At 41.8% G+C, this 114,460-nt stretch overlaps 2 protein-coding genes across 28 annotated transcripts; both read right to left on the minus strand.

The window, feature by feature from the left end:
* Positions 1–1,760: 1,760 nt before the first annotated feature.
* On the minus strand, positions 1,761–35,015 carry mctp2a (multiple C2 domains, transmembrane 2a). Of its 2 annotated transcripts, XM_085779213.1 has the most exons (23): positions 32,589–33,557; positions 31,631–31,690; positions 31,440–31,548; positions 29,150–29,292; positions 28,979–29,055; positions 28,748–28,862; positions 28,622–28,645; positions 26,359–26,361; positions 26,077–26,259; positions 25,225–25,355; positions 24,944–25,130; positions 24,597–24,690; positions 24,417–24,519; positions 24,221–24,323; positions 24,008–24,109; positions 23,810–23,884; positions 23,400–23,519; positions 13,221–13,340; positions 12,082–12,123; positions 6,387–6,496; positions 6,156–6,265; positions 4,835–4,932; positions 1,761–2,650 (listed from the first exon to the last, which is right to left on the minus strand). In XM_085779213.1, exons 1-23 carry the CDS (start codon positions 33,546–33,548, stop codon positions 2,591–2,593), a joined length of 3,129 nt encoding a protein of 1,042 aa, XP_085635339.1. In that variant the 5' UTR covers positions 33,549–33,557; the 3' UTR covers positions 1,761–2,590. The 2 variants fall into 2 exon arrangements, with proteins under 2 accessions (XP_085635339.1, XP_085635338.1); XM_085779212.1 differs by lacking the exons at positions 26,359–26,361; positions 28,622–28,645 and adding an exon at positions 33,979–35,015 and having other exon boundaries at positions 1,762–2,650; positions 28,724–28,862; positions 32,589–33,560.
* A 1,438-nt stretch (positions 35,016–36,453) lies between these two features.
* mef2aa (myocyte enhancer factor 2aa) lies at positions 36,454–94,996 on the minus strand. Of its 26 annotated transcripts, none has more exons than XM_085779214.1 (12): positions 94,750–94,996; positions 75,164–75,383; positions 67,698–67,901; positions 52,319–52,450; positions 52,117–52,251; positions 50,501–50,723; positions 49,012–49,071; positions 43,827–44,011; positions 42,286–42,309; positions 40,608–40,737; positions 40,332–40,455; positions 36,454–40,139 (listed from the first exon to the last, which is right to left on the minus strand). In XM_085779214.1, the coding sequence occupies exons 2-12, from the start codon at positions 75,215–75,217 to the stop codon at positions 39,803–39,805; spliced, it is 1,608 nt and encodes a 535-aa protein (XP_085635340.1). In that variant the 5' UTR covers positions 75,218–75,383; positions 94,750–94,996; the 3' UTR covers positions 36,454–39,802. The 26 variants fall into 26 exon arrangements, with proteins under 26 accessions (XP_085635340.1, XP_085635343.1, XP_085635341.1 ...); XM_085779217.1 differs by having other exon boundaries at positions 75,164–75,359; positions 94,727–94,996; XM_085779215.1 differs by lacking the exon at positions 94,750–94,996 and adding an exon at positions 91,252–91,418.
* Positions 94,997–114,460: the final 19,464 nt, after the last annotated feature.

Consider the following 114,460-nt stretch of genomic DNA (forward strand, 5'->3'; position numbering starts at 1 on the left):
GTTAACTGCTGTGTGGCTCAAATGTTCATTAGCAAGCTTGTAAAACATCCAGGGATTTTCCCCACTGCATTCACGGGCCCATATTGCACAGTGACTTCCGCAACTGAGATTCATAGCCTTCCCTGGAGAAAACACACGGACAAATAATTCTTTAAATATGATTACACCTCTTTGAAAAGGGGCGTATTTTTGTTTGTGTGTGTGTGTGGATAGTACAAGTGTGCGCTGGTGCATGCAGCGCCAAATCAACAATTGTTGTAACCCTGTCAGACTCCTCTCTATGATCCATTGACTATGAATGATACAGGGAACATACAAGTGCACAACCTCAGTGCCACAGATTCAAAGATTTGACAGCTTGGAGGCAGGCAACCGTGGTCCCATATGACCCATCGTAATGTCACTGGCAGCATTTTCCTCAATAATATGTATTCCCCCATGACAAGATATTATTTCAACTTAAAAACTGCTATTCACCAAAGTGGGTATTTTGGTTCAAATGGGCGCTACGTGTCCACTAATTGCCAGGATCTTATTCACATATGATCTATCAGAGATTTAAATGGTGCAGCAGTTTGGTTGTTTGCAGAAATGTCGATTAAAAGTACCCTGGGAGTATGGCTTAATTGGTTTCACCTCTTGGGGACACTTCATCAGGCCTTGCCAGTGATCTGCTTGTACCCTCCACCTCCCCTCCTTCTTCAGCTCTGCCCTCCTCTCCCAGCACAGCCAAAACCAGAACCCCCCTCTCGTCCCCACCTCCTCCTCAACCCCAATGGGGCCAAGAATGTAGGAGGGTTTCAGCCAGTGTGTGGGATTTAGCTCGTCAGAAGCTCAGGGTCACCTCCACACCCTCTCACTTTGAAATGGACCCCTGGTGGCAGCTCCTGGGAGAGCCCAGTGATGTCTCTATCAGGCTGTCAAAAGAGATAGCCCGGGGCTCCACCAGGTCCCCCTGAGCCAATCAAACTCTTCACAAAGCACAGATGGATGCTCTTTCACCAGCATGCTACTGCTTAGGAGGGGAGTGGGAGGGTTTGGGTGGGGGTTTGGTGGGGGGGACACCCGGCCGTGATGCTCAGTCCCCCAGTCGGTTAGAACAAACTGCCATTGCTGGGGTCCAAGCATCAGTTCAGCCTACCCCCAGTTCTGACTATGTATATTATAGAAAGCAGGAGCCTACTCACTATTTGTCTACTATCAGAAAAAAATAAATAGCTGGTAAAGGAGGAAATTATTTTAGCAATGAGCTGAAATTGGTGCAATATGATCCAAAATTGCTTTATCAGGTAAATGTCAATGACTGATTTGTTTTTGGCACATAAACTAAATATGGTTGAGAAAATTGATGGAGGGTGTTTCTACTTCCCTCTACTTGGAAAAACTATTGTGAAGAGACAGATGGAAAAAACAGTGTGTGTGTGTGTAACCATTAGGTAGGCCAGGTGATTTTAGTGTAAATGTAAAGCACAAAGTGCTGAGGATGGAGAGAGTACTCTCTGTGAGATGAGCTTTTTCTCTCTCATCTGGACCCTGTTATTGTGAGAAGGCAACAAAGCAATGCATTAGGAAGCACACTGGAGCCACACAGCTTTGATGTGAGCTCGGTAACCAAGGCGCAGCGGTGGCCGGTGTGTGAGCTCTGTTCCAATGGCTGTGTTGTGTAATCAGATGTGTTTACTGTGTATTCAAGTAAAGAAGTGGTGTAATCCATCCTCACTAGAGTGCAGTTATTGCAAAAACACAGGCAAAAACAAGAGCTCAAACTGATCAAGATTCTTTATTCAGGATTCGTGCAAATGCTCCATTTGATGATGCAGACATGATACTGAGTAAAAATAAACTCTCATATTAATCTGGCTAACATGGCATAAAAACATAGAAACTTTATCTAAAAAATTAAGTCTGCCAGAGATAATACACATATAGTAGATAAATATAGATTTGTATCTGAGATTAAAATGTAGAAAGCTGACAGCGTATATTCTATATACAATAAAGTCTTACAGCACCACTCAGTCTCTGTCCCAATATAATAAATGTGCAATAAAATACATTAATTGACGCTGATTATTTCAATATCTGTGACATGAATGACCTTTTACCTTTAACTATATTAATACATGGATAAAGAAAAAACATTGGCATGGTTTGTTTTCCATAAACTGTTATGCTTGCATTAACTTTACCTTTAGGCAAATTTCTCAGTTTCATCAAAGTCAAAAAAGGTAAAACAGTGGAAGTCTAAGGTAAACCAAACCCGACGCTTTTCATTCCTTTTCAAAATTATACCCAAAGATGAAGGCTGAGCCTTGCAGCGTTCTCTTTTCTTTACCTCCCGGCTTGTGATTGACAGCACCATGTGCTGCCCTCCTAGCTGCTGCAGTTCACAGCCCCTGTCAGGGGAGTGGCAAACACACAGGCCAGAGAGCGGCTGGCTGCCCCTCAGCAGCAGGGGGCAGCGTTAGGGTGGTATGGTGGGGTGCACGGGGTTATGGGCTCTGGTAGTGCTGGAGCATTGTTGTCAGGTAGACTGTGCCGTACCACATTCAAAAGGAGACCAGCCTTTCATCCAGTGCGTCCGCGGAGCCTACTTCTTCTTCCGCGGCTGACTCTGGCTGGTGGGCGCTTTCAGTGCGCTGTACTGCACCTGTAAAAACAAACATGAGTTTGGTCAGAGGCAGGTAATCCGAGCTCAGTGGAGCGCACGGTAATGGCTCCCCTGAGGAGAGCTGGTGCAGGGGAAAGCGAGGCGGGCTCGCCTGTAATGAATCATTTTTTAAACACAGGAGCAGAGGGGATTAATCACAGGGAGGAAGGATTTGAAAAGTCAAGGGTTTCGTACCAGTGTACGCCCCCCTCATTCTGCACCACAATCACAATATTAGAAACAGACATCAACTGTTGAGATGACCTGCCAGGCCAGTGAGGGAGCTACAAACTGCATAATCATTCACTGTAAGTTATGTCCCCTGAAGAAGAACTTTGTGAAAGCCTGAGAATAGTATAAAGTGAGTGTTGTTTAAGTTGAGAAGTTACCAACATCGGCTGATGTGGAACTTTATTCGTGGCTTTCTTGACCCTTGGTGTGACTGATTTCTTCAGGCAAAACAAGGCCTGATATGACATTTGAACTTGCAACTTTGTTTTTTTCCTGCCAGTTACATATGTAGAATTAAGCTCAATATTGATTCACTCATGTTTCAGACTTTCTCGGAGAAATTCCATGATGTTCAAAAGGATTTACAAAATAAATTCATGTTGTAAAATCATGTTCTCTTTGACATTAAAAAAAATATCCAGTGCCCTGTTTTCTTCTGCTTTTTTTTTTTGTTTCAAAATTGCCACCATAATCTAAAGAAGCCTGATCATAGGCTAAACTGAAAAGGAGAGGAGCTGGAATTTGAAAACTTGCTTTTGAAGCAGGCTTGCTGAGCTCAAACAATACGGTGAATCTTTTGAATAAAGGTAAGAACTCTATGCTAATTAGCTGGTCTCCATTATTAGAATGGGAGATGGAATGTGGGAACAAAGTGACTGCCTCCTGCATCAGAACATGAAACTGTCCTCAGAACTGACAGATGCTTCTTATTTCGGGACAGACACAGCGTTGTCAGAAGTCCCCGTTTGAGGCAGACTTTGTAGATGTGCACAGGCACTAATTGCCAAGTCACATTTGCAAGAAAGACAGGAGTCAATTTTCAGCCTTTGTGGTGTTTCTGTGTCCACACCTATCTGAGGATTGAAGTTCTAAGTCAACAAAAACAAAATATGTGGTCTATTGTTTTGGGTCTCCTGTGTATATGATGTTAAGGTTATTTTTCTCAGTACATAATGAAACGTACTTATGATGAATCTTAAGGGTGTTTTGTTTTTTATGATTGGAGCTATTTTCAAGATGTAGTTTCTCTTTTAAACCGGGCTAAAAAGTATTGTTTCCATGGGATTTGAAAGTGAGTCATTTTCAAAGCTCAAACATTGTATCCCAATGGGGGAAGAAGACATACAAAGGATTCGGAATCAAAATGTATTCACCACCTTGTTTTGCCAACTCAGTCAGCCAAATCTCAAACAACACAGGCTCCCTCCAACATCACAGAGAAGTCAGCAATGGCTTGCTGCAGGAGGACATCAAGGGTGCAGCACAGAAACAGACTGGGGTGAGAGTGTCTTTCCAGATCCAGACTGTCAGGATTTCTCACTGAATTCTGTCTGGCGAGTTACCTGCGAGATGAAGGCTCTGTGTGGCACTTCATTTCCTGGCCAAGCAAAAAAAAAATCTCAGCGAGAGAACGGCGCTCACCCAGCACCACTTACAAAACCCTGACAGCTCTCCTCAGCCCTGTGATGTAAATGCAAATGACATATCAGCCATGGCTAATATGTAATCACATATGGCACCCAGCAAGACGACTGGGGCTCACGACTACATTAATTGACTCTACCACCCTGAAGTGACTGAGGCCACATCAGAGTTTCCGCGCTGACACAACAGCCAGAGACGTCAGGAGCCCTCTGCCAGCCCTCGGCCAATCACCAGCTTTAATGTCACAGCGCTTCAATCAGACGGGACAAAATTGCTAATAACGGACGAGGCTGCAGCAATATGGCTGAGGACAGATCTGAACATCTCCTTACTCATGCACCATGGCGACTACATGGAGCTCCACCGAGGAATAATTGGGCCAGGGCCGCTTTAAAGGCGAGAGTCCATTAATAATCAAACAAAGCCAGAGGATATATTTCCGCAACACTTGGGAATTCTGGTACAGCAAATAATGCAGACATCTTCAGGGAATTCCCTCCCTATCTGTATGTAAAACTGGACCCTTACCTTTTCAACATCAGAAGGCACCCTCTTGAGGAAATCCAGTATTTCATTACTGTCAATAGTATATGGGTTGCGCAGCTTCTTGGTAAATTTGTTAACGCCTGTGAAAACAAGAACACATTAATAAATAAAGGTGTCATAGCAACTGGCATATTTTTACACTGCTGTACAGTGTGAAAAATATCAATAATAATAATAAAAAGAACTGTGTAATCCTATCTACTGTATGCGCAAAATGTAGAGCCCACCAACATGTCAGTCATTGCACTGCACGATGCAGTTTCAGCTGATCCCTTTCAGCCAAAGTGGACTCAAGCATGTGTCAATAAAATGGTGACAAGTATGGATAAGGCAGTACTTAATCAATATGTTGCTATAATTTGAACAACAGGCTAGAGTTTCATTGCAACTTTTCCTGACTTTCGTGTGCTTCAATCTGATCATTTCCAGCATATCTATATTTACTTTGCACATGGCTACATACCACAGAGATAGAAATATCTCTGGGGTCTTGTAATGGGACCATTATATTCACAGCTTGGTACTGCCTGTACCTCAACATGCAGACAAAGAACCTAAGGACTTAAATATGTGCAAGCAACTTGAAAGGCCTGCCTTGCAACCACAGAGATGGGGGTTAACTGGGGAGGCAGTGGAGTGTCTCAGACTGTGTGTTTTTTGTTTGATATGATGGTTTTTTGGTATTGATTGTGTTGAAGGCAGTGTGGAAGTACAGTGGTTGTGGGCTTACAGCTGGAGGAGGAGAGCCTGTTAAGGGCAGCATATCTCCCTGACCACTGAGATGACTGTCTATTCTGTATGACTACAGCAGATAATGAGAGGCTAGACCAGGAGCCTACAGACTGCCCAAGGACATCATGTATTATATACAGCTTGCTGCTCTACCTCTGCTTTGTTTTCACACAAACCCTAGGCCTTGCCTCTGCCGGGCTCTGCTACATCAGCCCACACTGAGCAAAGCAAACCTCTGCAGCTGTCTGATCTGTGCATCTGCAGAGGTGTAGGGATGGCAGAGTTCTTAAATTACTGTACTTCATTAAATCTTGGATATGCAGTTAGGAAGAGTGAATAAGAGTTGTCTTTTACAACAGTGGAGTGGACATTGATTTTTATGCTATTTGTCGGGATGTTTTGCTCAGTAATAAAGGCTCAAGCAAGAAAAAGACAGTTGTTAAAATTGCTTTTGTTATTTTCCCCAATACACTTATATTTATACATATATAAAGGGACCTTTCTGTAAACAGTTTTACAGTATGAATTAAATTGTGCTTTTTTTACTTGAGAGAAGAAGAGTAGAACTTACCCCATATAAGCACAAGATATCGCAGCGGGATAAAATACAACACTGCTGTTGACACAAACAGCATCAAGCAGGCCAGGCATGACATGAAGGGGACAGACCAGTTGAAGATGCTGTAAAAACATACAATAATGTCAGATTAATGTTTAGATATATTGAAACTATTATATTTATAATCCAAATAAACTGATAATCAGGTCAATTTTGGAAGACGAATGGAAGTGGCTGAATTACTTCTTGATTCGCTCTCCAATGTTTGCGAGTTCCTCCAAAACATTCTGGACGACCAGCACCACTTCCTGCACCATATGTATCTTATCCATCAAGCCCTTTTTTGCGCTCTCCTGAAAAAAAAAAGAAAAAGAAAGAAACAAAAAATGCACAGACACTGATGAGGTACACTGTATGTCAATTGTTGGGCAGAGTAGACAAAGACCAGTTTATCTCTGCTATGCTATTATGTGTGATTTATCTATTGAATGGCCCATAATGAGCAAACACTGTACATCTTCAGTCTATGCTTTTGAAGATGAGACAGACTCAGTGCTCAGAAGCTGTTATGTGGATGGGTGAGAGATTTCAGCTTTTGTCTGCCACACACAATAGAGCTGTTGCACAAGTGCAGCACAATCAAGACTCTCTGGTAGATGAAAAGTACACAAAATGGCTATCCGCAATCAGGCAGACTAGACAACCGAGACAAGAAGTGCAGGGGCCTCACAACTTAGGAGAGATTCCATTCTAGCAGCCGACACCGGACAAGTTTGAACATGTTTTTACAAATCTGTCAGGTCTGGCTTTCTAACCTACTCCAACACTTTCTCTGCATGAGAAAAACCACTAGATCTTGACTTAGGACACCAGTCCGATGTGTGCTCATTCACTCTTTCACTCACATGGGTTCTGACCGCTAATAACATATTATTTGCTTTAAATGCACTACGGTAGTAATGACTGAGTCTGGCAAAGCAATAAGTCAACATAGGAGGGGGCTGGACGGTTGGTTTTCTCAAAAGAAAGTGATCACATCAAGACCAGAAATAACGAGTGTGAAGCCTTCCAGAGGCAGAGGAGTGACTAGAGATAACACGACTAACACAAGCTAAAGAGGGCTGAGAAGCCTCACATCAAAAGGAGGAAATAATGACAGGAATGATGACAGAGAGGAGGGTGGGAGAGGAAGAGTGAGACAGGGAACAAGAGTGTTGGGGGGAGGGCGCTCTGATGGACCCTAACAGGAGGCTTGAGGATGTCTATATGTTTATGTTACAAGTCAGCCAAAGCCGCAGCCTGTGTGCATTGACAGGGTCCAGACAGAATGCCTTTATCAGAGCTTCATGAGGCAGCCCCTGGGAACACACTGTCTGCCAGCACAGAGAGACTCCCCACTGTCAGGCCCGCTCTCCTCCACAAAAGGCGCAGGAAGAGAGCAATTCCCACACTAGTAGAGCCTCCCCCACTGGGCTCAGATCTGGACAGACACTGGAGGCTGAGCACTGTCCAAAAAAGGAAGAACTATCACAAATATGCTTTCTTTGAGATTAACATCTCATGGTCTCATCATGGGGAAAGAGGACTATCTGTGTGTACGCATCATCCCTCTCCGCTCCACTGCATCGGGGGGCTGAGTAAAAAACCTTCCTGTGTATTCTTTACTCCACATCAGGTGTTAATTGATCTTGTTATGCTAACTTTATTTCGTAGACTGGAAACACTGCTAAAAGCTATTATGATCTGCATCCATGAGCTACTTACGGCCCCACAGAGCCACGCTTTGAGTTTCATCTGTTAAGCTCAAACTCCTTTTCATATTTCCATTTAAAATTGCTTCAGTGACTCAATTACATGATTTAGAATTCAAACCTAATAAGAGACATAACTGCTGTGGATACAGTTGCAAGGTAGTGTTGTCACGATACCAACATTTTGGTACCGGTATCGGTACCAACATGTTTTTCGATACTTTTCGATACTTTTCGGTACTTTTCCAAATAAAAAGAGAACACAAAAAATATCATTATTGGCTTTATTTTAATAGAAAATCTTAGAACTATAACATATGCATCAGTAAATAATCAGTAAATCGGTAAACAGTCACTGCTGCTGCAGGATTAAAATTCCATCTATATTAATCTGAACTCTTCCTAAATTAAAACATTAGTGGTCTGTTTAAAAATGAATATCAACTTGTTTTCTTTGCATTATTTGAGGTCTGAAAACACTGCATCTTTTTTGGTTATTTTGACCAGTTGTAATTTTTGGGAGAAATTGTTATCAGAATGAAATGAAATGTTCATGTTACTCAAACACACACACCTATTGTTTCCCATACGTTAATTTGCCCCCTCCCCTCTCCGCGTAGCGCTCCCTCGCTGTGCTCACTCACTCACAGAAAGAGAGAGAGAGAGAGACAGAGACAGAGAGAGAGAGCGAGCATGCCAGTGGTGATCCGCGGTACAAACGAAACGTATCAACCAGCACTGTTTGCATTAATTAACGAGTCTGTGGCGGCCCGTCTCTCTCGCGCGCGGCGCGCACACACACACAGAGATACACACATAAACACAGGCACATGGACAGGTGGCGCTGTAACGGTAATAAAAACAGCACCTTGCTTCGTTTGTGACTCGCTCGCTCGCTCGTCTCGGCTCAAATTACAATGCGGCGACGTCACCGCTGCCGGCGGCGCAAAATGAAAGTACCGGTCCCATCTAAGCGCAGTATAGTACCGTTTTAAATGCGTCAGTACCCCGGTACCAATCTAGTACCGGTATACCGAACAACCCTATTGCAAGGTAAATTTAGCCAGAAACACAGCTCCAGCAGGAAAAAAAAGAGAAGCTGTACTGGCTTTCATTCCTAAAAGGAAAAACAGACAAATAGATGTACTCTGAAGTATGCATCAAGAGACAGAGCTCTCGTGATTATCATTATTCAACCGCTTTAAGATTCTTGAAATCCTCCATCTCCTTAGCGACCAAAACTGAAGTCCTCCCTACATTAATCATCTGATGATATTCTTTATCTTTGTTCATTCCTCTTTTCAGTATGTACATGAGCGCAGAGACAACAAAAATAAATAAAAGATCTTCTTCTGAAATGGAAAAGGATGGGTAAACTAGGGACAGACTAAATGAATCCTAAATGTCTACTGATTAGAAAACCTGTGTGAAATCATATTCTCATTTCAGATAAAATTGTAAAAGCTTCCTTTTAAGGTGCAGTAATGGAGAACCAATTTGATCTCCTGCACAAAGGTAAACATACTCTCCCAGACATGTGGGGTGTTATCAAAGACTGGAAAAAGCTCATTTAGCATCATTTTAATTAGAATAAACGGTGCCAAATTTGAATTCTCAGACTGAATATTTTCCTAGTGACTTTTCTGACAAAGATAAGAAGTGCATCTAAATGAAAAACACCTGTGTTCCTGGCAAATTATCTCATATGGAGCTAAAATGAGCTAACAAACAATTTGTGGGGATAAGATGCACACAAAAAAAGCTTCTCCTCAGGCTTTAAAGTGTTTGTGGGTTAGTGCGCGGTGGTTCTCATGAAGCGCATCACAGATCATGACATGGGCAGTCTGTCTGACTGGTGTGTTCAAGGAGACCCAGCGGTAACTGTGGACTATCGGGTGAGAGATGGAGTTACCCCCACCCCCCTTCCAGCCCATTCTAGCACCCCCACAACCAGCTCCTCATCCTCCCTGCGGCTCCCCTGGGCCAGTCTCTAGGAGCAAGTCAACCCCAGACCAACACTGCCAGCCAGGGGGCAATAAGAGGGCTGTTTCATCTCCCATGTTCATTTCTATTGGAGATCTATGGACTTGTTTTGCCTCTCTCTGTTTCTTTATGTTACGATTAAATATTGTCTATCTGCACAATTGATACCTAAGGCCAAAGGGAAGTCACTTTGCCCACACATAATTTGTAAGCTGTCTCTTTCCCTGAGGACAGATTTGTTCACAGGCAGAGAATCTGTTCTGTATTATCCTGCTGTAACACTGCCTTGCCTTTCGTCTCTCTTTAACGTCATGCCTTCACATTCTTGCTGCTCTGTCTGAGGTTTACATATTTCCTTCCTCAAGGGGAAAAAAGGGGGATAAAAACATATTTGAGTGGTAATCATAACCTTCTCAGAGGGAAAAGCCTTTATTCACATGTTAGAGGAGAGACGAGGGGGGAGGAAGCAAAGGCTTTGAAGTCATCAAATTTAACACTGATCACTCTTTAACCCCAAATATTTTTAAAGAAGACTTTGATAGGAGGTGTAAAGCTACACTGCTTGATCTAACTGCATGATATCACATTCAAGTGACAGCAAGACCATAACAAGACTTTCAAATAAGCCACTTTAAATTAAAGCTGACAGCTTAAAACAAACATGGCTGAGTGCTTAATTAGTAAATGAAAGGAGATATTTCATTTCCTCTAAGTGTGAAAGGGCTTAGGAGTCTCATGGAAAACCTTTCAAAAAGCTTAAAGAGGCGAAGGCAGAGTTCGGAAACACATGCAGCATATTGAGAAAATCTTAAAACTCTCTGAAGACACTGGTTTTACTTAAACCACAGGAAAAAAATAATTCAAACATCCCCGTGTTGAGATTTTAAGGTAAAGACAGATGAAGCACTGACATTGAATTTAATGTGATTGTGAGCATGAATTTTCTGCATCGCTGTTTGTTTAGGCACCAGTTCTCCTGCTAGTGTTCCTAGCAGTGATAGCAAGTGCAGCTTCCCACTTTGTGTGTGCAGACATATCATGCGAGTTTCATCTGCGAATTAGCCCATCCTTTCAGACAGGATTTGGTGGATGTGCCTGTGTTTTTAAAAGAAGCTGGCTTTTTTTCATAGCCCCAGGTCACCACAACAGAATATATTGAGCGCATTATGGATATGAATCCTGGGCCTAGACACGCAGCACAAGGGTCATTGCTTGGAGGCTTTGTGTTAGTTCCACACTTCATTGCCATAAAGCAATAATACACATCCCTGTTAACTCTTCCTTCTTTACAGAAAACAGTGGGATGAGTGTAATTGAATATTATTTGCTGTGGGGAAGTATAATTTTCAGGCTACTTAAAGATTTCCTGTTGTTTTTGTTTTTCAAGAGACACCAGAGAGATGTATTAATAAACATTATCATTTATGATTTCTCACAAACGTACAAGTAAAAATGACTGATAACCTTTGGGGCGGAGCATTCGTTTTCTGTTGTAGTGTTGTACTTTGTTCATTTGTTCTGCTAGTAAAAGGTCATTCTCAACATAACTATACCATTTAGACAATGATGGCAGAGTAAAAAAAAACCTACCGATTCAATCCCCAACAGCTGTGCAAAATCTAATTGATGGCGCTGCCGCTGTTTAAATTTGATTTATAGATTTTCAAAGGGCTGCAGTATCTCAGACGAGTGCATTTGAAGAGTGACACTGAATACCCAGAGGATCAGAATAAAGAGCTACATGCTACAACACTTTCAAAGATGTTGCCCTCATTTGGGATGCAGGAAAAATATTTCTATTCTTAGTTAGAAAAGAACTTGTGAGAGGAAACTGTCAGTGGGACTATGCTAAAATATTGACTAAAACCTGTATGGCTCTTTGGTCGAATATTTTCTGTTTTCAAAGAAGCATTTGTTCATTTGTATCAGAAACAGAGCTATTTGTTCAACCAGGAATCTGTAGTATCCAGCAGCATGCAGAGATTGCCATGTGTTTAATTCAACCTTGGTTATTCAGAAAAAAAATATAAGCTCTGATAAGTCTAAAAACCACAGAGTAATGTCACAGTTAGATGTTAGAACAGCCAGTGTTTATGGCAATGCGTTAAAGATATATCTGTATTTAGAGTGAAGCCTACGATGTGATAAAATTCCACCAGAACATATTATCCCATAAAATGTTAGAAAGAGACAAGATAAAATACCTTCTCGTCTTCCTCTTCGTCGTCACCCATGCTCATGTTCACCTAAGAGAAAATAAAGGGTAGAGGGTGATTTCAAACGAACGGGACATGTGGGCACTGGAGCATTTTTAACAAACACCTAGTAATGAAATTTTCTTTGAGTACATTCACCCCTATTGGGAGAGGCTTGTTTCCATAGAGACTGCATCACAGGGGTGACCTCACACAAAAGCAGAGGTGAAAGAGGGCCTTCTTCACAAGAGCACTGTCACACCAAAGCAATCTCATTTCTCCACAACATAAGCACACAGAAAAACAGAAAGAGGAAAGGGAAAAAAAACACATTTAATTTGGATGCTGTTGCCTAGATCACTTTATATCAAGTCATCCCTGACCCCACTGTGGTGCACGCTGTGACATTGCCTGGGAACAGAGCTGTGTCATTGCCAGCTAGAGGGTCACAGAGGGGTGACAGAGTCTCCACACTGGATATGAGGGTGAGTCTGGGCTTTAACATTGCCTAGGGACGGCATCTTTTCCAGCAGCCATAAACACAATCACTGGGCCGAGGATGTTGCTTTGGGGAGGGTGTGTGAACAGGCCAGGCCCCTGGCTGGCCAGTGAGAAGGCTTACAACACAGTGAAATTGGGGGGCAGTCAGAAGTGTGAACAGTATTAACCTTCACAGACATGTGTAGGGCAAACATAATTTCCATAACAGTAGACAGAGAGGAGATAGTGGTATATGGTGGAAACAACTATAGTCGTGCCTTTTCAGATGTGGTGAGGGTATATCAACAGACTACAGGCTGTATATACATTTACCATGATTTAATTTCAGCTGCTTCTTTCTGCTCAGTGTTTTATTAGGCCTCTAGAGAGCCAACAGAAACTTGTCTAACTATAAAACACAAGAAGATACCACGTTTGACTGTACTATAGAGCTGTACTTTATAGAACAACCCCTGTATTTGTTGCAGTTGCGACAGTGGTTAATTGATATTACTATAACAATGCAGTTCACCAAATGTTTGCGAGCAGCATTTCATTCCATACCAACACAGGTAGGTTAACATATAGATTGAATTTGCACCAGAACAGCACGCATCTACGGATCTGTATGAATGAACTCTGAGGAGTTCAGAGTCTTCATCACTCACCAGGTCCTGGTTGGAGTTGGCCTTCCCTGCAGTGAGCTGGAAGTAGTTCCAGCCGACGAGCAGAAGCAGGAAGAGGGGCAGCATGAAAAGCTCCCAGTGCCACACCGTCACGAGGAAGATCTGAGGAGACAGGACATGACAGTATAACGCACCACACTATAGCACCGTCACCCAGCTTTCAAATCTCAGCAGGCCTGTTCCCAAAAACAAAATATATGACAGATTTAACCACGTCCTAAATCTCATGAAAAGCAAGCATGTAAAGCCTCTGTGATTTACAGCCAATGGCAACAGATTTTACTCTCAGTGGTTTTAAAGTAACAGACATTCAGGGACAACTTTTAATATCTTGAAATCCTATTTATATATACCAATAATACTGTGCTGGCAGAGAGCCTTACTGCTCAAAAGAAAGTATGACATGGATAGGCATGGTATGCTGTCTTTTAACTAGCACATCAAATCCTCTTAAGATTCGGAGGCAGCGAGGCTCTCTGACGAGGCACATATGGCAACTGGAGAAGCATTTGCAACATTTACCCCCTCCGTGGCGATGATACTGAGAAAAGCCAAGACCCCTGGTAGAAATAAGATGGATCACACTGAATGAGTAATCCCTCATAATTCTGTAAAGGAGTGGTGCTAAGCACGTTGCACAACACCCACTGCATTTCACAGCAGAGCACTAATTGGACGGCTGCATTTAAACCCATTTAGTGACAGCCTAATGAGTCTGTTTCCAACTGAAATTATCAGGAATGTGTGAGGAGGATCACACCAGCAGGTTGACAGGGATGAAATAAAATGTCCCTGACAGCAAGTTGAATCTTAAAATCTATTATAGTGTGATTATGCGCCAATACACCCAACATATGTTCAACTTTTATTTTCACAATATAAATTTTTCCTCATATTTTATATTGAACATTCTCCATAATTAAAGCACCAATTGTAACAGTTAGATTTATTGTGCTAAACTTCTACTACTACTCTACTACTTTTTTTTTTTTTTACAAAGTTTATTTCAAAACATTGGATATAACTGATGCTGACCCCACACAATGGTAGCTCTGTGCAGTCTGGGCTCAAAGAGCTGCAGGCTGGTTAGAGTACGAACAATATGTTCGAGTTAAGCCCGAGACAGGATGTGAAGCACTGGGGCCTTCGGGCCTCAATAGCAGGCCTGTAAACAGCAGACTGCTCCTGTCATAGCAACCACACAGAGATCATGCATGTTGCTCTGGGGGCCAGTCTACCTACCGCCACACCAGGCCTAGGTTAAAACGGCCACCAGAGAAACGTGAACCATGAGTAATGCAGACACCACTGTGGCCCTTAGGCTTCACCGCTGTACCGCTTATTATCACTCCATACGACCTGGGAGATGGTGGGCGAGCCGAAGCGTCATGCAGAAACACAGCGGGATGACCAGGATGCGCGGAAATGAACAATATGAACAATATGTTTTTATGAGCGTTCGTTTGAATTACGTATACGGCGACAAACTAGAGCTGGTGGGGGATATGAAAGGTAAACAATGAATATGCATAAGGTGCAGAGGTATCTGCAGTACATCTCCTCCCTGTTATGAATAACCTACGTCATGTGTTGTCACCTCAGTTCCCATGAGGCGATTCTAAAGCGACGCTCCCCTCACCCCAGAGGAATTCAGCTGGCTGGTGGACAGGTAGCTTGTCATATACCCAGCATTCTCATAAAAAAGGAAAAAGAAAGGTGGGGGAAATGTGCCTGGAAACTGACATGAGCCCAGCAGGAATGTTGAACCTCCTTGCCCTCCCTGCAAAAGCTGCTACATTAACCACTAAAGTCTAATTGCTTGGTCTCTGTCTTCCTGTGCAAGTCAACAGAGGGAGCCAATTCATTTCCGCCCAGGGAGCCGGCAGAGAGAATCTGTCACAGGTATTCATAATCGCCCACTAATGCAAATTTCTGCTCACCACGTTCTGGCTCAGTGGACAAGATAAAAGCCTACAGAAATACAATGCCTTGTGTCTAAACTGAGTGCTTAAATGAGGGTATAAACCAAAACTGTCAGAAATATCTTCTCAATTCCTCCCTCATGGTATGTCAGCCCATGTGTTCAGGATTTACATGCTTTTTTAACTGGGGAAAACCTCTCAGATTCCTTCACTCAGGTGCACAAACTGAGACTTTGCCGTCAGATATCCCACAGTAATGAGCAGAGGCAGGGCTATACCTTCCCCTTGTCTCTTCACATTCTCTAGAGTTTCTGTGAAACGGAGACAGAACTAATTCCCCCACTAAGTGGTTTATGTTTTATAAGCAAGCAGTTGAGTGATTAAAGGACATGTTGGACAAAGTGCAACCTTCCAGGCGCAAGTGTAAATTTGTAAAATAACTAACTAAATAAATAAATAAAAATAACCCACATTTTAATTGCCATCAAACATGAGCTCCATTTCAGTCTAAAGGGCCAGTCTGCATATTTTTTCATCCTTTCGGCAAATTACGCATAAGTAAAACCTTTTTAAACTCGGCAGTGCTAATATGTTGCTCAAGCAGTGAAGCAGTCATTTATTTAACCAAAAAGGACATAAAACAGCAAAGAAATGCAATGGAGGTAATAATTAATGATATACCTGAGCATTTAGGTTTACACACAACAGAGGTGGATAACAAACGACTTGTAATTGAACAAGTGTTAGTATGTATGTCTGGAAGGAGTGTCTCTAATGTAGGAAACCTCCCTTGACAAACACCCTTTAGCTGAAAAATGCCTGTATGATTATGCACTGGGTGCCTGGGGAGAAAAAAAGAGAATGAATTAATAAAACTATTAGCACACGGTGGAGTAGATGATGGAGATGCACTCTCCTTAGCCACCTGTAAGCGCTTGGAGAAGGGGGCAACCCTGGGCAGAGCAATTCTGCCAGCAGGGTTAAGAACAGCCTGACAGATTTGTTTTATAGTGCCATTAATATGATTCCACTAAATGCATTCTGCGCCTTCTCATGCAGATCCCCTGGCCAGCAGAATCCAGCACCTAATAATAAAGCACTCAGCGATTAAAAGTGTGAATAAAATAACTTAAAGCTGAGCAAGCATGGCAGCTCCCACCACCCACACTCTCCCAGGAGATGGAGAAGGGATCGTAGCAGGAACAAAGGGACAAAGACACCCTCTATAAGAGTTTCTACCATCCTGTAAATTGATTAAGAGAGGAGGGGGTGGCCCAGTCTACCAACCCAAACTACTGACTGGCAGACGTACCACCAGACTGCAAGGCTGCCAAATGCTCCCCTTATACACCACAGCAGACAACAGGCTATAAATACAGGCGTCACATCAGTATAACACACATAATACTGTTGATGAGCCAAATTAGTGTAATGTCACAGCACATGGGACCATACAGTATAATTACTGTTGCTGTAAAAAAAAAAAAAAACCCTCCGCAAACTAAAAACACCCTTTACACTGTTTGATTTTTGTTTTTTTAAACATGGTAGGTTTAAAAAATACCCTTATTTTTAAGTTTTATGTACCATCCCAAAAACATGGGAGATTTAATCTTGGCTGTATCTTCACTATTTCTCTTCAGTTGCACTCCACTTGGAAAGCTAAACAAAGCGAGAAGAACGCCAGCCAGCATTATGAGGGTCAGTCATGGGGGCTGTGGACAGATGCCAGATTACGTGAACATATACTGAAAGAATTTAACAAGACTGACTTCAGGCTGCAGGGTGTGTGTGTGTGTGTGTGTGTGTGTGTGTGTGTGTGTGTGTGTGTGTGTGTGTGTGTGTGTGTGTGTGTGTCTGTGTGTATTTACGCCAGAAGACAGAAAAAGGACATATTTCATGTGCGTGAGTATGTGCAAGTATGGGCTATACAAATATTAAGACAATAAATTAAAATTATTATTATTTTAAAAAATGGATGGGAGCCTCTGTAGAACCTTTAATAGACTTTCCTGTGATAGAGATGTTCTTTTTCTGGGTGAAATCAAGGGCAGTGAAATTAATCTGCATTACTTCCTCAATTAAAATACAAAAAAGAGATTAATAATGAATCAAAAGCAGAAGTAGCAGCTCAGCTCACGCAGGTTTTTTTTTTTTTTTTCCACCAGGCTGAAACGTAGTCTGGCTGAGGGCTTATGTAGGGGACAGGAGCGGCAGGCTTTAAAGTAGCTGTAAACGCAGAGCAATGAGACATGTAATTTGTGTTGAGCTTGGGCCAGTGTGGGGACAGGCTTTCAGGGGGTGTCGGAGGCAGAGGAAGCACAGATAAGATTTCTCTTCGGGGCAGGTAGAGTGTGTGGGCAGCCATAGTGCTCTGAGCTAACGCTGAATAAATATTTCACATACGCTCAGCTCAAGTCTTATCGACTGGGGAGAGAGGGAGAGAGGAAGAGAGGAAGAGGGGGAGAGAGAGAGAGAGAGAGAGAGTGAGAGAGGCTACATTCGAGAGAGAGCAATAAAATGGGAAATTTCATGTCCCTCTTCAGCCGGTTGAAATCGGTTGCAACAGTTCTGGAGTGTGACACAATTTACAATTCAATTTTGAGATCAAACATGGATATACTAACTTTGATATTTACTGTACTTTACTAACTCAAGTTAAGAGGTTAGTTTTCCACTTTGTTTAAAATTACTACTATTACTCTAACCCTTACCCTAACCCTACAAACTTTAGTAATAAAACCATAAAATAAAATATAACCACAAACAATTTATGGTATGAAGAAATCTGAAACAAACAAAAAAATCTATAACAATAATAATAAAAATAATATATCATGGTGTTGTGTAGTATAATTCCAGCTAATTCAGGATAAGACATTTTTTTAAATTTGTAAATGAAAGGTCAGCCATAGCAAAATGATAAGCAAATGCCACAGCTCGTAAGGACGCCTGCACAGCACAGTGTAATAGTGATAGCAGCTCTTTATCAAAGCACTGAGGAAGACCAGCCATGCAGGGCGAAGCATTAGCATTTGCTCGCAGGGCCAGCGCTGGCCGTTGTCTCCCCGCCTGTCTGACACATGCCAGGGCCAGAGCAGCACCAGTTCGAGGCTGGAGCGGGGCAGTCGGCGGGGGCCCCGTGGTGCCTGTCAGTGGTGGCTACACTGACCCCACACTCCGGCACTGGCCACTAGTGTTTAATCCGTGTCGGGAGCGTTAACACTGAGCGACCTCCTGGGTGACAGATCTGCCATGCGAGCCTTTTCCCCTGAGGAGGTGGGGAGGGAGTGGCATGGACTCTCTCTCCCTGTCAGCTCGGCTCACACGCACGTTAACGCAGTGGGGCCAAGACTGGCGCCGGAACAGCCACACACAGGGGCGGACAGGTCGCCGCCTCAGCTGCCTGGGGAGTGGTGTCCTCTGTGACTGGGAAGGTGGCGAGTATGTTAAAGGCAGTCATTACGATACAGCGCACACAATGGGGTTAAACGCAGAGCACACTTCATCTAGGCTGGGAACACGCATAATATATAACAACAAAGTAGAACAGATGCACAGATAAAACCCTGTCATCTTAGGTGTCAACGCGCTCATTTAGTGCAGTGTGCAAAATATTAATCTGAAGACACGACTTAACCTGTTCGTACTTAAAATTTACTTTAAGCTGTTTAATAATGTTAAGTAATAATGATGAATTTGGTTAGTTTAAATTGAATAAAATGTGTTCTCAAAACTGAAACCCATGTCCTAAAACAAATCAAAATGGGAACAATTTCACAGCCCTAATGAAGTGAAAATTAGCACTGAAAGCTTATTAATCCCACTAATAAGGGGACATGTTTCAAGGTTACACGTTGCATTCAGCCGGCCTCAAGAGCTGTCAACTGACACAAATCCATTCAGGGCAGCTAAATAATAATACTGTGTGAAATCAGGAGGCACTGCTCAGCAGCTTGCGAGTAGTTATAGCCTATCATTTAATAATTAATAGATCTCAGATTCAGACCCATGAATACACAGATCGCCATCAGTGCCATCATTTTTTCCCCTCCTAGACACATTCCCACTGCGCAGTCTGTGAGAACTCCCACAGCCATAGCGATGGAGAGTGTAACCCCCATGAGACTGAAGAAACCCACTCCTTTAAGGCCTCCAACTTTTTCAAACAGAGAGAAAACAGATGCAAAGCAGAAGCAAGAAGACAATTCACAGGCTCGCACAGTCCTCTCGCTGTTCTCACAAAAGCTCGGCCACACTGCAATGCAGTAAACCACAAATGGGCAGATCCAAGACTCACAAAGCATCTCATTTTCAGGGACAGTGTTAACAAGAACAATTATGACAACTCTGATTATAGCTTTGATCTCGGCTGGGCTGGTGTTCTGGTTAATGGCCCCGACTGCTGTGGCTCCACACAGGTGGTCTCTGGAGACCTCTGGAGCCAGATCTGACCCTGTCCTGCCCTCATCTGGGGAGACGGTGATTCTATCAGCCCCCAAAAAGCGCCCGTTGCAGCTGCCAAGTGTGTTTACAGCTGCACCGCATCAAACATTCATCAAATGCCATCTTTACAGTGTGTGATGTGAGGCAATCAGCATTTCACAGGCTGTCAAATGATGTCTAAAGCGGGTGCTACCTGGCAGTGTCAAAAAGAAATACTCACATAAGGTATACAGGTTTCTTTCTAGTCTAACTCCTGACAGATGAGGTACCTCATATGTTAAAATATTAATTCTACTTAAATACTTAAAGCAGTCTAATGACAGCAAAGCTCAAAATCAGCTTTCAAGTGTAAATGATCTTTTTTCTTTTTTTAACTTTCATCCATTTCATCTAAATCAAAATTGTTCTCAACTTTAAACTTCTGAAACAGATTAATTTGGCTGGATAATACATGCTCATTTAGCTTCTCTCCTTTTTTCTTTCCTTTTTTTCTTTTTTTTTTGGTAGAAGAAACTTGTTTCTCTTAGTCTAATGCACAGAACGGAGGATTTCACTCCAAGTTGTTCCCACGAATGGCTCCTGTTGGGAAAAGTAACTGATCTCCTTAGCGCCTCCATTCATCTTTCCAGCAGTGCTGTAGCTCCATCTACAGGTCCTATTCTTGTGTGCAGCAAAGAACTCTGGGTGACCCCTCTGCAGTCACTGCTGATGTATAGCACATTCATCTCGCTCAGTCTTAGTGAAAAGCACATCTAAAGGCCGTTATTTTATGAAGATTTTAGCTGTCACATTTTCTCTCTCTCAGAGAAAGGAACATGCTGTTGTCAAACTCTTGAAAAGCGCAGATCCTAGGCTCATTACTGTAGCATAAACAAGCTGAGGGAGAAAAAAATCCAAATTTCTTGTTTGTATTTCCGTTCACTGATGAAAATGTTTATGAGGATTTGCCAGAACTTTGTTTAAATGCGTGAGAAAGATTTTTTTTTCTTTTTCAGTTTTTTTTTGTTACATTACCTAATTAGACTCTATTTTAAAACTACAACTCAATAGGGGAGGGGTGTGGGGTGTGTGTAGGGGGACTGAAGGCAACTTCAAACAGTATGGACAGTGCTGATGAGAATGCACAATCTGAACAGGTAACCTCCTGCACTCGCAAACGGTGACAATAAATGCAAGTGTTTCCATTTCCATTCCCTACAGAGTTTCCTCTCACACAGTAACATTCAGTGTAGCATAAAAACTAAATAACCCATCAATCTGTAAATGCTCAATTTATATGTTCCTGGATGTGCAGCTTTCCGTTTGCCATTCATGAGGGAAAAGTTATTTTGGTATGAACAAACAAGACTTCTTCCTCTACTTAAAAAAAAGAGAAAGAAAGAAAGAAAACAAAACTACAAAAAAATCCCTCATTTTTCCCACATTGCCATTCACTAACGTGAACCAGAGTTGTGATCCCTCATGCAAAATTTGAATACCTTACACACCACACACCAACAACCACTTCATAATACATACATGAATCTACATAAACAGGATAAAAATGTAGACTCCATGCTGTGTGGAGGTCAGAAAATTGGCCTGTGGGACTGAGTGATATAATGGCTAAGTATTCCTGGTAAAGCACTACGCGAGCATCCCGCAGTCCCAGTAGAAACCACAACAGCGGTAATGCATTACAGGATGTATATGGTGTAAAAGGGTAAGACTGGTCTGCTTGCTTGATAAATAATGTATTGTAATGTATATTAAAGCTAGACCCAGCACTGCAGCATTTCCTGCCGGCATACCCTGAGAAGCCCTGCGCTGCCTGCCACTATGGAAAAGAGCAGAGACTATTGGTATAATTATGCACATCTGAGAGGCAAGCAGAGGCCATCTGTCAATGTCTGAATCAGTTACCTTATTACCACTGCCTAAAGATATAAAGATAGGAGTGGGAGCTGCTTTCATTAAGGCACATGGTGGCATGCTGCTTTAGACAGCTCCGAACACTAACTTAATTGCAAATGATGACTTGGAGGAGGAGGAGGTGCTGTACAGGGGCTGGCCCTGGAGTGGGCAGGGGCACAAGTGTGGTTGGTGGCATGGCACCGGGCTTGTAATGACAGCCAGTCAAGACTGCGTTGTTGACTGTCAGACAGTAGTGTAAGTTCAGAGTTTATCCTGTTAATAGCAATTACATGCAATATTTACATGTGATTTGCATGTTTCACTGTGCTTCCAGCTTGTTGAGAATATAATAAACCATTGAAAAAAAAAAACAAAAAACTTTTCACTCGTTGAACTCTCAGTCTGCCGGTGAGTGGGTGATGAATGCACAGTGGCAGATTCACTTTGTTTGGGCGATCCTCACCACGCACCTTCGACACTTATTACACTATTTGAAGCACACCTCGTTGCAGACAAAGGCATACTCCGACTACTCTGTTACTGTCTGCCTTTTAAAAATATCAACCACTATGCTGGTGTTGGTGTTTGAAAAGAGAGCTGTTGTTTCGAAGAAAAGGACAAAAGCAGCTACAGTAAATGTCACGAGAATTACCATTTCACTGTCAGGGAGCGCGTGACACACAAGTGACAAATATAAGACACTATGCTACAGTAACAACGATGATCATGATGAAAACAGTGCGTGTGTGAGTCTTCCTCTTTCATTCTACGATCTCCATTTGTGCGCTGCACTCCTAAACAGCAGGTGGAGTAGAAGTGGAAATGAAAGATTAGAGTGTGCCACCACACACTCCCATCGCCTGCGGAGGATCTAATTATAGGTGGAAGAAGATGGCCCCATCCCGCTGACCTGTCCCCTGTCAGCCTGCCTATCCTCCTGCCCATATCCCTGCCTCCAAGTCTCTCGCTATCTACCTTCATAGACCCCGCTCTTACTGAACTGTCTTCCTCTTTTCTGCGCTCCAACTTTCTTTCCCAGATAGCAGCCTGCCTCCCACTCTATCCTTATACAATCGCCTGCATTGTTCTCCGTCTTCCTGTCTGTGTGTCCGCCTGCCTGTCTGCGTGCCGCGCTGTTCTAAAGGCTGTGATACATTGAGCCTGGCCATTGCCTGGGGGGATTTGCACCTCAGGATCAGTGAGAAGGGCTTATAGAATACACCAGGTATGAATTGCATGTCATCCTGAGACAGCGCAGACAGAAGAAAGGCAGTGAAAGGAGAGTTCTTCACACACCCTGTCTGTGACCGCTTCCTCACCCTGACACGGTGCTGGCAGGGCTTTCATAGCAAGTGTACTCTCTTAATCATGACATTACATGTGCTGTACTGAGGGGGATTCACAGGGTGATTTAAGATTATTTAAGCTTAGGACCTTAGATCACATACCCTCATTAAAAACAGCTAAACAGAGACATTTAAACAAGGTTCAAATCTCGGAGGCAGACTGTCACTCCTCCACCCAAGGAAGCTGAGACTGTGATCCTCCTTACACCGTCCCCCGGGTTAGAAGGCTTTGCTAAGAAGTCAGATGTACAAACGCCCAAACCCCATCCCTTCAAATACACTCTAATGTCATCAGAAGTGAAGGAAAGCCAAGTGGGGTTTGATTTAAAGGATAAGGCACATCCATCACATACACATGGGATAAAAACAGAAGGCAGCCATTGTTTTTCATGGGAAAAAGACAAGCAGCGAGAGAAAACGGCTAAACCAAAGATTCTCCTCAACATCTAATTCACATAAAATGAAAGAGTTAAAACTGTGCTCCAGTGAAATGGGACAAAACTTGTTCGCCCCAAGGCTTAAAGAGAGTTCATTAACGTGAGGCAATGACTTACCAGAAAGGCTATTAAACTCCGTTGCCTGCTCTCCCATTGAAAACAGCTTTTAATGTACTGTAACGTGTACAGAACTGCTGTGCTGATTTTTCGAACCCGATATATATTCCGGGCAAGAACCTAATGGGAAATAATTGGAACAAAACAGCGGTTAGTATCATTTGATACTGGACATAATGTTTATGACTTTGCAATGAGGTTGAATCAGCTTTACAATGCATTATTTGCTACTTGTGAAGTTGGACGTTTAAAGCCAATTAGACTAATTAGCTTGACTATGACCGATCCAAACTGTGACCATGTGTAGCTTTGTTGTGGCTACTTTATTAGTGGGATGTGAGGGGAACCTTCTGGCAGGCGCTTTTTGTTCCAACTGCTAAATTCTGCTGAAAAACATCAATAGAGATAACCTTTTTAGAGAACTTCAGGTTTTCCTCCATTAATTTTTCCTCTTTCGGTTGGAAGCTTCTGATGCCGGCCCTGACCTGGGACAATGACAGAAAAAATATATAATGCTGCAGTTTAACTATGTTTTTGGCTTCACACGATATGATCAAGAGTCTTATCACCACTATAACAAACTTGACCCCATTTAGTGTGATCCTTACTTTGTTAAAGATAACGTCCAGCACCAGTGTGATGCTTCCTTTGGATGCACTTCCCAACTTTTCCTTCTTTAAGAGCAGACATATCTCCTGCCCATTCTGAACCTTTGAGAGTGTAACAATACATTCATCTTAAAAATCTATAATATTGAAATTAATTTATATTTTGTATATATATCAGAGGTATAAATATATAATAAGATTAAAAAAACACACTGTCAGCAATGGAATAGCCACTTTCCCCAAAAAGCTTGGGGCTTTGTCTCCATTTTCTTCAAGGACGGTCACCTCTAGCACATCATGAATGTCCTTAATAGGCCTGTAATATAAGAGTTACACAAATGTTATTAGTATGAAAATATACAACACAAAATAGAACATGTCCTAATTTTCCTCCAGATGTCTTACTTACAATGTAAAGGCTTTGTACCACTCTGGATTAAGGGTCTTGTAGACTGTGTGAGTTTGAAGTTTGCTGTTACCAAGCTCAATAACACACAAGGGGTTACTTTTTCCTGCAAGTAAAAAAATATTTTTTTAATTGACACAAACATGAAAGGGGACAAAGAAGTGGATTGTTGTTGGAAATTACCATTGAGCTCTGTTGATGGAAGATCATTTGCCTTCAAAACCTTGACCTGAAGGAGGCCGACCTCTCCCATAAATTTGTGTGAGTGTTTTAAGCCCTGAAAAAGAAATACTCTGATTAATTTTTTTTCTCAAAACACCTTGAGTATGGTTAATAAATGTTCCCTATAATTGCATCCTTTTTGCCACACTTTTTAGCAGAATAACATTAAAGTTGTTGAAGATCTGTCCATCAGCACTTCATACAATCCATATGACATATTTGTAGTCCATCTCTAGACTTGGGAAATTTCTTTTTTAGATTAAAAAAACAAACTAAACGAAAAAAAAAAGAAAAAAAAACAGACTTACAAACTTCTTCACTATTGCATCTTTCTCATCAGGCTTCTCCAAGGGAGCTGTTCCAACATCAGAGATGGAGACTCCCCAGCAGGGCCTCAGGGTGATCAGAAACATTAAACTGCCCTTTCCTGGATCTAGCACATGGGTGTAGAGCTGCCTCTCATTAGGTGAAACTCTTGATAGGTCGATCTCAAACCTGAGACACAAAAGGAAAATCACTCCATTGAAACACATAAGATCGCCTCTTTCTGTGAAGGAGACAAAATTAACACTGCCCAAGAAATACTCACATTCCCCATGATTCCTCCCCCTTCCTCCCCCTCTTTGAGCACACCTCCACCTGCAAAGGTTCCTGGTTATCTTCGAACTGATTGAAGTCAAACTGTTCTCTCCACTGGGGATTGGCCTGAATGCAAAGGTTCTGAGGGCAGTAAAGACACAGATTCAGCACATACAGTAATGTGGAAACACACACACACACACACACACACACATACATACACACTTTGACGCAATGTCTGGTTTAATGCATTATCAGACTGAGCAGCTCCTGCATGACAGGTGGATTAAGTCTTCATTCAGTCCAACCAGAACAAGGCAGGAGAGGAGAAAGAGAGGCGTGTTGTGTTTATGTGTCTCTATTTGTGTGTGCTTGTATGTGTACACCTCAGTAGCCACTCTGGGATTGTAAACACTGACAGCTTCCAATTAGAATCAGCTTTGTTCAACAAACAAACAAGCAGGGAGGAAAGCAGAGAGGTTTACAAAGAAATGACACGACAACACAAGACAAGTGCACCATAGAATCATCAGGGGGGAGGCCAACAAGTACAGGTAGATGAACAGGGCATGCTGGGTATGCAAATGAAGGCAATGAAGCCCAGCACCTGAAGCACAGGGAGAAGTGAGTGGCAGCCTTGCCCAGTCTAATGAGCTGCCTCCGCCATGGCCCAGTGAGCCAAGGTGGAGGTGAGTCACTGACAGGCACCTGCTGAGAGAGAGAAGCAGGGAAGTAAGAGATAGGGGCTGGGAAGAAACACTTGAAGTATAAAGAGCAGACATTAAAGAGACAGAGGAGCATGAGAGAAAGCAGTGTAGGAGAAGTGCGAAAAGAGAGAGACTTTTTAGAAAACAAGTCCAACCTTGCTCTTGTACTTCTGAACACCAAGGCGGAAGCGGACATAAATGTCATCGTGGCCGTACTGCGGCATGTCCAGTCCCTCCACCAAGGTGATACGGAACACCCCACACCACATCTGGTTCTTCTGCTGGGTCCTCGGTGCTGCTGGTTCAGCTGACCGCTGGGATGGTGGGGCCTGGTTCTGCTGCGGAGCAAAGATACACACAGACAGTTAGGGTGTTTCTTTTTTTTTTTTCTTTAGCACCATGTGCGTGGAGACTCCAGTGCGTTCCCCTCTGTTTACCTGCTCCTGCCTCAGCCTGGCACCTCATCATGTTCACAGAGTGCATGAAAGTAGGACAAAGGTTTACACTATACAGCACATCTCTGTTGGAGCACATTAGCACATCTCTACTGACAGGCAAGCCACACCACGGAGGCTCCTGGAGAGAGAGGAAGAGAGGGACGTCAGCAAGCAGCCAGATGTCCCTGGCTGTGACAGTCCCACTCATCACTGGCTCCCAGACTGAGTGTGGGGAGGCAGGACACTTGGCATACTGCACCAGAGACAGCAGGCAGCAGTGAGTAATGATGCAAACCCCACAGCTCTCTCATCAGCAAATTATGCATACATGCAGTATGTATGGCCAGCATCAGAGTTTACTGCGTGTTGGCTAATTCATTGGATTCTAATTTAACCAATGAAATAACAAATCTTTTCCTCTATCGCGAAGCCATGAAACTAAAAAGATGTTGTGCATTAGAGAACTCTGGAAATCAAGGACAAGCACAGCAAATAATCCACTTCTCCTGCCGTGTGTCACAGAGGGAGTGAGAAAGAGAGGCCTTGATGTGTTTCCATGTAAGAGTTCCCGTGAGGCCATGCGGTGATAGGCCAGGGCTGTAAAAACAAACAGCAGAGAGGTTGTGTAGGGCTGACTGTAATTAAAGAGCAGGACCGTAATCTGCTCTAGCCTCTTTGATTGCCCAGCTCCTTCAGCTGCCCCAGCGACGCTGCTTCAAACAGCCCCACTACAACTCCCCTGCCACTCCGGCCCCTCCTCCTCACTACGGGGTCACAACCCACATTGCCACCCAATCCGAAGGGGATCAAAGCACATCTCAGGGACCTGAATTAACATGGAATACCACAGGCACAGCCCTATAAATATCAGCCCCTTCAAAAGAAGAGGAACAGAGGGAGTGGAGGAGCGATATAAAACAGGCCTCAGCCAAGTCATCCCAAGTGTTTATCTTGGACACATTTCTATCTCAGCGGCCAATAAAACAATTCCACTTAACTGTAAGTGGCCCCTAAAGAGAATCTATTCCTGGTCCTAAAAGGGCTGTGCGATTGCTTCCATATGGTGGGACAGCATGGGGACAAGCACGATGAGCTCAGACCCTGGACCATTTGGCTAGTACCTCAGCACTGTCCATCCACAGCTGTGATATTACATCCTAACATCTGGGTTATTGCCCGCTATGCCTGGGAATTATCAGCCTTGCCGATCTTAGGCATCCCACACTGGCAACATGCCTCGAACAGCAGAGCCCCCCACCCCCCCTCCTCCTCCTCCCACTTCTACCATACGCCCCCCTCCTGTTTGAAACACTATCACACAGCAGAGTTTTACTTCGGCACTTGCCATTCCCTGTCTCTGTGGTGGTAACACAGAGGGAGAAAACGATGTTCTAAAAGAGGGGGAGTAGAGCCGCAAGAGCTGGGTATTCAGCACTTCCAGGATAGGTGTTAAATGCAATAAGATATTGTATGTTTGTCAAAAATGAAATGGGAAAAAAATGGCATTGTTACATTGTTAAATTAGCACTGTGATTTAGGCAGCAGAACGTTGTGTGGAGTCCCATCACACATTTCTGTCTCCCTTTGAGTATCTTTAACCATCTGTAGTGGATAACCTACAATGTGTATGAAAATGGCTTCATTCCTTTGTCATCTAATTTCAAATTGAGATTGTCTACTGGACCATCAAGAGACTGAACAGTGGCAGATGCAGTGACTACATAGGTGTGAATATAAACCCACTCGCTGCAGTGTGAGTCCCAAACAGCCACCCTCCTATTTCACTCTGAATCTAATTACAGCTGCAATATATTGAAAGCCACTTGAGAAGAGATGGAACTTTGTTTACTACAAAACCAAATACTGCTGTATAATACTCATCTAAGGGCTTTTTTATGACAACATATTCAGTCAATACTATTATTTTGGGTTTGATCAGAATGTAATATTGTCCCACACTTTTTCGCAGCAAATGATACCACTGAAAATAATATGCATTGCAAAAAAGGTTCACCATAAAACCACAAAAGAAATAGGCTATTCTGAAACCAAGGTTACACACAAAAGCCTGAGTCCACAGCATACACCTCATTCTTTGTTGCACTATAGTACAGTGAGCTACTGCCCCCTAGTGCTTTTGATCAGGATAGCTGCAAGCTCTGGGCTGTAAAATACACAAGTTGAATGCAATGCTAATAGCTTTCTGGGTATGATTTAGATATTCAAGTTAATAAAATAAATTTAATGATATCACAATCCATACCTTATTTTTCTTTTGCGGCCATCTCTATAAAAAGAAAATAATTATGAGAATCAGTGCAAAGAATTAAGAAACTGTGGACAAATATAATGGCATTGAAAATACTTTGCATGTTAGAAATACTCTTACAGGGCTTCTCTTGATGGTGGCATCTCTGAACATTAAGCAGACTTCAACAATAATTACTCCCATGTCATCTTCTTTACTTTTTGGATCATCAAGACGCAACTCCATTTCATAGGTTCTGATAAAGAGCAGAGAGGCAATGAAGATTGAAGCAGATAAAAACTGATGGTCACTTCTGAATATTTCAATGATGATCTATTCCTTGGAATATAAGAAAATATCTATATTACTCACTTGTACAAATCAAGATCTTTCAGGGGAATGGTGCCGGAACCCATGAACTCGTCAGCGGTCCGATTTTTATCATAGACCTGCAATGACATTACAAAAATAACTTACATTGCAGTGATGGCTCCTGTATTAGGAAGATAATAAAAAAAAGGAGAAGAAGAAAAAAAAGCTTACTCGAACTTCCACATCGTGCTCTCGATTTTGCAGAGGATAAGAGAAGGACTCGTTCCAACGTGGGTTCAGGTTTTTATACACCACTTTGCTCTTATAGAACTGTTTTCCTTCCAGCTTGAATTTCACGTAAGGATCACTAGTACCTAAAATTCACATATAAATAAGGGGAAATCAGCAACAGTGTGTCAACATAAAGTAACAGTAAAATCAAGGTGTAAAAACACTGCTTTCATAGCAATCCACGGCGGAAAGGATTTCTTTGATGCAAAGTATGTTTACTTTGTGTGGAACATATTATCACTTTAGAAATGTACACTGTGGATAAAAACACACACATACACACACACCCTTCCCCCATGCTGGTTGTGTGAGAGACTGAAATATGTGAGGAGGAGGCGCACCCCACACATTGCAAAAACAGAGGGATGTAGCTGTTTAATTGTGAAAGAGTAGAAACACTCGCCAGCATGAGGCAACCAGAAACCAAAATCTAGAAGCAACCAGTGTTAATCTCTCAAGCCTGTTAAGAAAGTCTGTTTGTGAGTGGGGTGGGGGTATGGGACTTCTTTGTTTCTGCAATTGCATGCAGATTGGCCAAAAAATGAAAGCCAGTCCCATGCCTTCATTTGTATAGGGGAATAAAGGGGTGCTTGAGAGAGCCTGCAGGGAAGCTTGAATCACATGACAAAGGCCCTGTGGGGATGGGCTGTCAGGCCTGTCAGCTCCCCACTCCAAATGAACATCTCGCAAAGGCAGGCAGGACCCACAGCAGCTCCACCCTGCCAGCCTGTGACAGGGAAACCTCCAGGCAACTTGACAGGAGGAGAATGTGGCAGCTAGCAAGGAGAAAAGCTCTGGCATGACTGAGAACGGTGACGATGGAAATTAATGGGGAAAAAAGGGGAGAACAAAAACCAAGGAGTGGGGGCCGGTGGCGTGGGTCCTTTCAGAATATGTAATGACAATGTATGCCATTGGTGGGCCTTTGGCACCGTGTTGATTGTTGGGCAAACAGTGGAAAGACAGGGGGCGTGTGGGGATTGCATCATCATGGTGCCATCTTGTCAAGGAAAGTAAGGTCTCAACTAGCAGGGAATAGGCCACTGGGTTTGGAGGGTGCCCTGCCACCATGCAGGAGAAAAACAGTTAAGCATCATATAAAAAAAAAGGGAAAAAAAAGGGGGTATAATACCTGCCAAGCCAAGGGTTTATATTTTAAACTACCTCATCTTACCATGGCTTTGAAATACATTTCAAGTTTCTGCAATGTAAACTATATTTAGTTTAAATAATTCAGTAAAATAATATAAATTTCTTTTTTTTAAATCATTAAAAAATGAAATATACAGTCAATAATCATAGATAATGAGACCACACATTAATTTACTCATGTGTTGTAGTCCCATTTATGGCCACTTGATGTCATTGCTTTCCCAAAGTAAACTCCACAGAGCCTCAGGGAAGGGTCATGTTGCATGTGAATTTGTGATTCACGGTGTCAGTCTTTCTCTCACAGATCAATATGATTGTTACTGGTATCCAAAATCTCAACAGGCAACACTGATTGATTTTATACCTGGATGTGTGAATAAATAATCATAAACAGTATAGCCTCATTTTCAATAATAAAAACCTAAAGAAATGTGTGAGCCATTATGACATTAAGAGATAAGAGTATGTCAATGTCAATTAAATTCACAACAAAATTTATCACCAATAATCCATGGCATACTGTTTTAAAATAAGCCGTTTAAACAGACGATAGTACCAGTGGTTTCTTGTAATGAGTACCGATTGCTTTATCCCGGTCTGTCTTTTGTCATACTGGTCTGACAGCATACTTATAATTTTTTTTCTGTCTGCACACACCACTTGACAAGAGACATCATCCTAACAAGTAAACAGGAGCATTAACTGAACATGTCTCATCTTGCCTTTATACACAATAGCACATTTTCCATTCACTACTTTCCAAAGTCTGATTGATTCATAAACACAACAAGATTAACAAGATGTATACGTACATGCAGTGCTTCATCAAGGGTGAACCCTTGCTACAAGTGAACACACAAAGAACTGTGTGTTTTTAGGATGCACAAGAAGTTAAATACATTTTGGCATCTCTTGATATGTACCAATTCATCCAAAAAACACCCTACAGTTAAGAAAACAGTGTGATGTTAGCTTATAAAGAGATTGCATTTATCGTCTTAAGATCCCAGTGAGATCACTACTTCGTCTTTCAGGCTTTGAAAAGCCACTATACATCACCTGCGTGCTGTTGACCTACCAGAGCGCTTGTCCCTGATGACCAGGTTCTTTCCCTGCTTTAAGTTGATGTTCAGGAGGTATTTCTGGAGCGGGAGAGGTGCTTGAACCTCAGACCCTGCTGACATAACCTGTGGAGAGCCATTCACATTTATATGCTTTCTCAGATGCTTGCTTTACTTCAATGGGCATAGTAGTCCAGAAAGTACTCACAGAGATGTCTGAAGGATCCTGCACATTTTCTTCGAAGAAGTCATACATTTCACTGCTCATCTACATAGAAAAAGGTTGGAATGACATTTTATAAAAACATCTGACTGCAAACATTTACAAGAGTACAGTGAAGCTGAGACGGCCAGGTTACTTGCAGTTTTCTTCTTCTTTTTTCTTTTTTTTTTTTTACATTGACGTTCCCTCTGACTAAGGAGAATGTCATTTAGGGACATGTGTCTGCGGTGTGTAAATAATGTTAACATGAGAAAGAAGTGACAAATATGCAGTAATGTGAGATGTGAACATTTTTTATAAAGTTATGCATGCCACATTGTGTGCAACTTGTAACACTGGTTCTCAACTGGTTTCTATATCTAAGAGTCATCTAGAACAGACTTGGTTTCAGTTATAAACAAGAACTGTACTGTATGTCAAATCCAAGATAGCCACCATTTAACACTAAATTTATTTTTTGATATGTTGCACCAGTGAACTGATTGATTACTAACATAAAGTATATGCTTAGACATAAAAAATGAATATCTACTTTGTGCAAGTCACCATTTTATAAAGTGAGGACACCTCTTAGCATAACATCTTAAGTGTGTGAAGGAACTGACCAAGCCACTTGAAAGTAAAATGAAAGCATTTAAGTGAATGTGAGAAATGTTGAAATACATTTTGTTACTCAAAGTACTAACTGGCAGTGTTGCTTAATGGTACATTTTTAAAAGAATATGTGTTTTTATTTATAATGCCCGACTGCATACTTTTATCAAATTAGTTTCAAGTCTCTACATTGTGCACTGTCTGTGACTAGATCAGTTTAGATCAGTGTTATTTCTCACTATACTAGAAAATCACTAAAAGACAATGCATATTTAAAATGACAAATCTACAGTGCATGTAAACTTTAAACAGAAATCCTCTGTAGTTAAATAAGCGTAATGAAACTGACCTCTAGGTCTTCCAGGCCCTCTTCATTCTGAGCTTCAAGTAGAGCCTCTTCTGTGTAGAACTGTCTCATCATAAAGGGCGAAAAGGGCTCACGGTCCGGTTCCTCCGGGTCTGTCGACCAGGGCATGTTGACTTGCTCCTCGCTGGGGGTGCCACAGGCAGAATCCATTGAGGTACCATCACCACTCTCCAATGGAGTACCCAGGGAATCCAATGTCAAGGAAATGCTATCGGGAACAAGAGCATTTTTTCTGCGGGCTGGAGGTGATCCTTTATCAGATGACGACTTTCTCTGTTCAAATGATGGGATCCTCCTTTCTATGTTTGGCTTCACTTGGTCTCCCAATGAGCTTGCTCTGGCCACTGCTCCTGCAAGAACGTCTGAGACCAATCTATCCTCTCCAGTGAGACTCTCTCTTTTTATCAGGTCTGGTATTGGTGAAGAAACTTGCGTGTTTGTAGAAACAGATCTTGGTGCAGGAACAGGGCCAAGGGTAAATGTTGGTACATTTCCCTGGCCTTTCTTATCCACTTGTGCATACAAGGCTCCTGGGGTTGGGTTCATCTGGTCCTCTGAGCCTTGATCTACCACATCATCAGTTTCCTCACGGACCGTCGTCGACTCGTTAGGAACACTAAACCTAGTGAAAGCAGCTGAGTGATCTTTATGAAGCCTGGCTGATTCAGGAATTGTTTCATATAGTCTGTCTGCGAAATGTAGTCCATCGCCACCACTGGCATTAGAATCAGTATCACTCAGACGGGGAGAGAGACCAAAAGATTCGGTATCTGTAGGAAAGGCTTCACCTGGCACCAAATGAAGGTCTGGTACAGAAATACTGCGTCGACTGGCCAGATTCCTCCCCTGCTTGGCAAGTGCCTTCTTACCAGGCTTCTTTAGGTGTGGAAACTTTGTCTTCATACGCAAATTCTCCAAGAAAGTCTTTTTCTTACCTTCCATCTTGAGTGATACCTTTCAGGTTGAAAAAAAAAGTATAATCAATGTCCTTTGTTTTACAAATCAGGGTGCAACAAGGTGTCCTAAGAACTGTTCAGACTCAGTCAAGGGTTAATACAACAACAGCCAAATTTAGAATGTAGTGGTGACTACTGTACTATTGACATATCTACAAAAATGTTGGCAACAAACACAATTAGCTCTGAGAAAAAAAGTATTAAACCTCTGCCAAACCTGCCAAAGTGATCACAACATTATTAGCCATGGAAGTAATCCGCACTGTCATAGTAAATGCTTAGCATTCATGTTAAGTCTTGATGTCCGGTCTTATTTGAACATTTCTGAATAAATTATTTCACCATAGTGACCGTGCATGACCTCACACCTTGGATCATCTCAATCCAACTTAGTCAAAGAAAACATTGTGCCTTACCTGTTCAGTTGGCCTCTGCTGAAAAGCTTGACAGAGAAACAAGCTGATTCGCTTTCCACCAAGAGCAGCAGTAAATTATCCAACAAGCAGCTCAGCCATCCTAGCTATGATGAGAAAGAGGAAGAAGTCTAAAGCTTTTCAAAAGACAAGTGAGTTACCTTTCCTGCTTGGGAGCAGCTTTGAAGAGAAGTGATTGGTGGACAAGCTGCGTTAAACTAGCCATACCAGTCTCACCGGGTCAGTTTCAACGACTATGATAATGCCAGTACATGATGTGTTGAGCCCTGCCCAGGTCTACCATGACGGATGGAGTGACAACAGTACAGTATGACAAGTTATGTGAGGTAAGAGTAACCAGATGACAAATGTCCAGGAAACTAAGACACTGTAACAACAGATTAAATAGACACTGAGTCAATGAAACTATGATGAAAACGTTGCTCACAATCCAGCTTTGTCAGTCTGTTTTTTGTTGATTTGAATATTTGACTGTTTATTTGCATTTGTTAGGCTATTTGCTTGTTTTAAGACTTGCATACACGTACACTTCCTCTAATATGGGTTCTCTTATAGGTCCAAGTATTTGAAAATGTACTTAATGCCATAATCTAGCCTAATTCTACAATACAACTGTCCTTCATATCTGTCCAAAACAGTCCCAAAATACTGCTGATGGATTCGGCAACATGACTGTGGCATATGAAATGCGAAATGATGAAATGATCTGTTCATCTTATCTCATCCCTCATCTTCAGCACGGATCTGGCACTCAGTGGCATCCTTGTCATACCAAACTCCATTTCTTTCACACAGCCACATATTTGTTTACAGTGGAACAAGGTTTAGCCTAAGCTCGTCAAAAGTGAGCATTTGTGTTTGTAAAGTATAAACTATAGCTGTGTGTCCACACATAGAAGCCACCCACTGGTGTTCACTCTCCCTCTCCTTGTCTGCGCCTAACGGCGGAGACTACAGTATATGACAACAGATGTGTTTGAGTTTGGACTGAGTCTTGTTCAATATTTGCTAATGTCTTAAGGAGATCAGGCCCACATGAAAGAACCCCAACTTGGCTCCTAGTTGAAAGGCAGGGCTAGGGATCTGAACAGGGCAAGCCCCTATGGCAGGTGGCCTGTCGCCCTCCTTCTCACACAACTCAAACATCCCAAAACCCCGCATGGTTACTCTAAACATGCATACTGGACCTGTTCCAGGTTGCAGCACAGCTGGTCTGATGGACATGGAATCCAAGAACATGCACTTGGGGACACACATAAAGAGAGATGCACATACATGTCTACAGAGTGAATACATGATGGACTATTGAACTAGTCAGCTGACCTTTAACCGCTGTTCATCTCGCAGTGTTTTATGATTTGCTATTCAGTTAATGGTAGAATAAAAATGTAGGCTATACACATATGTGTGTTGCAACACAACAGTAAAGACAACATAAATTAATTCAACTTTGACAAACAACTTTAAATAGTAAACCTAATATTTTTACCGGGAGGAAACGCATTTTTTTAAAGTTAGCTTAATGATGGGGAATTTTCTCTAGCTAGCTGCTTCATATTTGGACGTAGGCTATTTTCCAACTGCTTTAAGGAACTCATACAATTGAATTCGGTAAATGTACTTAGTAGACACTCCCCTATTGAAATGCAGTTAAATTAAAGGACTAAGTTTTATTCCCAAACGGAAATACTCACCTAGGCCTACAAGTAGGCCTAACGCTCACTTCTGAAGTGATGAAACTTAGGCTACTTTGTCCATGTTCCTGATTCCCTGTGGATGTATGTGGATGTATACGTATATTGCCTTTAAATATAGGTAATATCTGACAGGCCCAGTCAGCTATTTTGTAGCTACCTGTTGTTTTCCCCACACAGCAGTTAGCTTCAGTAGTTGACCGACTCACCTGAGCTTAGCCACCAAGGTGTCAGCTCATTGTGTTACAGTGCCTCCTGCTGGTGACACCCCGGAACTACACTGATGCCTCCTGCATGGTTTGCATTTTGTTCTGTAGAAATAATCTTATCACATAACCTTTCAGTTCAACTGAAGGCTAAGGCTAAGCACCAGTAATGGTAACATATATAAAATAATTTAATATTCCTGATATTCTGACTGGAGTTGTGTAATTAGGCTAGTGCTTTTACTTTTGCTTCTTAGATTTAATAGACCAGTGTGCTCTTATCAAACAAGCTCTGAGTGTTTATCTGACCTCTGATCTCAGCCCTTGAATCATGACATGTAGCCTATGTTTATTTTTTCATATTATTTCATGAATAGGAATTTCTTTGTATGTCTGACAATCTTCTTATATAAGTCAAAGGAGTTGAAGATTTTAACAGGATTATCCTGTTTATCTCAGCAGGTTATGGCAGCGTCCTCAGGCTGGGTACCAACTGATCTACGCAGTCAACAAAATGCATTTTTTGAAGTGAAATTCAAAGATGAGTAGACATTGAGTTCAGATTGAGCATACACTGAGGTGTTTAATAAAGTTGACAGTTTCTACTGTTTGGGACTTCACATGAGAACAAATTCTATGTAAGAGTTGTTTACTTCATTTTATACAGAATAAGAGAGATAACCTAAATTACACATTAAAAGCCAATATTTGTACTTTTGTGAAGTATACAAATTTTGTACAACAATATCTAGCATAGTATCTTATTTGTTTAATAAAAAGTTCACTTGAATATTTATTGAATGATGAAAATAAAATAACACATTCAAGGGAAATAAAATGTAGATTAACTTAAAATCTCTTTCGATTTTGAAACAAATAATTTCATTATTGGCAACAAAGTCCAGCTTGTGCCGCCAAACGGTCTGAGCATCCAAACCGAAAACAGCTTCTTTAGTTAAGTGAACTATCAACTACAAACACTTACCAAACACGTAGTTCTGTTTATAAAAGCCATGAAGCAAAGCAGTGTACTCTTGCACAGCAAAGTGAAGAAAGTCTTCTACAAAGGTTCATTGATTACCCTTTCCTTTCACATTCATCAGTTGTGCACAACTTGGACATTGACCCAAAGAGCAAAGTCTATCACAGTGCATTCCCCATGCATTTTCTTGTGTGAGTCTTTTCTGAGAAGAGGCAGGTCTGGTCAAGTTTGAGTGATATCTGCATTTTTGTTTTGTTTTTTTCTTTAACTGAGAGAAAATAAAAGTGGTGTAATTCTTCTTTGGGATAAGGCATTTCCTAACTGTGCATATATAGACAAACTACAAAATTCCCTGATATGTTATCAAGTGCTAAAGTATGTGCTCAACTACGAGGTGATGCTGCCAAGACAGGCAGACAATTTTTGTTGTAGTCATATATTATTGCTATTTCCACCTGCTGTGTCATACTAGATAACATTATGAACTACTATACATCATGTAATGTCTACTAATGTATATGAATATGAAAAGACTGCCCTGGGGGGGATCCAAATCAATCAGTTTAATAAAATGTATCATATGCATCTTGACGATCGGGCACTTCAGGATAAGAGGCAAACAGTCTCTTCCTTTATTGATTATATGTGACCTGTAATGACATCATATTCAGTGTATGTCATGTGAATTGAGGTTAAAACTGCATAGATCATATGGGCTTATACTGAGAACTAGTGTGGAGTTGACGATGGGGGTGGGGGTGGGGAGTGGGGTGGGTGCTTGGACAGAAACCTCAGAAACACACACAAGATATGTCATGGCAAATGCAGAGCGATAACTTCACTTGTACAGCAAACTTCTCATACAAATGTGTGCAATCCAGCAGTGAGATTGAAGTCAATGACATTGCATTGTTGTTGTTGTTGTTGTTGTTGTTGTTAATGATTTAGCTGCTGAATTATTTGCTTCTGTGATGGAGAAGAAAACAAGTCACAGCCCCTTTTCCCTCTCCGCAACGCGCGATGACTGAGGCATCAGCCTCGTGTTGCAACACCTTTCACATACATGACTTTAGCGCCTTCAAATTTTCACTTTTCTGGCTCCTAAGGTTCCTAGGCCTACAGTACTCCTACAAGTTATAGGGCATTGATATAAGATACAATTTCTGTAGCCAATTAAGGAAACACATGAGTATTTTTGTACATAATTATGACTGACATTTCAAGTAGACTGCGATATTTACAACCACATGTGGGCACAGGCAAGTTTTGTGTGAAGGTCAGCAGCCACTTTTCCACGTGTGTGTCCTCTGCTTAAATTCCATTAAACCAGTGACAGGATAGTGGAAATGGCCAGAGAAATGGCATGTCTTTCAGTTGAGCTACATGCAATAACAATAGATAATTCTTCAATGTGGGGCTGGGACCTTGGGATTGAATGTTGGCAGTGTATTCCGCAGCTGCTGGTACACAACTAACACGAGCTAACACAATAGGAGGGAAGAAACCCTATTTCCCCTAGCCTTGTGATCATCCTTCACAAATATGAAAATAGTGGAACTTCAACCTCACAGCATTATTATTACAATGTCTTAAGGACAAACAGTCACCACTAATAGAGAAAGAAAAAAAAAAACAAATCGACCATCTGGAACTGAAACACACAGGAGATTATGTTGATAATTCAATTTAGAAGAGATGACAGTAAAATGAACACAATAGCAAATATGGACCAGTGAATGATCTACGTTTTTTTTAAGGGTCTACTCTTGTAAACTTGGCTGTAATCCACAAAAATATACTTTTCTTGAAAACAGCGATCGTGCAGTACTTTCAGTACGCACTCACACCCTGGTGATATATATTAAAGTCACTATTTACACAACAAAAGAAAATGTTTGGCTCAAATTTTCAATTATACAAACAGAACAGCAAATGTTCATGGCTTTAGATATCAATTCATGATCTGGTTTACACGACTTTACACTGTTTGTAATAAAGCACAATAAAAAATAAACCTATGGCGAGAGAAATGGTGCATTTGAGTGAACTGTTAGGAAAACCATAGCAACTGTACAAAACAACACAAAAGAACAGCTTTGGCTTATATTACTGATGAACTGTTAGCAAATGTGAACGTGTTGATTTTCTCACCAGTTCAACTGGATAGGTTCGCATTATCATAATTGCACATTTATATATCCTACTCTTTTAAATTAGAAAATGTCATTATTGCGATAAATTCTGTTGCCATTTTGTTTTTTTTACCTCCCCAACAGCATTGTTTCGTTGATTCACTAAAGTAGTCTCAACTGTTGTTCTTTGTATGACCAAAATTCCTGTATAGCACTCATTAAACCTCATGCTGTCTGTATCTCCTGATCAACTGAATTAATAAATTACAAGAGGCCACTTGAGACAAAGGTCTTGTATGGTTACAGCATGATTTGAAAAGATAGTTCTTGCAGTGAATGTCATATGTAAGGGTCCTCAGCCTGAAAGCAACACAACTTTCTCTGATTGTTTGCAACATGCGAGCACAACAGCAAAACAGCAACTACATGTAAGTGTCTGACTAGACCAGTGACTACAATAATCTACTGCCTATTGTTTAACATTTTTCTTTCTTCTTCTTCAGCAAAAGTCATCTGAATTGCACCAAGTACCTGATACCACCTGCTTGTGCATATAATTCAGTCCAGCTAACCGACTTTTTTTTTTTTTTAATCTCACTGTATCAGTTTGAGAATTGACTTTAGATATGTCCTGACATGTCTTTTTACATTACATCTCAGCCTTACAAATTGAAATGGAGTTGAATAACTGTATCATAATGATAGCTCTAAGGACCCTTCTCTTTCTTTTATCGCCATGTCTAACCCCTCCCTCTCTGACTGGCTGGTGACTGGAGGCTTGATCGGGGCTCTTTATGTCACCCATGTGTCCATGCGCAAGCGCTTGACCGAGGGGCTCTCCCTGTCCTCAGAGCCAGCAGGGGGTCTTCCCAGCCCTAGCGGGGAGTGGAAGTCTGGCCGGTGGTCTTCACGATCGCTGCCATCATATGAGCTACAAGAGGAGCTGAGGCTGTCGGCAGGTGAGCGTCCCAGAACTTCCTGTCGGCTGGACCCTTGCTGCGGCTGTTGAGGGGGGAAGCCGGACGGGGTTACGCGCTCCCGTGGCGGCGAAATGGGCTCAGACTTGATGTTTATGCTCTGGCTGGTGTTGATGGATAGGTTGGAGCCCTGAGGTAGGTGACCTCCACCACTGCAGGAAAGACAAGCAGGGTATTTTATGTTCAGAACAAAAAATGAGACAACAAATGTGAGGTGCAACAATGTGAAAAAGCCAGAAATATGTAGATGTGTGATTCAGCATAATATCACAGAGCGCAGTGGGTGTTGCTTTTATGTGAGGGCGTCTGGAGAGTGTGCTTTTGTTTGGAAGTGTGTTACTCACACCAAAGAATTAAGAGCTGCCTGGCCCAGTTGATGCTGTTGCCATGCCGACATGGAGCCCAGTGAGAGCCCAGGAGAGCTGAAGCCCTGTAGGGAAGAGATCTCTGCACTGCTCAGGGAGTACTCTGTAAAAACAAAAGCAGCCACACACAGTGAGAACTCACTCACATTTCAGCTAGAGCGCTGACAAAAGAGCAGGAACCAACAGCGTGTAGTGCAAACAGTCGCAGCTAAGGCGGTTGGTTTCAGTCTGAGGGGAGAGCAAGGCCAGACTCACCAGCAGGGTTGTAGGAGGTGGGCATGCCTGAGTAGACCAGGCCCTGTGGGGGTAAGCTGGGGGTGGTGACAGACACTACCGGAGTGGCCAGTGGCTGACTGGACTGGGAGCTGCTTATCCTCTGGGTGTTCTGCAAAACACATAAAGGAACAATGAAAGTGAGCGTCACACTCACAATGCTAAACAACATATGAATTCTCTGTGATTTAGAGCCTACACATTTTTACGTTGTGGTAATCATGGATGTGAGTGTAATAATAAAACCTGCCACAAGGTGGTGGTAAAGCTTTACAGCAGTCAATATTCTGATCCTTCGACTGTAATTCAGTATTTAGCCTACTGTATGTTTTGAACAAGATAAAAAAAAGAGAGACAATGAAAATAATGACATATCAAACTATCAATAAGTGTTTTTTATGTTTCTTACAGGGTATTTATGACATTTATTCAAATTCTGCTCACAAAAAGTATGTATAGGCTACATTTGCTGACTGAATGTGTACCAAAAACTGAAGATATACCTCAGAGTTTACCACACATCAAAAGTGGTCAGCCTGGGCTTTGAAATGACTCGGTGGATTTCAGCAGTTACAATTAATAATTCATTAATTCCATCACTTTAAGCTGGACAAGTGTCAGATGCAGTCAGTGCAAAACTCACAAGACCTGACATGCAACTATGGGCACAACAAATTATTAATCAGATTTATTAGAATCTGCTTAATGAGTTGTACTTTGTTAGTCGTGAAAAAATGCTTTTATAGCAAAAGTGCAGAAGTGAGACAATTCAAAGAGATCCAAGAGATCTTTTTTTTTTTTACTGCAAATCAAGGACTCTTAATTGAGGGATAACACAAATAACACATTTCAATTCCTAGGGTGACGTACAGTAGAGCTCCAGAGCTTCAGTGGTTATTAGTGCACTGACTGGCATGCAGTCCACAACAACACACCTACAGAGCTCAGTGTGGTCATGCAGCAAACTATGCAGTGAGCTACCAATGCACACACTCCAACTACACTCATCAAATGCTGAGAACAATACCATAACAGATCCTCAGAATATAATGTAACAAGCATGTGTGCAGCTGCCACCAGTTACGTCTGAAGCAGAATTGCATCATAATCTAGTTGATGGCTTCCTTGCATTGTTCCAACACTCTCCAGCCAGATGACTTCACCAAACCCAAGTATCTCACAGAATGATATCATTTAAGATGATGTCATCTTCTCTTCCTTGGAAAATATATAAATGACTTTACTGATTTAACGCAACACTCTTCAAACCCTCAAACTTTTCACATTGCGACTACAGTGTTATAATTCAAAAAAATTAAAGACTGATTTGTGCTTAGCTGTTTGTCTCTCTATTCTTCTCTCTCTCATGCACACGCTCATGCACACTAAGACACACACACACACACACTACTGGTGGTATATGACTAACACTGACGTGTTGGGAATAGAGGAGCCAATTTAACAGGCTCAGGCAATTTTCACAGGCCAAACCCAAAACATGCAGTGACAAAACGTTTTGTCTTTTTTTTTTCATTATTATTATTTCTGGCAGTTCTTAGAGCCAATCTCCGCTTTGAGCACTGCCTTTAGTCTAGCATGTGTGATTACCGGAAGCATGTTCACATTTCAGCCATTTGCCCAGGCATTTGTCAAAACTCACCAAATCCATTTCCTCCTCCTCCGACTGCCCTCAACAGAAGAAAAGAAGAGAGGCAGAGTTACAGGAAAGAAGCAGAGCAACTGTAAATCGCTCTGGAAAATAGTGCCAGCTATCCAGATTTTACTGTAGAGGGGACAATAGGGGACACAAAAGTGTGGATGACTTCTGCAGTCATTGTAAAATCACACTCATTTTGTGTCTACAGTCTGTTCAAATACTCTTGAACCATTTTGTCCAGAGCATAGGGGTCCGATTAACACTGAAGTATGTGGCCACAATCTTCCAACAGTGTGGGGATGTGACATTTTGTGTATCTTGCAAATGATGAAGCAGTTAATTCCTGGACAAAAGCCAGTGAGGTTAAGAGCTTAGAGTACACTAAGGCTGAAAAATTGTTCTGGACATTTGACTAATGCTCACCTGATTGTGAACATGACACTGCAATCACCTCATAATAACCAGCAATTGCAGATAAAGTCTGTCCTCTGGTACCGATGATGACTGCAGAGCACTGTGCATTTCAAATCCTCTCTGTGCTGTGGGAAGGACCAGAAGCCCATCTTCCATCTTTCCCGTGCTGTGGGACATACTGCGACCAGACCAGGGCTGTCTTAATACCCACACTCAATCAATAGAGGCAGGAAGACACGACAAGGGCGACAAGATATTATCTGGCTCACACCCTGGGCCCCATGATTAAGTCTTCATCTACACTCTGTCACACTGAGATGTGATTAATTTAATACCATTATGTCCTAATGACAGGCTGTCTGCAGACCTGCCACAGCCAGCACCAAACTGCTTCCATGGCTCAGACAGAACAGAACCGACCTCCCACCCCTGCCTAACTGGTTTCAGACCTCTTACAACGCAACCTGTCCTGCTCCACTGACTTCACATGCCGACACGGTGACACACGGTTGTTCAAACACTGATCCAGGCTAGTCGAGGCTCGGCAAAAAGGAGGAGCACCCACAGTAACCTGAGGTTTATTTACCAAACACAATCATTTTCCTGGCGTGGCTCCTGTTGCTGACAACACCGGCAACATGCACATGTATTTCTGGCCGGTGGCTGAAAATCCCCCACTTACAGCATTTTCTGATTGTTGATTTATGACCGCCAGAATCTGGTTTAGCCTCAGGTGTTTACTGTGGTCAGAGCGCTCTGCTTATTCATTATTAGAATTAGAGAAAAGCCCATCCAAAATGGGAATAACAGCGCTAGAGTTATGACACCTGGGCTGCAGATTGCTGAAGAATGCAGCACAAGTGGGAACGGCTGCTCACACGAGGCCTGCACACTGTGAGACAGTTTCACTTGGCAGGCAAACATAGTCCTCGGTGAGGTGACAACCTCAGTAGCACAGCATGCTACACTGAAGTGACAACATCAAAAATGTATGTTGGTAAAATCCTGCAAAGAATTCAGCTCTAAATGTCTAGATAAAGACACTAAACACGGCTCCAGTTTGCCCTGCAGCAGAGCAACTTAAAGGACCTTTGGTTGGTGATGTGTGCAGTGGCGTGCTCTGTACTCACCAGTGGGGGCATCATCCCTTTGCTCGATGGAGGGATAACAACCCTTAGGTCTGGCTTACGGCTTCCCATTCCCATGTTCCCTCCAGGGGGTGGTGGAGACTTGGTGGGCATGACTTTACCCAGGCCATTGCCGCTGGGTGTGCTGAGGAGGCCCGGAGAGCCCCTAGGGTTAACAAAACCGTTCCCTGCAGAGGCACAAAGCGACAGAAACACATCATCAAACCATTGACTGTGACTGACAACACTCCCAGTCATCAAGCAAACCTCTCACTCCGTGTTGTTTCCAGCATGCTGCAGCACGCAGCGTTAAGTGTTTCCAACCCTCTGGGAAGTTTTAATAGACTTGGATAATTATCCTGCACATTTACAAAAATAAAATGTCCATTTCAAAATTGATGAGCCTTTTATTTTTATTGTAAATGATTACATCAAAGTCAATTCTTTGTATCTTGGGATGAGGAGCAGTTCACTGACAAATGTACTGTGACTGCTTAAAAGAAATAGCTGAAGCCATTACAGTTGAATAAAAACAATAAAAAATAGATGTGGTGTTTTTTTCTAATTGAGCACACAAACAACAGCAAAGTGCTTAGACTCTCCCTTCAACTTTCACACCTTGATGTGCATGGCTATTAGTCATTTCCTCTTTTATTTTTTTTCAGAAAGTGAGTAAAATTGCCCACCAACTTATTTTAAGAGCCTCCACACACCCAAACCCCCGAGAAAAACATCTAATGAAAAGGATGAGTGTCATGTTGGTGTGGACAGTTTATTAAAATTCAGTTGGCCTATGCACTGTTTTTTTTTTCCTTTTAATACTGGTTTCAGAAAAAAAAAGATTTATTCTTCCTGGTTTTGTCAACCAAGCAAATTTACATTAGGTGAGTCCAAGTAAAAACTATACGAACTCAAAATAAAAAACAGAAAAATGTGTAGAAAACAAGGGGAAGAGCAAATGAATGGTATCTAACACTGCATCAACAGATCAGTAACACTTCAACAAGTTGCTGACTTCTCCATTGTGTTCAGTGTATCCCAGTGAAACACAAAGTGTGCACAACGAGTAGGCTCTTGCGTAGGAACATAATGGAACAATAGCCCCTCTGACTGCAGATAAGAACAGCAACAATTCACGGTCAAATAAACAGTAATGACACCTACAATAGTATCTCACAGCTGAATCAACAGTATATACAAGCAGCTATCGCCATCAGCTCTGGCTTTGATCATTACAAGACTTGGCTGCAGCAAGAAAACAGTGTTTACAGATTTAGCAGAGTAAATGTCCAAGGCCCTAAAAATAGCAAACCTGATTATAAGCAGTGAAGATGTCATTCTGTGGGAATGAGATGTTAGTGTAAATCGAAGTTGATGTAAAGGAATGGGTTGCAGCGTGGCAATTTGGCAAATGAAGGGCTTTCTGAGTAAGCTGTGATATTTTACTTTAAGATGCTGCCTGAAACATGAAGCTGTTGTTGAGAAAAAACAGGACAAAAGAAACACAGCACAGATACTTTTTTTTTGATTTCCCAACAAGTACGCAGCCAACATTGACGATGGCTGCATTCCACTATGTGTTGTCGTAAGCCACGCCATTGTCTAGCCTGCACTGCATAAAGGCCACAAAACTGGTCAGCCTCAATATAACACTGTACATTATGTTATGAAATAATAATGCCCTGTGTGAAAGGGCCCATAGTTAACTATCAGAGTTTTCACTTCTGTTCCGTGCCATTACGCAACAAAACATTTCACAATAAAACATATACAAAACTAAAAGAAAGACATCATTTGTAAGACTATATGTAAATGTTTAAAAACAGAAATTAAATCAATTGTGGACTGAAAGCAAAGGCATGCTATAACCATGATGTTTGTCCTTAAAAGGCCATTGTTCCCTCATGTCCCTGGGTTTTTCCAAGTTAACAAACTAACTTAGTGTGAATGTATGTGAGTATCCAACATGTGTCTCCCACATTGATGTCCAACTGGCCATTTCCTGTTATTCATATAGGCCTGCACATGTTTCTGGAACCTGCATTGTTAATAGTCCTTTATTGTATTTTCTGTTTCTTTACTAACATTAAAATACTACAGTCATATTAGGGCTGTCAATTTGCCGTGTTAATGCATGCAATTCATCTGGAAACAACAACATGTTTTTTTTAAAAAAAAGCACAATTAATCACATCAGACTAGCTGTAAACTGTCCCAGCAAGTGTTTCCTGTGGCCTGTCAGATGTACGGCAGCTTCTCTCCATTCACGAGAAACAAGGAAACCTTGTGATGTGTTTCCTTTATGGAGGATGAGGTGTGCAGTCGGCTACATAGGCATTTGTTTAATACACTAATCAAAATATAGTGCTAATTAACTGCTAAATAAACAACTATGATGTGAAAGTACAGGTAATGTTAGTCTATATGATATTTAGCATTTTAATCGCGATTAATAACAGAGTAGCGTTAGGATTAATTTGTAATTACGTTTTTTAATCATTTGACAGCCCATAGTCATATAAATTGTAGTGGATTCTATACCAACATACGCTGGGCTGATAGCAGCATGACACACTGGACACCGTGCCAGTTCATCACAAGGCAAAGACAAAATGACAAGACAGTCGGCGTTGTCTTTATTGGCTAATTTAGACTTGGATTAACCCACCTGACTCGCATATCTTTGGAATGTGTCTCTGATTACAACTTCACATGTCTGTGGATCACTAAATCCCCACACTTCTTTCAAATAATTGCCAAGATGGAAACACATGTCCGAGCAAATACTTAGACCACAAAGTTAATTCTGAGCCAAGATATCAGCCACAGATTAAGACCCAGCCTTTCAGTGGGGACATTACAGTGGGCTTTTCTGATGTCTGCCCTCATTCTATATTCAGACTTGTCTAACAGATTGGTTGTGCCAATAAATCCTCTCTGGCTGAAAATTGTGCATGTTGAAAGCTGTTTGGTTTCTGTTCATTGTCCTGAATTATTAACACAGTATAAGGCATTACATAAGGCCCCGTGTTTACAACTGAAACATTCAGTTCTCATTTTAGGTTCAAGGGAAGAAAACAAAGTGACTTATTGTGCCCAACCCTCCCACATGTGCCAGGTTCAGGCAAAAGAGAAAATGCCTTGATGAATGAGAAGGAAACAATAAATGTGAATAATAAAGAAAGATAATCATTTTCTAATAGTAGATGTGCAGCTTTATTGCTAATTACTGTACGTGCCCCCACCCCCCACCCCACGTTTTCCTAGAAACTTGTGACAGGCAAAAACTAGCAGACTTTTCACATTATTGCGTTTTTTTGTTTTTTTTTTTATTGTTGTTTTTATCAAGCTTGGAATGATTCATCACGATCCTCCAACTTTTGAGTTGAGGGTTCATGTTCAATTAACTTTGGCATGAAAAATCACAAATTACAGTAAAAGAAAATTACTCTCTGAAAGTAAAGTTTGCACCAACACAAACTTGGTGCAGCCACAGTTCTATTCATTCCATTGCCAGATGTGTTCTGCCGAACATACAAACATGCTTTGTAATTGTGTTTCAAACGCTTGCAGTGCCCCAGTATTAATGAAGGGATGTGTACAGCTTGCAGACATATTGCATAACAGAGAGCACACTCTCTAAATCCTCCCCGTTCACCACAACTTCCATTCTTAATGCTCACCAGTCAAGGACTAGAGCTTGTAATTAGGTGTAATTGTCTGAGTTGTTCAGAGAACAGATCTATTACAGAACTGCACATAGAAGTAACAGCAGCTGTTGAGCCATTATCTGAATCAGACATTAGATAAGAACAACTATAGGCTGGTTATTTCACAGAGAACAGGGCAATTTGTTTGCTTGAGAAATCTTTCCGGTAGACTACTGCTCAGTGTTACATCAACTTGCTCTCAATCAAGGCTTCACGATTTATTTAAAACTAAATAATCACTCTTCCAAATCCCACGTATAAAACAGTTGTCCGTCGCTCTTAACCAAGACTCGGAGGGTGTGAGGGACAGTTAGGTTTTTTTTTTTTCTATTTGTCACTATTCCACTCAACTTTGCAGCACATGAGCTCAGTCTTCTCTCCGCGATGACACCGTCGAACAGGAGAGAAGATGTCACACAGCACATCTTCCATCTGGCCACTTTGAGAGGCTTCTGCTGTGGTCATAGTTGCTACTTGTGAAAAATCAGAACTATGTCAGGAATGGTCATCTGACAGCAAGCCTGGAGAGGTTTCTCCTCCCTGTAGTCACTGCTCTTCCACACACTTGGTACAAACAACAGCTGCAGCATGCTCACACCATGCCAAATGCTGACGCCCCCCCTGACAGAACTCTACCCTGACCACGGGACCACACCCAAAACTTAAAACTGCGCCCTCTTAAAAATGCTGACTGTAAACCAATCTGCGGTGGTCTTAATACTGTCTAATCAATGCCTAATCGAATATCGACCTTAATCCCATACTTTGGCGCTCCTCTGCTTGTAATTATCGTGTGCCATACATAACCCGCAACATCTTTCTGCGTTTTACCAGAAATACTACATGGAACACAAGCGAGCCAAGTGACAAGGAAAGAGTTAAACTCCACCTGCCTCAGCCTCTCACACAGCACATTGCAGCCATGACAGGCTGTCCGGTCATTGTGTACCGAGGACTTAGTGGGATGTCATGGCCCGAATACCTACAGGGTTATGCTGGTCTAGGCATCTTACAGACCCTCACCAGCCTTATAAGGCCTGCCAGGGTAATGGTGGGGAAACAGATGCACCTGTCAATAGAGGGAAGGAAAAAAGGAGTAGGCAAGGCTACACGGAGGTGACGAGTTTAAAGGAAACGCTGGGTTTATTTATCTGCCAAAGTCAGTTTGACAGTTAATTACCTCACCTGGTTACCCCTTTCAAGGACACACACGCCACACTGTGTGAATACTACTGAGCTGTTTCCCATCTCTCAGACATGCATATCATACATTTCCTCTGTTGAAACGAGCATCACATGGTTTCCCCTTTGCATGCAGTGAAAATATAGTCAGGCAAAAGTACTATCAGTCAATGATAGTGACAACTATCTTGAACCAATCACAGATGGATATACACAACCATCCAGCACGCGTGCTAAGCAGGAGGCCTATTGGGCAGAGCTACAGAGAGCTAATGAATCTCTCCGGGAGGACTTACCCGCTGGGCTGGAGCCCACACCACTTGGCACTGAAAGGTCTGTGGTATCCAGCATGCCACCTAATGAGATGCACAGAGTGATATGATTAACCATCTGCATCCTTGTGCAAGCTAGTGGAGCATGTGATGGAGATGCCAGACCAGACATGAAAATGTCATGTAGATCTGTCTTCACTGCACACAAAAGGGAAACAACCTGCTCCAATCAGGCGTTCTCATGGTGGGGAAATATTCACCTTAAGATCACGGGTGGGCAAAATCAACTATGATATGCACTATGATAATCCACTTCAACAAGCAACTTTTCAGTCAGGGAACGACGATTGGTGGAGTCTCTTAGGTAAAGTACTGTAAGTAGACACTTTCAAGAGATTCACTTAAAAATCAAAGCACACAATGCAAGTGCGAACCGTAAAAAGAGAAGGAAAAAAACAGATACCTTGCAGCGAAAATTCAACAGAGGAGATATTGTGCAAAACAACTATTAAGTTAACCCCCTGCGAATGGGTAGGTGTCAACCAATTGTGGTTAAATGTGAATGAGGCATTTCACACCTTGTTGCATGAACGTTTATCGTATGCAGTGCAGATGAATCTTGCAAAAGCCATCTGGACTAACTGAGTCAGACCAGTCATACAAGTACTAGCGTAGACTGACATCATTTTTCCACAATGCTGAGACAGTAAAAGGTGTGATGATGAGCATTTCTGGGGGTGTGAAAAAAACATGTATCACACAAATATGTCACCTTTACATCCAATAGCATTTTGGAAAGACAGTGTATACCCTACTGTATTAGAGCCACACACAAAAAAAACCAACTCTGAAATTATAATAAGGAATGGTTAAGCGTTGTGGGGAACTACGCTGTTCTATTTTAGCAGTGAGCTAGATTTCATTACTTTTATATCTTTTATTTCATTAGGTAAAAGTCCCAATGAGATGCTAAAAATATTCTTTTCAAGAGTGACCTGGCCAAGAGAGAGCAGCATTATAACTGTTATAACAATAAACACAAACAATAAAAACAGACAAATGCAACTATCAGACTATCAGACACTACAGAGTGAACACAAATCCAGTTTATGTGCAACACTTAAACAATTTCAGTGAAAATTTAAGAGCAATCACACTGAGTCAGAGTACTAATTTCTTGACCTTTTACCGTTTTCCACATAGTCATCAGCTTTGACAACATTAACTTTGTTCTAAGGAACAACAATTGTAGAATATGAGAGCGAAAAGGAGAGTGATGCCAAACCTGAGCCTGAGTATGAGCTAAGTACGAAGCTGGAGATAAGAGGCGTTGAGCATAGCAAAGGTCTAAATGCAAAGTTAAGCACATGATGACCCCCTGGTTGGCCACTGTCAGTTTTAACGAGAACGCTGTCAGAATAATTAGAGAGATGCTCTGATGACAAGAGAAGTACTCTGATTCCAGTTGGTCTGGATCATCTTCATAATCACTGACCAGCTTATTGCTACTAACCTGCACTTCCTGCACTGGTGGGCCTCTGGGGGCCTCCACTGGAGCCCACGTTTCTGTGCAGAGAGGACTGTGGAGGGGACAGCATCCCACTATCACTCAAAGAGGCTGAAGCTGCCGCCAGGGACTGGCTGCCCAGAGTCCCTCCTGGCTGGTACATGGCATTAGGGTTGGATACAGGCACTGCCACATGCATGGAGAAGTTCTGCTGAGGCAATGCTGTGGGCTAGAGGAGGGAGACACACACAAACACATTGAAAATCCAAGGTCTGGTTATGAGTACGATGTGTCAGTGGTTGTCATGGCATCATTAACAAAGAGCTCCCTTGAGGGTCAGCTTCAATAAACTACTAAATTTGCTTAATAGTCAGGCAGTGTGGACTTGAGTGCAAAAAAGGATTTACTATAGTTGTCAACAGAATATGTTCAGAAATACTAGTGAGCGACACCATACAACCATCAAAAAAGTTTATTCTCATTAACATTGTACATAGAATACACACAAATCTTCAGTGCTACCACAGTGCACACAAAACACAAAACAAAAACCCAAAAAACATGCATTCAGGTGGTCACTTTGGCATTGCAGCAGTCAGCACTACAGATGTACTTGTGCCTTTTGAAACACCACTGTCTAATGTCATTCTCAGTATGACAGAGAACAGGTAGTGGGGGATTCACAACAGCACGAATTGTGACTCACTTGCATTTACCTACAAAAGTGCTGACTGTGCAAAGCACAAGTGAGAATGATAGGTGGTAGTGAGAACGTTTCATCATAGCATTATCCAGTGAGCCAGTCGGTTGTTATCATTAGTTTGTTAATGGCAAAGTGATGCTCTTCAAGTCAGGAACATAGAGAAAATGACTGCTTAGTAAGCACTATGTTCTTGCACATTTCTAATATTGTCACGCATGATAAGATCACAAAAGATTTGTGGTGTTTTAGAGGGTGAGCCAGTGTGGTACTTGATGAAGGGGAGGGAAGATGCCAAATGACAGTGTGATGCTAGTAGTGAGCTCTGAGAACACTTTGTGGCCGGAACTGCTCAGTGGTAAGAGATGTTTTATGTGAGAATACAGTCAGAGGTAATGGAAAGGTTTGAAAGAAAGATTGTAAAGATTATTAAAAAAAAAAAAAAAAAAAAAAACTTTGATTATTTTTATTCATTTTGTAGAGGGTTGAGATGAAAACTACCCACCCCTACATCACGGAATCTGCAGATCGCCATCATAAACACTAAGTGATACATGAGTAAGTATTTACTTTCTCGTTCCAGATGTGTTTAAATAGCAACTGTTGTTTTATTTATGATAACATAACCATGATACTATAGGGCTATAATCTTTCTAGCAGAAGGATGCAACATTTCACCTGTAAATGAAATGTGATCTTATCAGGGTGTGCCAAAATATCAGTTGCAGAACAAATCAACATAAGAAACAAATGCACACCCAGTGCAGTGGGTATTAATCTTAAGCTGGAGTAGTTCTGAAAGAAGTTGATAGAAGTTCTGGGGTAGGATAACAAAAAGAGGAAATAGTTAAATGAAAAAAAAAAGAGTGAAAATCCTTTGTGCCACAAAGCCAAGCAAAAACGGTGCATTTACAGTACTTACGATTTTATGATTTCTCATCATATTATCAAACTCCTCATTAATTTTTTTATACTTTTCTTCTGTGTGAGGAGTGAGGACATATGAGGCATCAGGGTCCGGGCTATCACAACCTCTGTGTTCTTTCTTGTTTAGCGCCTGTAGTGAACATCAACATAAAGACAGGAATCAACACAAAATAGCAGGGGACAAAGGAAGTACTTACACCACAGCGCTTGTACATTAAATCACTCTCTTCGCTTAGTTTGCCGAAATGGTCGTCCATGAGGGGGCTGTGCCCAAAACAGTCATCAGGATCAGGACTAGCACAGTCATTATGGCCTTTGTTTCTCAATTTCTGAAATGAAATTGCACAGTTGAAAAGAAACAGTATACAAGATGTGGCTTTGTGTTTTTGCTGCTTGTTAACTATACATTTCTATCTGAAAAACATGTACTAAAAAAAAACAAAAAAACTGTTGCTGTCATCCTTTTTTATTAATGTTTGTCCTTCATGTTTTTCATTTTGCTACAGCAATACTAGGCTAAACTATAGTTCAATACAAGTTCTCTGGAACAAGGGGAAACTGAAATGTCACTCCATATCCTTTTACCCTTCAGAAGTGTTCGGAGAAACAAAATATTGTCCTCCTCCCTTTTCCTCTCTTTCTCTCTCCCCCCTCAAACCCTCTCCCTGCCTCTGTCCCTCTTGCTGCAAGTGTGTGTTTGCATTTTTCATTATATTTCAGTTATCATAAGCTACCCAGCTGGAAGAAACCCCAACATAAGAAGATTCTACAGCAGGGCATTTTAGCTTGTCCCAGACTGTAATTCAGTATGGTTGTCACTCATGGGATCTTATCAAAGTTAATGCATGTGGAGAATAAAATGGATTATCAAATGTGGTCAAAATGCCTATTTGAGCATGAAATTGAGCAATTATTGTAAAAGCAAAGAGCTCATAAGTACATAGGGTTGTGTGTTGTGGTGTTATAAAGAGCCCATTCTAACTTCAGGGGAGAAAAAAAAAAAAACACATGTCATACTACGAAACAAATACATGCAGCACTGTGCTTCTCATTTTGCTCACTTTCATACAGGCTCTTCTCTGCTCCTCATTACAGCTCTGAATAGCGGTGTTAACAAGACTGGCTGACAGCATGTGACAGCTTGTGATATCAAGGCAGTGTTCATCAAAACATGATTTATGTGTGGCTCTCAAGGTTTCTGTATCAGGCCGCTGCAGGTCCGCAGCAGCGCCCTGCCCTGTCTGTGGGCTGCCTCGGAGGCCTCGTGTCTACAGGAAGGTCGCTGACTCCTGTGGATGTAGGGGTCAAAGTGTGAGCCACTGGAGTTGCCTACACACACTAATGAGACCTTACTCTCTTGTTTCTGGTCTTCATCACCCAACAAAGTGGAAAATGTGTGTGCATGTGTGTGTGTGTGTGAGAGAGTGTGTGAGAGAGAGAGAGAGAGAGAAAAACAGAAACTGTAAGAGTAGGAGTGTGTGCGGTGCATATGTGCAATGTCTGTGTGTTGGTTGTGAGTGAGTGTGACTGTGTGTGTGTGTTTTGTCTGTAAGTATTTGTGTGTATGTGTGTGTGGCGAGGGGGGTCGGTGGGGGTATTTCTACAGCTGCTACATCCTCTGACAGCGGTGTGACAGTACGTTTAGGTCTGTGCAGACAATGTGGCTAACCCAGCACTGCTCACCACAACCTCAGTGTAAGTCACATTTCCTAAAACCTGGGCCATGGCATACGAGATTCCTGCATATCACATCATTGCTCATTAAAAACCAGACCTCACTCCACTTGCATGCATTCGCGTGCATGCAGATTGTGAATGTTGTAGTGTGTGCATTTTAGACACAGAAAACCGTGTTAATCTGCCTCGTTCAAGCAGCAAAGTGACGCGGTACACAGTTGAGACACCGAGAAGGAAGTTCAGAAAAGCACCCACATTTCTTCAAACATAAGTGTTCACAATGCCCAGAGGACAGTGAGAAAAGGAGGGAGAGAAGTCTTCTGGATAATGAATGGCCAGCATTGTACCACGGACGCATTACTGTTTGGTGTGGTACAGAGCAGTGGCATTCTTCTCATTCTAAGAAAACGCCTTGCTGGTTCATTTCCTGTTTACTGAACGAACCCTCTTTAGTTAGGGTCCTGAAAGGCCTGTGTTTACTGGGGTTAAACTATGCACTTTCTCCATCAGTGAGCCAAAGATCTGATCTCAACCTGCAAATTTAAGTTCCAACCTGCTCATTATGTGAATATCTTGGTCGGAGCGGTCAGGCACGGCTGTGCGAGATGGGCAGGGCTGCTCTACTTTCACAACAAGCCTGGCCAGCCTTCAGTACGCCGCACCCACTCGCCCAAGCCATTTAGGGAAGGATTGCAGCAGCGTGGTGGGTGACCAAATAGCAGTGGCAGCAATGGCAAGCGGCACACAAATCTATTCCATGATACATGACAGGAATTATGGCAGCATATATTATCTTCAAAACGATGCACTAGAGCTGGGATGAAAGGTGCTATGCATGCACAACATTTGGTGTGCGAGAGTTAATCAGCTCTGTGGAATTCTAATGTATATAACACCGAAGGCCTGGGAAAGCATGGCTGTAATTCTCTCTTAAATGGCTTGGCATGTTTTGGGTGTCCCACTGACGCTGCCCACAGCTCCCAGTAAATGGATCACTAAATCAGCACATGGCCAAACAGGTGTCCCTCTTCCAAACACCTGTCAAGACCTGGCTCCCCATGCCGGCCAATCAGAGGCAGCCGCGCAGAGACATGGCCGTAGAAGGGACCACATGTAGCCCTGAAGGCCACCCGACCCCGGCTCAACTTTGCTCTTATATGTCGATGCAGCAGGCTGCTCCAGAGACTACAGTGTTCTGACCTAGAAAAGGGAAACTTACTAGACAAATCAGCTCGCATTAGAGAAAAAAGAAGAGGTAACTTCTTTTTGAATTATGAATAGGTTGATGAAAGCTGTTTCAAAATGTCCCTCAAATGTTGAATCAAGCTGTGGGGTTTGTCTTTTTGAAAAGTTAAGTTGGCTGCATGTGAATACAGCTGAGGTTGGAATTTTTCAGTAGCATTTCTGATGAAAGACATGGGCTGTTTTGTTGCGGTAGGGGGGGCTGCAGAGAGTATAGACAAGCAAACTTCTGTAATCTATTCACAGGGCCCTGAGAGGCTCACAAAGATGAGTGGGACGAAGGCCAGCTGCTATTTTCTCACAGCAGTCCAAACCTGTATTGATAGAAATTTGGCTCTTCAAATAAAAAAATGAAGCTCAGAGTGGCTGACGTCAAACCAAATAGACACTATTGTCTGCTTCAGATGTCAGTTTGCTTGTCTGATACTTCAACTTCTCTTAAAGAAACATTTTCCATTGCAGGAGGCCTTGAAGCTTCCTTGTCCACTAGAAAACATCTCCACCTGAGCCCTGACAACTAACCTAGCTGTAACCATGGGGAGCATTCAGCACAGTAATTGCTTATCCCAGTTTGCAGTATAGTGTATGTTCAGAGCAGAGGGCTGTCGTGTTGTGAAAGACCTTGCATACCACATGTGAATTCTTTTTAAAATAAAATACTGCACAATGGCTACCTTAAGAACATATTTATGATGGTTCTTCCTTTACATTATCCTCCCCTCAACTCTGGACCTTAGACTTATGTTTCAGCACTATATTCGCTCTTTTTATTTCAAAATTGACACTAACACTATTGAATGGATTTAAAAATAAAACTCCGACCATTGCATAAGCCACCTACATCACCTGTTTCTTGAGAAGCACTTTCAGTGAAATGGGCCCGAGCAATTTACTCTGCTGCTGTGAGTCTTGGAAAACCATTTCACTCTGATGTTCTCCCTCTCTCTTGTGTCAAGAGAGCTTTCTGCATTTAACTTATTCATGTACTGTACAGTACTGTACGTGAATAGAAGGCAGGGTGAAAGGAGAAAGATAGTAGTTAGGTATAAAAGCTGAAGTTCAAAATTGTGGGGGAGATGGCTGAAAGGAAGGCATGAAGAGGCTGTTTCTATGGTCTCCTCCATTGTGCCTGAATCACAGCAAAAGGCTATACTTACAGTGGCTTTCGCTTCTAGTGGAGCACCACCTGACCTGTGACTGGTGCAACGCAGCTCGGATTACATGCCCACCCCTTCGACAGCAAGACAGTTTGTAGCATAACGGCAAATACAGCAAGAAATTACACAAAATGTTCCAAAAGCGGAGTAGATCATGAATGTTTAATGCATGTTGTGTTTGTTCCATCCTTCCCTAAAGTACACACAAGCTATATTTTAACCTGCCTTTTTCTTTTTTTTTTCTGAAGTGGCCTCCCCTCACCTCATTTCAGCCGGGTGTCCCATCCTCTCACCCTGCAGTGCTGTGAATCAGCCCTTGTGCCCACCACTACACTAAGCAAGGTGGCGTGCTAATCCTCATGACATCACTATTGTGTCCAGGCCGTTCCGTCTAATGTGCTTATCAAAGGGCTTCTTTGAGTGTGAACGCACTAAGAAATCAGCACGGGGAGGCGGCTGATAGGAAGGCTTTTATCTGCTGAGGAATATTTCTGCTCTTATATAACATCTTAAGAGACTTTCACTAACATCATGTTCCCTTTCCCCTGTGGTGCTGTAGTCTTCACTTGAGGGGAATAAAAGCCTCTTTTTGTTGGTCTTTAGGCACTGTATGCCATGGCCCATGCAACACTGGGTTACTGTAACATACGAAGCCCCTCTCCTCTCTCCCTTTTCCCACCACATATTGTGAGTTGGGGGGAGAGAGGGGGCTATTAGATAAGGAGACCTCTGTAATTCCCAGACATATCTTGTTTAATCTCATGACCATTACACATTACTGAGTGGACTGATATCAGGATATGAGGCTGGATTCATGTCCTTCCTTTGGCTCACTCCATTGTCTAGTTACTCAGTGGACAGGAAGAGCAGCGGGAGGGGGGCGAGCTCTCAACTCGGCCGTCTGCAATTTATTTTCATATTGTTGTCTTGCAGCTGTTAGAAAAACAATATACATAGTGGGTTTCAATTCCACCTGACATCACAGTGACAATGGCCAGAGCAGGACAGTGGTGGGATCTTAGAGTCAGTGGGCCATTAATCCAAAGTGAGTCATGCAGACTAAATCTAAAGCAGCCATAGATACATATGTGGCAAATTTAGAATTTTCTGTCTTGAATACTGCAAATGATCACCTGCATATGACTGACTAGATTGCCAATTAAATATAGCCCATCCATTTTACTGAATAAGAGGCAATTGCAAGTGCAGCGAGCAGTCCCTTCAGAGCTTTCTGCTCTGAGACTGTGGTGAATGACTGATGTGACAAAGCTATTAGCTGCCGCAGTCAGAGAACAGTCTCAATCAGTGGACTGCATATTTTCAGTATAGACATGAGGGAATTAAACTACAAATTGAGGATAAAGGCAAACCAATGTCATCATTATCTACAGATTGAAAAGAATGAGAACACGCTCTCTGTTCCCACTCCCACATAAAGAAAAGGTGGCACAGATTAGGGGAATGATCAGAAGGAATTACAATCAAGACAAAAACATTAACATACAGATTATTGAAAATCTTTCAGAGTGTTTCTACTCGAGCTCTCTCTCTCTGTCTCGCTCTCTCTCTCTCTGGTCATTGAGTGGATCATTAGCTGTCAGGGCCCTTGAAACCATACCCCCAACCCTGAACTCCCATTCCTGCTCGCCTCTAAAATATTCATAAGGACAATTAGGAGTTCCGATAAGGCGAGTACGGAGGGCTGGGGGGCGTGCGGCAGAGAGGGCAGGATGTGCCAGCAGGACGTCTGTTCTGCAACACTCTATACCCAGACCACAGACCTGTCCTCATCAATCTGAGACACAGCAGCCTCCCTCTTTGCCCCCAGTCAGGCCCGGCAGCCAGGGGAAGGTGGCACGGTGCCAGCTAACCCCAAGTCCCCCACCCCCACCGCTCCCAGCAGGCTTTGCTCTGTCCTCGCCCCTGGGCAGGAGGGGTTGGCCGCACAGCATGCACAGTGGGAGGAGGGGGGCACAAGGGCAAGCTGATTGTTGCACGAGCTAACTCACAGAAGCCGCCGTGCACAAAAGCGAGGTCTCATTTCAGCCACTCAGCCCGCAAGGTCACTGAAGAACACAGAGGGTGGACTCACAGCTTGTGCTTCTAATGATCTTTAACGTAACTAGTATCACCGTTGCTCTGTAACTAGACCAAACCAAATTGGGTCAGCCCATTGTTTGACCTATTTCATGTGGTTCAAGCCACAGTTTATGACAGGTTCGTGTCGTGGTTTAAGCTCAATTTGAGAGGGACACATGACGGACATAGTGTTACCAGGTTTATGCCGCCCAGCACATCTTATCTTTACCGTTACTTTTGTGATTATCACTGAATTAATTAGCTTCATCTGTCACCCAGAAAAGTAAATTTAGCTACAGTCCTCATGACATTACTTTTGTGTTACACCCAGTGATTCTGCTAATTCACTCAAGTTCATTAGTCAGTAATATAAACTAAGCAGAAATCACTTGCATGGACATACTGAGTGAGTGATAAGTGTGTAACTGGTGTGTGGCCAACTAGACATTTTGTAAATATGTTGAGGTTCAAGTTCAAGAAGATAATGGTTGAAATACATGTAGCAGACAATTAGATGCCAAAACTGTTCAGCAACACAACATATAACAAGCATAAAATATGAAAACAAAGACAACTGATTAAATAAATCTAATTGGATAACTTGAAGAATGTTAATGTTTAATCTGTGTAAGAATATTAGATGGCAAACTATAAACATCTGTTTTATTTTCTGTTGATATAGACAAGTGATATGTCAGTGATCTTCTTTTCTGTGGCTGAGGCTGATGCATGGAGAACTGACTGAGCCTTATTCATGTCTTGTCTCTTACTGAAAGGTTAAGACATGTTAACTTGCTTTCATGCTGGATACAGGGCGAAAGCAATGCATGTCCACACAAATCAGACATACAGTGTCTGCACTGTCTGCATTACTAACCTTCCAAACAAACTTAACCATCCAAGCAATGGTCAAGAGATTCTGTAAAAGTTTGACATTTCATGAACATCGTAAGAAACCAGCAACATCGAAGTTAAATGTGTGTGTGTGTGTGTGTGTGTGTGTGTGTGTGTATACATATATAGATATACATATATTTAAATAAATAGTCACAGAAATCCTTTTCTCTCTCTCTAGTGAGTTAACATCAGTGTTTTATTGCAGATTTTGATATTGCATATCTAATTTTAGGATGGAGTATTAACCCATTAGTGTCTGAGGAAACTATTGTTTAGAAGAGAGCACTGTGGCCTGTGGTATTTTGTTGTTGTCTCCTTTTATTATATGCTCTTTAAGAGACCCTTAGCTTGAAATGAGACATATGCAATGTAGTTGAGAGGATGGAAAAAAGCACTGACGTCAATGAAGCACGACATGTGCCAAAAGCAAAAATCTCTTAGCAGTTACCTGGTAACAAGCATCACACACTGGAGAGCAGAGACATAATAAAACAATGAGATGTAATACATGATGGATTTCAAATGCACAGAAAAACCAGTACTTGTGTATGAAAAGTCTGGTCTTGCCACAGTGGCTGAAACAGTATTAATGGTTCTGTTGCGAGCAACATGCTGGGTTTCAAAGTGCCTCTTTTTATAGGACAAGGACTCCTTTTCCTCTGGGCTTTTAGTGAAAAAGGGTCACCAGTCCTCTTTTGTAGTTTTCTGAGTGTAATGAAACAGTTGTGGTAATGTTCATGTGAGTATAGGGCAGACTATTCTGTAATATGTGTCCTCTGCTATAGAAACAGATACATTACACAGTAATATGCTCCTGCTGGCCTTTTTTTAAAACTTTGAAAATGTGGTTTGATTACTATAATCAAACTGGCCATAGCCAGTATCCCAAAACTTTAGGGCTTGAGGGTAAATATCCCCAGTTTATTCATATTCATGTCAGCATCTGGGTGCATTGATGGAAACATCCATTCTGCAATAAACAACTAATTGCATATATGTTTAATCTTGTCTCTCGAGTCACTGTGGTTTCTCTATGTCACTGAAACCTCATGCTATACCTGTACGTAGCATTATTGCTCTATTTTCACTACAACATTAGTGAGTTCTTATTTATTTTTATCCTGTCCTACTGCACTAGTCTGAAATAGATGTTGGTGCCGGATGAAGGACCAGCATGTTTGTTTTGACTAGCACAAGTTAACTCTCGACCTGACTTGGCTAGAAACACAGGCCCAAAGGTTAAGTGCCAGCTCTCAGGTATATGAAGCCATTTGAGAGCACAGGAAATAGGAAGGCGCTTGTCTTCACAACACGCCATGTTTATATGAGCGGCAAACAAAGAGGCGGTAATAGGATTTCAGAAACACACATTAATGCTGCCCATTCTGTTACTTTACCATCCTCTCCACAGACACCAGATTGACAGACAGGCTCTGTATTTACATAAGCAACACACATAAGATACTTAAGAGGAAACATATTCCTTATGGCAAAGCAGTACCACAGATACTGTGCATATCCATTGATTAAAAAAAGTTCCAAAATATAATATCATCATACTTGAAGTAATCTCCAGTAGTGTGAGTGACCTACAGTCAAAATAAAAATATAGAAAATCATTTTATTATCACTCCAATAAATCACAGAAGCCCAAAAGCGCACATACTGTTTTTTCTGTAATATTAAAAATGGCCTGGCAGAAAATTTCACATATATTGAAAAGCAGTGGAAAATCAACATCAACCCAATAAGTCTATGTCAATAGCAATGACATTTGGTTTAGCTTAAAAAGGGGATATCTCATCACTGCAGCTCTGTGGTGAAATACCAAAAAGGGAGAATAGTAATATGATGATGGCTCAGTCAGAGCGAAGTGAAGAGCTGGTGAAGATCTGCAGGTGGATGGAAAGTAGCATAGAGGTCTGACAGTGAAATGACCGAGTCTATATATTTGATTAATGAGTGCACAAGGAGTAACGATCATTTTTGTGTTTGATTTGCCACTTTGCACCTCATTTAAAGCAAATTTGGTAAATATTAAATTTGTACTATCCAGTATTTGATCTTTTCCTTTTTCAGAATCTGCTCTGGATTCTGATTTTGGTGATATATTTAGACTGCTGCTCTCCCTTTACAAACCACTGCAAGTAGACCAGCAAATGATAGATAATGATGTAGATAATTATACACAAACACTGAGCAATTTGTCCAGTCAGACAATAAAGAATTATGGATATTTCCAACTAGAATAATGACTTGTCAAAAGCATGATCTTGCCGGCATACAGAATGTTTAATTAACTTGCTATTCTGCTTTTCTCCAAATGACACTTCACTTGCATTTCAAAAGAAAATGTGGAAATAAAAGAGAGGCATGTTTCTCTGAAGAACTGATCTAACAATCAAAAAAACTTAAGTACAGTGGCAATATCTCTCAACTCTTAAGTTCAACATTCTGGCTTCAATTCACCACCTCATTACCTGTGTCACCAATATCCCCTACCTCCAAAATGTCTGCATGCAATGTTTCCACATAGGTGAAAAAAAAAGAAAAGTGTGGTTGCAAAGGAACTGATGTCACTTACAGCAACGTCAGTTTCCTCAGAATATACACATAGCAGAAAATAGCGCACATGAACCCAGGACAAAGTACTTTCCCTGGTCTCATATAACAATAATAACCCATTGTACAGCTCAAACTCAACAACTATTGCACAAATGACTTTTATCTTTACTTATCCAGCCATTTTCCTTTAATATGAGATGTCTCATATTGCATGAACACTGCATCAAAAATAAGACTACATCAACTGTGAAAAAGTGGGATGTATGTTGGCGACATCATCAAATCTAAAACTCACAGCAACTTCTAGATAAAACTACAAACACTTGTCAACAACTGAACCTAAATAAGACTCTGTAGCACATGATTCACTTAATGATCAGGTGTTCTGACACACACGCCTTCTTCAGAGTCAAACAACAATGGCGTCGTTTTGAACAAAATGTAAATAACCTACTCAAAACAACAGCCTCTCGCTGTCTACTAACGGTGGGAGCTGATCAATCAGTGAGGCAATATCGATATAAAATTAAAAGTTCACAAAACTGAACTTAAACCAAGAAAAAATGGACTGCTGAGTTAGAATTTAGTTTATGATATAGTTGTAGACTTTACTGGTTTAAATGATCTTCTACCAATATGTTTTTATTTTTCTTTCAAATTTCTATACAGTAAGTGGTACTGTGAGTTTTGACCTATTTACAACAAAGTACTACTACATATACGTTTTATATTATCTTTCATGCTAGTTTCATATATTTAATGAAATTTCAGTTTAGAGTGACAATCAAGAGATTCATAAATGGCTGACACCACTGCATTTAGAAGATGAACTTGAACTTGTATAATGTGCATGATACATAGCAAATGAGTTTGTATACAAAATGACTGGTAATGTAGGCTGAGCAATTCATATATAATTAAGACACCAACTTCATATTGAATTGTCATGCTGCCTCTTGCCTACCTGTTTGGGGAGTAGTATTCTTGAAAACATTCTTGTGATTTGCATTTAATTGTGAGCTAATGAGATAAATGTCACATACCAATATTAACTGTGACTTTCTACTGGTTAATTAAAACATTTAAATGATGGTGACTCATATTTTTATCAAATTACCTTTACACTGCAACTATCACATCAGCGATTTGTCATTTTTGTATGAATCCAATTGAATTAATTAGTCTGATAGTTAATGTTTTCTGTAAGTTGCATTTCTCTGTGTGCCAGCCAGAGCCTCATTTGAACGTCCTTTTATGTTTTTGTGTCACAATTATAAATACACACTCAGGACAATCTGCTTTTGGAGTATGTCTCTCCAGTGTGCTTTGATATTCAAGGATTTGCGCTTTCTGTTAAAACCAACACAAACAAGCTGCATAGCACAATATCCTCGACAGACTTCAGAGTTGAAAAAAGTACTGATCTGCTAGATATTTGCATGGCTCATCTCTCAGAGGCATATTTGATCAGATATTCAGCTGATGGAGGATTAGATGTAGATTTCAAATGCAAATTGTGTTTTTGTACATGTACACTTAATGTATACAGTATCAACCATAATATCTTTGTAAAAAATTAAACCGTTGTCTTCAGATACTGTATCAGTGAAGTAATTCTTTTGTTGCTCCGTATTAATATGAGGAATATCAACCTTTGATCTCTAACCCAGCCTTTTGTATGCCCAAAGATAAAAGGCTGTATTTCCAATTGCACTTATCAGTGTCTATTTTAAGAAATGTGTGTTAGAGTGAGAGGCCTCTTTGAGAAAAATTAAATTTGACTATTCTCTTAGTATAATCAAATAAAGGATCAGATTCACTGAATGAAGGTTTGGGACATTTTTCTGTGCATTTTGTTCATGCTCTTTCATCTCTCCCCCAACTCCAACCCCATTCCCCTGCTTCCATTTCCAGTGAGCCACCAGCAGGAGGATAATTGATCAATCATGCTAATTGAAGAGTCTGGACAGCTAGCCCACCATAACAGATGTGCCAATTTGCATTCATTAAGATAGAAATGAGTCTTAATCACTGCTCAGCCTTTGATTGACAACATAAACATCCCCTGTCTGAAACTCCTGGTGCCCATTCAGCCCTCAGCTTTTTAAGTGATTTATTTTATAACTGGTGATAAAATTATTTTTTCCATTGAGTTGTGCATCACAAAAAATGCACTTTTGATGTGCAGTGGCTTAAGCTTAATGCATTGATTGTCTCCATTGGTAAAAAAAATAAAAAATAAAAAATAAATTCAGTATATGGGATATAATGACGGAGTGAGCCCTTAGTTGTGTATGTGGCTTTTGTCGATGTAAAATCTGCAAGGAGCAGAAACAAAAAATGGATGAAAACACAGGGTTTGACATTCAGTAATGGTCAAGATTTACATCTTATTGAATGATTAATACAGCTCCATTGATTCCTGAAGCTGATAGTGATCAAAAAATAAAATTACCTAATAATTTTATGCTCATTTCCTTTTACTGTAGTGGTCTTGTGACAGGGGGACTGTTCCCTCATAAATAGACGGGCAAACTCTCCGCTTTCGTTGACTCACAGTAACAATGGCCAACCCTCTATATAATGAGGAAGATAAGCAGAATTTCCCTATGAATGATATCCAGTTGTTTACGCTCACAAATCATCAGGGTAAAGGGCATAAAAAAGGAGCAGTGAAGCGTCATTCCTTTGCATATGGTGCATTTACAATTACAAAAACGAAGGGCTGGTTTTTTGACTAAAATTGCATTCTCAAATTGGGTTAAAGCCTATTCACAACCCTGATTTTACAAGATTACAGCTAAGTGTTGGCTTAATGTTGATTCCGTGTGCCTGAAAAACCAGATTAATCCTAATCTGTATTATATATCTTAATTGTATTGAATTGCTCAAAGAGAGGACACATAAATGCCAAATGATGCCTGTGAAGTTACGATCTGATTTCAAGGTTTCTCCTGGAGACACAGGGCTCTTTCTGTGTGCAGGAAAACAGTGTGAGGTTATAGTGGAGCATAAGCAAAATCTCATTAGCTCCACTAGCGGAGAGGGGAGGAAGAGTAAATATTATTAGATTAATCTAATGACTAACAGCAGCGTTTTCATTTGTGGTATAAACAGAATTCGATAGGAAGCACGATAGAAACAACGGCATGAAACCTTCAGTCATGAATACTCTCGGTTTGTCCACAATAACACAACCCTGTTAGATATCTGCATTTGTTTCCGAGGGAAATTGACTGTATGTCGATGTGTATGATTTTAAGAGGAAGGCAGGATTAAAATTATGTATGTATGATACACTAAATGTGGGAACTTTTTTCTATCAGTTAGAACTGCAAATGTCGCTGGTTTCAACAGTTACCTTGAGTGCTGTGATTCTTGATCATATAATTTTGAAATTATTCATTATTGGAATAAATGTGTGTGAATGGGTGAATGCAATGTACTGTGAAGCACTTTGGGTATCGTTCAGGTATAGTAAAGCGCTATATAAATACAGACCATTACCATTACCATAAAAATAAATGATAAAATATACATTAACACTGTTTAAAAATGTTTAAAATTTAAAAAAAAAAAATTAATAAAAAAAAACACCTAGAAATAAATGCATGAAAGAAGAGATTTCATACATCACTTCACCTGTCTCCTGGAGCGTTGGTAAGGTTAAGACCATCAACACATGCAAACACACACACACATACCGACGCGAACGTAGAGGAAAAATCTGAGCCTACTGCTCTGCTTTGGACTGCGAGCCAAGTTTGAGACAAAGTCCATAGCCCTCCACTGGGTTATCAAACTGTGGCCCAGGCATGCATCCATCTGTGGAAAACATGGAGACTGTTCTCCCACACTGCACAGCTCAGCCTTTATCTACAGATGGTACTACTGAGCAGGAATGTGACCTTTGATTTAGTTTCTCACATGGAACGAGCTTCCACAATGAAAAGTGGGAGAGGGTTTTTCTGGCCTCCCAAACCAGAGAGATGAGCACATGATTGTTTGCATGGCAAAGATTGGTTTAACACAATTTAAAAATTTAGATAAGTGTCCAGTGTAAGTGTCCTCATGTGAGGCGGATTTCACTAGATGAATGGGGGAGGGGTGGATTCTTCCCATCATTACAAATGCATCAGCTCCTCTGTGTAGTGCACGGGGATCTGTGCAGATGGGAAAAACCGACAGAAGTAGTCAACAAAACAGTCGAGATTACGTCTTTCTACGATCAAATCATAGTTTCCACTGTTTATCAACCACCTTTAACACCGGCTCTCTGGCCGAATGAATAGAGGGGTTATCTGGTGATGCTGTGAAGTGGACTGGGTAGGTTACTTCTGCTCTGCTTCTTCACTTCTGAACCTTGTCCACATAGCCAGCAGGCAGAGGGGGATTTGTGCAGAGCTGTAAAGATGCTGGCCGAGTGAGCAGGGACAACGGTGGCTTGTTGTCGCCCTTTGTGCAGAGGGGCAGCTTCCTTGAGAGTAGCCAGAAGGGGCTAAGTGGCAAATCAGCATGGGACCACATTATGCACGATGTACACTGCGATCATTACACCATGCCTTCGACATAAATGCGCATAGGAAGACCCACGGATACAGTGTATGTGATATAACACCCTGAGGGGATTGATCCCGCTGATGGACAGTGAATAGCACTGTAATATTTCTGAGTTTGGGGTGTCGTTGTTGTGTTTGCAGCAAAGTCTTGTTTAAAATAAGACAGCTTCCAGAGTCACGGCAAAAACAAATTTGTGGTCACCGTTACGTAAGGAAGGAATGTATCCATGTATTTTTTATGCAGGTGAGCCCCTGCTCTGCTCTGAGGGCCCCTGATGGAGGAGTGACTGCATGAGTCTACTGAATGCCAAAGCACTCTTCTGCAGCTCTGCCAAGCAGGTAATTCACAAGCAGCAGCAGCATGAATAAAAGATAATGGGCCACAGCTGACTCCTTTATGCTGCATGTAATTTCAATCTAGGATTCTTGAAAATTTTCAATCTCATCTTAAACCTTTAATGTCTCTTATTTGAGGAGCTGTATTAAAAAAGGCTGTATGTTGTAGTGGACAGGTGGCAATAAAAAAAAAAAAACCTTGAGTTGCAATGCAGCAGTCTGCATCGTCAAGTAAAAACACCTTAAATAAAAGCTATAAAATGAATAGGCAACTTTATTCCAGCAGTGTTAAGATGTTATCAGTGGGCATTGACACATTGACGTTGTATGTGCAGGGTGTCAATTATCCAGAAAGAAGGTACCTGCCTCTTACAGCAGATCTTGAATAAGCTGAAAAACCACACATGGGTCACTGAAAGATGCTTGGACCAGAATGTATCACTAATCATTCTCATTTACTTTGGCTTTTTACACTTTTGGCTGGCTATTCTGTATGCTGGCATAACAAGTGGCTTACTCTTCCGCTAGTCGCCGGGCATGCAGAAGCTGCCAGGAAACCCAAGTGCTCATTGAGTTTTATAGAGCAGCGTGGAATGCACTAAACACTGTATTTTCACAGAAAAAATACTGCAGCAATAGTCGGGTGATCGTCTGTAATGAGGAAGAACCAGAGAACTGAGCCCCTACAGGTACAATATCTATGGGAAACAGGGTCACCATGGTGGTCAGCGGCGACATGTGCATGCTATAGCGCAGAGATAGTTTCTCCACGTCAGTTGATGGGCACGAGAGCAGCTGGACTTATCAGTGAGCGCAGACCTCCTGTGTCCTATCTGAATAGTTACTAGAAGGAAACTGTTACTTGTTCCTCACTCTTGTATGTCTGTTTTTCTTACAGCATGTCTCAGAGCTTCTGAGTCTAATTATACTTTATGGTCTGAAGCCAGTACAATTACATAAGGAGTTGTGTGTTAATTGTGATTTAAGTTGGGTAATAAAAAAGAAAATGAATATGTGATCAAAGAAGTTTTTCTTCACAAAGTAAGAAAGGAGCACTCACTCACCTCTACAATGTCAGAGTTGGTTCTGCTCTCGTGGGGCTCATTGTACTCTGTGTATTTCAGCAACACTTTGTCCATGTCTGTGCTGGCGTACTGGAACAGTTTGTTAGAGCTGTTGAAAATGATGAGGGCTATCTCACAGTCACATAGTACACTCAGCTCATAGGCCTTTTTCATCAAGCCAAACTTCCTCTTTGTGAAGGTAACCTGAGGAACACACAGAAAACAAAACCATCCATTAGAAAGGCAAACAGTTTCTCTGAATTCAAGAGATCAAAGTGAAGGGAACCAAGTACAACATTTTGTACATCTACACACAATTTGCACAGCTATAAATGTTATTTTAGCTTTGTTGTTTCAAAAGTAAGTAGTGGTTTATTTTGCCTACTCCATTCTGGTGTATAGACAGTGCTGCACTCTAATTTACTAAGATAAAGACAAAAGTACCATCAGTTAAGGGAAAATACAGTTATGTATCATGGAATTATTAATTCTATTGTAGGGTTTTGTTTTGTTTTCTACTGTTGTGTTAAAACAACTTTAAAATGTTGTAGTTGGGGGGTGTGCAGCAAATTTCATATACTGTCAGCCATAGCAATGCAAAATATTTTATTGAGTGATTATGTGTTTTATGATTCCATCTAATCTCAGTCTGCAAAGTTCTGCAGTGCACCAATGTTATGGTGTAAAAAGTACCTCATTCACAAAACTTTTTTGTTTAGAGATTTGAATTTAATCTAGAGTGCATAGCTCTACTTGGGTTTTAAAAGCTTTGGAAAATAAAAAAGTCTCATCTGGAGTACGTATACCATAGTCTGAGCCAGGAAAATAACAGTATTAACAACAATGTTACTGTAACCAAGGTGACAGATAACAAGATAATTCCTCCTTTAGGAATGATTGCAATAACACAGTGTATGTCTGAAATGTCTAGTTATCAGGCCAGAGGTCAGGGTTAGAGGCACGAGTCAGCGAGCTGAGTCAGAGCTTTGGCAACAACAGGGGTCCATACATTACTGTAGCCCCTGACTCCATATACGGAAAGCTATCTCTGTAGTGCAGCATAAGCCTTGTAACATGAGTCCTCAGATGGGACTTGGGGTCATACATCACTCCAATGGTAACGCAAGCCCTCTCCGCAAAGTGACTTTATGTCCTGCATCTCTGCAGCTCTGTGTCTGTGGTTGCCTAAGACCCATACACACATGTCATTATGTTGCTCCACCTCTTTACAGTGCTACACTCATTTCTCAAGCAAAAAAACATGATTCACCAGGAGTGAGGATAGAAAGGCAGCTGTTTCCTCCTTTGGTTTCCAAATGGTTGTTTGCAGAAAATAGTTTTAAGTATGTACATTTGAAACCATGGCTTCAGATTTATGTTTTTTTTTTCTTTATTGCATGTTTCTTGTCAAATGTGTATTGTACAATGCTGCTTGTGAATGTGCTGGTAAAAACTGTGTTTAAAGCCACAGAGAATTGCATGTGCCTGTGTTCGCCATCATTGTCACTGACCTACTAAGAGAGGAGTTGAGCAGATGAGCTGGCTTTGTTCAACTTTAATTGGTCACAGCTTGCGGCTATACCCTCATTTTAACTGGTATAATGCAGTATAATCTTATGTGTTGCATAGAGTCTGTGTAACCGCTCAGGCAGTGGGGTCAGTCCAACTGTGATAAATGAATTTCAAATTTTTCTCACTACAGGTAATTACACAGGACCATTATTCCCACTCCAGACACAGAGAGACCTGTCCTCGTGTCATTTTCTATTTAGTGCATCCATGTTAGTTGAGCTTACATGACAAACCGTATTCTGAGATGACATTTCATGAAATGACAAGGTTCGAATACTGCAGCGGCTGAATCAACTCGCATGCTTCCTTCAAAATCCAAACACAAAGCTATTGAGTAAGTTTGGCTGAACAGAACCTCACGTTGTGTGGGTGTCATTGTGATGGTTTTTTTCAAGGTGGATTAGAGGCAGAAAAGAAGATAAAGCATGTGACCAGTCCCAGGTCTGTTTCTACCCAGTTAAAGCACCTGCTTTTCTGACCAGCTGATGCCAGTCTCCACTGACAAAACACCAAGGCTGCCTGCTTGCCCATTCAACTGCTTGCGTATTTGTTTGTTTGCCTACCCAACTGGAAAGCAGGGACTGTCATGTGGGAAAATGATTAACAAATTGTATGCTCTTTAGCAGATGAATGTGGCTGTTAAGCCATGGAGATGTCACCTTTCAGCAGGAAGCCCAGGATGAGACGCTGAGCGAGGACTTTGTTCCACCTGGATGCATGGCAGAGTGCTGAGTGCAGGGCTGCTGACCCAGGCACCGCTTCATTTCAACCTCAGCAGCAGCACTGAAACTCGGTCCTTGCCCCAGCCACATACACAGTATTTCTACAGTACAGCCAGCTGCTGCACACAACACCATTAAAAGGTGACGACCACATTACTCATTTGTACTTATACAGTTACATTTTATAGGGAGAGAATGAGGCTATTTTGAGCAATTCTGCACTTAGGATATCTCTATGATGTCTAGATATGACACAAAACAGCTCTGGTTATAAAAAAAAAAAACAACACATACTAATATAACCTCCATCCACCCCCATCTTCTCTGGGGTGACTGGTGAGACAGTGGAAAACCACAGACATCCTTGAGGTCAAGTGGGAGGTTCACTGGCAAAGCTTTCCTACGGTTCACCGAGTCAAAGACACCCACAAAGACACTTAATGTGGTTACAAAAATTTGAGTCGCTCCTATAGTAAGATGTGGTACGTGTAGTCTAGCCCCTTGACTAATTCATGTACATGACAGGATCGTAAAACTGTGTTGTACTGCACACTGTACCGATGCATCTCAGAGCTGCTCCGAGGCATCAAATGACAGAGTCAAAGAGATTTAAACTTCCAATTTCATAGAGAAATCCCAACATCCTCTCATTTTGATAAGGTCATTATAACAGTTCACACAATATCACACAGATCAGTAACTGTACTAGCATTTCATCTAGACTGTGGCAAGCTGAAGACTCTGACCTTTTCAGATGCTCCCACAATCTCAAGATGAAGAGGAAATTACTGCTCTCCATTCAGACTTTCTGAGTTTCTGACCTCTTCCGAGGTACCCCCACGATCCTGACACTTCAGCTGTAATTGAGCTTGGTGATTCAGTTCTTATGTGCATATTTTTAAAGCACAATAGATTTGAGTTTGATGTGTTCGTGAGCAAGCGGGGCTCTAAAATGTCTAAATGTGTAAAGATGCTACTGTAAAAAATATGGCTGAGAATGATGCTGCAGCAGGGATTCACCTTCTTCCCCTAAATAAAAGTGGTTACTGATGGGAATCTGCCTTAACTGGAAATGAGAAAAAATAGTTAACATAAACAGTATCAAGTAAGTTCTTCTTCTGAGAAAACAGGGCCAGTGATATGCATCTCTTTGATATAAAATATTCAGAAACCAGTTAGGTTGGTAAACTAAAATGTAGTTACTTGCAACCCTCTGTTTATGTGTAAAAACTGATGTCTGTCTTGACTCCTGAGATGAATGCACCTTAAACCTAAAAGCACCAACCTGTCAGCCATGCCTTTACTGCTATATACAATTTTTGTTTTATTGTTCTCCTTTACTAGACAGAGCCTGCCACAGAAAACTGTATAGTATATAATAGCATATGCTACAACAAACCCTGACACACACATCCACACAAGAGTCGATGTGTCAATCAAAGGGTCTATCAATGTCTATCCTCAGGCAGAGGTGCCAAGATGACAAACAAGACATCTGGGACTGAGAGTGCAGCTGTGACTGGGGCATGGCAGGAGATGCCTGACTCACTAACACCTTCGGAGGGGTGAGGAGCTAGCGGCCTTATTAGAACCTCATGCCACCTCTGACGGCCCACGTGGCAGACATGAGAGCGAGCTTGAGAGACAGGGAGGTCTGGCACCAGCTGGCAGAGTGACCCGGGCCCTGTGGCTGCTGCCCTGGCTATGCAGTGCCAGAGTGTGCGGGCCTGGGAGACAGGCCAGGGCCACCGCGACTGTCTGCCTGGATCATCTCTCACTGGGAGAGAGGACAGCCCCAGGATCCCCATGTGGACAAGTGAGGGCGCATAGGCATCATCCACTGGGTGGGATTGACCTTGAAGCCTACAGTAGCTGTGACTGATCCTGTTTCATGGAGAGGATGACATGCTAGTTAACAAAACATAAGTAGATTTACAAGAAATATCTCTGATCGATAGTAAGAATGGTGCGGTTTGACAACAATTGGCTTGTTCAATTTGTTAAGAGTGATGCATTACAAGGTAAAACCTCTGCGTAGCACTCTCAGTGTAGCTTTATGGAAACTATGCATCATCATGAACAATGATAATATATACCTGGCTGTGACATTTAACAGTGTCCGTCTGTTCTTTCCATTGTCTATCAACAAGCTGATTACCTGTCAAAAACATGATGAGGGCCGCTCAGAACTTCAGGAATGGCTGAAGATTTTTTTTTTTTTAAAGTGGGCGGTATCTGCTGTGTTACTCCCTGGAGAGAAAGCGAAAGAGAGAAAGCTGCTCCGTGCCTACAGGCGTTCGACGTGCCAGCACAAAATCCAAAATGAGCCACAGCAAGGGCAGGCAACCCTCCACCCAGCAGCAAAATCATCAAACTTTTAATGACTTGGGCAATTACCCCCAGTGAGCTTGCTTAATGGCATCCAGAGGACGTCACTAGACACCGCTCGCGAGGCTACACCAGCCTTTCCCCACTACACTAACTTACAAGACCATCATTCCTCCTGTAGATCCACACACGCATACCATGACAGCTGCTCCGAGAAGTGGGTAAAAGACCCTGCGTATGCTCACTGAGTGCCACTGGCTCTGTTATTTTGTGCGGTTCATGAGTTTCAAACCTGTCAAGTCCAAACACAACAGATGCTCCTCTCTTTGTGGAATCTCACTGGTCCATCTGAGTCCACTGTTGGAATCTGTGTGTGTGTGTGTGTGTGTGTGATGATGGAGATTAGTGAGAGTGTTTGAGTCTGTATCTATCCGTCTTGGTCACAAAAAGTAAGAATTACTGTGAATGTAAAAATACTGTAAATGAGGAGAATCAGTCAGAGGCGGTGTTGCTGTCTGGTTTTTATCCAGCAATTCATCAGTCTGATGTGTTCTTCTGGGGACCATCCCTTAATATAAAGAGACTATGGCACAGGAACTGACTCCTACCTCCAGTATCCATGACAGGACCTCTGTCGCCCTTCATGTCTCATTCAACCAGAGACCCACACAACGGTGCGAACATACAGCTGCACACAAAGGTCATACTTAGACATCATCTACAGTGTTTTATTCATTGTCTCATCGAATGTCATTTTCTTCTCCTCCTCTGAATTATAAGACTTGCCTGTCAGTATAGATTGTAGGTAAGGACTTGAAGGAAAATAAAAAATATCAGCCAAGTTCACTGCCTGTCTCAACTCTGCACTCACAATTCCTGATAGATTGTGCAATTACAGACCTTTGCAGCCTGTGCCACACTCCATGTTATAAATCCTGAAAGGTTAACAGCCTCACTAAAGCACTTGCAGTGATAATACAAGGGAGCCCCCACTGTCCCAACACAACATCCTGTATAGCAATATTATCTAATTAGCCCACTTAGGGGCTTCGTTCATTTTGATGCTACGAGTGTGGATAGCCAATAGCAGAGTGGCATAGATAAAGATTCAAATTGTCTTCCAACAGTTGGGACCATATGCTAATGGCTATTCCCCCTCGGGTTCGAAGCACACCCCAGGGAGGTGGCACTGTGTGCTTCATGGAGAGAAAGATACACACGCATACATCACTTTACACCAAAGCTTTATTTTAGCACAGTGGCCTATTGTCATAGCAGGCTCTCTGCTGAGCCAGCGAAAAACCAACTAAGTGTGAGCTGAAACGCCTGCGTTCTGCTGATAAACTTTCCCACAAATTATACAGTGAGACATTTCAAATCTGATGCAAACACTAGACTTTTGGAGACACATTAATAATAAGCAATGTCTCTCTCTGCAGCTCAACTTCGCTGGGAAACAAAAGGGCTAAATATCTTCCCTGAATCCCTCACTACCTTAATATATCCTTGGGGGAAAAAAACGTACTCACCTAGAGATTAGTTGACAAACTCTGTTCATGTGATACCCCACCGCCACCCCCTACCCCTACAAGATGCTGGTCATTGTATGAACTGTAGATCACACCAAGTGGTTCCTGGATCCCACTCAAAGCCAGGTGTTATACTGACAACTGGCCCACAGTGAAGATTGTTGTTTCACACTTGGCTGAACTTACCGGCCTAATAGTAACAGATAGAGACACATTCAGAGTACTGATTGGATAGTAGACTATCATGCTAATACCCAGAAGAGGAAGCACTCCTGTACCTCTATTATATTTTTGTGTGCACAGCAGAAAGTTGTTCCACCTGTGAAGAAATGCAAATTATATTTTCGAGGACTAAACACGTTTGCGTTCTACATGGATATGGAAAAGCTATGTATCTACATTAATTGGTATAATTTGTCAAATGCTGCACTCATGGTTCCCCAACTTAGCTCTTAAATCAAAGACGACAAACCTAAAAAAGAAATGGACCCAGCCTTCCTGCTATAGATATCTAAGTCTGTTATTCTTGTTTCAAACAGACCCAGGCTGTTTTCTACAGTGTTTTGCTGTTTAGGAGTTTATATTTAACGTGAGCAGACAGAGTGAATTCCAGTTCTCTCCCTCTCTGTGGCTAGCCAGGACCAGTGTAGCCAAGGCAGAGAAGGGTGCTGTGTGTCCTGCTGACCCACCCTGCAAATGAGAGGGTGCTGTGGTGCAGTGGCTGCTCCTAATTACTACCAAACAGCTGCAAACACATAGTACTACAGCGAAAGGGGCCCAGCCATACTGCCAGGCCAAGGGGACAAGCCCTACAGTGTGGGGAGGCCACAGGCGGCTCGCTGTGCTCCTCGCTACCCTCAGTTCACTCCCACGCCATGAGGCCCCCGCTGCAGCCCGGCGCTCCTGCTGCCTCATCAACTTCTCTGGCTGAAATTGCAGGGTGGCAGGGGAATCATGTCTGTAAATACGACCGCACTGACAAAGAAATGTCATGGTCCCTGTTCAGCTGGCCGGGACTTTAGGGAGGGAGGTATGTCTGTTTAGATCCATGCACACCATGACAGCTGCTGAACTCTGGTCCAAGGGTGGAAGGAAAATAGAGGAAGGAGTGTAACCTTCATACAGGTACAGGACAGATTTTATTTTTCTGAGGCATAGATGTTAAGTAAATACAGTAACATCTTGTAAAATAAGTTTGGTGAATACATGATGACCCTGATGTTTATATAATATATGCATGACTATAATTGATTTGAACCTCTGACAGATAGATAGGACAGACAGATTCTGAGTGAGGAAACATGTTGACACTCACCTGCCTGTTCCTCTCATCCATGATCCTGGTGATCTGTATCTTCTTCCGCCCCATGGCTGCGTCCTTTCCGGTCTCTCTGACACCTCGACAATATCAGAAAAACAACGAGCTTTCTTCCGCTCCACGCTCCTAGCACATCGTGTAACAGTCTCTCTTCTTGTATACGCTCTTTCACTCTTCTCAATGCACTCTTTTGCTCTTCGGCAGACCACACCACAATCTGCGAGACGACCAAAAGAGAGAGTGAGAGAGAGAAAGAGAGAGGGGGAGAAAAACAGAAAGTTAACTTGATACTCAACAATGTCTCCTTAGGCACTTCAAAGCACCGCAGGGCTCTGTGTTGTGTTCTCAAGCACATTCAGAAAGTATGAGATCCACATGGCGTGCCCTTATCTCCTCAGCTGCTGCACTTAAACCACAGCTGAAGTCAATGAAAGACGGCCTCGCGCTTTAAGGGCAGCAGCGAGTCACAAAGACGAGTTGTATTGTCAACCGTACCATGAATCCAAACCATCAAGACACTTTTACTACTATTTGATCGGCCTAAATGCTGTGTTAGAAGCTTACATTTAAATACAGATCAAACAAACAAGATATAACTTGTTAATTGGCAAGCTGTAGGGGAGCTGGCAGGAGGATTTGGTTTCCTCACTCCTCCTGAGCTGACCCACTCTGATGCCAGCTTTGCTCTTAAGATGATTAAGAGAGCACCCAGTCTGGGGTTGACAGTGGCTGAAATCTCCTGGGCTGGTGGAGAAGCCTTCGGGGATGTGGAGGGTGGTGGGTGGTGGGGGCGGGGGTAGGGGGTAGGGGGAGGGGGTTGTATATTCCCACATGAGCTTGTAACCTGGCCGGTGGTTCAGACCGCACTGCTCCCCAGAGAACATCTAACTGTGTCCTGTCTCTGTTTCTCTGCAGGAAGAGATATAGCCCCCCTCCCTGGGGGTGGTGCATCCATCACTTACAACCAGCAAATAGAAAATGTCTAAACAACTGCACTTCCCCTATGGCTATGTATGTAGAAAGGTTAACAACTCAGGCCATTAGATGCAGTCAGCAGTTGTGAGGCGAGGAAGCCAGAGGCCGAATTGGCAGTGAAAATGAAAATGACCAGTTCCAGTGGCACACAGTCATTATGGGTTACAGATGGACTGGCATTATGGTGTCTGGCTGTCTGAATCGGGGCTCCACTGTAGGCAAACTTGACTGAGATCACCTCACTAACTACCCACGCACCGCCGTCTGAGCCAGGAAAGTAACCGCCTGAACCCCCACAAAGAATTTCCCCTAACCACATGGAGAATGACGGTGCTCTTGTTCATTCACCATTTCACACACACACACACACACACACACACTGACAAAGCACTGTTGAAATTAAAGGAAAGACAGGTTGAAGTCGGGCTCAGCCCCCCCAAAAAACATACCTGGGCACCCATGAAATAAACTGTGCAAGTTATAAAAAGTGATTATTTAATGTCCATTCACTGTTTTTTTATTTTTTTTAAATTGATAAAAATGAAAAATAATATAATATGGTCTAGCTCATTTTATTATTTAACAGTGAAAGAGTTCTGACATTCTAGCTCATATGAACGCATGCGCACTCTTCTGCCTGTCTTTATGAAGAGGAGCTGTCACTGTGGGACAATTCAAGTCACAGGCATATTAGACTGTGTCTTGACATTTTCTCTTACGCAGATACAAAATGACAAGCCGAGGGTGGGCTCAGACTGCAGGTGTGCCGAGCTCCCAACTTAAGCGTCCACATTCATCAAAAGTAAGTCGAAAGCTAAAACACAACGCTGACAAAATCTTATTTTCAGGATTTAATCTAATTGCCCATTTAATACAGTAATATCACAACATGCTCCGCTGAAGATGGAATAATGCAATTTCAATCTCCAGAACTAAGTGGGAAATTTTCAGCTGGCACCACTACCCAGATAAACATGTCAGAAGATTTTCAGATCACAAAGTAGAACAATGTCTGTACTGTGGCAGAGTACATGTTTGTGCCTGATACTCTGACTTCTCCTGAGCACTAGAACGGGACAGAGTATCTGTTTATGGTCTAAATCATGTGCTCTTTCTGTGTGTGTGTGGCTGTGTGTGTGTAAAAAGTTTCCAGACAAAGAAATAAACATAAAAAGAAAAAAGGAAAAAAAAACTTTGCCTGGAAGCAGGAGCAGGACGACTTGAGGCTACGAGGCCACATCAATAAAGACGTACAGCCACATGGTTGATACTTATACTTGTGTATTCAGGGCTACTGTGAAAAAAACACCACATCACTAACTCCACAAATAATGACAGCAAGAAAAATATTTTACGTCATTAACCTCGTTGTACTGTACCGCTCGGGTCACATCGCTGGTAAACTGGAGATGAAACAACACAACTGCATGAGCTACATTGTCTAACAGGTCGGTTTTCATTTGGTTAAAAAAGGAGGGACAACGTGTAATTATGCTAAGGGTAGCTTTTTCCATGTGGACGCACAGAGGACAGCGAGTGCAGTGTCACATCTGAACATCTCTGATCACAGCATGCTCGGGGCTTTTTGTAAGGCCTGTGCTGCTCACAACATCAGTACAACAATCATCTGTTAAACTTGATGTCGTTGGGTGTCTCATAAACCTTAGTTCACATACACTGTCTCTTAATAAATTCCACACAGATGGGTTTTACAAATTGTACGGAAATCAGATTGGTGATCAGTAACAGCCAGTTTGGATTTGCAAACATACAAAGCAGCACAATGTGCACATACTCTATAAAAAGACCTTCATGCGATACATACACCTGGTCCACGCTGATATAAACTAGTCCAGCACTTCTGAAAGATGCTTACCAAACATTTGTAACACCTAAAATCAATGTGCAGAGAATATGTCGCCATAGGAACAACTGTATCAGCTTGACAGAAAGTCAATATGACATGTCTAACATAACAAGTCCATGCCTCACTGTTGAACAGGCGCACAGACGCAGACAGAGGTTTTGGGATATGCTTTATCTCGAGTAAGTAGTTACACTAAAGCGTAACAGTCACTTCTAACCGTAGCTGCACTGATCCTCCGTGTCGAGGTGTGAGACTGGTCAACTGACAGGAGAGCCGGTCTGCCTCCTCCTCCTCCTCCTGCGGAGACAATGGGAGGCTTGGTGACAGCCGAGGCCCATTCACAATCAATAAAACATGCTCAATTCCCAGTGTAATTACTGGAACCAGCATCTCCTCCTCCCTCCTCTCTGCTTGTAAGCCTGTGTTCACTCCACACAAAGTTGAGGCAACACTCCCACCACTGATGTCCTATATAAAAGGCGACATAAAATTACATAGTAAAATCATGTTACATGGGTTCACCTAATGAACAGAAAAAGGAGGCCAGCGTTATTCTCTGGGTTTGTAATGTGATAACACTGTGTCGGCGGAATCTATACCACCATAATCTTTTCCAGTCGACATCTCAAGATGAAATCTAATATATTAAAGTTGAGTCAAACATTCATCCTGTCTGACTTGCTTTAGAGAAGCATCCACGATGTGAGGCGAGCGTGCCTCGGCTGCTTTGAAGGTGATGGACAGCAGCCAAAGTCTTGAGCATAGCCGTGACAGTTGCGCTTCCTGTGCAAGGCAGCGTTAGCCTCAGTATCCTACCACAAGCCGTGTGGGCAGACAAGACTCAACTTCCTGCCCCTCCACTTCCTGTTATTCAGGACCCTTCTACATGCCCTCCGTGGAGGGAGGGAGAGGGGGGAGAGGGGGGAGAGGGCGGTCAGGGGGGACTTGGGCCGAGATGGAGAAGTGGGAGAAAGGGAGTTGACCACCTTGGGGACAACCTTCCCCTCTGATCCTTCCCCTTATTACCATCCTGACTGGAAGTGTAAGACTAAACAACAACAAAGGACTCATCTCTTTTGGCTTCGCTCTGTGTGTGCTTATCATGTTTACTGGAAGGATCATTACACAGGCTGGACAATGTGCACACGCTGCTTTCAGCCACTCACTTTACAATTAGTAGGCAGAGAGAGACCTTTCCTTGTTATTCAAACACTCCATCGGTTACATAAGAGTGAATCACAGCTCTCACAGCACGAGTTAATATAAATTGAAACAACACGATTATGACAGAACTACGTTTTTCCGATAGGATGCAACAGCCTCGCGCGGTAATCTGATGCGCGGCGATATGATATGGGGATTCTGTGAAATAATCCATGACGACGTTCTTAAGTGTATCGAACCCAAAGTGTCAACGCTGTAGCTGGGTTGTGATTAGCCTCCGGCGAAACTGGAGACATAAAGCAAAAAGCACAGCCTAAATCCACAGTTTTACCAATTTGTTTCAATGGAGCCTTGACACCAGCACAGTAGGAAATGAACATCCACCTCTTTGTTCTTGCTTTCATCAGAAGGTGCTGTACCTGTAAATGGGGCTGTTGGCCTGAGGGGAGTGGAGGCAAGCCAGCCCTCTCACACTCTCTCCCTCTTGCCTTTTGTGAGAGTGCGCTTATCTCCCTCTCCAGCAGTGAAAGGCAGGATTGTGGCCCCGGCAGCATCACTAGTGTTAATGTCTCCTGATGCTAATCTGACACACAGCTGATCTTTCAACAAGCACTTTTTCCATCGCCTCTTTTCAACTGTCCCCCTCTATTTAAAAATGTCTTTCTTTCCTTTTTTTTTCTTGTGATTTCTTTCTTTCATTTTCTCTTTCTCTCTTTCTTTGAACTCATGTTATACATTCCCGCACCTCAGTTTCCAAGGCAACTAATGAGATATAATTAATAAGAACCATCGGAAGAACAAAAAAAGAAAAAAAAAAGTGAAAAAGGAGGAGGCTTTGAGAAATGTAGAGAGAGGTGGGGCCGGTCTGCAAATCATGGACTTTCTGCAGCACTTCCCCTTCCTCTGTAAAGCATTGCTGCAGGTGACATTTCTCATAACCAAGGGTGATTTAAATAACATTTCAAGTAAAAGCCTAGATGATTTTGATATGAGTATTTTGAAGGTTTTAAAGGAAAACTATTACATATAGTCTGCAGATAAGAAAAGCCTGCAGGTCAAAATCTCCGGGCGGTAAAGATTTAGGACAAATCTTAAACAGGTTGCTTACAGCCATGTAAGACTGAGAAGGTCATCCAGCATCTTGTCTTCAGCAATTTGCTTCCTCTACATATTAAATCAGTCTGAATGAAACTCAATCAAGAAAGGTATAAAAACGCATTGTTCTAAAGGAGACAGTGACCTGCGCAGTGAGGACAGCCACAAAGCCAGCATTAAGAGTCTGCACTAAAATGGCAGCCAAGCAGGCATGAGAGTGGTTAATCTGCCCTGATGACTGGTAGCTCAGTCCAACTCTCCGATGACCCAGCTGTAATCCCACATTGGATCAATGCAAGTTCAAACAATCCTCCATGCTGCTAGCACCTTGCTCGGGTTGGGGGGATGGTACTGTAAGACAGGGACCAGGAGACAGAAAGCTACTTATCACCTCCAAAATGACATCAAAAGGAAAGAAAACCCCACAGGATGAACCTGTTCTCATAGAGAAAACGTTGACACCGTGGGCCACGCCACACAGCCGACTGAATGGAAACGATGTCACTTTTCAGATAAATGCCGGACAATGTATCCAATCTACAAAAATCTGAATGATGATGAGAGGATATAACAACCAATAACCAAAGGACATCATATGCTGACAGCATTACCAGACAGACATCCTCCATCTCACTCTCACACTACTGTCAGGGGATCAGAGGACTATGCAAGGTGACTTTGACTAAGTGCCTTGGGGTTTCATGAGAAAACGCCATTGACATTACATTAATTTCATGTCTCTTTTTTAACTGACTTAGTGCCACTGAGTCCCTGATAGAACGAGGAGAAAAAAAAAATGAAATAGACGTTTTGCCTTCGCTTCAAGGCACATGCGGTGGGGATTTAGAGGCCAGGAAGACAACAGTGACAAATAGGTGACATGATCAGCTACCAACTTTTTCCTCACTTCAAAAGTCATTCGACAGAGGGACAAGACCTTCGCTCAGCAGAGCAGGATAAATGTTAGTCAGAAACTTTCCACTGTACTTCACGTGTGTTTGGGTTTGATAGCAGGTGTGTGCATGTGTGTGTGTGTGTGTGTGTGTAGAGACAGAACGAAAAACAAGAGAGTAAGGGAGGGAGAGTCAGACACAGTCAGAGCGGGAGAGAAAAGACAGTATGACTGTGTTAACTATGTTGAAAGATGTAAAGGAAACAAGACTAAAAGAAGCACCCCGCGCCCATCCCATCCCACCTCTGTGGTAGTGTGCGGCAGCAGCGTTGTAACATAATTACTGCTGGGACACTTCTATTCCCAATGATCCATTTGCGTCAGTCAGGTTTTCGAGCCCAGCCAATGAATGGATTCTCAGTTTCTCAAGGATAAAGAGATGACCCTCTCCTAGCAGTTATATCCATTTCATGTAGAAAAGCTACTCTCCTCCTCAAGGTAAATCCCTTGATGCATATTTGAGTGAAACTTTTATGAACAAAGAAAATAATGATGAACTTCCTTGATGCAAGGGTAGGGTGATAAATTATGTCTCATTAAAAATTGATGTGCTTGGCAGCTGAGGACTTATAGACACATGGTCCTGTTTATCTTTATTAGAAAAACACAAATATGCAACTTATAATGTGTAACACTGTTTTGAATGCATCTCCAAAATATGAAAAGACACTTACAGTACAAATATGTCATCCGCTCCCCTAACTAGTATTTTTTAAAACCTGTTTCAAGTTGTGCCAGCAATGACACAGCTGTTCACTTATATATATTTTTTTAATTAATTATTAAAATTAGAACAGATTAATGTTTCTTTCCATGGTGGTACATTTTCATAGTTTCGGGTTTTGCTCATGTTTTTTTTTTGTTGTTTTTATTAAGAGCAAGAATATATGTATATAGGTGAATAATTATAGTTGCATCTTGAAAAACAGCTAAAAGATTTTTATTTCTTTATGCATAATATTTTGTCATTCAGTCTGAGATAAATCCTTTATTACCTCCACAAAAGCTGCTAATAGATCTGGGTGGTTTTTAATCAAGAGGGTATCTATAGATTGAAAAATCTTATTTTTATCCCTGTGACTTGTATAAAATTGGAAATATATGAAGATACAAACAGAATAGTTTCAAGCTGTTAAGACTACAGCATTCCCCATAATTCATCACTATGACTTGACAAACTTCTTGATTATTTTAACCTTTTGACCCTTGGAAATAAATTCTAATCATCAGCCTAACTACAGTATGTCATGCTACATCTTTAAAATGCAATGGACACACTAATGGATAACTACTCACTTCATATTAACGCCATTGGTTTAACAAACTATGTCTCTGAGCAAAAAACCCTCCATCACCGACATTCCTTATGACAGTATGTCACTTTAACAAGTCAGTGTCTTGACATGGCACAACATCAGTAAATTGAGGACTCTTTATGGATGAACACTTCCCGTCTCACATTATGCTCCAACCGATTAAGTTACATTTGAGTGGGTTACTCATTTTCACAATATCAACATTGTTTATTGCCTTTTTTTGAGAAAAACTCTTCTCCCTTCTGTATTTCTAACACTTGTACACCAACACACAAAAACACATGCACAAAAAAAAGAAAAGAAACAAATGCATGCATGAGAAATTTGCACAGTATTATTGTGCGATGCTGTAGTCTGATATGGTGTGGTGGCGTGTGTCCATTTGCATGGTTGTCTATCATTAGATGGACTTCTCACCAGGGAATAATAATAATGCCAACACCATAGGGACCAACAATACCCCCCTCCTTCCCACCCTTCCACCCTCCCAGGAACCCTGCGAGTTGTGTTAACTGCCATGGCAGCCTTTTGATGTAGCGCAGACTGCAACTCAGAAATGGTAAACAGCGAAGATGAACCGAGATCTTCCTCCAGGGGGAATCCACAGTGTAAGGATATTAGGGACGTCATGCATAATGTGTCTCAGCAGTAGTACATTTACCCGCTCCCGACACATCTTTGGAAACACCGAGGATCCAGATTAGACACTGAGATTCCAGATATTCAATTCCCTCCCAGTGTTTGATGATCAGCAGGAAGATTTCCCTGAATAAATAGCCCACGAAAAACAACAGCTTTTGCCACACATACATGTAGTCTATATTGTTTAGGATTATAGTCACTGTCTGCCCTTAGAGAAAGTCTGGTTTTAATGGAAAAAAAATTAAAAAGCTCTGAATAAATATTTGATTTTCTCTTCCCATTTTTATCTTCCACTCGATGCCTCTTTCCCACAGTGTTCCATTACATAAAAGGTTTATGCAATCTGAGCAGTGAGGATGGCCATGAGTCATAACAACAGTGAAAGGAGCTAGCTAAAGTAGCATTGATTTTTTTTTTCTCCTTACAATCTCATGTTATGTTATTTCACGTCATGTAAACATTTCAAATAAGGAAAGTTCTCACCCATTTCTGACAACACCGTGTGACACATGGAGGCTGGAAGTGGCAGGAAAATGTATGGGTGTGTTAAAATGTTTGCCATGGGGTTTTATGTTATTAGGTTTCTGTGACACACTAGAAGAACGTTTTCGCTTTGAGTACTCAGTGAACCCTTTGATTCTTCTTTGTGAATGATTCGCCTTAACAGTAAAGAGCAGTTTTAACAGCAGTCTATCCTTGAATGCCCTGTTTTCCGAATCATTTCTTTACTGCCACTAAAGCTCTGTAAATTGACTTCAATCTGAAAGATGAGGGGAGCGTTGTTTCCCTTGTGTCTATCTCAGTTTGAATATCTATGAACGTCAATGAACGGCATTCACTGAGCAAATAATCTACAGGGCACTTTTCTTGTCTCGCAGTTACAACCCACAGTTTCTTCCCAAATCAGATGATGTGTGCTAGCTGTCACATGAATGCTGTGTGCAAACACTGTGATAGAGAGAGAGAGGGGGGAGACAGACAGAGAGAAAGAAATAGAGAGAGAGTGAGAGCGAAAGACCCCCACGGGCCCTGCTGCTGCTCACCTCTCCAGGAATCTTTTCAGTCAAACTGTTCACTGATAGCCCCTGGTCTTGAGTCCCTGGGCCAATGGTTGATGATGGATGCCCCCCGCTTCCACCCCAACATACATACACCCAGCCCAACCCCCATATATGTTCTGAACACCCCTGGCAGTTGGACCAGCGACAGAGGTTGAGGGGATGAGGGAAACAAAACAAAAAAAAAAATCAAGAACAACACAGTCTGACATGAATAAAGGCTGGCAACAGTTCAGTAGTGGAAAAAAGAGACTATTTTCACCTAGATTTGCAGCCCACAGCACACAGATGGAAAGTGGACTGGGAGAAGGGGAGAGGACAGACGGGCAGACGCACAAGCAGTGGGCAGACTCAACACCTCACTCACAATCCCTGTCACACTATATAGAGAGCTGGGATCTAGGGACTGGAGATGCAATCACAATACTACTGTATATGGACGAACTTGATTGGAAAAGACTGTTTTCACTGAATTGAAAATGAATATGGCTTGAGGTTGTGAAACTGGGTCTACTCAAAGACAAAAGAGGAGTATTGTTTAGAATGCTAACTGAGCTGGAAAGGTCTAAAGATAATATCATGGTTTGCAAAAAAAGAAAAATAAATAAATAAAATAATAATAGTTAATTTGGCTTATACTTCCCCCGAAGTGGGCAAGGCCAAAGAAGGCATTCTTATCAATATGAATCTACAATATAAAACACAACATAGACACAACACATACACTGTCTCTAATTTACAACAGTTTAGAAACTCATGCTCTCACACAAGAACTAAAAAAAAACAAACAACATGCATAAGGCGCTGCAGTGTTCATGCTGCTAGAGCACAACCCGAACAGCAGAGAGGAAGACAACTTTGAACTGCAAGTCAGAGCCCTGCGGTGGACTGGAGCAGCTTCCAGAGAGTAGGGGGGAGGAGTGGGGGGGTGGTGGGGGGCAGGGTCACTTCCCTTCCCTGTTCATATACGGGCTGATGTGTGCTACGAAATAATGGGAGGAATCACATCCCCCCCAGCTGTCCTGGTTCACAGGGCTTCACAGACAGACAGAAAAACAAGGATATCGCAGGCCAGGCCTCCTTCCTGCAGCTCGGGGGGCCACGGGGCTCGACCAGCTGCAGGAGATCCAACTCTTCCTTCCAGCGGCTACTGGACTTTTAGTCAATGGGTGCACTGTGGGAGCTGTGACACCCAGGTCTCACAGCTGTATTTACTGCACCATGCCATTGATTAACACCTCTCTGCGGCCTTTACTTCTTACTATCTTGGGTAAGGCAATGATATAAATGGCGATAAAGGTTGTAATATGATGTTTCAAGTCGCTCATTTTAACACGCGGTAAGAACGTAGTAAACAAGCCGCATCGCACAGAGCTTAGCAGACTTTGAAGAAAGTTTACTGTGCACACAATTCAATTGTTTGTCTGCTCGTGATGCTTCTACTTAATCAACTCCACACAAAGCCAGAAAAGTTAAATCTCCAGTGAGAGAGCAAGATCTACAGTACGGCATCAGTAATTCAATACAGTGGGGTATATTAGCAATCATGGGAGATCTTTTGATCTAGTAAATTAGATTATAATATATTCCTTTGATTTATGTATGTCTCATTAAAATTCAGTGAAAATGCAACTCAGCAAAGAGATGTCTTTCTTAACTTCCTTTTCAACTATCAGTTTTGCTTTATGATTCAACTTAATATCATCGCCATAGTATTGTGCAGCAACATGGTCGCTCCCCTGTAGTACGTCTCGGTGCAAGCGGGTGTCTGTGTTCACGTAAACAACAACAAGAAAACAAGCTAAAAAATAAATGACTAACTAAAACCACAGGGCAACCATGTTTGGGTTATACTTCTTCTAAGAGTGGCCCACTCACTTTTTAGACGATACACAGTGTGATTCTGTGGTTTCTCGTGCGCTCCAGAAAGCCAAAGAAGGAGGAGGTGCAGCTGAGAAAGGTGCTAAAATGAATTGACATCTAAAATGACTTGTCCTCTCTCAAAGTCATCACCTTTGCTCCACCACACGCTTCCACAATCTAGTGTTGCAAACCGCACAATGTGCATGTGGTATTATTCTGCTCATTGACTCAATTAGATTAGATGGATTTGTTAAAATTTAGCTCAATAATGGCAGCCAAGAGGACAAGAATTGGTTGTGCTTTTTTTATGAATAGCAAAACAGCAACAAGTCCTCCAAGCTGAACGACCAAAGAGTTCATTTATCCACACTCTTTGATGTGACCCATAAGAACATCTGAAATATAACTCCTACTACAGTAGTCATGCTATTTTGTCAATATGGAACGAGTTATGGTTGGGTTTACCTACCAAAAACTGCTTAGCTAGGTTTAGGGAAAGGTTAGAGGATGGACAGAAGATAGAAGAAACAAGGATCAGTTTCAAACTGGAAAAGAACTGCAGCCTCCCATGTTTTCGTCCTATGTCTTTCCAACACATCCATCCCCCACAGCTTCTTGCTAATGCAGGATTTAACACTCTATATAAAATATCATCTGACTTCCTCCTTTGCTCCGGTCATAATTACTATATCCGCTAGAGGTCGCCTAACAATTAAGCGTAACTGATAGTTGTAATAAGCTGCTTTCGCAGGCGACCCATGGGGTCGTTTTTTTCAGTCCCTATTGAAGGATACTACTGCGGCGACCGTGGCAATGTAGGCTAACACTGTGGTTTGTTTGTACTTTACTCACAATCACAGCCAGAGTCACAGTCAGCGAGCAGTATGGATGTGCAGTGAGACACAGACTAGGATCATAGTGTCAAAAGCAGATTAGCAGCAGATTTAGAGTGCGGCTCTGCTTGAGGATCTTCCTGTGGATTCTCCCGTGTGGTCCAGGTTGAAGAGGTGAATAGACCTCCAGTCAGGCCTTGTTTGGGAGAGCAGGGGTGACGGGAAAAGACGGTGCGGTCTTAAGCTGCTCTGCCCTGCTCAGCAGCACATGTGCTGAGTGAGCCAAACAGGGTGGCTTACCACCAGAGGTCTCAGTCAAGGGCAGGACAGTTGAAAGGTCACTGCTAGCTGTCTTGCTATACAAACGGTGCCCCAGTGAGTAATGCATTCACTCCCTGAGCTTACATCCAGGTATTAAAGGGCTTAAACAATAGGCTACTGGAGATTTCTGACCACAAGTGAAATTAAGTTAATAACTTTTGCACGAGTTCTATCTATTGGTCTGTGAGATATCTAAAAATGGTATTTCAGTGTACTCACTAAAGATCCCTTCTACTTTGAAGTAGTAATTCCATTTAAAAAAGTAGCATTTACCACCAAAATGTTGTCTGACACACTGTGCTTGTTAACACCAAGACCAAAGGCTCTCAATCACACCATATGAACATCCGGTTTAATATGAGAGGCACACACAAATGCCACACGGAAAGAACCCAGGATCTCTTTGCAGTGACGTTCCAGTGGTAACCAAAGGGCACCGAGACACCCCCACACACCGGATATTAGCTGGTACAATTGACCCATTTACTACTAACCAAAGGCAGAAAAGAAATAAAATAAAACCCAGTCTCTCTTGACTTGAAATCAAACCAACAAAAGTTTCCTGCCTTCAATTTATAGTCTAATAACTCTTACTTCACAACTACTCTTACAGCAGAAATAATGAATGTCATATTCACATCAATATGACTATTTGTTTACCAAAAAAAAAAAACCAGCACAACACTTTTCTCTTTAGCCAGCAGGGGCGAGTCCACAGTTAACTGCAGTCTAAAACATTATCTGCCAGGCTCAAGATTCTGCATCCAACCTCCAGGTCTCACAGGAGAATGCTGGAATCTCCATATTGATGCTCCAATAAACAATGAATCATGTTACTAAGACGCCTTTGTTAGTCAAAGAGAAAGCTGGACAGTTACACTGTGACAATGAACATGCTCATGCCACTATGTTTAGATTCTTTTTAAGCATTAAGTTACCATATACAGTAGATATAGATATAACAGAAAGCATAACATAGAGTTAAAATCAACTGTATGAAAAAAAGGAGATAAAACATTTATTAATTCAAAAGAGAAGAGTCTGTCACCTCAGTGCATGTAGTTAATTGTTGTCTGAGAACTTACAGTACCTTTCTACACCAAAACTCAGCTTCACCTAAGACTGACTTGCCAAGTGTACAGTACAAAAATATCGGCTATATCCAAATGCTCCACATCTAAGTAAAGCTAAATGACTGAAAAAAAAAGACAGATGTATAACCAAGTCAAACATTTTAAACCAATTGTTGAACAATTGTAGTATCCATAATTGGTGTAATGTTAAAGCTAAATTTGCAGTATAAAAGAACATCTCGGCTTACCAAACCATCAAAGAAACCCTATCCGCTTTATTGGACCAAGAATTTTCAGCTTCTATCGCTTATTTTTCATTCAATACATCCTTGGCTTTCAGCTCTCTGGTGTTTTGTCCTCCTTGGAAAAATGTCCTGGGAGGAGGAGATTGGAGGAGAAAGACTTTCGCTCAGTGATTCAGAGGCATCGTGTAAACGCCAGCATTCTCTTTCTGACAACCAGCATTAATTGCAGATCCTACTCGCCCACACACTCCACATTTCTCCTGGAAGGAGAAGCTGAGACACTGATATTGAAGTGGGATGAGGAGAGCAGTAAAAGATGCTGCAGCTGCCCGTTCCTCACACCGTCACCACCTCTCATTTCTGCCTTTCCACTGAGAACTTGTGCTAAGACGCCTCACACGCACTTACGCACATTTACAGAGACACACGGGGGGGTGGCACACACACACACACCATGTAACAAGGCTAAAACATTTCATAAACAGTGACAGTCACCGTGGAACATCGTCCATCTATTTTGCATTACTACATCCTCCTGTGCTCCATTTAACAATACAGGGTTAAAATTCAATAGTTGTAACATCAAACCTTTCCTTGTGTGTTTTCCATCACACAAAGTAGAGAATTAGGGATCTCAGGTTAGAGCAACAGTTCAGCGTGTGATGGCTCTATCCGTGCCTTTACGGACGCCACTTTTATTCCTGTGACTAATACACAACATAAATTGTTAAAATGATATTCATTTCAGCAGCGTCGAAACAATCCCTCATCCACACATTAGACATAAGAGCTCACGTGATGTGGATCATGAGCAACAAGGCCCATTACTGCCTAGGCCCGGGGCAGCACAGAAGCTAATGACTGCAGATTGGAGGGTGCTTTATGCTTTGCTTTAGAAATCACTGGCAACCAGCTGGTATGGTAATGTACATGCTGTCAGAACAGCGGTAAAGGAAAATGGACAGTGAAAAAGTATGCTTTAATAGTGCCGCAACAACTCATGTAGCCTTTAACTATAAAATATGTCACCGGTTTAACCAGATAACAGAGGCGTACACAGTGAAGTGTTTCTCGTTGAGGTTAAATCAAAGTGCTCATTGTTTGAATAGCCTATATGTAACACAGTTCAGTCAAGGCCTAGCTTTGAACACACTGTTTGAATTTACTGGACTTCATCCATACAATAACAAAAAAAACACCACTGTACAAGTCAACAACTGAACATTTTCCAAAGACTACATTCATACCAGTAATAACTTTGTGGTATTTTCCAGTTACAACTACTCCCTCTGTACAATATTAATGAGACATGTAGGGTGTAGGCATACACTAGAAACATTTGAGAAGGTCAGGTTACTGTTGGCTATTGCTCAGTGTGGCCAGAGGTTAAGGTCACGAGAGACCGAGAGATTCAAAGTACCATGACACACACACACACACAGCACAGATCCACTCCCACAGACTCGGTAACCAAAACTGACTGTGTAACTTATACTGCGCACTGTCCTGTTGCCTGTCATTTTAAATAATGAGAAAGTGATCCAAGTGATCTTATGCTGTGAGAAGTCTGTCAAGACAAGATCGCCTCTACAACATCTCACCTTATTTCACTCGGTCGGGACAAGACCGTTTCAGCTTTAACCAGTCATTAACCCCCATTACTTCTAAATAAAGTAGACTTTTTTTACTTGGTATTTGTGGAAAAATACATGAGATACAGGACACCAAATCACAGAATAGTCTGACATATTAAAGTGCCAAATTAGAATAATTTTAAGTTTGATGTCTCCTAGGTTGAGCTGATTAGAGGTGGTTGTAGGGACCAGGCAACACTGGTGGAAAAAATAAAAATAAAGACATGCATGGCTGTAAGCAAGTGTAGTGATACCACAGTGCAGACTGGGCTGACCAGCACCATCTAGACCTCAACACTGCTAACATCAAGCAAGTATCCAAACTGACAACTGGTTTCAGAGATTAAAGTCAAAATTCAAAAAATATCCATAAGGATTATAATGTTAAATTCATAAAATACATGTTTTTGAGAAGTGGCATCACGTGCAAACATACAATAATAATAATGTCAGTGTGAACTGTAGCCTGCTGTTGTTGTGGTGACGGCTTAACTGTGTTATTATTACACACACATTGATTACTATTTATGATCCGAAAAACGATGCGCCCTGTTTTAACAAAAGTGCACTTCGACATCTCGCGTTTTTAACGACGTAATTCGCGGATTGAAACACGTTGAAGAAACAAACAGTGAAGCGCGCGCGAGCGTGTATGTGTGTATGTGTGTGCCATGCCACCGGCGTGTTGAGTCCTGGCAAAAGTTTCTCGCATTCAGACTGATACAGCGCGCGTCTGGCGGCGCCCTTTAAACGGACAGCTGGACATTTTGAAGGCAGCAAAAAGAAGGAAAAAAAGAAAGAAAGAAAAGCGTAACACCGCTGATTTAAACATGACAAACGTGAAGTGACACGACGCGGCTTTTACAGTCACTTGTCTCGTACTGTAGCGTATGTATGCCAGCGGAGATGGTAAACAGATAAATAGATTAATGTCTCCGACTCCCAAATCCACTCCACATCTCCCTCTTGCGCTTTTCTACTCTCACTCACTGTAGCCGCGGCACCGCTGCCACACTCAACAACATTGTTTCTATTTCCGTTACTCACCTTTACTCCCAAGTCAGTCGCTGTATATAGACACTCTATATCGGTGGCTCCAGTGGATAAATGTAATTTCAGTTCACATTTACACGCTGACTGCTATTTTAGGGGGAGCTGACAAACTCAGAAAAGCCAGTCTTCCTCTTGTCAGTGAAAGACTCCTCCCCTTATCTGACGAACTGCCCCTCTCTCTCTCTCTCTCTCTCCCTCTCTCTCTCTCCCGCTCCCTCTCACTCACACACACACACACACACACGCTTACATACACACTATACACACAGTCAAAACATTGGAAAGAGTTGGGAAAAGTCCGTATTTATTTCCCACACTTGAAATCAATGTCTAGATGCGATAATGCGAGATGTATTGGATTCCTTGCTGGTAGTTTTTGAAAAACATAACACAAAAAAACTGTGTTTATGTCACAACTCTGTCCCAAATCAGCCCTGCTGGTGAGTCAACTACAGTGTAACACACACACACAACTTATTGAAACTTGGACAGAGCTAAAAGACACATCAAGCGAACAAAAGAAATGAAGCCCTCTTCGGAAAAAGAGTGTAATTACGTTCAAGTGTGTTTACGACTACTTTCTCAAATTGCTCGGCTCGGCCTCATCACATTAGACACATTTGACGTCATATCTCTAAGACAACAGCAATGGAATTTGGTTTGAGGGACGCGTGCGTCAGCCAATGAAAATCCTCAGCGTCTGTCGAGCGGCCAATTAGAGCAGGGGGGCGGGACCTGGCTGACTGGCATTAGAGCTCGTCACGTGTATGTGCAGGATCTGAGGAGGTGTGGTGGCCTCGCGCATCGGGACTGTCTCTACTGGCCTGTCGGAGGCAGGTGCGATAGAAAAATAGAGCACAGTTATCATTTACCCGTGTGATTATGACTGTGATGTGGATGGGAAGAACATTTTACCAGGTTTATATGGGTTTCCAGGGTAACAACAAAGAGCAGCATGAAGAAAGTCAGCAGTTTAAACCTTTTATCAAGTTAACATGGCCACCTGTTCTCACATATAGGGCTTGTACAGTGTTGTGAAGTGTACAAATCAGGTCAACTCAAGTATTTTTTCCATTATCTGCTACTTTATGCTACAATTCAGAGGGCAATAGTAGTTTTACTCTATAAGCCTGTAAGAGCTGTAGTTTAAATCTAAAATGATCACAGAAATATGATGTAGCCTAACAATTAATATAGCATTTTGTTTGACTGTTTCATATAAAGTGAAAAGCTACAGCTGCTTACACATTATAAATCTAATTGTATGAGAAGCTGATCTTTTTGCTCTTTATATTTGTTGCTACTTCGCACAAACTTTTAGGCCTACTGAAGTAAAATCTGAATGCAGGACCTTTCCTTGCTATTTACACTGGATATGAGTCTATCTTCCACTTCTAGTTATTGCATTGCAGAGTGGACTATGCACAAAGTTGCATTAGAAGTTGCACAAACCTTCACACATTAGGCTCCTCATTATCTGGAAGCAAAGGCGTGTCAGTGTTGCTCTTGAATGACTCCTTCTGTATCATATTACCTTATCCTTTAGGTCACATAGACACATGACTGAAGTTTTAATGTACTAACATTTCTCTCTGTGTTGTAGAAATAGCTGCAATTTGAGATCTGCTGCAAACAGGTTCAGTGATTGAATGAAACCATGTGTGATTATTTAGGTATCCTCTCCTAATGGTATCCTGTTTCATTACTCTGCATGTTCACTAATGAAGGAGAAGGGTTTTCAGAAAGTATAGCAGCTGCTGTAGCTCATTTGTTTTAGTCTAGTAAAGTGTCATCCCCAGTGTATTGTGCTACCTTTTTCACTAGTTAGTCCCCACTCCCAAAGGAAAAGATAGTGTCTAGTCTACTTCATCCCTGCTGATTGCTCGGGGCCCTGGGCCAAGAAGTCACAACTGGCCTTAATGACTCTTAACGCTGATGTAAAACAGTTCTTACAGTAATAACCACACTTAGGTGTATAGTATAGTTGGAGTCACAATAGATTTGTTTTAAATGTCATAATCTATGACAACAAACTGCGGTGACAGTTGAATTTAAAAGGCAATTACTTGAAGTTTATTACATTTTGTCAGACTTGTCTGCATCTCCCTGCTCTTGGCTGCTGTCCACACACTGATTCAGGTTAAGTGAGGGCATTCTTTATGCCCACATGTTAGCTCTTCCTTTAGTTTGCCTGAGCCTTGTCCCATTGTAGATTTTCTGTGCAAATCCTGGATCCAAATAACAATATTAAAGGACCAAGGAATTCCACCTGCTAGGTTTTAACAGGCCAGCAGAGATGTAATAATCACTTCATCCATTATAATTAATGCCAGTTACAGCTAACTGGATATTAACTAGTCAATAATGTGTAGGCCTACAACATGCCCATTTAAAGAGAAAAAAAATCTGCATTGTAAATGCTAAAGCAAAAGTGTTATTGTCCCCATGATAGCCACTGTGATGCTTGATTCCCTACACTCATCTGCTTTTCACACACACCAGCCCTTTTTTTATCGCAGTTTAAGTTTTCATGTCTGCAGTGCCTTCCCCTTTATGTGTTGAGGAGCTTTTGAATGTTACTTTGTCTTATTGATTGTTTGTTTTTGGATAATTATTTGACTCTAATCTAACTCTAACATGTCGCATGTCATATTAATTATGTTTATTATGCAGGTGGCTCAGATTGTATTCCATGAAAGCCAGAGGTGCTATTTTAATTCAGGTGCTATACTGGACACCAGCTGTGCAGCCACAAATGAGCAGAACATTTCTTTAATTCAGACAGGTAAAACAAGATCATTTATAATGATATGATTCTCTAGTATTTTGTAATAATTGAGCAGGAAATTTTTTTAAAATATTTTACCAAATATCTACATAAGCATAGCAGTTTTGAAATTTGAAAAATTCAACAAGCTAAACAATTGATAAAACACTAAAAACACTATTTTCTCACACATGCATGTTATTCTGCTCTTCCCTGTGCCTAATACAGAGTGTTACAATAGTCGTGACAGAAAACAATTAAGATAGAAAAAGTCCCCAGCTGTTTCCTTGGAGTGTTTTCAATCAGTAAAAGTTCTGCTGTGCAGTGATTCTTTGCGAGTTCAGGTTGATGCCAGCTGACAACAGTGTGGATCCAAATTGCTCTCAGCATCCCCTTTAGCAGCACTTTGTGTCAACATACACCCCTCCCATCTTCCCAAAGTGATGCCAGCAATAAAGAGAAACAGCCATGCTAGCAAAAAACACAAGCAACACTAAGGTAGTGAGTTACATCAGCTCATTAAATTTCACCTGAACACTTACGCAGCGGACTGAGTATGATGCAGTATGTGTGGGTAAAATTCACATAATCACACGCAAGATGTAATTTGGTATAAGATTCACAATAAAAACCTGACTCAAACCCTGTATGACATTAACACTCATTGTCATCACATTTCCATCAGGTGCAAAGAGTCAAGACCTTTTGTGACACCTGTGTCTCACCTGTTGGCTGTTGTTGCACTGACACCTTCACAGAACCTGCTGTTACAACCTTCTCCTGCGCGTCTTGACTTTCTGTATCTCTTCTTTTCGTTCTCTCTGCAACTCTTCTTTTTCTTCTACTACTTCTTCTTTCAGCTGCCTTTGTTTCACTCTGCCCATTGATTTACCTCAAAGCCAGACCAGCTGGCTTTGGATGCTTCCCGAGCCCGACAAGGCCCTGTTCCTCCTCTTGTCCCTTGGTCTCTCTGCCGGCAGAGAGTAAGGGGGGCAGTGGTTTGAAGAGTAGGACCCCAGATGGACATAGACATGTCGGGCATGCGTTATGTGATGGGGCTTGGCTCAGGGCTCTCTGGACCAGCCACAGCTGTCAGTCATAACTCCAGAAGGTGTTGAAGATTTTTCCCTCCTTTCACAGGGGACTGGGAAGAATGCACAAATGTAATTTCCTACAACATGATGCACATTTTTAGACACAATTCTTGTAAGGTCATGTGTGATTCTTCACTGATGCCTCATTTATTGAAAGACATATCTGGTCATTTAGATTAAAAACACATCTTTTTTAAAACTCTGTTCATCAAATGTCCATGTGCAGTACTTTGCCTTTTTAAATTAAGGAGTAAAAGTTATTATATATGACAATGTAAGTGATGTACTTCAACAAGTTGCTGTGATATGCCAAATAACTGTTTGTTCCAGCAAGGCTTTGATTTGCGACAGCTGGCATTTCCAACATTGCACCAGACCACAAATAGACCCAGACACTCTTTCTCTCCAATTAAAAAAGGGCCTAAAACTATCGTCTCATGCAGTGAGCTTTATTAGGCTATACAAGTCAAGTTTGATCTACACTACGATAGTGAGGAAAGAAATAGGTGTTTATTTTGTAAATGAGAAAAGCACAAACAGATCACTGACTCACACAATTTTCTGGGACAGCAATCTAACCACCACGCTCTGAAATAGCATTTCATTATCTGAGGCTCATTAAAACAGTCTCTCTGAAAAGCCCTCAACACCCCTCACCAATCCGTGGCCCTCTATACGCCACACACTACACATTCAGTCACAAGACAAATCCTGCCAACAAATGCTATACTGCATTTTCAGTGACTTTTGAGATAACGACTCTGGAATATGAAGTTGGCCCAATACGCTTAAGTTTGAGTTTTTTTTAAATAAACACCAACCAAATGGTTTTATGAAATAAAGGTGCAAGTAACTGTCAGAGCAGAACATAAAAAATGATCAGATCTAGAAGGGTTTTTTACGACAAAGCATTTACTGTAAAAAGCATTGATTGATTTAACTTATGTCTCAAAAACTTTGCGTCCACAATGATTTCAGTCATATTGATGGTACAAAGGTCTTCCAACAAAGTTGTATCTGAGGAAAGTGCGGTGATGTGTTGGATAATCAAGATCAAGATCTAAAAATACTCTATGTCTCACAGTCTGGATCTCTTCTCTTATTACCCACTGTAATTAAAAGTAACCAGGGCCTGTCGGCTCCAAATAGCGTAGAATAGCACGCAACTGTTAATGTGAAGGAATGACACTTGTAATGAAAACCCTTGTGATATCACTTTGCTGAGTAAAGTGGAGAAGAAAACACAGAGCTATGAGAACTCCAGGTCTGGAGGAAGGTGTCCAGTTAGCTGTGGTGGTCAACTGACGTCAAATGCTCTTCGTAAATCAGGTCAATCTCAGTGTGTTTGTTATACAGGTTTAATGACGGGAGCGACTGATGTCTTTTTTTTTTTTCCTCTTGTTTTTATCTCACTTCTGTACAACTTTGACACCCTGCAGTAGGTTTTCATGAACGCCTGTGCTCTTCCTGTAGCAGAGAGCGACAGCACACAAAGGTCCCTGTGATGAGCTGATGATCTCTCTAGAGATTACTTCTTCTTTCTCACCTCTACTTTCTTAATGCATTCCAGTCTGTTTAGCACACTGCCAAATTCTTACCAACTGCAAGGTGGAGTATCCCAAACAGCCCATCTTCTCTTGTTTGCTTGATGCCCCCACCCCTTTTTTTACCCTGCAGATGTACAGAGATCCAGCTAATAACACAAGCTCTTTAATTATCTCCAACATTCACATGAGCCTATAGCTCCATTTATAAAAATGTAGTCTCCATCGTACTGAGCTCATTAAAAATTGAACAAGGTCAGGAATGAAACTGCTCTTACCATTATTCATTTTGCCCCTAATTTCAAGTATTATTTAATTAATCACCTGGAATGACTCCAATAATTCACAATGTCATAAGTTGGTGGTAAGCCACTAGCCAATTTCGTACCTACAAACATACATTTGTGTTGAATAAATGGGGGGAAAAACATCTGATTTCCTTCTTTTTTTAAAAGAGAACAGTAGTATAAGTAAGTATTATGTTTGTATTTGTTTATAAAAAAAAAAAAAATCAAATTTATGATACTTTAATGTCTTCTGATTTTTTCAGGGGATCAAAGTTTCTTGTTTTACGATGCATAACAGACATTTCGTACTTCAGTTTTTCACTGTTGGCTAATTTCACAGATTTTCTGACTTGATGATTGCATCATAAGCAAAAACCTTGTTGTGTGTGTGTGTGCGTGTGTGTGTACGTGTGAGTTTCTGACATTGCCAAAGCCAGTCAGCAGGTGCCATCACTTCTCATTCCCACCATTTACAGTGCAAAGACATGTTGAGGACAAGCAGGATCAAGGGAGTCTGCCAAAGGGAATGTGTGGGAGAGACCACGCTAATTTCTGCCTTTCAGCCACTTCTCCTTGGCATTTTTTGCTCTGACTCCACATCAAGTTAATGCTACTGTAATTCATTTCGTCAGACTGTAGAGCAAGAAAGCAAATGATGATCTACTCTTACAGTTTACACATAGGAAGCATTTAGTGAACTTTTCTCCACTCTGCCCCAAATTATGTGTCCTTTTAAATCTTTTATTTATTTAAATATGGCATACAGGTTTACTGTACATAGAAACACATTTTAGAACATTTTGCCTCATAATAACTCTTGTTTATGCTCTTGTGTTTTCTGAATTGCTGCCTTTGAACACTGAGCGCAACATTACATGCATATTCTATCACAATGCTCTATTACTGCATGGTTGATTTCTAAAAACCTACCCTATAACACAATTGTAGGTAGTAGGTGCCCAGTTCTCGCAAAGCATTATGACTCATACCAGGCGTAGAGCAGCTATCCAAGTCTAATCCACAAGAGATAATTTGGTATTCATGTTTTACAAATGTGCTTGAGAAAAATCCCTAAATCTTTTTGGCAAGTGCAGTCGAGAAAGTCGTGCAAGCATGTCATCCACCATGAATAGGCAGCGGTATGTTGAGTAAAGCATGGCTTTGTCTCCTGAACTCGGCCTGAAAGACACTGTCATCATCAGCTTTCTTTGTTACAGACTTTGTCTTTCCAGTATTTCACTGGTTTCTCAAAAGGTAAATAGAGGCTTGACTCGGAGGGGCGCATGCAGTTTTCCTACAACAGGTAATAAATTTGTGTCAGGCCTGCGCGTCACAGATTAAACATGCTTTGTTTAGGATGATTTATGAGTGCGATGTCGTGCTGGGTGCACTTGGCTGTGAGGAGCTGAGGGTTTGATGGTGGTGAGGGGGTAGCAGGTGGGGCGGTGGGTTGTTGAGTGTCAGATTTGTCTTACAGGAAGACTGATCTGTAGCTGCTCCGAGGGTGCCCACTGCAACACACACCTCTGTCATTAATCACACACAGCCTCGGAGTAGAGTGCTTTGTCTTCTCCTCCTCTCACCCCAGTGCTGCAAGCTGTCACCATACTGAGAAAAGCTTACTTCAGAACAACTAAGAAGTAAGAGAAACTGCCTGTGCCTTCTGAAACTGCAGGGTATATATGCATTCTCACAGAAAAAGATATGAAGTCGCAACACTTGAAACAGGACACATACTTGTTTTCCTCATAGTCTGGCAGCTGCTGCGTGCCAACATCTCTACCGCTCACTTAAGAAAAGAATATAAAATCTATGATCCTAGTCTCATGTCTGGACATTCCTACGCTCTGGGTTTTTCTTTAAACATTGTCTGACTAAAATGTCTGCACTAGTCTTGTATTTTATCCTTCAAAAAAGGTTACCTGGATATACAGGATTAAGATCATTCACTATCCTTACGAAGAAACAGCTGATTCAGCAGGCAGCACAGCTAAAAGCATGTTGACTTATAATCCAAATGCAGCTGACCGCAGATGCCCTACTTTTCTACTGATCTCACACACTCACTCCTTCCGTTCTGAGCTTGAATTTGAGGTGATTAATCAGAAGATGTATTACATTTGGTATCTTCTCTGAGAGTGATTAGATTTTTTTTTTTTTTTTTTTACTTTAATGGGCTATGTTTTTTTTTTCTGTAAAAATCAAGATGAGCCCATCAGTTGTTTGTCCACCACGTAATTATGACCCCAAGATTTGTTTTGTTTTAGGCAACACGTAGTGATTATGACAGGTACCGTGCAAAGGGGGAAGAGCGTTGACATAGGAGCAATAAGGTCGGCATCAGAAGGAGGTTTGGGTGCACGGACAGGTCAAAAAAACACAGCAGTGCATTTGATGCAGTTTATGTTGTTTGTCCTTTCTATAGGCATTTGACAAAAGGAACCATGTTGTTATTGAAAACATGACTGCAAAGATCTTGTAATCTTGAGGAAGGACTTTTTGTGAACTAAATCACATTATTTTCCTAAGCCTGACCAAGAAGTTGGTTATTTCTGCCAAACCCTAAGCAAGTCACGACTGTCATGGGGATAGTGCTGCTCTTGGTACAGTTGGGTGTTTATTTTGGTAACCACTTTACCATAGGGGCACTATTTCAGGAGAGACTCCTTTGGGTCTTATCACCGGATTGAAAAAAAAAAAACAAACAAACAACCATTATGGTGGTTTCAGCTGGGGGACTTGTTTTTATAATACAATATGTTATAATACACCCTCTGAACAGCGCTACATCTTCAGGGCATTATAAGCAATACACTGACTCACTATTCAGAAGTCTTGCCAGACTGGGGCTAACTGGTTAGCATGCTAACTTCAGTTGAAGTAAAACAAGAGTTGCTGTTGCTTTTCACTACTGGAAACATCTCTCAGTTAAAATGAAGTTTGTAACTAAACTTGGAACCTTTGTTTCTTTTAGATGGGCAAGTAAACAGCTGTTAATGCTTATGTTGGCTAAGAAGTGGTCCTTTAAAGCGGAAGGTTTAGAAAAAACAGCATCATCACATTTCATACATGGTCCGCTCCACCTCTATAGGAACAAGAGCTAGATGTAATATCCTGCATGATAATTTCCCCATTCATAGTTTGATGTCTTCTTGCAAAAGTCTATCAAGCTCTTGTCTTACAGAAAAGCCTCCCATATAAGTTACAGCAGTGTTTTAATGGACATCATAGGAATAATAGGCAATACTGTGGCAAGGAGAAAAGAGCCTTTATAAAATCCAGAGAGGTGAAAGAAATCCATGACAAAGAGAAGAATGTATGAAAGAATGTATAACAGCAAATGGACCTTAACCTGTATGCCATTTCTCACTTTGAACATAAAAGGTAAGGAAAATGAAATCAAAGGGATAAAAAGCAGGAGGGAAGGTCCATTCTTGAGTTAGTGATTTCAAATTTAAGTCTTAAAATGTTCAGAAGAGAGGAAAACAGACCAAGCTCAAAGCAACCCACTAGTTTTGTAGTACATGTTCATCTGCGTGTGCGACATGCCTATCTAAGATTTGCATTAAACCGGCTCCTGATTTCGCTGTGCATTTTAATGTCGTCCCTGCCACCTCAGACTGTGAGATTTTCATGTCAAAATCTATATTTTCTTCCCACTGAAATATGGGCTGAAATTTGCCATCCACCCTTGGCATCTCATAAACAGTTAATTTCTGAATGTAACCCTAGGTGGCCAGGAAGGGGAATAACGATCTGTCAAAATACAGCTCAGGTCCACAAGGCTTGCTTTCACTCTGGAGGGCTAGATATGTGAAGTATATAATTGCATGCACTGTCTAACATTTATTACATTCAGTACACCATTGCGGTTTGTTTATCGTAACATACCAGGCAAACAGAGTTAATGTGTGCCTAAGCAAATATTTGCAGCACTATATCAAATTCAGCTACCAAATTAAGGATATCAGAGAGGCCAAATAGGGTCGCGTGTGAAATAACAGACTTGTTAGGCCATCCGCTGTTCCGTACACAGATTGCCCTATCACACGAGTGGTTGAAGTGTTTGCACACAGAGCTTTGCCGCCTGCAGGCTTATATATCACACTGTGCCTTATTAAGAGCTTTAACAAAATCTGGCTTTCACTAGCCCCCCTTAGTCACCACTCTGAGGGCAGCAGTCTTCGGGACCTCTGTTTGTACACAGCCCCGACTTAACGCCTGGTCCTCCTAAACAGATTGGGGCAATGTACCTGTGCTTGATAGATAAAAGGCAAGGATGGGGATAATATGGCTGCGTTGTATAAAGAAGTGGTCTAAAGTGATATGCTTCCTGTAAGTGGTCTAAGAGATCAGACACACTCGGCTTTATTGGATGTCATGGCCTGATGTGATTTAATTTCATTTTTCAATATAATGAACTGCCCGTTGAGATGTGCCCCACAAAATCCTTCACATTAACTGCAATAAAATTCAGAAAAAGACGTGTATTGAAAATATTTTTTCCCTCTCATTTAAGCCCAGACTTAACAGTAACAAGTTCTGATAACCATGAAGAGAGCATAGGGATGGTCCCATGGTACAAGTTCAGCTGTCAGAGAGACAAGTCATTTACTTCTATGCAAAAGTAATGAGCAGTGCTCCAAGAGAGTGAAGCACTGACCCATAAATTGATTATCTCCAGCTGCACAGTGACCCACTGGAATGACTTCACTGTAATCATTGAAAGTCATGATGTATGCTGGGTGTAGCCTGACTGTGTCCTATTCCTTCAGTCACTGAAATAGAGGACTCCATTTTATTATAGCATGCTGGGAATTCCCCTCCATTTCCTCGTGCTCTTGACCTCCCACCCTCCATTGTATGTGCGAGGAGAGGGTCTGAGGCCTGAGTAGCCCGTGCAGCTCTGCCAGGCTGACAGATCGGTTCGTCGTGCCCTCTGCTGCTCCGTCTGCACTGCGGCTCCATTGTTCTGCCCTCTCAGGCCGAGCCGCGGGGCAACTCCTCACCATTGTGTTTGACAGACCTGCAACCCGATACCATGGCAGCAGGCGCCGGACCTAGTCCCTGTGGAACACTGATGCAGCATGTATATGTACAAGTGGGTGTGAACATGAACTTTTAATGGAATCTATACCAACAAAACAAGTTTTTGTTTTTGTTTTAAATAAAAGTGAGATTATGAATTAATGAGTGGCTTGTAGCAATCAGGACCATGTAAATAGTTCACTATCACACAGGAAAAACTAAGATGATCCAGGCGCACGAACAAACTCTTCACTACACTGTTGTAGGATGTATATCTACAAAGGCCCAATGCTCCTATTTAGTAGCAAACTATGCGCTCGCAGTCACATCTTTACTGCAACAAGAGGAAGACTGACATCTTATCTCACCTCCACAGAGAAATGGAAAAACTGAGCCTGAAGAAGCCTATAGTGCAGACACAACACAACAGCCTATACACATCAAAGCAAGCCCCAACCAAGCTGAGCATGCCGTTGTATGTCACTGAGGAATAGTCCTCTTTTTATGTAACACACAGATGATTAAAGAGTTCAACACAGCAAGCAGACTAATGACTCCACTGGGTTGCAGGGGAACTCAGGAGAGAAGAAGGCAGGGCCTCTGGAGAATACTTGCCGAAACGGGGATAGGTTCTAAAATATACAAATTTATTCATCAGAAAGCAGTCTTTTTATGTCATCGATGTGTGCGTATGTGAGTGTGTGCAGGTGGCAGAGAGTGAATGTGAGCGAGGAAGGCAGAGGGGGAGAGAGAGAGAGAGAGATGAGAGAGAAAAGACATAGCTATCTGATAGTATCAGCCTCCTGTGAGCTAAAAAACATCAAGTATACAGTTACAACCACCAACACATTTCTGCAATAATGTTAGCTTCACTTTATTCTTTTTTTTTCTAATGGTATAATGGATATTTTAAATATCATTAATAAGTTATTTTGTGCCATTTCACAGATTCACTGTGGAGTTTTTTCTCACTTTATCAGACAACATGATGGAAGATATAGTATGTACATACAGTACAGAGGCAGACCTTTTTTTCCTTTGGATAAACAGACACCAGTGAATCCCTCGTGAGAGGTGACAGAGTGATGAATGGTTGTAGTGTCTCTTGGACAAAGTGCAGGAATTATTGTCAGTCACTATAGGAGGGGGGATTAATGACCGCAACCCAGTGGCAAAGGGTAATCATATGAGATTAAGAGAGGAGTTATTCTCAGATATAGAAAGTGCAAAGTTTGACCCTATAATCAGGTGTAACAAGGATGAAATGAGCACATCAGCAGCCATTCTGGTAGTACGAATGTCTCAATGTAACGCTAAGAAACTGTTCAAGTACATTTTCATGACAATGGAAAATGTAAAAAGATCTTAAAAATTACTTGTATTCAAAATTTAAAGTAGCCTATTCATCAAATATATATAAAGAAATATGTATCACTATGAAACACAGTGTAAGTTATGATATTATTCTTGTGTATTCCATATGTCTAAATACAGTATACAATATGTTTGGACAATGATGGACTACCATCAGTGACAGAATTCTCCTGTGCTTTCTGCTGCTGTCAGAGACAAAGTCATGACCCTGGGTTGATGCTACTAGAAAAATTGAGACAATATTTCCTTGTAATTTAATTTGTCTCAATTACAAACTTTCTTAATAGGTTATGAATGTTAGTTGTTTTTGAGCCGCAACCATCCTCCATTATGAATATGTTCTTTATTTTCTCTGAGGTCACAAACTGGCTCGATACCAACAAAGCCCTTACACTGACTCCTACCCCCAGTTCTTTTCTTGTTTGGAGTTCCTGTGTTCATTTGGGTTCATATGGTTTCCTCCCACTCTCCAGAGATCTGTCAGCTACACTGTTGCCTTATCCAAGTAAGATATTTCTTTAACATGGCAAATATTAGTGTAGCAATTTCCCAGTTGTGAGGCATTGGTACTTGCAGATCTGTATCCTGATAGTTCTCAGAGAACATCAAAACCTAAAGATGACCGTTCAATGGTGGAACATGGGCTCCATAGTCCACCAATGACATGAGAAACATGAGTTTCTGTAAGTCACCATGATATGTCATCATGGATGAATTAGGTCTTTGGTCTCAACACTCCCGCCAAATTTGAAAGATAACTTCTGGATTTATTTTTCTGGAGTTATTTTAAGTTGAATAACATACTATATCCTTATATTGAAGTTCATTTTCTGCATGTGCTCTTTAAGATCATGAGAGTGGTTGAAACAGGACACATTACATGAAAAATTAAGATACTTTAAACAGATTGCCAGTCGAAAAAACAGGGCCCCTGCTTGTTATGTTGGTTTGATTTGTTGTTTTGTTGTCTCCATGGATAGTATGTTGTTGTATTTCTCATGGTCTCATGTAGCTGTGTGAATATAGACCCTATTTCTGAGCAACAACAAAGCAGTGCATTGAATTTTGGGGGGATTCCATTCCCTCTCTTGTTGACATAACAGTGAGGCTGCTGCAAACCATTGTGTTCTGAGAGGAAACTTAGATTGAGGCGCTATTTTTACATGAACAGGTAGCTACCAGACTTGTAAAGAGAGTGTGTGATAAGCTGAACAAATTTTTACCAGGACACATTTTTAGAAAAAAAGAATAGGCCTACATGTTGAAAGTTGACAGTATTGTACATATGAGAGCAATTTCTAGGAGCCTATAACCAGATCACAACCCTGAAAATGAAAAACATTCTGCTTCTAAATGTACTGTAATGCTAATGAACATGTTTTAAAAAGGCTGCCAATTTCTATTTAGCATCATGGAAAAAAACAAAGACAGAATGTGAGATAACCCATTTAAAAAGAACATCATTTCCCTCAAGTGTATTTGTAATTTCATACTATCTGATTCCGTGTAAACCCATTTCAGTTCAATCTAGGGATTGTTTACTTTCAGCTTTTATATCCACAAGAGCTTTGCTAACCCCTCTCTTTAGTTCAAGGCCTCTTTTAGAAATAGAATATAATACCCAAACACACATCATTTTCAAGGGAGGAATCGTCAGCCCTAGATGTGGCGCTGAAATAGTAAATGCAAATCCACAAAATTGGTTACTCCTCATGAGTACGATCCAGCAGGGATGACAAGATAAACAATGGTGCAGATAGTTGTTCAAACCAGCTGCACAGTGCTTTTGTTAGGATTAGCATGGTAATCTCAGGGCCGGAGAAGCTTGCTATACAGACACCTGATCAGACAGGGTGGATAAGTATTTGTTCTTCTTTCATTTTGCACAATTATTACACACAGCATTCCTCATTTTTTGCATCGATCCTTTCGTGGAGTGATTTTATTGTTTTACTTAATGCAGAGGCAGTATCCAAATGCACATTCTTTGTGATTTCGACTAACTGAGTAGCCTTGTTTCCATTATTTAGCTAGTTTTAATTTGATTTTCCAACAGACAGACATCCAGTAAGATATTCCTCTAAGTTTAAAATGTATCAGAACTACAGGCAAGATGGCAATGATGAAAGATACAATGTTGAAGACTACAACCAGGCGAAGAAAAGGGTGGAGGAAAATATAAAGGAAGAGTAAGAAAGAAAAAGAAAGAAAGCAAAACGAGAGCTTGTGTGTGTCTGGACGGGCAGAAGGCCTGCAGAGCTTGGCAGGAGTCCTGCTTCTGACAGCAGCTGCGGCCTCAGTTTTATATCTTAAGGTGGTGCCTTGACTCCACACCAACCCTTCTATCTCCAGCTCTCATGTTTTCAATCAGAAGGGACCATAAATTATTGTCAGCAGTAATCACAGCTGTCCACTGTGGGCCTGCTAAGGGGTCCCAGCCTGTCCTGCTGCATCAAGTCACGGTGGATAGTGGCACCTCTGATACGGGCAGGGGAAAGGGCCTCCAAGGAACACACAACACAAAAGTTTAGAGGAGGAGCTGTTTATCCAAGAACCTGAAGCAGATGAAAATGATCTGCTGGAATGAAGCGATCACAGCCTGACTTAAAGGTACACCCACCTAAAAATGGCAATTCGCTTTTTTAATCAAACATGACACATAAGACATACATAAGAAGTATGTACCTTGTCAATGAATAAACATAAAAATATACGGTGCATGTAGTAAATTCTGTTACTCTGAGCGCTTCAGATGAACACTCAGATGAAAGTCCCTGTGTGTTTACTTAAACAATGGAAATTTGATGACATGGGTGAGCTGTTAATCACTGAATATTAAATTTTGGGGGAACAATTCCTTTTATTCTCTAACACTGGGAAGAAATAGGAAATGACAGACTGTACATCTGTGATCAAACATGATCATTAATTGTTGCACCCTTGAAAAAAAAGAGTTTCATTTCATTCTTACCCTGAACGAAATGGGAGAATGCCTGTTAGATTTTCACTAAATGCTGGCACAGCTCTCCTCCCTAAAGTCATAAAGCAGACAAAGTGGGTTTCCCCTCTTTCTTCTGTCCGCAAAATTCATCTGGCTCTTTTGGCAAGCTGCCCGGGTAATCGTGGCACGGTCTGTGTTTTTCACGACAGCACTGTTATTTTGCTGTGAAAACTCTCAGCATGGGGTGGCACACCCACCTCTGGCAAGACACTGCTGTCAGAGCTGATCAGCAGAGAGCAGCCTTCCCTTTCAATTAGCTTTGTCTGTCTAAGAACAGGGCCAGAAGCACCAGCACACTGCCACACAGGCACCCAGCGAAGGAACAGCAAGGAGAGCAGGTGGGAGGAGAGGGGAGAGCTGGAGAAGTAAGCCCCAAAACTCCAGACAGGGACTGAAATACCCTCCACTGCTGTGCGCTAAGTCCCTCTGTACCAGAAAGGGCCCTGCCATGGCACATCACAGTAAACACAAGCAGGCTCCATGGAAACACGGCCATTTGGCACAAAAGCATGGGATGAGATATGGCACCAATGAGGCAGATAATTCCCTGAATAACTATATCTTCCCCCTCATGTGCTATTGCAGTGATGAAGAGTGAGTGTGCATGTGTGTGTGAAAGAGAGAGAAAAAGAGAGCATGCAGCGAAACAGCCCCGTCACACGTTAGCAGAGGGGTTACCTAAGAAACAACTCACTACAGCCTGTTCGGTGCTAATCAGGACACAAATTACAGGTTGTTCGGGGAGCTTATGAACCGAGTTGGAGGGGCTTGAGGAGGAGCGCTGGGAGTTAAACGAGTAAGGGTGGCAGCCATGCCCCTAGGTTGTTTATTACAAATGCCACATCCAGGTGGGATTTGCAGAGTTGCACCCTAGCCAGCATCTTTCTCTCAATGGAAAGAGCCTGAGGTGGAGAATGGTAAACATGGGCAGCTGCAACACAAGCACAAGTGTCCCTATGGGCTCGGCTGGGGATGTTTCAATAGAGAAACTGCAAGGAGGAAGAACTGTATCAATAACCTTATCAAGTCTGTGGACAGTCGCAGCATTGAAAATACTGCTTGCAGTTTCAGTCCTGGCACCATACTTTTAATATGGCCTTTTCAAACTAGATCAGAGCGATCATTTAAGTCTGACTGGATGGAAGACTTTCTTCAAAGGCCCAACTCAGGTTAAAGCAGAGCACAAGCTCAGCACCTTGAGCCTTCGCTTCCTGTTTCAGTGTTTAGTTCAGTGAAGCCAAACGTGCTGAATGAAAACCAGGCCATAAGAAATAACAGAGAGAAGAAGAAGACTGTATGGTATGCTGCTCAAATTTTCCAAGCTACAATTTTCCTCAACAGCTGAGGAGATGCTCTACTATAATGAGTATCATGTGTTTAAAGCTGTTGTGGAGAGCCATTGTACCTATAAAACCAGCAGCTCTGTAACCAGCAGACTGGAACCTGGGAAACCCATCACTTACTGGAGCTTATAAAACTTCAATGTGAGCAAAGTAAAGTGTGTGAAGTGACAAAATGTGCAAATTTGTTCATTATTTGACTTTTTGTCATCTCTCTGACGTTATTCTCCTTTAGACAAGGGTTTGAAGCTCTAGAAATCTGTCGATGATGATCGTGATTAAAAAAAAAAGGCTCCATAGCAATAGCAGCTATTTGGGCAACGATATTCTATTTATTCTACTGTGTTTACAAGGTCAGTGATGCACTTCTAAGCTTCATCAGTGTGCAATGTAATACCACAGGGTAAATCTAATAAGGCAGTCATTTTCAATGTCACGGCACAAACACAGTGTTATGATTTTTAAGTGACATGGATGACTGTGTGCTCTTTTTTTCATTATGGGCTGGACTCTGTATCTCAGCACACTTTCAAGCAATGCCAAACCAAAAATCCAGCTGCTCTTCCATATCTCTGGTTCCATATGCATCCTGTTCAATCCATATATAACTAAGGATATGACTCTGAGTCTTTGTTCTGTTGCCATTCACAAAATATCAATACAACATTTGGTGGATACTTTCTTTTATCCTTATTTGACCAAAGCTCTTCTTTCTGATAGTGGTTGGAAATATGAACATAAATGAAACATTTGTGTAAAAGTAGAGTTTACATCAACTATCTGTTGTTCAGATGCCACATATGAATAGTTTATTTTATTTAAAAGTGTGCTGAAAGAATAATTTCAACTCCAAAAAAGTCTTTGTTTATGTTTGAGTGTCTTGCAGCTGCTATACTTAAGCTGTACACGTTGTACTTTCTGGGGATATGTGGAGAAAATATAAGAATTTAGCAAAGGACCGGTAGGACTCTAAGTACAGAGGGAAGGACAACATCCTCTCTCGCCTCTCCAGCTGATGTGTGGGACGGGGGCCCCTTCGGTGAGCGCTGTTGTCAGCCGAGACAAACTGCAGCTCCTGGGAGTGCCCCAGATCTGACAGAAACCTCCCCCTCCATCAGTCACATCATCTGAGTCAGTGAAGGAGTCTGCGCCCTGCTCGCGGTCACACTAACCAGGAGACACAAGCTGTTCCTCTCCAGGTGCTCATTAATGCACTTGTCCTTGATACCTCCACTATACAACAACACAAAGACAAACACGAGCCTGCCGTGTTCTAATTACACTTGCGCACACACACTCACAGGGATCGGGCATCATGCATTTCACTAAGAGACTTGTAAATGTCAAACAACAGCAGACGGCCCTTTACTTCCCTCTCCTGCTGTTGTTGTTCTTGTCTTTTTTTTTCCTTTTTTTGGGGACGGTGTTGGTGGGGGTTTGGAGAGGGGTACACATTGATAGGGACTCATGTGAGGCATAGAGAGACAGAGAGATGTAGTGCTATGTAAAGAGGGTTCAAGCCTTTGAAGTGGGGTACGTTGGGGAGAGCTGATAGGAGAGCCAGTACTGGAGTGGAGAGCCGGGCTGGAGGAATTCATCAAGCTTCCTCGGCAATTAGCATATGGGCCTAATTATCATATGAAACCAATCCTCCATAACCAGCCTCTGCCTCCAATATGACTCTCTATCCTTCTACATTATCACCCATCCCACTGAAAAATGGTGAGCATGAATGACCCTGGTATTGTCTTATACCTCTCCTCTCCAAGGCCTGCTTGAATAACTACCATACCTCCAATGTTCCTTTTTTCCATTATGCAGTTAAGCCAGACAGTTAATTATCCAGGAGCAGGGAGGCCGGGTCTCTTTGCTGGCTGCGATAACGATATGCTTTGCTGGGCAGAGAATGAAGAGGGCCAGCCCATAGGGAGCCCTGCTGATGTCAGGCAATCTTTCAAAAAAAGGCCCAGGCAATTAGATGCACCAGTGCTACCAGGGATGACTAGTGTTATTGAGGATACTGGCTAGCTTCTCTAATGGGGGTATTTAGGGCAATTATGATAAAGATGTCAGGGCGACCTCCCTGCGACTGCTGCTTTTACAAGGGGTGCCTCTAAGTGCAAGATCACAGAGCAGAAATAAGGAGTGACTAAAGATGTGGCCAGTCCCGTGTGGAAATCTTGCCACCAGCAGTACTGCACTTAAGTCCTGTCTCATGTGGAAAACACTGTCTAGAGGTGCTAAATGGGCTAATCTGCCCTCAGAGTTGAGTTTTTATGGGAATTTTGGAGTCTATTATGACAGTCTCAAGAAAATAAACACTCTAGTGCTCAATTAAAGAGTAAAGTCTGCCCGATTTGTTTCCATTTAGCATCATAAGGATTCAGCACATCTGGCCCAGGGAGAGTACTGTTATTATTTAATGGACGAGGGAAGCTTACCATCTGTAAGGTAGCGGAGACCCACAAAGGGGCCTTTCATGTGGCTACTTTTGTCCACTGAATTGTTTCCACACACACGTTTACCTCAGTCATCACCTTTTCACAACGGGCATCCCACCACCTCACATCAAAGTTACAACTCAGGGACATAACCAACAGCTACTGGTCACCCCACACACCTATAACAAGCCAGCCCAACTGCGATGTTAGCATATGCCATCCACATGGCTGGCATGACACTAAACACATACTGACTAATGTTTGAAGTAGGTTCAAAGAGACAAAAGCAGAGGGAAAGTGCAATGTGGAAGCAGCATGTATCCTCTTTCCCCCTTTTAAAACAGCAAAACAGCTGGTCATGTTCTTACAAAGTACTCAGTACATTTCCATGATTGTTTTTATACTGTGTCTGTGGATAATGCACCATGATATCCCTCTCTTTGTAATAACCTCTCTGGATATATATTAGGCAGTCAGGAAACAGCAATCCCACTCTACAGATGAAGAAAAGCTCTCCATTGAAGCACATTCCAAAAGTAAGTGTTTTTTTTCTGGCGTAGTTCATGGAACAGAGCCATACACTCGTCAGGAGAGACTGGGGAGATTAGATATTGAGTTTAATGCAATAAAATCCTCGAAGTACACTGAGCCTTTCATTATGATACTGTAATGAAGGAGTTCTGCGAGAGAAAATTAACCATCCAAGAGAAATGTAAACCCTTAATAAAGGCCAAATCTGTGTGGCATTATCAGACTGTATGTCTGTCTATTCATCTACCACATAGGTGAACTATATTAACTATATCAAATGACATTCATGTTCCCTGGAAGATGAATTTTACTGTGGTATTTTTTTATTTTCGTAAAGTATATCAGTGGCTATAAGGTGGATTGCCAAAAACAAAGGTGCAGATTGTTGTCAGTATGAACTGCAAGAGCTTTAAATTCCCCCTGCATTAGTTCAATATTTTTTGTTTATAACTACGAATTCTCAGATTGTTTGTGTTTATCCCCAATTAGCAAACCCTAGCATGCTGATACGGTGAATAGTGAATGGGTAAATGCCAGCATATGTTAGGATGCTAATGTAAGCATTTACACATTGCTGTGCCTGCAGGTTACTAGCATGTTTAAAAACAGCTGCAATTTATCCTTATGCTTTTCATCTCTCTCATTCCCCCTTCCATTGTGAGCATAACATTTATTTACTGTGTGCAAGTTGTGTTGCTGAAAGTACCACAACTAGGCTACCAAAAAAAAAAGGTTGGAATTTGCTCATGAAACATGTGCTCCCTTCCCTGTGAAATGAAAGACAAACACAATAAGGCAGCGTTCAAGAGTTAAACAGCAGTCACATATATATAAATAATAAATATCATCATGATCTCCTACAATGACCTGATTCTCTTCTTTTTTCCCATTTCACATTATAATCTCTCATCTTACACTGGCTGTTTTTTTATTATTTGTCTGCTTCTACACCTTAAGCAAATGGGCATGGGGGGCCTCTCAAGCCAATCAATCAGGCCAGGTTTGCCCTTCTGAAACAACAAGCCCCCATCGTAGCCAGCCATCAGTCATGGCCCACCTCTGGTTGTCCTCTTGCCTATTTTCACAGCATCTCTTTCACTCCGCTGCTAACATGACTTATTATGTTTTCCAATTTGATTCCCCTTGATGTTTGCTCTCTAACTCTCTCACTGTCTGTGTTACAATCCCTTCTGCCGCTTTTTCCATCATAGTAGCTGGAGAATGAGCTCCAAATGTTTGGCAGCGCGTCAAAAGCAAGCAGAGGGAACCTGTAGACAAGAGAGATGGCTTTGAAATGTGATCTTAATTTTCTGGCTATTTATCCTTTTATCAAGAATATTTATCATGAAAAGGAGTCTGTTTGGTTTGGATAATTACAAAGAAGTGTGTGAAGATGGCTTAATTGTTTTGCACGGTCAGCATAGTTATCTTAGCTTGGCAAGTTAAAGATTTCCATGCACCATTATGCACAAAGTCAGTTTAAAAGGAGAGGATGCTTTTTATAACCAATTGCAACATGTCAAAATACAATTTAAAATGCCAATATTGTACAGAGATATATCATCTTCTTACGTATAAGGCTTCATTTCTGTGTAATAACACTGAAAAATTATCAAAGCTTTCCCCAAAATCATATACATATGCTTCCACTATATTGGGTCATCTTGAAGGCTTCTGTGCAGCACTTTGCACACAGCCAGGAGGTCCATTTAAAACATCAGTTAAACATCAACACAGTTTCCCAGCCTGAGTGATTACACAAGTGTTTGTCTCTCTCTATCGTTTGCTGTGGATTGGTGTTGATTAGTGAGGTGAGTTTGTGAGGAGCTTCTACACTTGTCACAGGTGTAGAGAGATGAGTTAAGGGAACGTGCCTTGCCATAATGAACCTAAATCATCCAGAAAATTACCAAAAAAGTTCATAAATCAAAGCCTTCCAGACAACTATTCTATCAAAAGGAAAACATAACTTTACAAATTGCCGCCGTCTCAGTCATTTAGATCCATTCTCTTAATGCAAATGGATAATCAGAGCCCTGTATAAGATCTGGACAGAGGACCAGCATGACTTGCTGTGTGTACACAAATCGCAGCTGTAGTGATGGATGGTGGGCTCCACAGAGTACTGTTTTGTGATGTAGAGAGGAAGAGATCCCACTGTGACTTCCATCCACCATCGCGCGCACAAACCCCTCAAAACACCACATGTATCACTGTCTGCAGATGCTAAAATGAGGATGTGCGACAAAGGAGTTGTTTGAGAGAGTAGGTGTACACGAAAAGTGTGTGTATTGTGTGTGTGATTGCATAATCAAGAACACATAACAGCTCACTTATCTGATTACATCAGAGACACAACAGGAGTGAAAATCAGTCACCTTTGCTACACCAGCGCTCCTCCTTTTTCCGCTTTCGCTTTACATTGGTGGTCAACAGGAGGATAACAAAAGAAACAGCAGAGAAAGTGAGCAAGAACAAGAAACCCGCCATCCTTCCAGGAAGGACCCTGAAGGGTTTGGGGCCCTGAAAAATAAGGCTAATTTGAAGGTCATTTAAAGAGCGCGAGGCGGTGCTGCTCAGGAGGGGGGCCTCGGAACAAGTGCAGGGGGAGCGGCTTGGGTTGCACCACTGTGAGATAGGCGCTCCGACGCTCTCCCTGGTGCTCTTCATCAATCTCCCCCATCCACTGAGAGCCTCCTCTGACCCACATAGCAGCCAGAGGGAGGGGGGGGGTGCCTTTCTTTCATTATTGATACCACTGCATCATACAACCTGCACTTACCTGAACCAAGTCAGCAGAGGAGCTACAAAGGTCACAGAACCACAGGCAGACATTTAGCCTCTCATTCCAACCCTCATTCACATTCACGGCTAAAGGTAGGTGAACCCCTACACACACACACACACACACACACACACACACACACACACACACACACACACACACACACACACACGGCTCTCCATTTTGATACTCCTATTGTTTGAACCATGCATTTTGGAAGCATTTTCTATTGTGGTTTGGTCAAGTCTTAACTTTGAGCAGGAGGGATCAATTTCTCTAGCTTTACGTAAGTGCATTGAGTGTAGAAAAAGTGCCATACCTTCTATTTTTTTTTCATTATGACAATACAAAACAAAACAAAACAATCTGTAACATCAGTGACTGACAGATTGGGTTTTAAGTGTGAATTTTAAAGCACGATTGTAAAATCTAATGTTCATATAAATGCTGACTTTCTTTTGGACAGAGAGGTTCTGTGTTTCTCCTTCTTTTTCCTGGACAGATGCCACATACTTTACACGTGTAATTAGAGAAACTAGTAAAATGTATTTATGCTGGATACCTCTGTAGCATGAGTGCCATTAACTGTGAATTGCTGCGATCTGAGTGTTGCAGATTTCCCCTGATTAACACTAAGGTGACTAGGAGTGAGAGACTGGACCACAGCATACCAGGGAGGAGGAGGAGGAGCTGCACCATTTGGATTTAGAGGGTGTGGAGAAACCCCTCTGCATCATTTTGGAAATGCCTGGCGATCAGTTGCTGATTTTACACCTAAAGCTTGGTTGCTGGGCCATTGGAAGAGGATGAAACTCTGCCATACCGTATCTACCCCTTCACAATACCACTAAAACTGCAATTATGAAGGAATGTACTTGCTGTCAGCTCACAAAACACAGTTGTTGGTTTAAAGCGCCATTGTCTAAACAAAAAACGGCAATATCACCTCCAAAGCTCTCCGTAATCTTTGATTTTGACATTGAATAGAAAGAAGAGAAGAAGCTTTCGTGG

The sequence above is a fragment of the Trachurus japonicus genome, chromosome 6 (assembly GCF_045865225.1).
Source record: "Trachurus japonicus isolate A0001 chromosome 6, Traja_1.0".
NCBI classification, from domain to species: Eukaryota; Metazoa; Chordata; class Actinopteri; order Carangiformes; family Carangidae; genus Trachurus; species Trachurus japonicus.

What these genes read in the sequence shown, in the direction of transcription:
- mef2aa (XM_085779214.1), bottom strand. Translation starts at nt 75,217, where the DNA reads ATGGGGCGGAAGAAGATACAGATCACCAGGATCATGGATGAGAGGAAC. An exon ending in AAGGGATGATGCCCCCACTG is followed by an intron (nt 42,310 to 43,826) that starts GTGAGTACAGAG and finishes TGTTGAGGGCAG; the next exon opens with TCGGAGGAGGAGGAAATGGA. An exon ending in GCAGCTCTTAATTCTTTGGT is followed by an intron (nt 40,140 to 40,331) that starts GTGAGTAACACA and finishes TCTTTCCTGCAG; the next exon opens with TGGTGGAGGTCACCTACCTC.
- mctp2a (XM_085779213.1), bottom strand. Translation starts at nt 33,548, where the DNA reads ATGGAAGGTAAGAAAAAGACTTTCTTGGAGAATTTGCGTATGAAGACA. An exon ending in AGGATCCTTCAGACATCTCT is followed by an intron (nt 31,549 to 31,630) that starts GTGAGTACTTTC and finishes GGCTCTCCACAG; the next exon opens with GTTATGTCAGCAGGGTCTGA. An exon ending in TGCCTTCTGATGTTGAAAAG is followed by an intron (nt 2,651 to 4,834) that starts GTAAGGGTCCAG and finishes TTGTTTTTACAG; the next exon opens with GTGCAGTACAGCGCACTGAA.